At 41.6% G+C, this 142,054-nt stretch overlaps 11 protein-coding genes across 19 annotated transcripts in view; 6 read left to right on the top strand and 5 right to left on the bottom strand.

Moving 5' to 3' along the window:
• LOC103370600 (MOB kinase activator 2) overlaps positions 1-19,617 on the top strand; it is a 22,228-nt gene extending 2,611 nt beyond the window's left edge. The window contains exons 4-6 of one of the 2 annotated variants that reach the window (XR_520898.1): positions 1,438-1,562; positions 1,649-2,162; positions 19,607-19,617. Coding sequence is in view for 1 of the 2 variants with exons in the window: in XM_008299714.1 (XP_008297936.1) it covers positions 1,438-1,562; positions 1,649-1,887 (364 nt within the window). In the remaining variant the exon portion in view is untranslated. Of the gene's footprint in view, positions 1-1,437; positions 1,563-1,648; positions 2,437-19,606 lie in introns of those variants that run through there. The other variant, XM_008299714.1, reaches the window with a different exon arrangement.
• On the top strand, positions 9,464-16,323 carry adm2b (adrenomedullin 2b). Its single transcript, XM_008299715.1, has 2 exons — positions 9,464-9,620; positions 15,915-16,323. The coding sequence occupies exons 1-2, from the start codon at positions 9,520-9,522 to the stop codon at positions 16,321-16,323; spliced, it is 510 nt and encodes a 169-aa protein (XP_008297937.1). The 5' UTR covers positions 9,464-9,519.
• Positions 19,618-21,153: 1,536 nt separating the features above from the next.
• miox (myo-inositol oxygenase) lies at positions 21,154-25,664 on the top strand. The gene is made up of 10 exons (XM_008299712.1): positions 21,154-21,231; positions 21,321-21,401; positions 22,583-22,663; positions 23,231-23,393; positions 23,485-23,552; positions 23,853-23,962; positions 24,378-24,445; positions 24,554-24,603; positions 24,788-24,900; positions 24,975-25,664. The coding sequence occupies exons 1-10, from the start codon at positions 21,214-21,216 to the stop codon at positions 25,081-25,083; spliced, it is 861 nt and encodes a 286-aa protein (XP_008297934.1). The 5' UTR covers positions 21,154-21,213; the 3' UTR covers positions 25,084-25,664.
• On the bottom strand, positions 25,558-33,024 carry lmf2a (lipase maturation factor 2a). The gene is made up of 14 exons (XM_008299713.1): positions 32,872-33,024; positions 31,584-31,837; positions 31,476-31,504; positions 31,003-31,196; positions 30,378-30,556; positions 30,047-30,191; positions 29,587-29,715; positions 29,402-29,507; positions 29,214-29,310; positions 28,923-29,105; positions 28,618-28,786; positions 28,046-28,157; positions 26,669-26,777; positions 25,558-26,544 (listed from the first exon to the last, which is right to left on the bottom strand). The coding sequence occupies exons 1-14, from the start codon at positions 32,963-32,965 to the stop codon at positions 26,140-26,142; spliced, it is 2,205 nt and encodes a 734-aa protein (XP_008297935.1). The 5' UTR covers positions 32,966-33,024; the 3' UTR covers positions 25,558-26,139.
• Positions 33,025-34,288: 1,264 nt separating this feature from the next.
• c2cd5 (C2 calcium dependent domain containing 5) lies at positions 34,289-57,773 on the bottom strand. 8 transcript variants are annotated; one of them, XM_008299703.1, is made up of 29 exons: positions 57,439-57,773; positions 56,891-56,999; positions 56,659-56,745; positions 56,312-56,483; positions 56,125-56,220; positions 55,774-55,929; positions 55,435-55,672; positions 52,413-52,573; positions 50,377-50,465; positions 48,366-48,474; positions 44,675-44,789; positions 44,424-44,522; positions 44,185-44,296; positions 43,968-44,047; positions 43,088-43,274; positions 42,836-43,000; positions 41,130-41,174; positions 40,482-40,622; positions 40,336-40,399; positions 40,118-40,179; positions 39,916-40,014; positions 39,685-39,774; positions 39,504-39,582; positions 38,953-39,045; positions 38,443-38,475; positions 38,008-38,139; positions 36,585-36,778; positions 36,329-36,475; positions 34,289-36,193 (listed from the first exon to the last, which is right to left on the bottom strand). In XM_008299703.1, the coding sequence occupies exons 2-29, from the start codon at positions 56,978-56,980 to the stop codon at positions 36,068-36,070; spliced, it is 3,261 nt and encodes a 1,086-aa protein (XP_008297925.1). In that variant the 5' UTR covers positions 56,981-56,999; positions 57,439-57,773; the 3' UTR covers positions 34,289-36,067. The 8 variants fall into 8 exon arrangements, with proteins under 8 accessions (XP_008297925.1, XP_008297926.1, XP_008297927.1 ...); XM_008299704.1 differs by having other exon boundaries at positions 38,038-38,139; XM_008299705.1 differs by having other exon boundaries at positions 38,008-38,109.
• Positions 57,774-61,324: 3,551 nt separating this feature from the next.
• tnni1c (troponin I, skeletal, slow c) lies at positions 61,325-63,326 on the top strand. The gene is made up of 8 exons (XM_008299702.1): positions 61,325-61,350; positions 61,512-61,515; positions 61,628-61,660; positions 62,058-62,099; positions 62,198-62,329; positions 62,426-62,515; positions 62,610-62,795; positions 62,911-63,326. Exons 1-8 carry the CDS (start codon positions 61,343-61,345, stop codon positions 62,995-62,997), a joined length of 582 nt encoding a protein of 193 aa, XP_008297924.1. The 5' UTR covers positions 61,325-61,342; the 3' UTR covers positions 62,998-63,326.
• Positions 63,327-64,627: 1,301 nt separating this feature from the next.
• Positions 64,628-91,105, bottom strand: b4galnt3b (beta-1,4-N-acetyl-galactosaminyl transferase 3b). The gene is made up of 20 exons (XM_008299701.1): positions 90,905-91,105; positions 83,321-83,376; positions 83,135-83,218; positions 80,563-80,658; positions 78,946-79,036; positions 78,720-78,820; positions 78,565-78,632; positions 75,736-75,814; positions 75,541-75,607; positions 75,234-75,365; positions 74,999-75,108; positions 74,103-74,203; positions 73,798-73,865; positions 72,463-73,570; positions 71,606-71,862; positions 69,395-69,548; positions 69,223-69,295; positions 68,972-69,125; positions 67,549-67,675; positions 64,628-66,394 (listed from the first exon to the last, which is right to left on the bottom strand). Exons 1-20 carry the CDS (start codon positions 91,038-91,040, stop codon positions 66,283-66,285), a joined length of 3,174 nt encoding a protein of 1,057 aa, XP_008297923.1. The 5' UTR covers positions 91,041-91,105; the 3' UTR covers positions 64,628-66,282.
• Positions 91,106-94,353: 3,248 nt separating this feature from the next.
• fkbp4 (FKBP prolyl isomerase 4) lies at positions 94,354-100,436 on the bottom strand. Its single transcript, XM_008299700.1, has 11 exons — positions 99,991-100,436; positions 99,382-99,526; positions 99,151-99,293; positions 98,901-99,021; positions 97,696-97,852; positions 97,068-97,158; positions 96,865-96,948; positions 96,585-96,770; positions 96,301-96,444; positions 95,764-95,859; positions 94,354-95,645 (listed from the first exon to the last, which is right to left on the bottom strand). The coding sequence occupies exons 1-11, from the start codon at positions 100,087-100,089 to the stop codon at positions 95,544-95,546; spliced, it is 1,368 nt and encodes a 455-aa protein (XP_008297922.1). The 5' UTR covers positions 100,090-100,436; the 3' UTR covers positions 94,354-95,543.
• Positions 100,437-100,808: 372 nt separating this feature from the next.
• ddx11 (DEAD/H (Asp-Glu-Ala-Asp/His) box helicase 11) lies at positions 100,809-110,297 on the top strand. The gene is made up of 28 exons (XM_008299698.1): positions 100,809-100,850; positions 101,218-101,360; positions 101,460-101,675; positions 101,777-101,863; positions 101,985-102,121; positions 102,201-102,258; positions 102,369-102,476; positions 103,950-104,037; positions 104,160-104,362; positions 104,514-104,588; positions 104,916-104,993; positions 105,086-105,132; positions 105,533-105,612; positions 105,730-105,771; positions 105,854-105,921; positions 106,014-106,052; positions 106,164-106,302; positions 106,692-106,826; positions 106,910-107,022; positions 107,113-107,185; positions 108,038-108,141; positions 108,251-108,400; positions 108,553-108,621; positions 108,735-108,835; positions 108,913-108,997; positions 109,110-109,185; positions 109,293-109,447; positions 109,553-110,297. The coding sequence occupies exons 2-28, from the start codon at positions 101,232-101,234 to the stop codon at positions 109,583-109,585; spliced, it is 2,688 nt and encodes an 895-aa protein (XP_008297920.1). The 5' UTR covers positions 100,809-100,850; positions 101,218-101,231; the 3' UTR covers positions 109,586-110,297.
• wash1 (WAS protein family homolog 1) lies at positions 109,497-118,180 on the bottom strand. The gene is made up of 11 exons (XM_008299699.1): positions 118,060-118,180; positions 117,394-117,534; positions 115,718-115,829; positions 115,470-115,616; positions 113,076-113,212; positions 112,826-112,961; positions 112,540-112,735; positions 111,682-111,855; positions 111,356-111,514; positions 110,745-110,816; positions 109,497-110,660 (listed from the first exon to the last, which is right to left on the bottom strand). Exons 1-11 carry the CDS (start codon positions 118,065-118,067, stop codon positions 110,518-110,520), a joined length of 1,425 nt encoding a protein of 474 aa, XP_008297921.1. The 5' UTR covers positions 118,068-118,180; the 3' UTR covers positions 109,497-110,517.
• Positions 118,181-119,631: 1,451 nt separating this feature from the next.
• iqsec3b (IQ motif and Sec7 domain ArfGEF 3b) lies at positions 119,632-138,762 on the top strand (the record flags this gene model as incomplete). Its single annotated transcript, XM_008299721.1, has 7 exons — positions 119,632-120,155; positions 126,486-126,560; positions 131,485-131,602; positions 132,612-133,013; positions 134,151-134,863; positions 135,598-135,759; positions 138,640-138,762. Coding segments are annotated over exons 1-7 (2,117 nt in total), but the record flags the coding sequence as incomplete, so codon positions are not given.
• Positions 138,763-142,054: the final 3,292 nt, after the last annotated feature.

The raw sequence follows: 142,054 nt of genomic DNA, 5'->3' as shown, positions 1-142,054 counted from the left end.
ACTGTTTCATTTGGTCCATCCAGAGAGCAGGCAGTAAACAATATTTTAAAAATAGTACCAATGCAAACTATTGACAGAGTTGACCCATTGTTCTTGAATCCTCCACATGGCTGCACAAATACAATTCTGTTCACCTCCATCATTGTGCCTCAATATCTATTTTTTTCGTGGTAATAATTTCCATGCCTTCTTCAGTAATCATGCTGCAAAACAACTGGGATTGTAAACAGTGAAAAACAGTGACGCTGGAGGGAAAACTTCTGAATTCTTTCTAAATTATTTCTAGGTCTGACAACTGGTAAACAGAAGTAGATATTTGTTGTGTATCTCCTGTTCGAATGAAACTAACTAAACTTGAGTTATGATGGATATCGATGTTGTTTGACACACACACACACACACACACACACACACACACACACACACATACACACACAGATCTCACCCAGTCAAACCTCACAGTTATTAGCTTCAAAGGATAACTCCAGTTTATTCCAGCCTGGTGTATTTCCCTTTAATGTGCCTCTATGTGTCAATTTGCACTCTCTCTCTTCCTCTGTTGTGTAGATTCAGGGAACTGAGGAATCACCCAAAACAGCATGCAAACAGCTTCCTGCAGTGTTTCAAAAGTCGTGATGTTTACATGATTCATTTTACATTTCTATGAGTCAGACCTCAAGTGCACACAGGCGTCAGTCACCTGAATTGTTGCTACCTGCATTTGGGTCAACCCGCCTGCTGACCTAATCATACGGCTGATTTATCCGGCGCAGTGGTTTGTTTACACATGTGTGAGGCCGACCCTCTGGAAATGCAACAGCTTAATGTAACGGCAGCGAAACAATCGAAGTTATCCCTCGAGCAGGGCTGTCGGTTTCATCTCATGCATTTATCAGTAGATGTAGATGGATTCTAGTTGTCAGGTGTCCCAAGAGTGGTCGTAATTCCCTACAGGCGAGTCTTGGTTATGCCCTAGAGCAGTTATCTAACTAGCAAGAATGGGGAGAGAGTCATACGTGCAATTTTCAGTGATTACCAAGACATAAAAACTACATTTGTAGAATAACTGATCAAATCCAACAAAGACTTCCTCAAACTAAGGTTTAAAAAGCATTCTTCCCTTCTGGATAAACTTCTGCTGTGCAGTTTTGTTACACTTGAGTCAGTGCAACAACACGATTGGCTGAATGTTTTCCATTTTCACTGTTACAGAGCAGATGATTGGTGTTTTAGGGGGGCTGGTGGGGCATGTGTCATCCAACCATGATATTTGGTGTTCTTTCATAGATTTCTATCCAGGATTCTTTAAGTGGCGAGTCTCTTCCTTCTAACATATCTTAATATTTATCCTTTAAAAAACATCTAACGTAGATTGTGTTGTTTCCTCTATAAAGCTGAACATCCACCTTTATGCATCTTAATCATTTCTGTTGTCAGGGTTTATTTCTGGACTGACGACCACGGCAGGAAGCTGAAATGCTCTGCTCCGCTTTACTTTGACTACGCCATGTCATACATTCAGGAGCTACTGACTGATGAAGATGTGTTCCCCACTAAAGCAGGTAAAATGTATATCATACATGTTCCATTACTCAACATCACACTTTAGTTTCGTTTCAACGCTGTCATCTCCTCTCTCCTTCACTAGGTTCAGTATTTCCGAATGGCTTCGTCTTTCTGGTCCAGAAGGTGTTTTTGCTGCTGTTCAGGACTCTGGCTCACATCTATTGGTCTCACTACAGAGAGGCACTCGCTATGGGCCTGCACCCACACCTCAACACACTCTTCATACACCTCACGCTCTTCTGCCGGCAACATGCGCTGCTGGAGCCGGAGGACACTGAGCCACTGCAGGACCTCATCACAGCGCTGGGACAGCAAGGCTGAACCCAAGGCTGTACGTTGTTCTCAACACTCTCTTATTTATTTGTTGCAGCTGGTTTTCTGTGGCCGATCTGAGCCAAACTAAAACTTACTTTACAATATGAAGAAAAAAGGAAATCAGAGTATCTAGCCCCTTGCTGTATATAGCTGCTATCAGTTATTTGTGTGAACCTAATATTGCATGTTTTTTTTAACCTAACGGTGCATCGTTGATAAGGTCAAGATCTTCAAGGTCACTCATGTCTTCCTCACTGTAAGACGCTGTAATAAAAAACCTTGTTAACTTTTTGGGTTTTCTTTAAAAAAAAAAAAAAAAAAAAAAGTAGCCAAACAAACCCACTTGGTGCCATCATTGTATTTTGAACATTTGCAAAACCCCCTCAGTTGATGCAAATGCTGTATAATCTCATTTGTAAGGAAACGTTTCTCTGCACCTTCATGTCTGATTCTGTACTCTGTAGTAAACATTTGTGACATATTGACTGTCCGATGGATTTAAAAAGATGGATTTGCTTTTTCTAGAAACTATTAAATATCAAAAATTGAATTTGATCCTGCAGAGACTGCTGCTGTTGTTTCTCAGCACACCTCCAGGTTTTTGGCTTGACAGCAGCACCACCTGCTGCCAGAAGAGGAATCCAGCGTGCATCACATTTTTACCTGCACTGTCAATCTCCATCCATTATCTATACACCGCTTAATCCTCACTAGGGTCACGGGGGGCTGGAGTCTATCCCAGCTGACTCAGGGTGAAGGCAGGGGACACCCTGGACAGGTCACCAGTCTATCACAGGGCTACACTTAGAGACAGACAACCAAGCACACTCACATTCACACCTACGGACAATTTAGAATCACCAATTAACCTCAACATGTTTTTGGACTGTGTGGGAGGAAGCCGGAGAACCCGGAGAGAACCCACGCTGCACGGGGAGAACATGCAAACTCCACGCAGAAAGTTCCCAGGTGTCCTTACCGGGATGCGAACTGGCGACCTTCTTGCTGTGAGGCGATGGTGCTAACCACCGAGCAGCCCACTGTCACTCTCTTTATATGAAAATTACAGGACCACAGTGTGTATCAAAATGCTACAACCCTATTCAGTCTAGACATGAACACTCTTAAGGAAGGTAACTTTTCCATTTCAAAGTCAGTCTCTCCTCGTGGAGTCTTTATTTAAAAAAAAATAAATTCTGTCCTTTACATTATTCACCTGCTGGCTCATTAGCACTGTAATCTCTGCCTGGTTGTTAGAGAAATGAGAGAAAATACCTCTTTTCTGCCAGATCTGCAGGTTTTCTATTTTAGTAAATCTCACCTCATCAAAGTGTCCTTAAAGCAGACGGACTAAATCCCGTCAGGTCGCTCCGACCTCCCTCTGGATTGGTACAATTAATGAAAAAATCTCTGAAGAAAACAGACAGGCCTTTTTATATGACTTATGCTTTCCAAGGTTACCATTATCTCCAGTAAATGTCCATAAATTCACTTAAAAATCAAAGGGAGACACCAGGCCTCATCACTGCATAAGTCGCAGAAAAATTTCAAGTTTTCTTCACTGTCAAAGTAATCCAGCAAAAACTGTCTGTGCATCCATGAATAGAACACAAACAGGAACCTTTAACGTCTAATTTGATATACTTTTAATGATGTAATTTCCCAAAAATCCAAACTATAGGCTAAAAATAAAAGAAATGATATCACCACTAATGTAGTCAAGAGAAAATGACAGAATTCTATTTGGCTTCACAATAGACACTCCAGTCTTTGTGAATTTTACACAATGCTAATGAATGCATTTCCAAAGGAGGACATTCGAGAGCCGCTGTAATCTAATGTAATTGAGACGTAAATCAGGAGCTGCGCTGTTCCCAGAAGACATGTTTGTATTCCTCAGACAGCACCGCGGGCAATTTGACAAGAGATAAGTTGCTTTTGTCTGGATTTCTTGCTGTCACTCACAGAAACCAAAAATAATATCCAGGGGTGAAAGTAAACGGATACTCAGAGCATGATGTCATTCTCATTTGACTCTCTGTTTCACTGTCAGGGCAAAACGCAAAAACAGACAGGCATACAGTGAAAGTTAAACAGCCTTTGTCTGCACACAGGACAAGTCTGATCATCGAGCTTTTTCACATTTCAGCACTAACCTTGGTTCAAATAAACACTACACAGAGTGAAAAAGATGTCCCAGAGGAAAATTGTACTACACAAAGCTTTCTCTTTCACTTCAGCCTTACTTTAGATTTGATTTTGTCTGATATTCATCCATCCATTATCTATACACCGCTTAATCCTCACTAGAGTCACGGGGGGCTGGAGTCTATCCCAGCTGACTCAGGGTGAAGGCAGGGGACACCCTGGACAGGTCACCAGTCTATCACAGGGCTACACTTAGAGACAGACAACCAAGCACACTCACATTCACACCTACGGACAATTTAGAATCACCAATTAACCTCAACATGTTTTTGGACTTTGTGGGAGGAAGCCGGAGAACCCAGAGAGAACCCACGCTGCACGGGGGAACATGGAGACTCCAAGCAGAATGATCCTGGGTGTCCTCACTGGGATGCGAACCAGCGACCTTCTTGCTGCTAACCACCGAGCCACCTTGCAGCATGTTTTAAAAAATATGTTTCTCATATTTTTCTCCTATTCACTTTGAGAAACAGGTGAGACAGGAGACATACTGAAGACTTAAAGGAGAAACCTTCTTAACCTCGACTAATGGCTCTGTATTTTCTCATGTGAGCTACATGTCAGCTGTATGTGAGCTTTATGTGATTAGGAAGGTTGAGATTTTTCTCATTTCACTAAAATGTCCATAGAATACAACTTTATTATAATGAAGACGGAGCCAAAGACGTTAGATTAATCTTTAGCTTGGATTTTATATCAAAAACTAGCTTCCTTTTTTTTTTTCACCAAGGAAAAACTTGGTATCTGCTGGATTTTTTTCACTGCTAGATAACTGCAGTAATGTTTAGGCCATGTGATTAGTGTCTAAAATCCATATATGATTTGAGATTTGTCCCTGGGTGCCATTAGGTCTCATCACTGTCATATGTATTCTTGGATTTGATGGTCATCTCTTGTCTGACTGCCTGATTATTGTTTACGTGGCCATTTTAACGTCGCTAAACCTCTACTTGATGGTTTTTATGAGCCTTGTTTGAGGTTCGAGATATAATCTGAAATCTAAGTGCTCATTGACTGTCCCCAAAACTCTGAACTTTGGAAAAAGATATTTCTGTGTGTTGTGTCAAACTAAAAGGACAAAATCATTTATAAAGACTTCAGCTTCTAGCAAATTGAAATTAAATGGAAATTGTTATTGCATTGATCTTCTCCACTGGTGCCTCCTATATTTTTGACACTCATTCATATCAATGTGATTAGATTTTGTGTTGTCTATAACTATTTATTCTAATTATCGTTATAGTTGTTGACATGACATGATCAGATTTCTGTTTAAAAACGAGAATCTACTATAAGTAAGCGGATGCTTTTCTACAAATTAGAGCTTTTCAAACATAACACCACCATATGTGTTAGGATATGTGTTATAGTTTGACAGGACTTCACCTAAAACTGAGAATATATTTTAAAAAAAAAGGAAGGTAATGATGAAAGAATTGAGGACTGCGGTACTGTGTGGTCGTTTTTTCTTTCTCTGTGAGCATGTAGTCCCTTATTTCACCACACAGAGGCATCAAAGGCCATCACACTAATGGAAAGATGTTAGAAAAAAAAAACTGAAGTATGCTTTCATTAGAATTACAAGCACTGTACAATCTAAATGAGATAACAACAAAACATCAATGACGTTGTAGTATCTACAAGGGATGAACTTCAATGTAATAGGTTGGGAGAATAATTCAAAGTTGCATTAAGCAATCACATTTTGTTATGGTGATTGTAAATTGTCTGTAGGTGTGAATGTGAGTGTGCTTGGTTGTCTGTCTCTAAGTGTAGCCCTGTGATAGACTGGTGACCTGTCCAAGGTGTCCCCTGCCTTCACCCTAAGTCAGCTGGGATAGACTCTGGCCCCTCACAACCCTAGTGAGGATTAAACGGTGTATAGATAATGGATGGATGGATGGATGGATGGATGGATATTTTGTTGTTAACAAATTTGAAAAGATTTTAAGAAAATTTTAGGACTCAGTTTTTATTGTTTGTTTTCTATAAATCCCTGCATTTGCTTCATTATGATTCTATTGCTATCAAGAGTACAGACATGACTGATCCACTGAAAACAGAAAAAAATGTTTCATTGGCAGAAGATTCTCAATGTAGCTGCAGTTTCTGTGCAAATTATGTTCAAATGATGAATTAATAATCGATTTCATCAATGCACTCCATGAACAAATGTTCTGCTTTTAATACAGTCTCTTTTATGTGTAACACATCAGGACTCATCAGATTTAATATCACGTTTTGATCTTCACAAGCTGAGATTTTTCTTCATTAGCTTACAACAAGAGCTAAATCAGTACAAAACCATCCCTCAATGGAGAGAGAGACTCGGTCAAAGAGGCGCAACTATGCATTGAATGTGTGTTGGGTTGATTTGTTTCGTATCTTAAGATTATACTCACAGATCCTGAATGTGGCCAGACATCTGATTTCCTCTCTGATTTCAGCCCGAGGTGTCCAGCAGACACAAAGACTGAAATTGAAACTTTCCTATGGGAGCCAAAGCATCTTTCTTTGCCTGCCGAGGGATCAGAGGGAGGGAGGATAAGTCTGGATAGTGTGGACATGCACACACACACACACACAGAGGTTTGTTCTTCGGACAGATAGGAGATGTGTTAATGCACATGTTGGACTGAGTTGAGGCTCGCCGTGTTGGAAACTGAGCTTAGACGGTATTACTTCAAACTGCTGAGTCACAGACAAGTGCGCACACACACACACACACACACACACACACACACGGCACTTTAATTAAGGCCTGAAGCCACCTCCACATACAGAGCATTCTTTTAATCAGGTTCAGACTCTGAGCTTCTCATCTGTGTCCTGCAGCACAGCTAAGAAAAGAAAAATTGTTCTTTTACAAGGAAAGTGAGGAGAGCAGGATCACTGCAACCAGTGGGGGAGACTACCTCTCTGTGCCTTTTACTTTCTTTACTTCTTTGAACTTTTATTAATCAAGGAACAAACTGGCTGTCCTGCACTGTTACACAATTATATTAAACTGCCTGCACACACGCACACACACAATAAATCTTTCTCAAAAAGTGTGTCACGAGTTCCAGAGGTTGGGTTACAGCTTGGGTTTCTGACCTTTTCGTTTTGTGAAGAAAAATCAATTCACAACTCCCCATCTGGTATCTTTAAAGCGCAAAGATTTCAGGTAAATCTGGTTATTTATGGCCCTAAAGAGATATTTCATGAGACAAAATCAAAGACAACTCACTTAACTTGACCAGTTAACCTTGTCCCAGCTCTTCGGATAAATCCAGTAACTCCTTGCAGATCGGGAACACGCGGGTTACGGTTCAATGTCATCTCTTTAATCCACATCTAGAGAAACAGCAGCTGTACAGAAGGCAGACACACTGAGTCACCACATAAATGCAGAAACAACTGCTGTACTCGCACAAAAGATCTGCATGTGCCCAGCAGTCATCTATGGTTTTATTCTAGTTTTATTTTTGCTGTTTTTTTGCCATCGTTTTTATTGAGATTGAATCACGTTCAGTTGAGAAGGTAAATGTCAGTTTTTGCAGTTAACTTTATAAATGTCACAAGAACCAGAAATCCAGACTGACAAAGCTTTTATTGTACGCGCTGACAGATGAGAAATTAAAGGAAAAAGCTGAACCCGTTACCCCTTCAGTGAGGGGATCCGGTGGCTTCGTTGTGCTGTGGGAGGGCATTTTGCTGGCATGGTTTAGATCCAATCATCCCTTTAACGAAAAGGGTCACTGCGAATCAATACAAAGTAAATCTGCGTGATCCCCTTTGACCTGTGATGAAACATTTCTAGTCTGATGGGAGCGGCTTCACCCGCGATGACAATTACACAAATACTTGATGATACACCTTTGACGAATACCTCCGCCTATAGGGCACGAGAGGTCACTGGTGACTAAATGATGTGAATCATACGCTATGACTTCTGAAGTCAGTACTTCTCAACCCATTTGAACACCCACTGGAGATTTTTGCGTAACATGTTGGACAATGCTCTCCACCACCATCGTCATCAACATCTTTTGACAGATCCCTCCAGCAGACTATCAGAGACTTGGAGATGTCAAGAAGCACTGAGACACTTCCTTTTCCTCTAGTTTGCCATCTATCTGCCTGATAAATAATTTGATTTCTCCGTTGGGAACCAGAACTTCCATCTCTCATCAGTTTTACTGCGAGCTAATTATTTAGGGATAATGGTACCTGCCAGTTTGTGACCAGCGGTCCACACCTTAAGCTCTCACTAACAACTGCAAGCTTTTGTTTTAAACCTCTAGACCCAAATAGCACTACTGCTGTTCTTTTAATAGCTTTGTTAGTCGAGTCCAGCTGGATCTTTGTTTAGCAGCTTTTCAACAGCCAATATCCCGCATGCATGATGTCCTTTTGTCCAGCAGCAAACACAAGTCTGACTTCTCACGTGTCCATTTAAAAAAACATTAAACACAAAGTAGATGTGAAACGCCACAGGTGCATATAAATATATTTAGCCACTTTTTTCTTTCCAATTCCAGGTGCCTTTATACACACAAAACATACAAAAAGTAAACTATAATATGGTCTTTTTAAAATGTAAAGTATGTTATTGCGACTTATTTTGGTTGAAAGCCTGTAAATCAGTGGAATATTAATTCAGTTTTATATTTTGTAAAACAAATACTGTACGACTTACAGACATATACTGAGTTTTGTGTGAAAACCCCACGTCATCGCTTGTGTTTCGACATTAAAACATAAGCAGGTTGTGTTACTGTGAATAAAATATTCTCAGTGTATTGCAGAGGGTTTAACTGCTTTGATTCAGCAGCTCTTTTCTAAGTGGGTCAAGCTCACTCTGGCCGCCAATAAGTTCACCGTGTAAAAGGAAACTAAATCCAATAAGAAAATCCACAAGGACATCTATAAGGTCACCACCCCACTCACATGTTAAAACAAACAAACAAACAAACAAACAACATCCAATAAAGCAAATATGGAAAATGAACTTCCTCAACACTGCAGCTACTGAGGTTTAATTAGGTTGTGGTGTTCATTGGAGGCTGGAGTGGGACAGACAATAAGCCTTCCTCCTCCCTCCTCCTCCTCCTCCTCCTCCTCCAATCAGGCTTTATAAACGGCAGAGCTCCTGTTGCTCTCCAAGTGCGCCCCAATGAACTCCGGAGTTCTCTGGTCGGATAACAGCGAGCAGCTCAGTGAGCAGAAGATGCGGCAGAGATGATGCTGCTGAAGCCTCTCATCAGGACGGGACAGTCTACCTGTTAGATAGCACTTAGAAAGCCGCTATTTTGACTTTTTCTACGCAGCGGTTATTGCTTGTTTTTCTACTTTTATTTCTAAGATTTTAATACAGTATTGATATTTTTTTTTATTTTTTTTTTGACATCCGCCTCCTACCGGACAGTGCGCCTCCGCTACGCCGCCATGTGCGCCCTCATCCCGGCGTGGCTGTGCTTGCTGCTCGGCCTCCTGCCTCTGGAGGTCCAGTCCCGGGCTCTGGCTCTGCAGAGGACTCACAGACACAGGTACCACCGATTGCTGATGTTCTGCTACAAAAACTTTTGTCTTTTGCAAAGTGTTTAAATCAAGATTTTTGCTGCTGGGAAAATGTAAAAGGACAGAAAAATAAGATAGAGACTTTTAGTGGGTCTGTGTACCAACAGGGTGAGTTCCAGTGACTAAAATTAGGAAATAGCAGCAATAATAGAAAGAAATAACAAACTTAATCCCTCCTGTTGTGACACATTCATTGTCATACAACAGGTGGTGCTACATCTTTGAAATCCAAATCTTCTTCATTTCATTTTTGTACATAAAAGTAGGGATTATTGTTAAAAGCTTCATAATAATAACAAAGTTGAGTCCATTTTATTTATGTTGTCTAAATCTGAACTACATACCTACAAACGCTTCTTTAAAACCACACCGCATCCTATAACCTTTATCCATTTAAATATTAACATTTGGTTAATCAGCTGTTTAAAATAGTAGTTAATGCTAACAAACAATCTTGGTAATCAGTTAATCGCTTAAGTCCTTTATGAAGCAAGAGTGCACTGCAATTTTGGTTCTGCAATTGTTCATTTTTTCCTTCTTTTCTTTGAATGTAGGAACTTGATGTGGGCATTTTTCTCACATGTATAATCAATATTACCATCAGGACATAATAGTTTTATGTGTAATTATGACAGTGGTGAAGGGCAACAGTTGTTTGCCATTCATTAATGTGAGGGGGAAAAAAAAAAGGGTCCAGCAGCCGAATGAGGTAATTCCTCTTAGCAGCAGGAGGTGAGACAAAGGTGAGGGTGATTTAGTGGGATTTGGGACAAGGTGTGCATACCGAGGGGCCGCGCAGCAAACGGGCAGCCTGAATGAGGCAGACTACAATAACACACACTCACGCCACGGACAGCAGCTTGGAGGTCGTGATAATGTGCAACTCAGACCTGAGAACATCTTGTGATGGGAGGAGGCACAGCAGCACGCCGTTCAAAATAACCGTCACATGCAGACCCATGCATCACCACTTTATTTTCTACTAGTGTCGACAATGTAGTCACACAAAACTTGTTGCTCTGTGTTGTGTGTGTGAAAGAGAGAGAAAGGATCACTGAGTCTGAGTTACGTAAGAAGGATTTCTCTATAGTTCATAGTTTTTTTTTTTATAACGCTTTAATCCCATATTACTGTAAATACACTTATCCTATTGTTTAAGTGCTTAAAGGAACATGAGGTTAAGTGGGATATTAGTATAATAATAATCGTGGGAGACAAAGAAGAGCCTCTTTAGTGAACTGATGAAACCTTGGAACTCTCTGCATGTCTGCTATACAGAATTATTCATGTGATTTTTGCATTATATATGTCATATTATATAAATAAGAAAGGGTTTTAATAGGTTCAGTAGGTGTCGGGGAGGAAAAGAGCGAGCATCTCAGTGTGATTCAACACTGATGGATGTAACGCAATACTGCCACTGGCACTTCACAAAACACTTCTAAAGAATGAAAAGCTGGGAAAAAAAGAAAAATTAAGGATCCTGCTGGAAAATAGAAAAGATAGAAAGAGCAAGATGGGGAGAAAACTGGTAGTGGAACAGCGGGGTTCTGATCGGGACAAAAAGTTTTGTTTGCGCAAAGTAGTTTGGAGGAGTTACGACAGGATGGTGTGTGTGTGTGTGTGTATGTGTGTGTGTGGCTGTATGTGTGTTCAGTTTGACAACCTCATGCTGCGCTCTAACTTGGGAGGAATGCTGGAGAATCTCCTTCTGGTCTCAGACTCTCCACAGGTTCACATCCTCATCTGCACACACACACACAAGAAGTCGCAGTAGAAAACACAGACCACAACAGAGAACCTCTACTCATATATTCCCATCATGCAAAGTTTATTACAGTTATACATTTTAAGAACTATTTGCATGTTCTTTCCTGTGGCAGGTGTAAATAAATCTTATATGTTGCAACTCAGCTGCATAAAAACAGCTGGCTTCCTTGACTAGAGCAATGCATGCACGAGGATGCCATTGCTAGAGATGTTTCTGTTTAAGTTGTGGAAAACAGAAAAGGTAACTTGTGTATGAACAAAGTATCTAAAAAAACCTAATGATTCTGCGCTCCAGCAAGCATGCAGCAAGAAACAGACGTAAATAAGGCTAACTTGAAAGCTTATAACACTCTCAGAAGCTGATCATGCCTTGTCTGATCAGGTGTAAATGAGCCGGTTCCCATGCATCTACCACACCAGTCAAATTACAGAGATGTGACAAGGTCTGTGTCTTATACTAACTGTAAAATGAAGAAGAAAACAAGTGTATAAATACATTATCACCCCCACACAGTCAATCACCACGAATTCCACACTCCTGCGTCATCTGGCAGCACCACCAGGGCCCGAAGTCTCAGTTCAACACCACGAAATAAAAAGAGACATTTATTAAATTCGCCATACCATAGTGCATTTAACATGTTCTGCGCAGACAAATATACAGCACTAATCAAGCCACCACACATCCTTGCCCTGCGGTAAAATTCACACGCAGGAAGAAACAGAGCAGAACAAGAAAGATGTATTAAGCGGTGAACTGTCTTGTGATGTGTTGGGTCAGCGGGAGATTCTCACACAGATGCGTTTGATTATGTCAGAGAAACTCTTCAGGCTGAGGCAGAGAATATCATTTATCTCACTACAAAGTACGTTAAGTTGTTCTTCGGCAGCGCTCTTAAGTGTCCAGGTTTCGATTCCTCTTGGAATAAATCTTTAGTCATCGGGCGACTCCCTTTTCTGAAGACTGATACAATCACGCTGCTTTTGTTTAAGATGAAGAACAAACTTTAAAGCTGCTATAAGCCTGTTACCACGTAGAGTGATGAACTCATTGAGGCTTTCCAGCATCTTACAGGTTTTGGTTCTGTGTCACTTTACCGCCGCTGTACACTACCTGCCCTGCATTAGATGGCACACACAGTTGGAAACAAAGGTGGAAATTGTGGAGCATTTAGCAGCTAAAGAGATGTTTCTGTCAATAGTTAGTGGGAACTAAGGGAAAGAAGAGTGAGTGGATATATTAATATATTCATCACGGAACTAAAAACACAACTCCAAATGATCAGCAGTGTTTCCCTGTATGTGTTACATATACAAAAAAACTCTAGATCTCTATCCAGTATCAAATGTCAGAAATAATCTCCGTCCACACTAACCCGCCTGAAAACGTACAGTATATCACATGACCGTTCACGAAGCAGAAGGTTGGTTGCTCTGTTAGGAAAAACAGCAATGGTGTGAAGTTGGACCACAAGTTTCTTTGGTTGGACTGACAATGAGGTGGAAATGTCGCTGGCAGTCCAGGCTGACATCTTCTGGAAAAACAGTCACGTGACAGACGCGTGACAAACCAGAGAAGGACACGTGGTGGCTGATCAGACCTAAACAGGAAGCTAACATGGGTGTGTGGATCATCGTTTCCAAAAGTCTCTATTTCTGTCCATACAGACTAAAGTACATTCCTGAAGGTATCAAACTAAAAAGAGACCAACAGCATTCCCAAAAATCTTCACCTTAGGGGTCTTAAAACACCCGAGCAGTGTGGACACAAGACGGAAATTAGGCATCCTTAAGCAAAAATGCGTGAGTGTGGACGTAGCCTTGAAAGGAGAGAACATGTCATCGTTTTGTTTACAACTTGGTTAGACCAAGTGGACAAAAAAATCTAATAATGGAGCATCCATAAACTGTAGGTTAAGACATCGACCATCAGTCATGGTGTCACACATCTGGCTTTGCTGCAGCTCTTCCTTGTTCAATCACGATCGTATATGTTCCTTCAAAAAGTCAAAGCAGCACTATAAAGTTAATCCAAATGCAAGTCTGAATCTCATTTCAGCCTCCTTAGTTGCAACAGGGGGAAATATACGGTATATATTATTACACAGTTTTGCAGATGCATCCTTGGCACAGTCCTTCTCTTCAGCGCGTTAGTGAGTTAATACAGATGCAGCCTACCTGTCCTGGTTGTGTTCAGACACTGGCAAGCAGTTCAGTGGCCTACATTTCCTCTGACTTGGAGGCACCGTGGCGCCAAGTGCCTTTCCCTCCAGGGACAAATGTGTTTTAAACCTCACCACAGGTGGCCTTTTAGCCATGCATGTGTGTGAGTAAGTGTGTGCAAGTGTGTTTTTGAGTGTATGAGAGACTTTAGGCAGACACCTGTAGGTGAGGGCATTCACGTGTGGAGCATACACTGACTGAACTGTGCACTGTATGTGTGCAGGTTTTTCCATTGGTAAACATCGTTTGTTGCCTGGGCAGTCACATGCCACTTGCACGTGTGTGCCCACTAATGCTGCACCAAGCAACTTTATGCCAGTGTGTGTATATGTGTGTGTGTGTGTGTGTGGCTCATTCACCATCAATTAAAACCAATTCAAATCTCACAGGCTTAAAGTCACTGGTATAACACACAATGGTGGGTGAGTGAGTGAGTGAATGAATGAATGTGTTGGCAGTGAGAGCTCAAGGTGTCCGGCCAGAAGAGTGATCAGAATACCAGTCAGGATTAGTTACAGGATAAAGATCATATGGTAATTTGGCCCACTTTTCACACCAAACAAACAAACATTATCTTGCTTCTTCCATTGATCTCCCTTTATTCTTTGTTTCCTACCTTCTGAATAGGCAACAATTGTGAATAGTGAGGTGTGTGTGTACACATTTACACACACACACAGAAAGGGATTTCTTTTACTTTTTGCAAATATTGCACATCATCTGGTTGTCAAGGTTGCTGAAGGAGGCCTTTTTTCAGCTAAATGCTACAGTCAATAAGTAACTATCTAGGAGCAGAATTTGTGTTGACTGCAGCCTGTCTTATTGTAACACAGCTAACACAGGAATACAATTATTCATCATCATATCCCACTTTTAAGAGCTTTCACTGCTATATTCCAGTATACCGTGGTGTTTTCTTGTTAGATACAGTGTGCCCGCAGCTGTACTTTAAATTCCAGTCTTTTTTCAACCACTTGGTTACATCATCAGTGTAGAAGCTCACAAGTTAACTGATTACTGTGTTGCTGTTAATTTACTTACTGCTACGTTACATGATCCATACTAACCATTGCATAACTTCTGACCAGCTGTCTCTCGCAGCTGAACTCTTGAACGTCCGAGAGAATGTGTGCTTGAATAAAAAAATTAAATTAAAAATGGGTATTGTGATGAGAAAAAAAGTTGGCGAGACAGCAGGGAGGTGAGAAAGAAAGCACTTAGAACACACTCAGGAGGAGTGTTGGAGCCTCTTATCCACACTGTGCTCTGTACTCTGTCACTCTCTTGCCCTCTTCTTCTGTTTTTTTTTTTTTGCTGCTCTGTTGTAAGATTTACCAGCTCACACAGTGTTGTTATTAACTGGGAATATTATTTTTTAACCGTGTTGATGACGGCAGCATTAGCTGGTTCTCGCCTCAGTTGGTTTTAACGGCTTTGCTCCGGTTAGGTGCAGGAAGCAGAGCAACCTTTAGGGGTCACTAGTAGATATTTTTAGCTGTCAGTTTAAATGTTGTGCAGTTGGTTAGCACTGTTGTCTCGCAGCAAGAAGGTCGCCGGTTCGCGTCCCGGTGGGGGCACCGGGATCTTTCTGTGTGGAGTCTCCATGTTCTCCCCGTGCAGCGTGGGTTCTCTCCGGGTTCTCCGGCTTCCTCCCACACAGTCCAAAAACATGTTGAGGTTAATTGGTGATTCTAAATTGTCCGTAGGTGTGAATGTGAGTGTGCTTGGTTGTCTGTCTCTAAGTGTAGCCCTGTGATAGACTGGTGACCTGTCCAGGGTGCCTTCGCCCTAAGTCAGCTGGGATAGACTCCAGCCCCCCCACGACCCTCATGAAGATTAAGCGGTGTATAAATAATGGATGGATGGATGTTTAAATTTTCAGTTATTGACTAAGATGCATGTAAAAAACAACAACAACAAAAAACTTACCAGCAAGTATCAGCAAAGATGCTGCTGCTACATGACTTAGCTGCAAACAGACCACCTGCTCTACTCTCTGTCTTTTTTCCTCTATCCTTATTACTTTTTCTTTCAAGCTACTTCTTCATTTCTTGAAAAAAAAAAAGAAAAAAAGAGCGGACATTCCTGCGGTACAAGCCTGACTTCCTGTGAGGCGTTCATCTTGCTGTAGCGATCCAGTTTCCTGCAGAAACTCAAGCAGGCGACATGTGCATGACTGCGCAGCATCATATAGGGACCGACTGTGTGTGTTTGTGCTGCCCTGATTCAGCATTGTGTCTAAAAGTGTTCTCTCTTTCTCATTTTCCCAGGTTGAATTTACCCAGACCCTCTAAATACCCAAAGTCCTCCTACTCCGCCATCTTGCCTACCATGTCTGATCTCTCCGTTGCCGCGGACAACCAGATCACCCAGGAAGACAGGCATATCATGTGGAGGGCCCTGCTTCACAAAGAGCCCCCGCCAAAGCTGTCTGACCCTCTGCTTGACCGAAGCCAGAATGTGCTGCCGGAGGCGCCGGTCTGGCAGCGCGGGTCACGGGGTCGCCGCCATGCCAGCAACGGCGGCGGGAGGGGCCACGGCCACCTGATGAGGGTGGGGTGTGTCCTCGGCACCTGTCAGGTTCAGAACCTCAGCCACCGTCTCTACCAGCTGATCGGACAGAGCGGGAGGGAAGACTCGTCCCCCATTAACCCCCGCAGTCCTCACAGCTACGGCTGAGACCGCAGATCTAATCCAGCAGGACGCCCTTATCGACGACCGCAGGCGGATCACCCAGGTCCTCTACTGCACCAGTAACGCAGTTAGGGCCGAAAATAAGCCTCTGATGTCAGCTCTTACAAGAAAAATTATGGTTTATTACAGTTGGGGTGTTGTTTTTATAGTTTTGACTATAATTCTAATTGGTAATAACAACATGCTACTCAACAAGTAAATTGCTGAAATCAAGATAAAAGCCACAAGCTGTCAAATAATAAGATTTTAAACCACCAGGAGCCAAGCTGGGGGAAACAAGTAGCAACCTGCAAGACTGGGGTCACTTGACAGAAAACAGTAGGCGACTTTTTAGGCCATTATCAGTAATGCAGCGCAACAACTTTCCCCGGAAACATCTCACCACAACACAGGGCTGGTAAAAAACCTGTTGAGTTTCCTTGTTGACTCGCTTCTATGTAGTTTGGACAAAGCAGCACTTTATCACTGACTCTCAAGAAAAAACTAGCGATAAAGAGGAACTCTTATGATTACACTTTCCACAGAAGCAGTGTTGAGTAAACTGATGAGGAAATGTTTCTTAGATAAGCAGAGAGAGACGAGGACAAGGCGAAAGAAGGCGCTGCTGCATGATCGGATCAACAGCCAGACTCTGGAACAAACGATGGTGATCTTGTAACGCATGAACTATGGTTAACAAAGCTGTGCATCCCACCACCTCGCTGATATGTTTTGGTCAGAACTGTAGTTTGCTTCATGGAGCAGAGAGATACCTGTCCTGCTGACCAGCCCAACACGGAGCTACACAGAAGTCATCAGCTTAGTTAGTTTACCAGCAAAATCATGATTACTGTGAGATTAATATGAACATGTCCTTTGTAAGACAAATCCCAGGATGTTAAGATGGCTGTATCTTCTGATATTTATTTTAGAAAATTTAGAGATCTACGCGGCTTTTTGGTAAATGTATTTTGGTAAATGACAGATTTAAGCGGATGGTTAGTTATTACATGCGGACTCACTGGTGCGGTCCTTTAAGGAACAATTTTCATATTTAATAGATATTTTTGTCTTTGATTTAAATCATGAAGGAATTTTCCCTTTAAAATCTTTAACGTGTGGGTCTGTCACCCAGACTTAAAACAACACTGATGACTGACAGAACGTCCAGAGAAATACTCAAAGTGCTTTACAATGTTTCCCATTCACATTCATACAACAACGGCGACGAAGCTTTCATGGAAGGCGTTTCCCTGCCATCGGGAGCGACTTCCCGTTCGGCTGAACGGCAAACAAGATAACAGATTTCTACTGAAACTCATTTAGTACCAGACCAGATTTCAACTTCACACCTCTGCCAACTCTCTTGCATTGGCCAGAATATCTCTGGCTACCATAGAACACTTTCAGCCCAACCAGTTTACTTCTTTAATCACATATTATCCAGAGGTAAACATGCAAACACATTAGCTGGATAGTAACAGCCCAGCTAGCCTTGGCAAACACATGACCCCCGTTTTGCAGGCTGCATTGTTCCCTCGAGATTCTCAAGGCTAAATCAACTCATTATCACCAATATTCCAAGTGTGCTCAGATTTGGTTTTACTGCCAGCTAAAGATCTTGAGATAATCAGCCTAAACGTGGCCTGTTAGATCCTGTGACGTTGTGTTTGATCTCAACAATTGATGAGTACAGTGTTATTCTAACCTATACATACACTGTGAAAATAACGTGTATCCTTTCTGTATTCTATAACATCACTGCCTCTAGTTTTTACAGCAGTGTGGGCCACCATGTTACCGGTCATTACTGCCAGTTGACTGCAGAGAAACTAGAGTGTTGTGTGACTTGGCATTCATACAGCAGCAATCATTCAGCTACTATATTTGTGAATGAGGAACATTGTGAACCGGTGAAGCCTCTCAAACTGGCCTACCTGACTAATGTCTACTATCGTCATCAATGGTGATCCTGCTGATCTGAACTTACCTGAGCTCAGCGCTAATCCAGCCCCCGTCTCTCAAAAGCACATTCATGCCCTCTTGCAAACAAGGAGCTTTACTTCAGTGCGGACAGAAACCAAGAATAACATCCAATCAAACCCAATTAACCCTTCACCCAAAACCTCACGGAGCACACAATCAGCCAAAATAACCACTAACCCTAATCCATGATCTGTCTGCGCACTTCTTAGCCGATACTGTTGCGTGTCCCGGGTAAGAACAGTTACACAGCAGAGAGCTTTTTTTATGTGCACGCTGTACAATGCATCAATGTTGTATTTTTGCCACTGTCTTTTCTGTGAGCCTTAATTGGTTTAATCACTTGTACGGCCTTATAGTATTTTTGCCTTTCACGACTCGGCTTCACAGTACATGTCAAAAGTTTTATTTATAGGCTTATCTGTCAGTTCAGCATAACTCCAGGTTCAATAGTTCTCACAGGTCAGATGCTAATATAAATGCATGAAAGCACTTTATTGTTCTCTACCTTGAAGATGACTTGAATTTTCCAAATGTGTTATTTACCTTTAAATTAATTGAGTCGGTTCTGCTGTGAATGTCCCACTTTACTAAATCTTCACGTTAATGTCTGCGCCCCTTCAACGTACAAGTGTCCTTTTGTAAACTACCGTTGCTGTTTTCTTCTAATACTTTGGTTTTAAAGTAGCAGAATTGTGTAATAAAAACCTTTACAATTACTTAATCTGTCAGCAGCAGGCTGAGGTGCACGTTTGACCTTTGTTTGGGACTTTATTACTGGAAAATGGGTGTGACAGCATGTTATTAATAATTCTTATTAACTTGGGCTGCCACACACACACACACACACACATGTACACATGAGATTAAAGGATAAGCGAAGTGCACACCAACACCACAGAATTTGTCAAGTCACCACCACTCAGCTCATCATTACATTTTTTGTCTTCTGCTTTGTGACTGCAATGTTTAAAAGTTCAGTAGAGACGTAGGTAGTAAGTAGAACTAATTTTCCTTTTTTACAGCTTGGAGGCAAATAGTAAGAAATATTTTGACCTTGTAATGATCAGAGAATTCTGAGAGCTTGTGTCTTATTTTCTTTCATCTTTCACTTCCAACCATTCATACAAGATTTCCACCCAGAACTACCCACGCTGGGCCAATCAGAAAAGTTTTCCAAATAAGCTATGGGTTTCACTTTTGTACTTCAGCGCTACGTCACACGTTTTGTTGCCCTGATCGGTTGTTGTTCTGCCCAGTTGTGTTTCTTGTAAATCAAAACTGAACAGGGAGATTTGTCTGACAGGATAAACACTGAATAATGGATGGATAGTAAAGAAACTCAACATTTTCTCCACTGACAGATGTGCACTGAACCAAACAAAAAAATGTTACAGATGAAGGCCTGAATGAAATGATCAGAAACACACATTATCAGAGTCAGGTTGCAGACACCAAGATAACCCATCTTTTTATCTGCGGTCGGGGTCAAAATGCTAAATCCTACATTTCTATTTCATTTTCTAATGAAACCTTGAGTCCCTACCATGAAACAGAGTGACACTTCACACAGCTCCCTCTACAGCTAGAACTTTAGTCACATTTGTGCAGCCAAGATCTGCTGTAAAGTGTAAATACACTCAACTTTCACTTCAATGTTAGCAGAACTGGGGTGGTTTTTAAGGTGACCAACCAGATTTGAGAGTTGGACCAAGGCTCAACCACCCCCCAAACACACCCCTGCCCCAAACAAAAGTGAAACAAGTAGTGAGCCTGAGAGATTTTCAGACCAACTACCTGATGTATCTGACCTAAGTTGTGTCCTGCAGTCTTTAAAATAGCTCATGCTGCTATTTCTTATTTTTTTTATATTTTAATAATTTTTTTTTATATACATTATTAACAGGGACAGAAACCAAATGTCCGTCCCGTTCAAATATTTGTGAAGTTGTTTTGTACGTGTGTCCCTCGTCATTGACCTCTTTGAGTAGAGACAAGGGCTGCAAGCCAAAAGTTACATCCAAAGATCACATCACAGTATTATCTACTCAGCTCCATGGAAAAGCAGATAAATGTGAAGAATTTCTTCACATCCGTTCACGCAGTCAGTGCAAAGCGACTAAATAGACACATGGTGACCTGCTGGGACTGATGCCAATCAGGACGTCTGGTGGCCGGGAATCGACAACAAATTGTGAGACCTGGGTCATCGACGGAAACTTGTTTGAATATCTTTTGGTCAACTTCACCTCTGTTTCAACAAATAGTTTTCCTCCTAATCTGTGTGTGTGTGCGCACAGATTTGTACCAACTAACGCTGAGAACCAGGACTTCTGATACTGAGAAACACACAAGCCAGGGCTTGTATACATAATGGGTTGAATACGCGGAAATTATATACAAAAATGTACGTGCTCTTCATTTGTGCAGGTAGAACATAGGTCAGTACAGATCAGTGTAGAAGAGAAGCATGGATCAGCTACAGGTATAAATAATAGATCTACTCCACAGAATGTATTACACAAGCATTAAAAATAAACCTGTAAATGAGTGCAAATGTGTGTATTTTTTTTTTTAATAATCCTAAAAAATCAAACTATGGAAGAAAGAAGCACTGAGTCATTCTACATAAGTTAAAATCAGCAAACTGCTGATCACTAAAAAACACTTCCTGGGATGGACACACACTGTCACACACAAACACACGCACACACACAAGGTCAACGTTCAACACAGGGTCCCCCATTAGGTGAGGTTTGGTTAAACATTGGTGTGTGCTTGTTGAAGGCCTACACACACACAAGTCAAAAGCATTACAGCTTCAACCAGGGGGTTTATATACGGACAGGGAAGCAGGCAGTCAGCTGCAGAGGAGCAACACAACAGCTGCTACTACGACTTCACCTGTCAGCCATGAAGGTTGTCAACATTGTGAGTATCATTTCTAAATTTCTTTTAAAATCAGGATGCATGTTTGCAAAGCCTGAAAAATGTTTCCTGCACTGCTTTATCAAATGCAGGGTCCAGATCCGTCTCTAGCATATCGGCCAAATTTGGAGAAGAATGAAACCAAAGAGAAGGAAGACTACAGAAACTTTGAGGTAATTCAAAGCCTCCCTTTAACACTTATGTAATGCCAGCTGACTGATGTTATCTTTCCTTGGCATGGGGAACACCACATTTCAGTGCCATTCTTTAGGGACGACTTGTTTGAGTGGCTTTTTGCGGAAGGAACTGTGCTACTCTATCTTTCTTTTTAAAGGGGCTCCATTGGATTCACATTAGGTGACAAACTTGCCCAGGTCATTCTTCAGAAACTCTTGTTTGATTTAGGCGTTGTGGTTTCGATTGTTGTTATGCAAAAAAAATCTTCTTTTGCTAAGCCTCTGTAGACTGGGAGTCAACTTGTCAGCCAGTTGTTTTTGGTATACCCACAACTGTACATGTCATCTCGCCAGCACCTTTTTGTACTTATGCATCCTCATATCATCACACTTCTGCCGCCGCGCTTCACTCTCAGGATTATGCGTTCATTGTGTCGGCCAGGTTTACCCCAAACAGGCCGGGCCCTATCTAAGTCAAACAAATTTATCTTGATGTCATCGAGAATAGCTGCCGTGTGGCGTCTGATAAGTGGTGCTATGGCTCGTTCTGTACCTCCTGATCACTGCTGCAACTGTGTTTCCTCTGATTGTTGGTTGGTCACAGAGCTCTCTGTATACTTTTCTATATATGTGAAGTTTTTCAGCTCCTCTTTTCCAGGTGTAGCCATGATGCAGATATACATGGTCCATAGGTCCAAAACTGATTAAGTTCTGGTATTCATAGGTCATTTTATAACCATGTTCATACAATTCATAGGAAATAATGTATTTTCTAGTTTTGTTTTACTGATCACAAATTTCCAGGTGTAGTCACTTTTGTTGCATTGAATTTCCCCTTGGGTGTCTGTATGATCAATACAGTCTTTTTGAAGTGTTACTGAAAGATTCTACAATTTTGAAACATTTGTCATTTAAACTTCTGCTGTATACGATTTGAAGCCAGCAGTGTTCTGCATCAGTTCTCCTGATAAGGTCAAAACACACTTATAATAATCATACATCACTGTCTAAGCTGCAGTCAGTGTTGGCACTGAATGGGGGCTTCACCGCTCCTCTCCGGCCTGCCCTGCATGTCATGTTACTCTAATGTTGTGTCTTATTAAATTAGAAAAGATGTCACATGGTGATACTCCTGCTCTTTCATCAGCACTCCTGTGATTGTATTTTGTGCTTTCCAGACTGGAAGTCTATTCGACCGCGTCTTCAACACGTACAAACTGATGCACACCAACCAAACGCTGGAGTTTGTGAAGCAAAAGGTGAGCAGCAGGTGACAAATTCTGATCACAAATCTGTCAACAGGGACAAGATGCACACTGTTTTTTTGTCTCTTGCAAACCTGACTGACTGAGCAAACAAATGTTATCTAATCCTCCGAATTGAAAGCCAAAAGCAAAGAGCATAGACGTTCTGTCTGGACTCAACTTTGTTTAATTAACTGCATTTTTTCTTTCTCACAGAGGTTACCCTGGGACATTTTCTATTTCACATCTGTGACCTGAGGAAAACCTTGGCACCTCTTTGGCTCTTTTTAAGCCTTTTTAAGAGACCAAAGAGCGTCGTTAATATCTAAAGAGTAGATGCCCTTTTAGGAAAAAAAGCAACAGGAAGAATATTAGTGGTGACATAACACATACAGACAATAGGCCTCATTTAGGTGAACGTGGGTGATTTTAAAATTAACTAGAAACCTAACCCCTCTGTACCTGGAAATTGTGCTCAAGTAATTATTACTTCCGGTTTTTTAGGGGGTTTCAAGGTTTTCCGGTAAAACTTGAGATATAAAACCTCCCTAGTGATGCGGTGACTCTCGTACCTTTCTGCAGCACTCTGAATGGACCGGATGCAACCACACGAAGATGGGGATGATGGACGCCGTCATGTCTCTGGATCAGGTGGTGGATGAGTCTGATCCTGACGTGGACTTTCCCAACTCCTTCCACGCCTTCCAGACAGCTGAAGGCATCCGCCAGGCACACCCAGACAAAGGTGTCATACAGAGGGGGAGACAAAAAATGCATACAGGCTCTGTACAAGCACATACATGTATGTTTAGACTGATAAATATTTCCCTCTCCAGACTGGTTCCAGCTGGTGGGTCTCATTCATGACGTTGGGAAGATCATGGCTCTTTGGGATGAACCCCAGGTAAGAGAAAGGTTTACCACAAAGCTCTGGACAATCTCACAGAGGAATATGAGCTCAGTGTCCTGTCTGGATGTCCCACTTTTTCAGACTTGCTTTTCCTTAAACTGAGGTTTTTATCATGTCTTCTTTTTTACTTTGTTGGCTTCTGGTTACGCTCAATGCTATTTCTATGACCACTTTTTTTGTATGAGCCATGTTTATAATACAAGCCCTCATATTTTTCATTTCATGTACTATACACAGCAAGATATAATTAAATCATACAGCAGTCTCAGGCAACTATTCCTGTGTGTTCTGCAGTGGGCCGTAGTGGGCGACACTTTCCCCGTGGGCTGCAAATTTCAAAACTCCGTTGTCTTCAGAGAGAACAGCTTCCTGGACAACCCAGATGACAAAAATCCCAGTTACAAGTTGGTATTCTAATGCTAAAGTAATAAATCCTTTAATTTGTTGGTTACTCTTTAAATACACAACCCACTGCAATAAGCCTGCCAGTCGCTTCTGCGAGGGATCTACACAGAAATGTGTTTTGATTACCTCATTTTCATAAAAATGACAAATAAGAAAAAGCTGGACTTTAACATTTTATAGTTTTGCAGCATTGTTTTCCGCACTTGCTACAATGCAAATGTAAACAGGCATCTGAACTTCTTACCTTGTTGTAACATTTGGTTAAGTTCTTGATACCTGCAATCTATCATCAGTTTTCATTAATGGAACAAATACAATATTTTGTATTCACATATTCAATAACATTAAAGGTATCCTGTTGATTTTGACAACAGTGCACAGGGAGTTCATCTTGTGTATTTTTCTCGTTTCTAGCACTGAATACGGAATCTATGCACCAAACTGTGGCCTCGACAATGTCCTCATGTCCTGGGGCCACGATGGTAAGAGATGCCTTCATATTCAGTCACAGTCAAACCTCTGCTGCATTTTTAAAAAAATCTAAATGTCGACTGGCTTTGAAGTGTCTTTGTCTGTTACGCTGTTTTCAGAGTATCTCTATCAAGTTATGAAGTTCAACAAGTGCTCCATCCCAGAAGAGGCGAGTAAATAAGAATATTACAAGGCTGGTAAACGTATTTTGTGGCAGTTAGCTTCACCGTTGCCACACAAACAGAACTACAAGATGTCAATTCTACGCTCCTTATTGGTCATGAGCAGCAGAAAACCACCACAACAATTTTGCACAACGACATCATCATAAATTTAGTTTTCTGTCTCTTCAGGGGTTGTACATGATTCGCTTCCATTCCTTCTACCCCTGGCACTCCCATGGAGATTACTTGCACCTGTGCAACGACAAAGACCTGAAAATGATGCCCTGGGTCAACGAGTTTAAGTGAGTATCTTCCCCTCTCATACATGTTATCTTTTTTTTGTAGCTCTAATCTAAAAATTCAACTCTTTCTACAGCAAATTTGACCTGTACACAAAAACCACCGATCTGCCCGACGTCGACAAGCTGAAGCCGTACTACCAGTCTCTGATCGACAAGTACTGTCCTGGAGTGCTGCAGTGGTGAAACAAAGAAGTCGACGGCGACTCCGTGTTGACAGAAATCAGCCGACAAACAGCATGATTATAAATGTTGTGCTACACGAATGGCTTCATGTATTGCTTTAACGCAACACTTTAACTGAACATATATTATTTAGTACTCAGATCCTCGACTGAAGTAAAAGTCCTGCTTCCACATTATTCAAATACAAGCATTCAAAAACTTACTTGGATGAAAATTATCAGCGAAATGTACTGACGGTATCGAAAGTAATCATTCTGCAGAAAAATGTTTTACTGTTATTTATGATGTAAAGTAGAAAATTGCATTACTTAAAAATACAGCACTTAAGTAAATGTACTTAGTTACATTCCCCCACCACCACATATCCTTTAATATATCAAGTTTCAAGCTACCTAGAATATGGCGAACTGCAAATCTTATGTCTTTTTACAATTATGCTCACGTATTACTATTCATCGCATACAATAACACATGTACAAATGATTATTTTTATTTTATTGTATTTTGATGTTTAAAAATGTTTTAAAAGACCTGCAGTGTTCTGTGTGGTGTTTCATTTCTAATACTTAAAAAAAAAAAAAGACAAAAACAAAACACTCATTTGTGGAAAAAAGTAAAAGTGCTTGTTTGTTTTGGGTCTGAACATACAGCAAGAGGCAAGTAAACACACACACACAACATACAACATACAGCACAATCAGGAGACACAGTGTGGCACTTTAACATAAACACAGCACATTTACCCTGCTGATGGACACATCAGAGTTCAGCTTAGAGTTTAAATTCCATCTTCTGCTTCCAACAGACATGATTATTCTGACGGGATGTGAACCAACCAGGAAGGCTTTCATCATTATTAAAACTGCTCCAGAGTGATTAAGTGACATACAGGTGTGTACTTCATGGTGCAGGAAAGTGAAGGTGAAAGAATAAATGTGTTTTTTTTTCCCCATAAGTGGCAGATCCAGAAACACAAAACAACTTCTTTGGTCATTTTGGTGAGATTCTATAAAGGCAGGCGGTGATAGCAGACTGAGGGGATTACCTGCATCTTTTTCAAAACTTTTTCTTTTCAGGGGTATCCTCTTTTTCAATGCCATCTTCCTCCACATCCTCTTCGTCGTCACTGACAGCGTCCTTCTCCTCACTTTCTCCTTCCTCTACGTCGTCTTCACTGTTTGCTCCATCGTATTCCTCCTCCTCCTCTTGTTCATCTGACTTCTCGCAGTTGTCAGACACATTTTCTTTGTGATCGCTCACAGTAGCGTCAGCATCAGCACATGAGGTCCTTTCTGTGCCTTTGTTTCTGCTTCGCAATCCCTGGAGCAGACTGAAGGTGGCGCTGCAGGCGAGGAGGGTCCAGATTAGTGTGGGGGCAGGAACACCTCTGATCTGAGAGCGCATCCACCTCACCGCCTGGGCAACAGCGGTGTTGGACGGTCGCCGTGGGGGCGATTTGTCCTACAGATAAACAATTTAATATTAGTCACAAGTGGGTTAAATCAGAAAAGAGAACATTTGCTAACCCACATTTCTTCTTTACATGTCAATAAGATTTTACATGAAAACATTCAGACAGACTTACCTTGAGCCCATACTGGTTCAGCATGTTCTCCAGGAAAGTGTTGCCCAAGTGCACCACGGGATAGAATTCCTCATCGTAGACCCTCCTCCACCAGCGCTGTGGGTAAGACCTGCCAACAAAGACACAAACAGCAAATATCCTGTTCATACTGTGCACATGAGGATACTCAAAAACATATATAAGAATGAAATAAGTGCAACCAAGGCCCTGTTCACGCCTGGAATTAACATGCATCTTAGGTGATCCAATCACAAGTGGACAGCTCTGAGTATAACTGTGCATGAATCCCAACATGCACTGAGTACATGCTGAGACCCGCACCCATGTCAACCCCTCTAGATGCAAAAAGTGATGTTCCGCTGTGTCATACTACTGGCAAAAAACATTAAATACGCATTGTGTGTGAAATATTAAGGTGGTAGTGTCCAGTGTGCATCATACATGGGAACATGTTTTAAACCAAACCGCACCAGAGGAATATACATCAGAGGAAGAATCAGTCACAGATGACAATGTTTTCGCTTCTTAAATTAGATGTCTTAAAAATGTGGCAGGATCTGAAGTTATGCTTTTAAACTTCAAGCACAAAACAATCTGCCAACGGCTGTAGCTGATCACCTGAATAAACTTAAACCACACAAATGCTGAATTAAGTTTTTTGTACAATGTACATGATTTTTATGGATCTGTATGGAAGCACTTTAAATGGGAAAAATCCACATGAGAAGGAGCGCCTACCCAACTGACCTGAAGCCTGCTATCTGATAAAAGTATGAATGCAGCTGTTCATGCAAACAATGCACATGTTACTCTGCATGTAAAGCAGGGAAGCAAGGTCCAATCACAAGTGGCCTCTGGAGATGCAGTTAAAATAAGGTGTTCACATGGCCACAGTCAAATCCTGTGTGCTAAACACCGAACACAGATCATTTTTTTTGTATTTTGAAGCTGCATTGTTCACTTTTACATCTGTAAAGAATGAGGACTAACTGAGTGATTTGGTAAACACACATGTGGTTCACAAGAACAGGACCTGAGCTGCGACTGTCCCTCACACACGAGACAGTGTGGAAACCAACTTGGCCAATAATAAACAACATTGTTTTAAATAACAGGTTCCCTTTTATCAAATGCTCAATTCTACAAATGTTTGGCAAATGTAAATCATCAAACATTGGATATTGGTGGTTACTAACATTGCATAGTTTGTACGGAGAAAATTAAATGAAGTTAAAAATACCAGCATCCATGCCTAAATTCACTTATTTTAAGGGCTGAAGACAAATCTGAAATAAATAAAGCTCAAAACTGACAGTAATGTTTCACAAGGCAAGTGACAAAGGCAAGAATAATCAGGAGGAGAAAGTGAGCACTGACCCGTCAGCCTTTGGTTCAGTGAACCAGTATCTGTAGCGGTGAGCTCGGAGGTAGGCAGGAGGCTGATGGAGAAATGGATACTGCGATACATCCGTCTGGATCAGCTCAATCACTGCAGGGCACAAAGCAAACTTTAAATCCAAGCAGTGCCTTTCCAAGTGTAACTCAACACCGGATCATCTCAGGTAAAGAACTCTTTCTGCTCTCAGTAGATTAAAACTTTACAGTATCATGCATCTTTGATGGATTTCTTGACAATGCTCTTTTACAAAGTAAAAATATTACAGTTTCCTGTAAGCTTTTCTCCTTTGACAGTACAACGACCAAATTAGCACATGCAACACAAACAAAAGCCTATTTAAATGGTTCCTGATGGGGCAGGAGGCCAGATTCACTCTATCACAACTGGATCAGTCAAAAGTTGTTACAAGTAGAAAAAAGTACAGTTAGGCTTTCTCCTCCATCTGATTTAGAGCTGAAAGGCCCATTAGGTAGTTACATGAGAACATTGAAGCTGCAGATTGCAGCAATTGAAATGTTCTTTCTGCTCTAATTGTTCACGGGCTGCTCACCGTCTCCTTTGCCTTGCAGTAGTCTGTACATCAGGCTGGTGAACCACGGAGCCTGTGTATGAGGCCCGAGAGCAGCAAACCACATTTGCCAGTCCAGCCTGGGCTGATGGGGCGTCACCACAGGAGGAGAGGCGCTTAGGTTCCCTGGCTTATACATGAACTCAATCTCCTGGAAGAGAAAGAAAAGATACACATTGATATAAACAACTTACTGCAGTGCAAAGCAGTTAATTCTGAAATGTGCACAGTGTTATTGTGCAGTGACAGATTTTAGAAAGTAGGATAAATAACTGTTTATCCCTCACCGTCCAATCGATCCCGTCATGGCTTCCTTCAATGACAACCTCTGGCCGCCCACCAACCCCGGTCATCCTTCTGAACAAACCGTACGAGTTAGTCAGCTGGTAGCGATCCACTAAGTTGTACGCCTGACGCACTCCTGGCCACAGCCGGGCATTAGAGTCATACTCGATATAGGTGAATGGCACCTGAAAGAGAAGCAAAAACCCAGTTTGTAGAAATGTGTCAACTGCACAAAGGCACACTAGTTTCATGATAGTAAGTTCATTCAGTACTGTATTTCCAACATCACCCACCAGACTGACTGCAAACATTGACGCACTAGCAGCAGCAAACAGAGTCCACTGGACCGTACCCCAGAACCTCTTCAAGAATCCAGAGACACACGCACACCTACAAATACACTTCAGTTGTAAACTCATTCTTCTCAGGTAAGAAGTGCAACAAATCACATGAACAAGCTCACGTTTACATATATACACACCTGAACATGGATCTGACCATCTCCCAGGTGAGAGACAGGACACCGATCCAGACACTCGGGATAGTAACAGTCTTCAGAAACTCGTTGAACTGGTGGTAAGTGAATGCTGCAAAAACAAGAACATGAATAAAAATCCTGCAAAATGCAATTTATATACACACATGCAAGAACACAAGCAGACACACCTGTCCGGGAAGAGATGCCATTCTTAGCTGTATTCAGCTGCAGGTCGAAGAAGATGATTGTCCCAAAGATCACGAGAGCCCAGACTGTCAGCTCCAGCAGGTAACACAGCCACGACCACAGCTTGGAGTCTGAGCAGACCAGAGAGAGAGAAGAACTAAAGAACGCAGCTTTGCATGTGGTGTGCATCAGTAGACATGATTTTTTTCTTTTTTAATTATTACAAAATGTGATGTTGTAGGTGTCAGTGAGTGTTTAATATGGTGATGGAGCAGCACAGTAATGAGGTAGGCCATAATATGTTCTTCATGACAAATGAAGTACAGGAAACTATACCAGGGCTACAGCTGTATAAACGTGTGTGTATGGGGGGTTAGTACAAGATTTTAAGATCTGTAAAATGTAGGATAAATATCTCGATTTTTGATGTTGTAAGTGTACAAAGTATGAACTGTGTCATACCATTGTTCTCCTCATTGGTCTTATCTGCCTTGCGCAGCCAGAAATTTACATGCCGGTCGTCCAGAAGAGACAGACAGAGCGTCAATGTCAGCAGGTTGAAGAAGTTGTAGTTGCCAGACAAGATGATGAAAACTTGAAGCAGCACCTACTCAAAAGTAGGAAATCATTTCATTAGCGCAGCACTTTACATGCCAAAAAAAACACAATTACTTTTCACCTTTACACAGTTTCAGAGAGAAAAATTTAACGGTGCAGCTTCCCATAAAAGAAATAAGAATTTATTAAGAACGTAAGCAAATACGGGAAACAGTGAATTTGAATATTTACTCACCTGAAAGTAAAAAGCCCCAAGCCTCAGCCTTCGCAGAGGACTGAAGAAGAGAAAAGGGACAGCGATCTCTATCACAAATGTTCCCACCACACTCAGCTTCTGCCACCAGACTGGCAACTGGTGGGCAAACCAGGCCAGCGGTGTGGGGATGCACTGAGTCTCATAGTGATATGTCACAGCTGTTCAACACACAGTAAAGAAAAAACAGAAATGGAATCAGATGGTGGAAGATGTTTGAGGGACAGAAGGAAACAAACAGAACAGCTAACTGGCAAGTTAAAATTAGTAATCATAGAGGTCAATCAGTTATAGGATCTGATATTTAGCTTTATTGTAATTATTGCTCGTTTGAGTTCTTCAAACTCGTTCCCAATAAAATTAATTTAGTTAAAAATGTATCCTTTGGCTCTGCTGTAGCCGCCTACTTTGTGGTTTTGTTTGTACATCAGCCAACCCTTAATTAAAATGACGCAGGAGCAAAAGTCCTCCAGGATTTACTACACTAATTTACATGACTTTAAAACATACCTGAGACCCTTTAGCGTGTCTCCTTACAGTATAATCCTGAAGCATCATGATAGGATGAATAAGACATACTCTACTCCACACAGACACTCATACGTACCTGTGAGGCCCCACCATGTGGGACAACGTGATGTGAGTTTCACCACTCCAGAGGCAAACATCAGTCTGAAGAGCAGCCAACGAATCAGCCAGAAGGTCACACGATCGTGCTCTCTGACCCCTCGTGACCCCCTGATCAATGTCAGCGGAGCGACAAGGACACAGAGGAACCCCGTCTCTAGAAGCAAGTTGTCCCTGAGCAGTGTTTAGTAGAAAGTGCAACAGGTGAAGAGCGATGAGTAAGAGAGAAAACAGGAGACGGGAGAATCAGTCATTTGTTTAGCAGGTTATCTATAGTGTTGTTGCACAGCAGCAGAGACAAACATTACTATGATGATGCAAACAGTGGACTGAGGATGACATAAACCTCTCAGCAAACTGTCATCTTGAGTTCCTACAACCAGCTGTTGTTTGTAGAAGTAGTGTGTTAATGAAAGAATAATTTGTTGCGATCATAGCGTCCAAAACACTCACCACTGGAAGTAGAGGAAAACCTGCCCCACCTGTGACACAAAGATGTTTAGTGAGGATGAGCACGATAACTGGAAACACTGTGAGAGAGAAAAGCCATGATAAACTCACCTGGTACATGGAAATGTACAAGGCCCAGAGGATGAAAAACACCACGCTGTCTCGTAGAGCTTCCACCAGCGTGGCGGCGAGGCTCAGCGCGGCCCCGACGAGACACAGCAGCTCCATGGCGGTGTGGGTGTCCAGGCCGAGCTGAGGTCCCAGCCACAGAAGGGTGGGAGAGGACAGCAGCTGATCCAGCAGAGGCTTCCCGCTGTAACGCAGCTGCCGACGGGCGGGAAGCAGCCCCTCATTGCCATAGAGACCTGGACACAAACAATGTAATCTACTTAACGGATGAACACCATTCTTCCAAAAGGTGATTGATATTTTGATACACTGATGGTGAGCAGCTCATCCATCATCGTGTGGATCCTCTCATATAAAACATTTTGTTTTTGCTCATCAGGATTAATTCCTGCAGGGCCTCATTGAAAAGAAAAACACTGAACATACATTAGAAATGTGATATATTTCAACACTTGTAGTTGGTTGCAATGTAAGGGGACAGAAAAGTATGATTAAAAATTAAACGGTCTAGTGTCTGTATAAGAATTTTACTAAATATTTTCTAGAAATGTGGGTGTCAATTTCAAGATCTACTCATTCATTTTAATTTTGATCTTATTTTATAGGTGCAACATTTCATTATCAAGTGTGATATAACCTATAATCTCAGTATATTTGCCAGCATTACTTTTTACTTTTCAATTCTAGCCGTACTTATTCTAGCTCACTTATTGTATTTCAGTAATGTATTATCACTAAATCTTATTGCTTTCCTACTTTTAGGTACTGCATTTGTTTTGTTTGTTGTTTCTTTCTGAGCAATATCTGGTAGAAAAAAGTTCCTGCAATAATAATACAGTTTTATCTTATCCATTCAGTAGCAATTGTAGGTTGTAAACTTTCACTAATGTCATTTTGCCATGCCTTGAAATGAACTAAGAATGCACTGTGGAAAGCTATGCAGTATAAAACTTCCCACTGTGGCTAAATCCATTTCCTTCAACACATGGGCGACGTCTGCTGCACTTCAGCTGGGCTACACAAATAAATCACACCGTTAAAGCAGCGGGTTTGCTGTCCTGGCTAACACACGAACTTCTTAACAACAGGTTGGTTCTCCCTCAGCAGAGGCTAGCTCGTAAAGTTAGCTTTTCGTCCAGGAAGGAGCGGAAACTTCCAGGCGGTTCCTCACCACGTAGGACAGCGTGAAAAGCAGGAGGAAGGCAGGAGGGCAAGTTCCCTGCTAACAAGCTAACATGCAGCGCAGAGTGAAGGGAGCTAACAGTCTCACCTGGTATCTGCACGTAGAGGGACACGAAAGCGGCCAAATAAATGACCGCCATGCACCAGAGGAACATGCGACGAGGCAGGATGATTTCCCCCATCTTTGACTCGGGATGGACTTCCACCGCCGACTTGCCGCTGCCTGTTCCTGTAGGAGCGGGATTTAACGTAGCCGCGGGACACGTAGCGACGAGCCGTTGTTTATACGTTCACCCGGACGGCCGCAAGATGGCGCCCGAGCTCCTTTGACGATTATGTTGCGTTCAAGTTGCATCGGATAACAAAGGGTTCGCATGTTTTTCCGACCGATCACACGCAAGTCTGAACTAATATTTTACAGCAAAACCAAAACCTGTAATTTTATACACAGTGTCACACTGTATGGACATTTATTTCCCAATAGCATTTTTTTAAGGCAAGAAGGTGCAATTTACACGTTGTGTGAATGCATCATGACAAATAGTTTTACCAGCGTCAGTAAATTAATTTTTGAACAAAATAATAAACACTCGCAATGTCGTTTTGCTGAAAATGTGACTTTCTCACTGTTATAAAAAGCAATATCGATTGTTCACTACACTGTGATTAGCTGTGTACGTTATCTTTTTGCTTTACAAATTAAAAGAATACCAATTATGTTGATTAGTCGAGGGACAGAAAGTTACCACTTTTGATAAATGAATGACTCATTCGTAAAAACAAATAAATAAATAAATAAAATAAATAAATGCAAAATGTCCTGATTCCAGCCTCTCAAACAAAATGACTCTCTGCTTCTGTTGTCATTGTAAATTGATCATTTGCTTTTTTTTTTTGTTTTTGCCTGGTGGTAGAGGCAATTCAAAGGCATTGATTAAGAGATGGGGATGGATTTGCATTTCTTAATCATTACAAAAACCATCACTGACAGACTATCTTCGGTAGTTATTAAAGGGCCACTGCGGTCATGGATTAAAGCCTAAAAAAACTCATCTCAATACATCAAAATTACATATTTTTCATAATTTTTTTCATGAAAAATAATTCCGTCATGCCTTAAACTGGTTCAGATGCAACTCTGCACTGCTGCAATTCCCCACTTCCATCTACACAAACCTTTAAATCACCTCCTGCAGCTCAAGCACACCAGCTCACCAACTATTCTGCACTACACAATGACGGATTGTGATTGAGTAATTAAGCCATACAAGTTTAAATTGGAAACCAGTTCTGAAGACACAGTGACAAAAAGTCCCACCCTGCTAGTTGATGGGATAGGTTCCTTATATTTGATACATTATCAAAGCCCACATTTCTGTTTCTAAGGCCAGAGCGAGACTTTACTTTAATCACAGGGTAGCATCTAATATTTCCAGTCAGTGCTGTCTACAGTATTAAGAAAATAGGGTGTTTACAGATGTTATTAGGGATGACAAACAGATGGATCTCCGTATGACTCGAGTTTAATGTGCAAGACTTACCAGGCAAACATACAGATTCATGGCAATAAAAAGTAGGTCTGCATGCTGCTAGTCAAAAAGCCAAAGCATCCAAATATGTACATTCAAGTTTTAAACACAAATAGAGGAAACTGATCACAAACCGCTGATCACACAAACAGATTAGAGTACCACTAAATCTCTGACACAGTGACTCAAAACATCATGAATTCATTGCACAGGCGAAGTGAGCAGTAGGATTCATAAATTGTACGTTACAAAAATACTAAAAATCTGATTTTAGAGAACATTTACACAGTTTTAATTTCAGGTGGCACCGACACTAGAGGATGCTTTTTTTCCCCAGCACTGGACTTGAATGTCAGACGTGGACAGATCAGCAGCAAAAACTCTTTAACATGGACACGAATTCCAAAGCAACAGCAACGAAGCCTGATAAAGGTATGCAAAATTTGACACGGACGATGAACTCAGTCAAAAAGAAGTAGTGATCCTTGAGCTGCAAGTGAAGCAGACGCTGCTTTTATACGCACAGCTCAAGGTTTAATGAAGTCGAAATAATCTCAGTCTTTGCTATGAAATACTGCATCCCCAGTGCGATTTTAGACAACATATCGGTTCCATCTATATTAATTTGACATTATACCATCACCATTTGCCCACTCACTCCAGATTTTTAGATAAAAAGCATACCCTCTGTGCCACTTTATTTCACCATCTTATGATAAAGCAATAAAATCTATGACTTTTCATTTATAAAACAGTCATTGGAATAGAAGGTCATAGCTGTTCGAAAGAGAACATTCTCACGCTACAAAAATATGTGCATATTAGAGCTGTAATCTTGGCCAGTTGTTTATAGATTCATGTAACTTTAGGAAAAAAAAAACACTCGAATAATCTGTCAGAACGATATTTGACACTTGCTTAACAAGTTTGGGTCTTCTGTAGATAACTGTCTGTGAGCAATACTATGACAGTAATACGGACGATTATCCCTCAGCAAATTCAACATAAATCCAAATTAGACATAGAGGAAAAAAAAAAAAGAAACTAGGACACTAATTAAATATCTGATAATTATATATATATAGAAAAAAGGATCACGAATTTGCTTGGACTGTTTGGAACCTAGCTTCAAAATTTGATTGAAATCTGACTTTTCTACGTTGGGTAAGAGCACCAGCCTTTTGAATTTGACATACTCGTCTTGGCTAAAACAGAATCTGGCCACTCATTTCTGAACTGATGAGCCAATAATCTGCAAGAATTTGATGGCATTGAAATCACTCAATCGTAAACAAGCATGTCCCTTTTAACATGGCCATTCGATAATATCTGTGGTTTGTGGACGGACGAATTAGTCATAGCTGCCTCAAGGGTCAATTGTGCCCACACACAAAGAGATGGCAAATATACTGGAACTATGGACGGCTGTAATACAGAGGAAAAGCTAGATGCAGATGGGTCCTTTGGCTGAAATACTCTTAAATTACCTCATTCACAAAGAGCCACATGAGCATCTCATGCACAACTGCTCTCTTTAAACATAGAAAAACATAAAGAGAAACCTCCTGCACACCTATATGAATACAGATTGCATGTTTTTGAGTGCATGAGTAATTGTTCTTTATTACCTGTGTCCAAACCTTGGGATCTTTTATAGAGTTTTAAGGCAAAATTAACATCTTTCAGATTTGGACGGCTAGACTCAGAGAGTGTGTCCACTCAAGACTGCAGACAGAATCAGTGTGTGTTTCACTGTCATGTCGCCCCATCGGTTCCGCTACTACAGGTCTGTCCGATGTTTGTCATCGAAGCTGTGGTCTCCTGGTCAGTTTCTCGGACGCAGATAACTGCATCACCGCTCACATTAATGAGACACTGAGCCTAGAGCGGGAACAAATGCACAAGATTAAACCACAGGGACACTAGTAGCCGTCAGGGCTGAAAATCTAAAAAGTACTTAACTGCACTTTTATGTATGAATGCCTGTGAGTAAATAACATGCATGTGTGTAAGTACCTGGTTCTTGTTAGGATTTTCCATTAACACACACTCTTTCATGCTGTAGGACACTACTGCATTGCCACCCAGGGCTGCTACATGGGCTCGAACCATCGCAAACACCTCCGCTATGAATGAATGGAGGAAGCCACTAACACCGCCTTCCTGCAGAGGAAAAACACACGTTCTGTGTAATGAGGTATGTCTACACCATGGACAGCATGTTCCTGGGGCCATAACACAAAACAGCCGTCTGTACTCATGTTGCTCGTACCTCTCGTAAAGATGTTGTCTCTCTGATAAAGAACATGTTGATGATCCCAAGGTATTTAATGATGCGTATCCCAGGGAGGAAGGAGAGCGGCGTCATCTTCACCACGGTTACTGAACTGCCCCCGAACGATCGACTGGAGCGCAGCGAGCGGGAACGTCCTTCGGGCAGCGGACTGCAGCGCTCCAAAGACGAGACTGCAGGTTCAGAGAGAGCAGGTAGAAGTGCAAGAGGGAGACATGAAAAGAAAACAAGAGAGGGGAGGGGGGGAAAAGACAAAAAAAAAAGGGAATGGAGATACCAGAAAACACTCAAAATGTTGGAAAAATGAAAAACAGATATGAACTTTGAAGCAGTGAGCAATGTCAATGTGGAATGTCCATGCAAAAAATGCAACCCTGTTAGCGCTTCCGCAGCAGGAACGATGTAGGTGAACTTAAGTGTGCATAAGTCAGTTGTCTGTGTGTGTGTTAGATATATGTGTGAGCCGACATGCAAGTTTTGTGTACTTGTGGCGCCAAGACAATCACTTAGAAAGCGTGCACTGCCATGCATTTCATGCAGTTGAGGCAAACAGACAGATACACAATGTCTGCAGACAGACAGACAGACCTGGGCACAGCTGTTTACAAGTGTGAATACAGTATTTACAGTGAAGTACATGAGAGAATATTCCTATTTGTTGGCATTTGTGAGAGAGGCTTGAGACATGGAGACGGACAGAGACAGCTATGAGCTGAGCTGGGCACATGTACACAAGCCAGAGTGTGAAAGATGCTTTTATTGTCTTGCTGCTAATTTACCTGATGTGGCTTACATCCATCAAACCAGGAACCTTCAGAGCCACACATTACTCTTACTGTGCACAGGACTGAAAATCATACTAGCTCTTGCAGAAAAAGCATCGCCCCCAGCCCCACCATGATTGTTAGCCCATGGTGTTCAAAAACAAGTCAGACATGGAATGTTTTAGCATTCACACAGTATACCCTCAAATCATGTCATGTTTTCTCAGCTTAAGTTGATGAAGGGAACTGGATTTGTTAATGCAAATGCAGAATGAAATGAAAGGAATTCTTCCAGTAGTTGTCATCGAGCTGCTGCAATCCATTCAGATTTACAAGTGCCTGGAGAAAAAAATGCTGTTCACTGAATGCAAAAAAAAAAAAAAAAACACAACCTAACTTCCTTCTCATTTGTAATCATGGTTACTGCTGCTACAGGCATTTTAAAGCCAAGCTGTTGATTGTGGATCCCTCTGAGGGGCGGGGCCTCAACTTTCACACTCCAGCTAAAAAAAATAAAAGCCAGTGCTTGATTTACAATGCTCCGCCCCCCAGCGGCATGCATGGAGGGGTGTGTGCATGTATGTGAGCATGTGTGATTGCTTTGTGAGACCGTGTTCTGTATTTGTGGGTATGATCACCAGAGTGTGCTAGAGACTGTGTCCTCCTACTTGTCTTAACTGATCCTCGTCTTATGGTGTGAGCTTTCAGCCTAAGCAGCTCTAGCCAGGTGCTGCATCTGTCTGCAAAGGAACCGTAATCAACGGAGGCAGCTGGAGAGAACACACACACGCAGACAGACACACGCACACACACACAGCCCACACCCGAAACATACACAAACGCAACGACAACAACAACAACAAGAAAAGAAAAAAAAAACAAAAAAAAACAAGACAACAGAAAAACGAAACGAAAAGAAGAACAGAAAAGAACAAAACTGGATGAGGTTTGGGAGCGGTGCAGGATAACTCTGTCCGAGACAAAAGGATGAGAAGTCAAAACAGGGTAGTGTAGTAGTTTTGGTAGCAAGGAGGTGGGGCAAGGGGGAGATAGTGGACAAGAAGGGGGCTTACCTCTGGATGAGACGTTGGTACTCTCTGGCACACCTGTCATACACACACAAACATCATAGTCTACCTTTGCACTTGGCAGAGAGCGAGGAGGCATCAATCCCTTGCTCTTGCCACCCAGCAAGTGTTACTTAGCTGTAACCATCATCTCAAATCTAACTGTTCCGCACATCAACATCCTCCAGCTACGCTCTGTTCTTACTAGCTGTTACTGTGTTCACCTACTGTGAGTGGAAGATAACCCACACTGCTTCACGAGCACGACGTCTGATCTAGACAACATCACACCGTCATCTAAGTTCACGGCAAAACAAAACACGCTGCCCTAGGACACATCACTGTTTATTTACCTGGCAAATGAACCATAACCAGTTGATTTTGGCAGAGCTTTGCAACTGGGGTCAATAAAGACACTGTACCTGAGGTGTTAGTGGAGGAGATGGGCAATGCCTGTTAGTGAAGCAGGGCAGAGGAGGTGGTCAGGGAGCAATTGCAAAAATGGTTAAAGAATACCTGAGATTTTGGAGGACGGCTGAGTGTTGGCAGATGACGTGTCTGCACACAACTCCAGCGGAAACTGCAGCTGCTCTTCAGTCTCACTGGAACCTGAAAGCACAATCACGCACAATCATTCACTTCCTGCTGGGTCCGGTTTCAATAAAAACATCATTCAGGAGAAGATGTTTCTTAAATTTCTTACTCCTCAAACAAAATCTTTTTTAAATGTCTCTGAGGGGCAAGAAGCAGCTCAACTCAGAGAGACAGCTTAAAAATTGTCCCAAGATACAATCAATAAACTTTCTGTTTTAGTTTCAAGCTATGGCACAAACACAAGTATTTCTATTGTACGTGTAAAAATCTTTCTTTAAAAATGTTTTAATGCTGGACTAATGACTACAACATATTAAACTGGGTGCTTCCCTTCAACTAAGCGGTGATTCAGAAACTAAGCTAAGCTAAGATAAACTGCATGCACTCACATTAAAGATATTTTGAACTTTGGGGGGAGTAGAAACATTTTACATTTGACTAATTAAAAACACAAATCTTTGAACCAGACAAACCTTTGGTGATGGGCTTGTCTGCTGGCTTCTCCTGAGTCTGGTCCTTGTCAAACGTCATGGCAACCGCTGTCACTGTGACCTGGATGGGAGGCACAGAGACAAACACATATAAGAAAAACCTACATTCTTCAAATACGCTGAAGATGTTCAGGCAAATTAGAAATGGCCTGAAACGTCTCACCTGTATGAGTTCTTCCTCTGGCACTGCGACAGTGAAGTTGAGATGACAAAGACAGCAGGGGATCATGGAGCGCAACTTGAAGTAAAAACTCTGAAACAGACGTGATGATATGTAGATTTGTAAGACTTTACTCAGAACACAAGCGCAAATATCATTACAAACAGAGTAGCAGTTTGCCCGCTGCAATGGATGAGCATGGCACTACTAACAGACCAAAAACAGACTTCTTACCTTTAGCAGATTCTCACATAGATCAGTGAAGATCTTGTTTAAGCCTTGGTTAGTGAGATTGGCATTGCTCAATCTAAAGACCCTCACTGATGTAAACATCTGTAAGAGAGAGAAAAAGAATGACACTGCATAAACTAACAAAAGTGCTTTATTTCCTATACGATTTATACTAAACCACAGCTTTAGTTATGTGCAGTCGCACCTGTATTCCTGAAGTCCAGTTATAAATCCCAGGCATAATTTCAGTGTTGCAGCTGTAGAACCCTAAAGGCACAAAAGTGGAAATAGAAGCAGGAATGATGAGGCAGAGAAACAGTAACATTTGTTAGTGCTTTGACTTTTGCAGGAGATAACTGACTAATCATGTGCAGTGTGTAAAGACGTATTGTAACTGCTGTAGGGTCAGTGTGAAGCACATACCTGTGGGAGGATGTGCATCAGTGAGGAGGGAGTGGATGTCCTCTACAGCATCAGTATCATCAATCTACAGAAGAGAGAACAAACAGTTACTTTTCTCTATATAAATAATTGCATTAAATAGTTTATTAACATATACAGAAACACACCTCCAGGACGAATGCATCCTTTTTGCCATGGGACAGATCCAGTTCTGACAGTTCGTCAGAGCTTTCTGAGTGCGAGCGAAAAAGTCTGGATCGTTGCCTTGGCTCGGGGATCGGAGAACCCACCCCTTCCTCTGTGAGCTCCTGCAAACAAAAAGACAAAACATCTGAGCAGATGGGATGTTGAGGGGAGACCACCTCAGCAGCCCAACATCTGCACCTCACATCTGTCGTGACTGTAAATCTAGTAGAACTGCTATGTTAGTAACACTCCACATGCTCACATTTGCCCAGTCAGCTTTATTGATACACAAACACACATGGCTGGGGTTAATTTATGAATCAAGAAAAACAAGGAGTGGCTGAAACACACACACACACACACACGCACCATAAAAATAAACAGGTGAGAGTGTGATTTTGCCAGACAGATGGCCATCATACAAATTCAATAAAACGAACACAATGAGTCTACAGTGAGTTCCCTCGAGGTAACACTGGTGTGGGTTACACATTGTCCTGCTCCCAGAAGTCCCCAGTTAAGAGCTGTTACACAGTCACAGTAAAAGTGGTGTAGTATTACGATTAATAGAGTGAAAGGTTTGTCATGCTTTGCTGTGTCTCACAGCTAAAAGTTGACATGCTCAGTACCATGTTTATGCCGCAGAACACCTCAGGGTCCAGGGCAAATAATTTCTTTAATGATCAAAGAGAGACAAGAGGGGTAAGTTTATCATGATTCACAAAGAACAGACTATACAGTCCAGAGCACAAGTATTGGGACAGTTACACATTTTCTGATCTTCAGATTCTGTACTTCAGCACAAGGAACCTGAAATATAATCATGAATAATGCTTTGAAGTTCCACGTCTCAGGCTAAATTTGAAAAGATTTACATAAATATAAACTGTGTGGGAGATACAGTGCCTTTTTAACAACGTTTCTGAAGTTTGGAGCGTTCAAAAGCAACTGGACAGACATGCACTAAATCATCATATATAATATTATGTGAAAACCCCTTCATGACTGAAGCCTTCGACTCACATTACATCACCACCAGATGATTAGTATCTTCCCTGGTGATGTTTCACTACAGCCACCTTTAGCTCTACCTTGTTGTGGGATCTCTCACTTTAATCTGGTCTTCAGCAGGTTGAATGCAGGTCAATCTGATTGACATCAGGTGACTGTCAGTTAATCCTCTCCACCCTGAAAGACCCTTTGCATGTGTTGACCATATGTTTGGGATCATTGTCTGTATGAATGATTAGATGCCAATCAGTTTTGGTGTATTTGATGGTAGCAGACGCAGATTGTTCCTGTATACCTCTGCTTTTAAACCAATGCTGTCAACTAGTAGCCATATTTAACCTTGCTATAATAAAGCATTGCAGTGTTTTATAGATGTAGTGGTAGGCTTTGGATCATAAGCTGTTCCTTTTTTCTTCACATCTTTGGTTGGCTTTTGTTTCATCGGTCAATATAACTTACTGGTTTTGTATGTTTTTATGAACTGCAACCGGGCTACTCTGTTCCTGTGGTGAACCTATTGTCTTCTTCACCTGCATAATCACCTCTTGACTCCTCTGAACTATGACAGGCACCTAAGAAACCTTTAGTAGCCACGTATTTAAGTGCTTTTAAACTCTTGGTAAACTTACTGAAATTTAGCCTGAGACTTGGTCCTTTAATGTTGCATCCAACATACAGAGCCTGAGGAACAAAATATCTGTACCTGCCCAGATACTGTCCAAAAACTGGTCTGGACAGTATATTATGAATGATTACATGATTGTAACACTGGAAAATAATGCCAAAATAATGGAATACACTTCGGCATCAGTTTTATCTGTCTGTAAATAAGCATCACTGTACTTAAAAATAAATTAAAACCAAATTATAAAAAGGTGTCACACTGATTAAAACACAGAGGCACGAATCTTTGCTATTTATGGCCATAAACTGCTTTGTCAAAATAGCTTCCTCTTGTTGTTCTGTTTGTTATGAAGATGACAGAAGCTGCAGATAAACGAATGACGTAACAAATTTATCAGGGTATGGCTAAGTTTCCAACAAATCCAAACAACATAATTAAACCTTTTGGTTAAAACAGATTCCCAAAGGCCTTTATTGACAGTATTTGTTTTTGTGTTGAAGAGTCAGCTATGTCATGGGGTGCTGGCTAACAGGAGTCACAATTTCCCGAGTGACACCTTGGCTACTGCAGTGTTGAAACAATGTAGAAACCCATTTTGCACTTAAATTCTTCCATAATTGTAGAGACTTTGTAGACTTCATTACAAAGCTCACCCTCCATAGAATCATATACTGTATGATGAAGTGTTGTGTATCTCACCGGAGGGTTTATTTGATAGAGCTCTTTGTTCTTGGCAATGGCGTCATTGATCCTTTTCTGTATGGTCAAGATATGGTGCTCATTGCTCAGATCACCGGGAGTCTTGCCCGCAATCTGGATACCTCCTGGTGCAGGCAGGGCTGTCAGGTACACTCCTGTAGCAGACTGAACACAAGCACAAATTCAAATGGCTGAGTTGCACCACATAAATATTAGGCTTATTAAGCTCTTAGCTAAAAAATGTTAACCTACAGCTAGACCAAGGAGCATGTTCTCGCCAACGCTGATCTGTATGTGCAGACCAAACAGGGCATTCATGTTCCGCAGCTTCAGCTTATTCATCAGCTGAGTGTGCAGCTCATATTCCATGAAAGGCAGCAGGTTGGAGATGGCCGTTGCATTCACTTCTCCCTGGGCTTTCTTCTTTAGGCGACACAGTCTAGAGAAGACAAAAGGCATCTGCATTAAAAGAAGCCCTGAGGGATTCACAGGAATTAAATACATTCAGTGTCACAAACCAAAATGCAGTGTGTATATTCCTGATCTTCAACAGACATGTTTAATGTATTTCCCTATTTATTAAACACTTGCATTTGTTTTGTGCATTTTCTGTAATATTTTCAATGCAGCATTATTTAATTAATGTTTGCATTGGCATAATACCGCCACCTGTAGGTCAGTGTTAGGACTGTGCAGTGCATCGCTGGCATGGCTGCATGCAAAAGATAAACAAAACCGGGACCCGCCCATAAAAACACAGGTCCACAGGGCCTCTAGAGGTCAAAACCTCCAGAAGGAAACTAACTAATTTTGATCTTTGATGTAAGGGTACATAGCTTACCCTCAAGGAGATGCGTTATTCAGCCTACATGTTTGCTCTAGTGAACATTATTAGATAACATCTGTGCAAAAACCAAGTGATTTAACTTAGCAGTCCACACATGTTTAGATCTTTTCTTTACTTCACTGCACTAAATGTTGCTCGTATAATAATACCTTATAAATCTTGCTAGTGCTACCTGGCATATCCTTAGTTAAATCAGTGTTTTTAACATTTTAAAAGGGATGGGAGCCTTTCAAAATGATGATTGTTAACTCTGAGAAGTCATTGTGTCCTTGCGAGGGGCTTTACCTGGCCTGGATGAGGCAGCCCTTCCCTGTGACAGCTGCTTCTGGTGGCAAGTCAATTGTTGTGAATAGCACATCAGGAACCTTGAAAAAGCAAAGTTAATTCTTACTTTTCTTTCACCGAGCTACATTTATACACTGGAAAACCAGATATGTCTACAGCTTGAAAAACATTTTGATTTTGGTAAAAAGAAAAAAAAGAAATGTGCTGTCTTGGGTACCTTTTGCCTTCTGCAGTGGTAACAGTAGGTGAGCTGGGCAGGAAATGGCATGTTGAGCTCATCATACGGGATGTGACAGAAGCCACAGCTTGGTGGAGATGGCTCCTCAAATCTGGCCAACAACACAAACCACATGGCATCAGCATCCATAACCCAGTCCGAAGTGTATTATTATGAACTGTATATGCACAAGAATGTACATTAAGTCTTTGAATCAAACTGATACACATGAACACAACCTGTGGTCGGTGCTCCCGATGTCTAGGCAGCCTTCACGCATGTACCGTGGATTCAGGATGGCTGCTGTGCCTGATGCCGACAAAATACACACCTCTTCACTGTGTTGAGGAGAAATCAAAGAAGAAACCAAAGGATGGGGATGAGTACAGGACATGAAGCTTAGTGTGTTTAAGACAAATTAACAGTTTTATACCAAACACAGACAGAACAAAAGGGCAGTATTTCGCCCACGTAGTTATGTATTACATACCAGATGCTTGTGCTCTCACTGTACCCTATAACAGCATGGCAACCAAGCGCTTTGGCATGAGATTTGATCTCCTGGCGAATCTCCTCCCACCAGGCATCACGAGTTTCTGGCTCATCTGCAAAACACAAAACTCTGAATCAAACAGCTTTCACAAAATATTTCCAAATTGGCTGCATTATCTATCAAAACCTCGCTGAATACTGACATCTATGTATGAATAAACTAACACTAAACACAGTTAGAATTTACAAAATGAGTGCCCTCACAGGTTCAAAGACACAAACAGGAAACTAATCTGGAATCTAAACTGACTGCTTTGACTTACCAGAAAATAAACAGTCAACAGCACAGTTTGTATTTTCTGATGACTTATGGGTTAAATGGCGTATCAAAGCAAGCCAAAATCAATTATCATTTTGTAAAACAAAGTGACACTGAGAATGGTGTATTTGAGGATGATGATGAAGGCAACTTCAATGGTTAGATTAGTTATGTGTGTTCTTGGTGGCATTCCTTCAGTGCACATAATCTAAAACCTTTTTGTCTCTCTCTTCTCTTTGTCTCCTTTTGGTCAGCTGCACTAACAGAAAGGCAACAGGAAAGAAACACAGCCACCAGCATTAAATAAGTTTTGGCTGTGGTGGTACAAAAAGAACAATCTTGCTCGCCGGTTAAAGAGAAGACACTGTGCCTGGGTTGTAAATAAGTGTTTCCTATCCTGGTGGCAAAGGTATTAAATTCAAAAGGATCGAGCCTTCATCATACTTCGGCTAAACCATGGGTGTGTTTCAATAGTCTGATGAGGCTTTGCTCCAAACACCTCTGTGATATTGGCATTGTTCAGAACAGCCCAATCATTGCAAGCTGAGAGTTCAATCTCACTCATATGGTAGTTGTAGGTCCCTGAACAAAGAGGACATGAAGGAAGCTACATTAGAGTATTGAGCTGCACCCCATGACTCCCTGGGAGGGCTACATGCTGACGGAGCCCCAGAAAGAGAGAGAAATTCAACTGCTAGGTGAGACAGGGGAGAGGAATGAATGAGGGGAGAAGAGTGGGTGACCAAACTGAAGAGATGAAGAATAATGACTGATGGTCAGGCATCAGGCCCACGAGGTGGGTTCCTTTAAACCAGAAGCAGCATGTCATACAGGCACAGGCTCACCAACGTGCACGCTCATGACCATGTGCGCGCTCATGGGCAGAGAAGGGCCATATTCATTCACCAGAGTCCATCAAATCTAGTCTAGTTTTTAGGTCAGGGAATTGTGAGGATTATCATACTTCCTCCATTCCCCAAGCTCGCTGCTTTCCCTCCATCCCCATCACACATCCCAGATCCAGTTTTAATTTTCCTCAACTGTCACCCACCCAATCAGTCTGCCTTCCATTCATCCATCCATCCAGTCATCCATCCATCCATCACGCCTTCTCTCTCTCGCTCTCTCTCTCAGTATGAATACGGCCCAGTGAGTTAGGGATGCACATGCCCGGTCAGTGGCTCTTTGACACAGAGTAAACCTCCTAAACCTCCTCTGGTCTAGACAGGTTTGACCACAAAGCCGAGTCAGGAAGCGTTAGAAACAGCGCTGGGACAACGTTAGGGAAGAGCTGCAGCTCTTCTGTGCAGCAGGATGAGCTGGGTGGGGGGTAGCCAGGCCAGGCTGGATGGGGTGGGGTGGGGACACAGGGCATGCTCAACTCAGCTCAGCACACACTCACACAGATTAAAGAGAGGAGGATGGCAGCTCACTGAATCGGTTTTTAGCGATACACTGTTAGGCTATGTGGAATTCATTGGTGGATATTTAAAGTAGCTGCTCTGTGTTGGTTGAATTTCTGTGTCGGGTGAAGGCTAAGAGGGGCATTTAGCTTCACTGAGCTGCCATCACTCCTGTGGGTGAGAGCAGTAAAAGGGGGGAAATACCTGCAGTGACACTATTCCAGTCTAGCAGTTTGTATGAGCGCGTGTTACCCAAGGCTGGGCCAGAACACACCGTTAGTACAGAAAAGAGAGAGAAAAAGAAAAGAAGAGACAGTCTAACAAACAAGCACAGCACAACAGCAGCACTCCACAGTCACTATGCAAAGACAGACAGCACTTCACAGTCACTATGCAAAGATAAACTAAATTCAGGCCTACTAAAAGAATCTCAAAGAAGAAGAAGACTGATGAGGAAAAGAGGAGAACAGAGATGAGTAAAAGCTTCAGGCCTAGCTAAAATTTTGAAAAGATTTGAGGAGAAGAGAAGCTATACAATACAAAAAGGAGCATGCAGTAGCAGTCTAGCTCGAGTATACTCACTATACTTTAGGTGCCCTGTGGAGTTTTCTTGCAAACATGTTTACACTGAGAGTGTCTCCCCAAAATGCAACATGTATCCTCAAAAGTCTATCAAACTTTCCTCAAAAAACATTTGTGTAGCTGATGTTTAAACATTTCAAATCACTGCTTGTTACTGTTGGTCAACTGAATAGCATCAAATAATCTGCAGAGTATGAATTGCATTAACTGAAATGACAACCGAAACAGAAACATATTCGTAAAAGCACTGCTTCCTGGTGCTACTTGCGGTCAAAAACTCCACAGGGTACCTTTGATGTTGCTCTGTAGTTGAAAGGCATAGCAGTAGTGAACAGGGCTCTTTTCAGATCGGTTACTAGGTTAAACCTGAAGTTTGGATCAGGGAAAACTATGTAATTTACCTTTGTTTAGACAACAATACTGCGGGTTTAATCATTACATGTCTACAAGTGAAATCCTTCTGCGTAGTTTGTTTTGGTTCCCTTGTCCACTTCTGAAAAGAGCCCTATTTATCCTAACCCACCCACATTTATCAGCACTCATCTTTCCCTAAATTCTCAGACATCCTTGATTCAGTTGTCAAAGAAAATTAAACCAAGCAACTGGCAAAATTTCTGAGGCTACAGTGTGGACTCATCTAATCCAACACGGTGAACAGGAAGAGCTGACATAAAGCGCAAATGTCTGTCATTAAAATTAGAGGGTATATATAACAGAAGAACACAATGAGTTCAACACTCGAAACTCAAGGCAGCATAAGACACCACAGAACCTCACCATAATGCCACCTGCAGCCAGGCAACACCACACAACAGAAGTAGCAGGCAACAGACTAGAGCCATGCACCACTATTGCACCTCACCCCGAGGGGGCAGCACCACAGCACACGACAACACAGCGACCAGAGCGCACACACACACACACACACGCACGCACACACAAAGCCATCACATGACCAACACAGCCTACTAATTACACAAAGCCAGTCAGTCAAACCACGAGGTGAAAGTTGCCCCTATCCATAAAACTGTTTGACACAGGTGATGATAGCCTATCCTCGAGTTTATTTCCATCAAACTGCTGCATACATGGCTGCAGCCTCTCAGTGAGACCAGGAACAGCTTTCACCTGCTTTAGGACTCGTACATAACTGAGGTCTTTTATTTTATTTTTCTAAACAATCAAACAGATTGGGACTAGGACCATACACAGGAAAACTGTGCAACACAAGAGGATCATGGGTAGCGTTGACTAACAGCCAGGTGCAACAAGACCACACACTCTCGTGACACAGTAGGTCAATGGAAGAGCTCATTAATAGAAACTTCACAGGACAATGAACGAGCTACATTAGAACCGTGTGTGTTTGCGTGCGCTGAACTCACCGGGGTTGTGAATACGGTCCAGTAATTTAACAGAGCGAGCGCTGACCACTCCTCCGACATGAACCAGAAAACCAGGTGGGAAAGATGTCAGAGTGAAGAAGGGGAACTCCTGCAGATAGAAAACAGTCAAGTCACTTACAGAAAGGGAAAACACACTCTAGTGTATTCCAGTAAATCATATTTAGTATCAGCACCATGATTTTTAAGTTGTAATAGGTATACAATTAAATTTTTAATATATATATTTCTCAAGATTTAAAGTCTACAATATTAGAGTTTTGTTGATTATTTAAAATCTTCCGATGGTGTATAACACATACAAATATGATTTTCAGATATTTTCAAAAACACCTACATACAGTGTAAGAATTTCAATAGGCAACCTACAAAACCTGTCACATGTAAAAACTGAAAAATCTAATCTTTTAACAGTAGCGGAAGGCACAGCAACAAAAAAATCGTTAAAATAAAAAGTCAGAATCTAACAATAAACTTTAGATTTAGTTGTCTCCCTAGGAATATTGCAAAAGTTCACTGATTGAACAAATCTGTTATCTTTTTTTTAAAGTCCCAAACACTACGTACTAACCATTGTGTGCAGACTTAAATGACAGCACTGTTACAATTAGTGGAAACATGCAGCAAGGATTGAGTGTGATGAAGTCATGCAATTTGTACCCCAAGGGATTCCCCAATTGCTCCATTCCAACCTACATTCATAGACACAAAACTCAAAAGCATTTCAAATGGATCTGGAAGTGACTCGGAAAATCTATTCTACATAAGTCCTAGATATATTTTTTTTAAATTTACTGATCCATTCAATCCTTTCAAATCTATATACATGCATTCATTAGATTTGGTGCTGAAAGTGAAGGACACACACACAGACAAAGTAGTTTGTGGCTGAGGATCAGTAGTCTAGTTTACATGCTGGTCTCTGTCCACAGGACAGCTGGTCCTCTGCCTCCAGTCAAATCATGTGATGCAAATCCATGCATTCACTCACGAGAGGAGCAGGAAATACTTGGACTGCCTGTTGGCATCTTGGTATTCATTCTAGGTTGAAGTGATGACCACCTTTACAGGAAAACTGAGGGACGTTGTGATTTCCAACCATGCAGGACCGGTATGTGATGAATGGCTTTAGTGGGCAGAAATCAGGCAGGGCTACCACTAATTTCTTTTTTTGTCCAGAGCTCCAAAAAAGGAAGATAGCTACTAATTTGTCTGATAGCTCCTCCCACTCGGAGCCAGGAGGCAAGAATGAGGTGATGAGGTGAGTGTGCTCATTCCTGTTGTTGACACAGGAAACCAAAATCAGACTCAGGAAAAGAAGTCAGAACGGAGGAAGGTGTTCAACACGAGTATCTTGAGGACACACACACACAGTCACACACACCCCTTCAGAGTCGAAGGGAGCACAACTCCTAGCCTCCAGTCCTCTACCTAGCATATCTGTGAATCTTTTAGGGTGCAGTGGGTGCCAAGCAAACGTACGTACATGGTCACCCAAGGACCCACTGCCATTTTGCTCAACACAACACTACACCTTCAAGATCTACAAACAGCAGAGGAGGGTCGGATTAGGAGTTGACTCAGACTGGGTGGTGGCCATCAGCTTGTTCGGGGTGTTAGGGGAAAGGTGGAGAGTGAGAAAGTGTCACACTGATGGGACATACCCTGGCGTTTAACAATAACCCAGAGGAAGACGCTCCCTGAGTAGCACAAGTGGTCAAGAGGACAGAGAAAGTGGACATTACTTGGTCTTAAACAGACCCATCCCCATTAAACACCTGGCCAGTGTAAATGAGAAATCTTTCACAAAGATGCAGCTGTGTGAAAAGTATTGTACGACCCCACGGGCAGACATCTGAGGCACAAACTGTACGTCAAAGCCTCTACAGTCATGCTTAGATCACTGCGATTTATAGCAGAGTTTCGGCTCAAATGTCTGCAAGTGGGGTGAGTCTCTAAATAAAAGTGTGAGCAAGTGTGAGCGTCACCGTACCCTCTGCTCGAGAGCCGTCTGCGTCTGTTGTCTGAGCAGGGTCTTCAGCGGCCCTGCCTCCTTCCCAGCGCTGCCCCCACTGCCCATTCCTGATCACAGAGGAGAGCCCGGCTTCAGTTTTGTCACTTTCAACACATAGCACAATGGACTAGAAAGTCAATCAAAACGTCACGTTGATTAGAACATTGCAGTATTAACCTTATTTATGACCAATAAAGTAAAAAACCAACCTGCACACAACACGTGAGATTAAGAACAGTAGAGAAACCTGCTCTAGCCTTATCCTTATACTAGCTTAAGCTGACCATTTTTCTAAGTGCACTGAGAAACACATCAAACCACATGCTGCGGTCGAAGAATCCAGAGTAGGACTTTATCAGTACCACAGTGGGCTCTGTGCAGTTACACCACACATGCTGAGTTAAAGTTAACACCGGTCAAGACGATCTTGGTGTCGACAGTTCTGCTGCTGACCCAATACACAAGAGAGACGCCAACACTTTGCTGTTATGTGATTCTGTTACTTGGTGACACACTGCAGTCCTACTATACCGGAGGCTGCCAGCAGCAGGTCCTCAGTGAAGGACACGCTCTTTCTCAGCAAGGCACAGTCTGAGTGGATGGAGGAGGGAGGGGGCGGGGTTGTCGCTCTGGGGGCAGAGCCATGACCACAGCCCACTGAGCCAGAACCAGGAAGGGACAGAGTGTCTGTGGAGAGGGTGGGGGAGCTGGGGCAGAGGAAGATCCCAGGCCTGCGTCTCACTGACTTGGGCCCCTCTATCCAGCAGAGACACAGATGGAGGGTGCACAGAGAAAAACAGATATATTGAGAATGGACAGGCAGAGAAGCAGTGAGGATGGTGGGCAGAAGCACAGCAACTGAGGAGGGAGAGAAAAGCGTGATGAGGAAAAAAGCGAACACAAGCATAGAGAAATTAAGTTTGCAAAATAGGGATAACCTGTCGCCAGATTGGGGAATTCGACTGGAATCACTCATACTGACCTTACGGAGTACATCAGACATCAATCATGACAACACTAATCCACATGAGTTAGCAAAATTTAGTAAATTACATTAATTTACCAATTGCAGATTGACAGTTTTTTGTTTCATAGAATGCATGACCTCTAGTTAACATAGATAAGAGTGATTCCAATAAGCTACTTCCAATATATATTTTAATTTTGGGGAAAAAGAAACCACTGTCACTCGATATCATCTGGTGAGCTAAGTTAACTGTAATGAGGAAAAAATTGTGATTCAGTGCATGCCTAATGGAAAAGGATCCGAAAAGGTGCAGGAAGGCAAGTTAACCCAAATGAAACTGTGAGTTAGATCTGGAAGTCAAATGAGTAAAAAGGCAAAGAATAACAAAAAGGCTAAGAGAAATAGAAGATGACAGAGAAGAGGAAACATGGAAAAAAGGAAGGAATTGGTAAGCAAGGAGGAGGGATTTGGGTTCAGGGGGGACTGAATCCTAAACAGCTGGGGGGAGCAGCTGTGGTGAGAAGGTTCTTCAGGCTATAAGGCAATCATTGCTGGGCCGTGCTAGAATGTGCTCAGGTTGTCTCTGGGGCAGACCAAACTTACCGTTTCCTCAATGATTAACCATAATGGCTGCTAATGAAGAAGTGGCCTTAGAACAACAACAGCCCTCATGAGACACAGTGCTTCTACGACTACAACATCAGGGAGACAGGACTAATGCAGGGATCTGGTGCGTCTTCACACTATAAAGCACATGATTTATACAAATTATGTTTTGTTTTTTGTCAATGGTGTAAAGCAAGAAGACACACCAGGCCACTGAGGACAGGTAGGGGGACAGGGCACAGCTAAATAAAGATTAACGATACAATTTACAATAAAAACAATGTCAAACTCAATCGTGAAAAAAATGTGAAATAAACAAATGAATAAAGAAAGATTAAAAGAAAATAAAAATAAAAAACTACCACCATAGTAGCACCACAATGAGGTGTAGGAGTAGGGAGGGATGAGAACGGGAAAGGGGGACGGGGCCAAGTATTCTTACCCGTCTTGGGCGTCAAACTGAGGTCTGTGTCTGATGATGAGGACTGGCGGCTGCATGGCTTGGAGGGAGAGAAAGGGGGAGGAGAGGAGGAGGAGGTGGGGAGGGCTCTGAAAGGGGTAGGCGGGCCGGAGGACGAGGGCAGATCCTCACCAAAAACCGGCCTGCCAGGAGAACATGACACACACACATGTCAGTCACCACCTCAGCCTCTGACTGTCTGTATGTGTGTGTGTGTGTGTGTGTGTGTGTGTGGGCGTATATGTGGGTGTGGGTCAATGCTGGCGTCGAGTGGAGAGGTGGCTTTCTTTTTTTTTTAATGTGTGATTTTGTTTGCTTTGGGCGAGGTGTGTTTGAGGTGCTACAGATGGCTGGAGAAAGAAAAAGCAAGCGTTGAAAGCAAAAAATAAATAAAAAATTAAAACACAAAGAAAAAGCTCACACACACATACAAATTAAACTAAAGAAAGCAACATGGCAAAACACAAAAAAGGTCAGAATCAACAGAGGATGACAAGCTGAAGCATGTGTCCCAGTAGAGTGAAGCAAAGGTCAGGTGACTGTAGAGAGATCACAGGCCCTTCGTCCGAAAATGATCCAACTGGGAACCTGACTGCCCGCCCCGTGATACTTGGAAAAAAAGACAAGTGGAGGGAATAGTGGCTAGTATCAACATCTAATCTTCTCTCTGACTAAGGGACTCAAGCTCTGCCTTCCTTTTTTCTCATCCCTGATACCTGTCCTCACTGCAGCTTTACTTCCTTACTATCAAAGAATCCACACTTCAGATATTAACTTTTCTACCTTCCATAAAAACATCAACCATCGCTGCTTTTCCATTTAAAATTTCCTGTCTTTTTTTTTTTTTTCCCTGCACCTATTTCCTTCCCTGCCTCTGCGTACCAGTGAAGATGAGTGTGGGAACAGAGACAGAGAAGTTCTGGGACAGTCTCTGGGTGCTGCAGACCGAATGCACTGGACTGTTGTGGGTGGAGCGGCATCCGTGGGCAAGGGGAGACCTGGGCCGATCAGCACACAGAGAAAGAGAAAGAGAAAGAGGAAGACGCAGGGCCGATTTGGACACAAGCAGTGAGAAACGTCCCGGTCCGAATGTAGGCAGAGAGAAATAAAGAGACGCACACAAGAACCAACACAACACAACATTGCAGTAGAGTGAAAAAGGAGACAAAAAGGAAAAGAACAGCAAAAAGAGGGCTTATTTTTTTTCCTCCTGCTTTTTGCCCTGTTATTCCATTTAAAAAGTCATGTGGAAGCAACGGGAAACTCATGCGTAGCTCTCAGCTTAACATTCTCAGTCGCACTCAAACATACGGACCAGGGATGCAAACAGAAAACAGATGACAAAGGCCCAAACAGGCTTATAAATAAGCATTCACTGGGGGGAAAAAATTAAAAATACATCCGTCTGCCAAGCCCTTATTACGACCAAAAGCGACAGAAAATCAAACATCAATGACTTTGATAGTAGATTAATTGTTTCTAATAATAACAAAGCAAAAATGCTCACCAAATGCCTTCTGTTTTGTATTGCTGTAAAATGTCTGACTGGTAATCAAACAATACAAGTCACCTGAGGACCTTGTTTTTGGCTCTGAGAGTGTGTGATGGATGTGTGTTGCTATTCTTCTAACTATGATTCAGCCCTTATTTTTTTCTTTTTCTATTTTTAAATGCATCTTTCCGTTTTGTTGAGCCAATAAAGTCCTTCTGCGATCAGAAAATGTTTTTTTAAAAAAGAAGACCTGACTACATCTGCAGCATAAACTGTGGCAGACAAAATAGCTGACAGCAGATAATACTAAAGTATCATCCAACAGAAAAAATATATATATATATGTGATTTAAATAATCCCAAAAAGGTAAATAACCAACCGTATGTAACCAATATGGTTATTCACTTTGTGTAAGGAATGAGATTGTCAAAAATAATAATACAAAACTGCATGATGAAACTGTATTATTGTAGTGAAATGATTCTTTATACTTATTAGTGCTGAATGTTTAGCATGAGCTATTACAAAAGTGACCTTTTTATTTCAGCTTAAATTACCTGAGCAGCAAAAACAGATTTACTAACGCAGGATTATGTTGTAAAATCCCTAATCATGATACATTTAGTTTATTAAATAAACAGTTAAAAAGAAAATTGGGTTGGAAATATATATATTAATAATATAGTATGTAAAATGGTAAAATGCAGCCATGTTCACATGTGGAAAAGGAGAAAGAGAGCGATAAGCTGACTCTTGATCTTTCCTCTCATCACATAGTTCCATAATTTAGTACATAATCAGTACACTTCCTGACTCTGCGCCTCACCAAAAATAGTTGTCTCATTCAACTTCCCATATTTCAGCCGTTACAAAATCTAAGTCATCACCAAAAGGTGTTTACATCCCTGATACACACAATCTCACCCACACACACACACATACAGACACACTATATAAATGCAAAAAAGAGGCACACATGCACTCAACTGTAGTTATGCTTACAGTAGCTGATAAAAATCACAAACCAACCACTCAGGGTGGGGACAGCAGAACAAACTGAGGGGAACACACTGTTAGAGGATGAGCAGAACACATGTGTGCTAGATACTCACTACAAGACGCAGCACTAGAACATGCAGAGGCAGAGCAGAAAGCCATGCAAGAGCGGTCTAAAAGAGCAGACAAGGGAGGAGGGGGGTTGAGGATGGCTGTGTGTGTACTGTACATGTGTGTGTCTCAGGTTATGTTGTGTGCTGTTAGTTTCATGATGCAATACAGGTGACACAACAGACACACAAACTACAAAGGGAAATCATAGATACTGAGACACACACAGGGCTAACTGCTAGTATGTACACAAAGTCAGATACAGTACATTTCATCCACACGCTCTCCCTCTCTCATGCACACACATCGATCATCTTTGGCCGTTCTCACAAACTACGTTTGCAGTGAAACTTGCACATAAAACAGAGGTAGTGTCCATGCTTGTGCTGTTGGTTCATACTCACTCCTTTCCGTCTTTAGAAGGGGAATTGCAGGCATTGGAAGCAGGGGCTGTGTTAGGGTGCACGTGTGTGTTGGTGTTGGGAGCGCTTCCAGAGCTGAGTTTGTCCAGCGTGCAGGCGGTACCTATGGCCCGGACCACCAGGCCCGACTCTCCCTCCAGGTCGAAACACTGCAAGTAGCCCACCACTGCATTCCCACCCATCTCCAGTACCTTAAGCCCTATTTTCCTCTGCAGTTCACCTGAATAGGGAAGTAACACACATCCAGGTTAACACTAGGGGAAGAATGAGAAATTCCCCTTTGTCTGATAAAAAAAAGTGGATTAGAGGAAGTTCTCTTACCAGACATGAGAGAGATGAGCCTCTGACGAGCCTCATTGGAGGCCCGGGGAGTTCTAATACGGTCAATCCACTGGTACTCTGGGTCTTCATTCACCACAAGTTCCTCCACAAACCCATGCACCATCGCTGCCCGGTAGCACCGTGGAATGGATGTGGCTGATGTTCAAAATGAAAAACCACCACAGAGAGAGAAAGAAGTTTAGATTTAATGACTAAAGTTTCTTCTAAACTTTTCTCCCATTTCATTTTGAGCACAATTGTTAAGCAGCCAATCGTTGTTTGCTGATACACTAAATTCACTGACACAGTTTGTAATTTTGTTCATCTTGAGATGAGTGAAATAAGACATACTGCAGAAAAACTTGACCCCACACGATGACTGTCTGAAGCGGTTCAAATCGTTGAAGAGCTCCACTTTGACGAGGACATTGATCTCCCCTCGGATACCTAGTGACAAATGGCAGAGAGAAAGACAATGCAATAAGAAACATAAACATAAAGATGTTATCATTGTGATCCCATTAGAGGATTCCTCTACCGTGGATGGTATCATAGATGGGAAACCAGCCAGAGATGACAGAAGCAGCCTCAGTGCACAGAAGCGGGTCGATGTCAATGTAAACTTTCCCTATGGCATCGTTAGCACTGTATGTATCGTGATCCAATACTGTGATCTGCAATGGCTCATCCTGCAAGTCCTCATCATCAACCTAGACAGCAAGAGGAGACAAAGAACAAACGACAAAAGGGAGCAGAGATAAGACACTCTCTTATTAGGAGATGTTAGAAATACTGAAGCTTGATACAATCTATCTATGCTGTGTAATGCAATAACTAGTACCACGACTGCTTAGCATGTTTATGAGATGCTGCGATGTCTTTTACCTCAAATTTGAACCATTCTGAGTTCCACTGAGGGTTTAGAGATTTGGGACAGACATCCGTTTTGAAGGTTGTGTTTCCAAACTTGACCTGGGGAAATAAAAGGCACAAGGTACAACTGCTTTACTATTTACAATATACAATGTTTATATGCCACAATGTCATTATATGTAAGTAAAAAAGTGAATGATTTCAAGTTTTAAAAAAGCACATTAGCTTAAGCATCTTCACTTACCTCTACAAAAGCATCAGTCAGGTCACTGGCTCTGTCCATCACAGGCAAGTGGCGCCCTGCCACAATTTTGGCCTTTAGTTTTCCAGGCATGATTCAATTTAAAGTTGATCTGCGAACAAATATGAATAAAACAATGGCTGTGTGTGCTGTAATCAACGCTGCAGTCACCATCAAAAGTGCAGACTGAGGAGCGGGCATATGTTGTTGACAGCATGAAGAGCCCCTTCCTCTATTTACAAGCTCACTAGCAAACATGCTAAGTTCCTTTAGCTAAACTAGAATTTCTATTTAACTTTAAATAGCTTATCGACTCGGAGGTATCTATTTTACCGCCGTTTAGAAACACGGCAGCAACTATGAGTTAGCTAGATTATGTTAGCAAAGCCAGGCTAGCACGAAAAGCCACTTAGGTTAACTGCATTGCAGTCAGAATCTCTTTAGCTCTAGTTACCTGATCGGCCATGTTTTTACAATCACTCGGCAAAGCCAACACCTATTAAACAACAACATATGCTTGCAGCTCTCAGTGCAAACAGTATCATCCTTACCGAGTGCTACAACATGAAGAGACAGCTGTCAAAGCGGCCGCGGGCTCGTTTTACTCGGACATTACCGTTGACAGCCCACCGTTCGTCTGACCTCCGTGTCTCTCCCATAACACGACACGTTAGTTCCCAGTGCACCAAGCAGGAAAGTGTCGTTTAAGTTGGAAATATTCACCGGCTGACACCACTCCCATAAAGATACTGGTGCAGGTTTTAGAGCGTCGTTAGGATACGCTCGTTAGTTATTCCACATGCCCCTGTTTAGCGCGTAAAGACAACAGCTAGCTTGGTGAGCACAGACCCATGATGAATGAGTGCTCAGGCGTTAGCGTGTGCTGCCTTCAAGTACACCTCGTAAAGATGTAATTTACCAAATAAACGTTACAGTGATGTTGCTCAGGTTAGGGAAAAAAGAAAGCAAATTAAAAAAAAACTAAAACTACTACTCCCAATGGAAATATCAAATATATTTGTACGTACACCCAAACTACAGAGAGTAGATTTTTATCAATTTCGCTGCATTTTAAGTATCTACGTAGCCGTAACAAGTTAAAACCGAATTCTTCAAAAGCAGCGTTAAAATGTGTTTTGGGCATGCGCAACCTGGTTCATTTGAGGAAGCGAATAATCCGTGTTAGAAATAAAGCCAGGCCCCATTGTGAATTACTCATGCTCTGATGATGTTCATGGGCAATGCAGTTTAATTGCAGCTGATGTCACATAAAATAACCTGATGTAAATACGCAGTTGTGCACCAAATATGTGGCTGGAATTTTCTCTTGACTCACGTTTTAGAAATGTTTGCTATAAATCTATAGTGCCCAGTTTTACAAATGTTCATAAAATGTAAAGTGCAAAATAGGAGGTATAGAAAACATGCAGTATGCAAAATTGTAGAAAATGTAATCAAATATCTAAAATCTTAATATAACATTAAATAGAAGAATGTCTATGTAAACACATGGACCAGTCTCAGATTATATGCAGTATATAAATAAACATTTGTGCCTGTACGTTACACAAGTGGCTGTGTGAAATTTCTCATGACTGACTACAGTTTTATGAGCATCTCTACCTCTGTCAATTTCTGAATAGTGTCCATTTCAGTCCAGACGACAGCCTTCATGATCACTGTATCAATGCTGCTCTTGTCTGTCGTGCAAGCACCTTCTCCCCAGCACACCACACCAAAGAACATGGCACTGTCCACTACAGTCTGACAGAGGGTGCATACAAGAGGCCTGCAGGTGTTAAAGGACTTCAGCCTGCTTAAAAAACAAAGACCACTTAGTCCCTACTTATATAGTGCCAGTATGTGGTCAATATTTTCAAAGAACCTGCGGCTGAGAGCCTTTTTTTGTGTATGAGTGAAAATATGTGTTTGCCTTTCAACTATTCCTCAACACAAAAACGGAAACCAATTCATTTCTTTGATTTATAGTCATTCTACGTCACAGCTGATGTGCTATTTCAGTACTTTTCTAGCAGGTGCTGGCTGAGGCCTATTTTCTATGACAGTGCTGACTCTTGTGCCAAGTGTGTTTGTCTGAATTAAATCACAGAACTCACAGCTTGTCATCTCGGTGAAATACTCTGGTATTTTTGGTCTGTATGTCTCTATGAACTCAGTGGTACTGTGAAGACAGATTAGGTTACACATGTATGTCCATCGACATGTGTTTATATGCTTGCCTCTTTTTAGCCAAACCCATTTTTAAGTTTGCTTTTTTCTTTAGACAGCTGAAATCTTCTCAACATAACCAGCACCTTGTTCATTACAATATATGACGGCATTACAAAAGGATAGCGAGCCAACAAGGCAGGAGTTGATCCTAAAATAGATGCCATGCTTAAGCTGTCTTACATCTTGTGCAGTCAGGAACAAAACTGAACCCGACTCTATATTAAACACAATGTGCTGTGTTCACATATGCCCACAAAACATATCGTCACTCTCACAAAAATGATATACGTCAGAAGTAGTTGACACCAACAAGGTCAGCAGTTTCCGACCTCTAACAGATGCTCGCAGCTGTGTGGCACGAAGAAAAAACAACAAAGACGAATAACAGATGAAACAATTGGATAAATATTCACCCTCTGCACCTTACTCGTTGCCTTTAACCAAGTCACATGTAGACATACTATAGTATAACCTGCATGTGATTTAGTCCCACAGGAATGCACAAGAGACATAAACACAGTATATTCTTGTCTGTCTGAAAGAGTAAACAACCACAACATGCTTTCATGGTAATCGCACATAAATTTGTGAATATTCTGTTAGAAATGTGGGAAATTTTTGTCATTGTTTTCTGGGTTAACACTGCCACCTTTCATTACAGAGAAGTCTTTGATTTCAGTCTCAGCTGTCTCAGTGTTTGTGTGCGCTGCAGTCTAACATCATCACAAGTCATCTGAACTGGAGCATTGCTTACCGCAATGCATGCTGGTACTCCAACCTGTCTGTGACCCTGAAAAACAAAATGCAGGTATAAAGAATAGATGAATGTTGGGGGCTGACAAAGACAACTGAGGCAGTCATGCAAGAGCCGTTACAATCACATGCTGTCTCTTGCTGGCTTAAATTTCACATTTAATGCATAACTTTACTTTCTTGCGTGTTTAATTTATGGGTGATTCAAATGGTAATGCATGAGAACAATGCATTTTATATTAACATGCATCAGTAAGGATGGCATCTTTTCCAAAAACATATTTTTAATATCTACAAAGTTCTTATATACGAGTTCTTTTTGTAGTTTTGTTCAAGATATTCAGCAGATGGGACACTGATATACTGAAAAAACACATCAGTTCAACAAATGCTTAAATTCCAATCTGGCAAACTGGAAACAGCAGCAGGCAGGAGCTTCAGACACTCATGGCTCTGATCCTACTGACTTAGACAGACAACTAGATTTCTCTGCTGGCACCACCATAAAGTGGACATTTGTGTTTTTTGCTAAATGTATACCCGGCTTGTAGAGAAGCTTAATACCATGATGCATGCATATTCCTAATAAAAATATGCTTTCTAACCAAGTGGCACACACAAAAAATCATAAATGTCCAATTTTGGAACAAGAGTACTGAATGCTCTGTCCTGTACTGGGAATTGTTATTTTTTTGCACCCTTGGCCTCCAACAGGTTAATCCAACCACGTGCTCAATAATGGCTGAGTGGGTGCACCACATTGTGTGGATGTCAGACATAGCACTAGGAAGGTTATTGAGTATGGCAACGTGACATCTGTTGTCCAGCAGCACAAACGGAAAGAGCAACCATGTTTGTGGTTTTTGTCGGACACACAGCGTGCACAAAAATGCACTTATTTTAGTTGCAGACTGGGATAATTTTGGTTTGCTGGTGAAACATTATCCCTTCCAGTTGAGGTGACAATAATAAAAGACACTGAGGAGTATTTGAGGTAACAAGTCTTTCTGGTAATCCTGGTGACAGATCAATAATTTCTGACTGGGAGGCGGTGTCACGAGGACAGGTGTTAGAGTAGCTGGGAAAAAAAGAAGACCTCTCACTATGTCCTTATTTCAAGGTACCACAAAAAGTATGATCAAAGTACAGTGTTACATTCACTATTTTGAAATGGGTGGTAAGGAAATAGGTAATCAGAAAATGACTATCAATCTAATCTCCCAGAGGTCATCTATCACTTTTGTTAAAACCAGAAGATTTTGTGAGGTGATACATCTTCTTAATAGAGGATCTTTGGTCTACAAGGCTGGCATATAAAAGCCAGCTGCAGTTAAAGCCACTCTGATGTCTCACTTTTGCAAAGTAATTCGTTTTTAATTCCGGAGGTTTAATTTTCTGTTAATCACAGTTTTTTGTTCATTTGTTTATATTTTTTTATTCTTAAACAGTTTCTTTCTCTGAGGTGCAACTATGTCTGAGTAAGTTCAGTTCTCATGAAATAGAAAAGATGATTTTTCTAGCCTGTTTACTTGCCTGTGGAGTATTTAATCTCAGAATGTTAATGCCGTCTCTTATTTATTTGTGCATCTCTGATTTCTCTGATTTCTCTGTTCCAACAAATCTCACATGGACACCACAGTGATGTGAGTTACTGCCCGCATGTCCTGTGATGCTTTCTGCCCTAAAAAGCTTGGTTAAATTAAGAGAGTGTTTATTGTAGTTTAATTTCCTTGTTGTATTCATTTCTCTTTTCAGTACAAACCAGTGCCCGCCAAGACAGAAGCAAAGGTAATGATATTTTAAGTGTTTTCCTATCTGTATGGTTGTGTCTTTTTACTTCACTGAGAGACAGAGAACCAATATTTGCTTATATGTCTGTTTGGAATAAATCAAGGTTTGCTAGGTTTTGTGGCAAACAAGATTTAATATTTGCATGATGCTGTTTGATTCAGGCTCGTAAGGTGTTCAGAAATTTCTGGCATTTCAGGTTCATGGGGCATTTTTTCATGTTTCATGGAGACGGCATTTATTTAAATTAGGAAAAAAAATGACATATGTTCATTTAAATACTGGACTTTGTAAGCTGTGTCTGTCTTTTTACAGGTAGATGCCAATTTTCACACTAAGACTTACGAATATGGTTTTTAAATTCAGGTGTAATGTGTCACATTTGTATTATTTCCAGCCCAAATGCAAGATTTCAGCCTCGCGCAAGCTGTCGCTGAAGGTAAAACTTTGCATATTATCTCATGAACAAAACATAAAACTGTCAACACGGGAGAAGAAATTAGATGCTTCTTAACGTGTCACCTTTGACCTGTCCAGATCCTTCTGCTGGCTCGTGCAACAGAAGAGCTGGAGGCAGAGAAGGCTGCAATCGAGGACGACAAGGTCCGCTACCTGGGAGAGAAGCTTCCACCGCTGCAGTTAGGTGGTTTAAACATCGATGACCTGCAGGTGAGAGACAGCCATCATACAGAACTAATGACTGATCATGTATTTAAACACAGCATTGATATTTCTGTGGATGTTTAATTTTGATTTTTTTTGTAGGCACTCTGCAAAGAGATGCATGACAAGATTAATTCGGTGGATGAGGAGCGGTATGACTGTGAGCACAAAGTCTTCAAGAACTACAGAGACGTACGATCCAACAAATTTGACTGAAACACATTAAAAAGTTGTGGGTTTTTTTGCTATACAAAAAGTCACCAGTAAAACCTTTCGCTGTCTCTAGATCAATGAGCTGAAGCTAAAGGTGCAGGACCTTGGCGGGAAGTTTAAGAAACCAGCGCTGAGGAAGGTGAGAGTTTCAGCAGATGAGATGATGGAAGCTTTGTTTGGATCCAAAAGTAAGGCTTCCTCCATGGATCTGAGGGCCAATCTCAAGTCTGTAAAGAAGGAGGACATCAAACAAGAGAAGGTATGCTGTTGTACCCACACAAATAAAAGGTATCCAGTCATTCAAGGATTAAAAAAACAACATTTAATGAAACAGCAAAACCCTAATCATCTTGATGTGGGATTTGATACTTTAGGAGCTGAACATGGAGGTGGGTGACTGGCGTAAGAACGTGGAGGCCATGTCTGGTATGGAGGGCAGGAAGAAGATGTTTGACGCGTGATGTTACAGAGTAAGAGGAAACTGAAGAATTAAACTGAAACTAAGGAAATCTTAAAATAATAATGATAATAATAGAGTATAATAATTATGTATTAAATACAATTCATTTGAATAAAGTTAAAAGTAACTAAAGAGAAGATCAAATACATCAAAACATGAGAACTCCCTGGGAGGTTAACCTTTACCATAGGCAGTTATATGAATTGGTATTGGCTGTGTTAAAGTGTAAAAATGTATGTCTTTGCAGTTTTTTCGTTCCCGCCATGTAATTATTTTTAAAATAGCCATGTGAATAAACAGTATACTACTGCCTGATAATGTTATGTATAAAAAACACAATAAATTTGTAAATATCACCTCACCTTTTGTGTTACTTATACATGCTGACAATCGATCTGAAGCAAATATATAACATAGATAAATAAATATAACCTCTCCTCTAATACTGATGCACAGAACACTTCTATGTCCAGTTGTTTTGAGCAGTTTGATTGGTTATCTGTATATTAAATGTAGTTTTTTAAGTGCAACAGACTTGACATTGTCCTTTTACACAACAAAGGTGTCATAGCTGTTTTTCGTGCCACCCTTAAGCTATGCCATTGACTTATAGCGCCACCAGAGATATTTTCTGTCAGAGCCAGGATATACTTAGCCTTCCCTCTTGACTGGAATGAATTCCTCTCCAGTAATAAAGGGTAAACATCAACACACATTAGTAGCTGTCCTTGGACAGAGTGTCGGTAAGATGTAGGTTGAAAGGCGGCGGTTGAGGGGATGGAATCGACAACCTTCAAGGAATTTAGGGCTGCTGGAAAGCATCTGTGTCTATACAGTGCACACCTGTCTGAATGCCGGTGTACAGTCAGATTTCAATTCTTACTGTGCAGAGTACTTTCATCAACATTGCAAAAGATCAGATCAGTTCTACAGCAACGTTTCTCTGTATGAGTTTGGAAAACATCCCCTTGGAGGAGCCACAGCGTTCAGTTTCAGGACTATGCAAACCACAGGAATAACTGGCAGAAACTAGTCGGTATTTATTTTTATTGCAGCAATTAGAAAAGATTTAGTAGCGCACTGTTTTCAATTTCATTTAAGGCAGATCGAAAATCTGTCAGAAATCTTCGTTTCAGGAGGACAAATGTCAGTGTTAGGGATTCCTCGGACTGACAGTGCCTCCCTCATGCTAAATTACAGTCCCACACCTTTTTCCCAACACTGTTAAAGGACAACATCTGCAGAGACTTGATCTCAGTTGTTTTGCTTAAGTTTGCAGTCAGGTGAAAAACCCACACCTTAAAATGACAACTCTCAACGGTGACACAGTTTGTCTTTGAGCTTTTCCGAATATCCTTCATCTAAGCTAGATCAAAGTTATTAATCGCCTCAAGACATAACATGAAATTTACCAAAATGTAGGTCTAAATCCAACGAGGGCAGTATGCAAATATGTGCAAAGACAAGAGCAAACGTGGCACAATTCGTTTGAAGCCTGCAGCCATAATGGACCGATAGAGCTGGTTTCAGTATGTAAATGATTCAATTCGGAGTGAGGATGCTTCAGTTTGTTTTATTCTACTATTGGCGTTACATATGACAGCTATTAAAAAATAAACCGCAAGACAAACTTTTTTTTGGAGAAGTTTATTGCTCAGCTTTGCCAAGGCAGTGTAACATGGAAAAACCTGTCCCTGAGAGAAGAAACTCCACAACCGTACAGTAAGGCAAAAACTAATTCCCAGCATAAAGGGAGGCATGAGGTATATCTAAAAAATAAAGTCGATTTTTAAAAAGTAAGCCACGAAAGTGCAGCAAAGGAGGAAAGGGAACAACATACATCATACCATATTCAGGTAAAATCAAAACCTAATTGTAAAAGATTGAATGCTCTGGAAAAAGAAATAGTATATAAAAACATCACATCACGTTTAGCAGTGTTACAAAACCAGCACAAAAATCCGGCTTCAGACCAGAACTGAACGGAAACAGCTCAACATGAATGAGTTTGAAACGACTAATCTAAGAAAGGCACGACGTTAAAGTGGAATGTGAACAATCACAAATGCTGCTTAGTTTTAAATAACAAAATAACAACATGATTAAAACACAAGATCATTTTTTCAATCACTACATCATATGTGTAATTATTGTGTTGACAGCAAAACAAAAACAACAAAACAAGCTTTCTTCCTTTCAATTAAGAACAAATAAGAACAGCAGCTTTAGCTTTAAAATTATTTGCTGAACATATTGGATCCCCGATATTATATTTCAACAGACTCGTCCGTCATATTGAAAAAGTAATGCTGCTTTTCTATACAGGAAGAAAGTAGAGGTCCCTCCACCTACCCAAGTTTTACCTGTTTTCTTTGGTGACTGGCTGTGTAGGGAGGGTTAGGCAGAGATGGACAACAAAATCTCACAACAATGGATCAGTTTAGATCTAGCATATGATTACTCTTTTTGTGCTTGAGGCAGAACACAACAGGTTACAAATCTGAATCAACGTCATTTTTGATATATGATTAAAAATGATTTTCTGACTTGTCTGTAAAAACAACCCTCGGTACCTAAACAACAGTTACAGAGAAGAATACGCATTTAAAGTAGATGGGAGGGGCACTCTAAAGGGTAAACTGAGGTACACATCTGTTTCAAAAAAATAAAATTAAACGCAAATGAAAAAAAAACGAAACAACAAACTACATTTATTTAATAAATAGAAAATGTTCTATAATTTAAAACACGATGAGATAAGGCTGTGTTTACCATATACACAATCTAAAGTCAAATATTTCCATTTTGTCACAAAGAAAAAAAGACATTGATTTCCCCAGTTAAGACTCATGTGCAAGGCTTGTGATCTTAATAGGACACTTGTGTGCATACGTCCAGGAGTGCGGATTGTCATTTAGGAGTCCAGTTCTGTCTTTGGATCAGGTCATTTAATTGCAGCCTTTAGTGCAGGTCATAGTCTCAGTGAGCAACATTGTGCACAGCAGTATCTTCATATATAGAGCCAGTGGTGCTCATTAGCCAGTACCCTCTTAGTAGTCAACAGTACGTCCAGTAAAATTAACTCTGACCTTATCAGTAGTATCCCCTTAGCAATGACCTTCACAAAGCCTGAGCGAACGAAGACAGCGTCCAATCCCATGTCACCCTCTCTGACGGTCAGCAGGTATTACCATTACATAGCAGGCATCAAGCTCCGGCCTTAAAGTGCTCTGGTTGCCATGGTTGTAACCGTGGCGATGTCACGATGCACCCGCAGGTGTCAAGGTCACCTGTGCCCTGTTGACATCCGCCGATTCCACATGCCACGTTTGGAGTGATAGTTGTGGGAAAAGTTCCTCAAGTAGATCCTGTCTACCTCCAGTCCTGCCTGGAGGATCCTGGAGCAGAGAACAGAGCGTTTACTTAACTCAGTCCCCAAACTACTTTTTAAGCCACTATGTAATAAACACATGAAATAATAAAAGGCCAGTTCTCAGTCAAAACAGCTAAAAGTTGTTTTGTGTTTCTGCCTTTTACGTTTCGATTCATACAAATTAAGGAGATCAGCATTAAAATCAGCTTCAACTGACATCAACAGATTTGTTTGGCCACTTGGGAGCAGCAGAAACATTTGTTTACTGGTGATGTAACTCAACATCTCCTGAGGAAAATGTTGGTCTCTTTACGGTGTAAAATGCTTCATTATGTTCACCGGCTAGTTATGAAGCTCAGTGAAGCCGACAGGAGCTCCAGATTCAGGTGATAATTCTGTGAAACTACTTTATTTGTGGTGATTTTAGTATTTGTGGCTTTTTTTTTTTTCAGTCTCGATGATTTTGAAAAGGTAAGAAGTAAAGTAAAAGTGCTGGTTAAATGTCCCCTTGTTTTTTGTGCAGCGCCTCCTAAACACACAGTGCAAGGAAAAGTAAATCACGAGGCACCATTTATCTGTCTTTTAGGCACGTGCTGCTTTAGGGAAATAACAAAACATTGCAGTTTTGACAGTTTCTGTGTATCATCAGTCTGTCATGTTCTGTGCCTGGCAGCAGTTATTTTATGTCTTTCCTTCATCTCCATTTGCAACAACTCGTGATTACACAGTAGAATTACTTTTGTCTTTATAGGAAACATGCACGAGCTCGTTATGTGCAAGCAGAGGGACCATCAGTCCTGTCAGCTACGTAGTTTTCCCTCATATATCATGTACTTCTAAGTAAAAGTGAGTCATACCTCTCATTCCAAATGTATGTAACACTGTAGGTGCAGAAATGTGTAACATCCTCTTTTATGACTGTTTTGATTTCTGCTGAACTCATTGACTCACAGTGTAAACTGAAAAAAACCAAACTGTTGTCTGATGTTTTCCAGTTGTTGTGTTGAGTGAAAAGGAAAAACACTACAAACAACAGCAGGGATCAGAAATGAATGAAGCACTTTTACCAGCACAGTTGAACAGCTTTAAAAGTTCAATTGAAAACATAACATCTCAACAGAGAAATGGCCTTTAAAACATCATCTACTGGGAGGGGACATTAGGAAGTGAGGGACACACCTGTCGAGGAGCTCCCAGTCCTCTCCTCCCCAGCGGTCTTTGAACTCCTTGGTGTTCATTCCTCCCACTGTGACCAGATCTGACTTGTAGATCCCAAGCAAGCCAAAGCCATTGACCTCCCAGTAGCCTGGAATTCATACAAAACAGTCACATATTACTTCATTTTTTATATTTACCAGGGCCACTATTTTTGTGTATCACAGTGAACAAAACATTCTCTATATTAACACTTTTCATGTGTTTCAGCCTGGAAATAAATGATACCATAATTCACTGGAGAAAAAAAACAAAAAAACACCAGTAGAGATGATGTGTCTGAGTGCGTGTCGCTGCAGGCAATGAGCTGTGAATCCAACATGTTGACGCAGGACCAGCAGGAAAACACTTCATTTTAGGCCATATATATATATATACATATATACTGTATACAGTAAATGTGTCATAGTCATCCCTGCAGCCATACACGTACTCAGACTGAATCTCTAAATAGACAAAGAAGCTCTGGGAAGAAGCAGTCTTTCTAAACAAAATCAGTAGCAACACGGAGGTAAAAGGAGAGTCTTGGTGCAGAAACGTGGGAAAATATACATTGATCCGCTCAAATGCAGGCACACATTGGCAGACAAGACAGAAAAGACTTGAAATGGCAATTAATCTAGTTTCTAGTTGGACTTGGCAGAATGGAGTACAGCCAAATCAGTCACATTGTGGTGCAGATCTGGTCTGGGTTGTCAGACCAGATCATGTAAGGCGTATCACAGAGGAGTAGACTGTTGCTTTTCAAGAGCCCTTCTACTTACTGTCGGCTTTGTTAAGCAGGAATCCTATACTTAGCAGAACAACAAATTCAACAATTTCTCTCTTCTAACAGGTAACATTAAAGAACTTTTTCAGTTTTCAAGTGACACATCATGAATTGCTTATGGTCTCCTCTTCCTTCCCCTCTGTGGAGCAGTTTTTTCTCTGCTCTGCTGTGCTCACACACATACATACATGTACATGCAGGCATGCATGCAGCAGACACGCTACACATTCCTGCCATTGGTTTCACACTGCTTCCCCGATCAACAGGTGGCGATAAAACACCAAGATAGGCAGCAATAGACAACAAATGTTGGAATATTTGAGACTGCAAGATAGTCTTGAACATGAATTTGGGCAATGCTACTTTAAAAAAAAAAGTTTTGCAAATATTCTATGAGGAAGTGTAACAGTCAGCACAGAAGTGACTGTAATACTGAATATACACTTAACTTGTTTGCAAAAAAAAATACGCAGGGCAACTTCAGTAGGAAAAGATTTGACAATATGACAAAATTAAGTGGTCCTCTGGCATCATCTACTGATTTTGATGTTCACACAATTCACACATTTATTAGTCATGTAAAACTATACATAAATAAATGGATGTATGTCTTCCTACCTTTGGCCTCCAATGGCGTTGTACCGCAGTCTAGTCTCTGGACAATAGGAGCAAAGGCCATGTATCCCTCCACACAGTGCTTCCTGATGGTATCAACGATCGAGGGAGGGAAGTGGATGTGGAGGTCACAGAGAAACACAATGCTGTGGTCATCCTGGTGGTGGAGAAGAAGGAGGGAAAAAGTGAAATACATAACATTGAGTATTACAATTAAAGCATGCTTTGTTGCTGAGTCATATTGCGGTACTCACATTTATCAGGTCGATACCGGCTTGTAGGCCAGCGGAGCGCTCAAAGTTCCCACCTAGCTTCACATACTGGTACCTGATAAGGGGGATAAATATAATTACAGCACCTTCATATTACATATACTTCAACGCGGGTTATTTTTGGTGCAAAAGTGAAGCAAACACAAATGCAAACCTGGGGAGTGAGGATTTCTGTAGCGCCTTCCTCACGTCCATGTCAGTGCTGTTGTAGTCGGTAATGATGAGGTTGAAGTTGACGTCGCCGGTTTCCCTGAAGATTCTCTCCATCTCAGAAATCAGGTACTGCACCCACCGAGCCTGGTTCTTCACTGAGGAAGACGCGCAGACAAATTATAGTGTGTAGAAATAAAATAAATGACATTTTTTTGCCTTTATTATTTCTAGTAGAGCAGTGGAGAGAGAGGGGAAAGGGGTGAGAGGAATGGGGTGAGACCTGCAGCAAAGGGCCGTGAGCGGGATTCAAACTCACGACCGCTGTGTCAGGGACTATAGCCCCTGTTCATGTAACATCGTCTTATCTGGTTGAGCTACCAGGGTGGCCCACAATCACCTTTTTTTTTTATTGGTGATTGCATGTTTTGACCTTTGTACAGCTATCCACTCTCAAGCTGCACACAGAAATGTACACGGTAATACAACAGTAGCAGTATTTCTGTCAGGATCCCTGCTTTGACCCATGCCTGGCTCCCTCTCTCTCCTGTCACTTGGGTCCTGAGTGCCTGATCACAGGTACAGCTGTGGCAATCAGCTCACCTGTCTACAACCACCTTCAGCTCCTCCAAAAGACTCAGCTCATTCCTCCACACACTGCCAGACCATAAACTCTGAAACCCTGTTTTCCTGCTGGTCCCCAAGTTGCCTCCTGGCTACCTTTCCTGAGCTACCGCCACCTGAAACCCCCCTCAAGCTTTGACACACTCGCTGCCCCAGTTCTACCAACCAGCCTGGACCTGCCACCAGCCCTGCTCCAGCCTTTCACCACATCCTGGATTCCCTGAGCCTGGCAGTTTTGTCCTCTGTCTCCTGCCACAAACAGTCTGTACCTTCCACCAGCCCCACTCCAGCTTTTCCCCATCCCCTCGCCAGACCACGGATTCCCCGAGCCTGACCCTCCCCCCCCTTCAGTTTAGCCTATTTTGTGAGTATAAGCTCAGTTATTATTTAGTTTAGTTATTTCTTCTTTGAATTTCTTAGGTTTTCCCTCAGTTCATAGTTTTCTCCAGTTTTTGTTGCTTCGTTCTCTTTTTGAATTCAGTCTGGTTTACCCCATTCTGTTTTGTTTCCCCCCTTCAGTTTAGTTTCTGCACTTCAGTTTGGGTTCAGTGTAATTCCTTGTTTAATAAAATCCTTTTGAACCCTTAACCAGTCTGTCAGCTTGATCTGTCCACACCTGGATTCCCTAACCCATCGTGACAAAGTTATGTAAATAACAAACACCTTGACATGGTGAGTGACATAATTTTAACCGCAGAGAAAAACACACGCACTGTAAATCAAGTTAATTAGAAAACTGTTTACTTCCTCGACTCTTAAAAAGGTGTGGAAATTAACAGGCTCGCCATGCCAACATGGTTCACTTTGTGTGCCAGTATTTATGCATGACTGAAAAAAAAAATTATATGATGTTAGACTGAAGCTAACACCATCTCCAGTCTGCCAACCAGTAGGCCTGCCTTTTAAACATTTTACTATTAAGAACTCAGAGAAATTCACCTTGTTTCTGTGCATTCAGAGACTGGCTGCCATGGTTCACTCGCACAAAGTGTGTTTAAAGAGTTAAATCTGTGTCTATGAATCTGATACAGTCATTAAACAATAGTACACAAAGCGCACAACAAAAGCCATTTTATCCTTGAGTAATAAAATATTGACAACATTTTTTTTTTCTACAGAAGGCCAAGAGGTTATCATTTTTTCAAAATTTTAAAATGTTTCCCATGTACTGTCTTCAGTAATGGTGAAATGTGCCCGAACACCTGAGTGACTTGACGCTAAATGTTTTGTAGGTGGAGAACAAAGTTGTCACATTTGACAGATATACACCTGTTCTTTGTGTTCGTTTGTAATTGTTACTTTAGGAGAGATTTGTGTTGAGGGTGTGGCACTTGGACACTGATGATGGCAACTCCTTTCCTTTATTTCATGACAATCTATCACTATTGAATGAACCATCCAAAAACAATTGTACAACTGGTTTCAGCTGAACATATTTGCCTCTCGTCTTGGTTCACTTTGGCTGGAGGACTATAGTGCAGCATTGTGTTGGCAAGTTAAAGCAGCAAAACCTGATTCAGCTGCAAGATATGCAGAGAGCCCTGTTTTTCCTCGCTGAATACTAAATTTGAATCTTGGATTTAGACGCTACCTGGCACTATGAAGTGGACGGTGGCAACAGGATTCCACTGGAAGCCCACCGGGTTGCACAGCACCAGCTGAGGTTTCGGCTGTTGGAAACTGAAGTCCTTGCTGCGCCTGCTTCGGCGAATCAGAGCGTAGATGTAGTGTGACAGACGCCGCAACCGGCCACCCGCATCTTTCAGCTCCAGCTCCAGAAGATAGCGGCTGCCCTGGATCCCGTCCGCACGCTTCACCACATTAACCACTCGCACCAACGTAAACTGCCTGCAAGGTCAAGTTGAGATATGGCTGTAAATATGGAAATTTCCACATTATTTTAACAGTGATTTAATTAAATAAGAAGTGTGTTTAGTTAGAGATGCAACACACTCGAAAAACAATAAAGAGAACATGACCAAATTGAGTACCCCTTCGGAATATCACTAAAATCTTACCGTTTTTTTTAAGTTGAAGTGTAGGGTATTTGATTATGTGTAATTAAATACAGTACAGTAACATAATATTCAAGTAAAGTTATGTAAGCATTACTCATTTATGTGTGCTAATTATGCACCAATTCTGTCTGTGTAATATTGTATCTGATAATACTAATTACAAATGCATTGCTGTGAAAGCAGCACTTTAATGCTGTTATATGTTATGCTGTATATACATACAGCCGAGTAGTTAGTTCATGAAAATGCATTCATAATTTACAAACTGATCACATGTTTTGGTGTGAAAGGCTAAATCTGAAAACGTGTTAATTATTATAGCAGAGGGAAAAGTATGAACGGTACTTCAGTGTCACAAATTAAATCACACAAGTCCAGTGAGACTAATACTTGCTATAAAGGCCTGTCTGAGTGATGTATCCACACTTACCCGTGGTGCTTTTCATTCAGATGCTCCATGAAAGTCTTGACAATGGGCAAAGCATCACTGGAGTGGAGCAGCAGGTTTCCGGAGATGTTGCATTGCAGATCGATCCCATCGGAACGCTGTGCATGCAGATCCATGTGGTTGACCTTGAAGGTTTGGTTCCAGTTGACCTGAGTGTCAAACACTGGTGCAGGGGTACTGTCCTCATCATCAGCAACGTCAAACTCCTCTCCTGGTCCCCACAGATTGACTCCTTCACTCTGCCTGGTGGATCTCTGGCTCTCAACCCTGTTGTGAACCTCGTCCTCCTCCCCCACTCGGCCCCCTTCTCCTTCCACGTCCGGCAACTTTTTACCCATCTTCCCTCTCGCACCCCATTCAGCTCCTGGGATGCTGTTTTCCAAATCTTGCTGCAGAGGCATATTCATCTCTATCTCTTTATCCCTGAGGCTTTTTCTGGCATCTGCGTCATTTTGATTTGACACTGCTAAAGGCCGTTTGATGTCTCTCTTCCAAGTAACAAAATGCCTGGAGATGGCTGCCTCTTTCTCTTTCTCTCTGGTTACAAACTTCCGCTGCTCAGCCACTGTGGGCTTTTCAGGCAGAGAAGCATCCTGCTCTTGGTTTAGATGCTGCGAGTCTTTGAGTGTCTCCAATGGGGCAACTGGCCGTTGCTTTGCTTTAAGCTGCTTGTTTTTAACTGTCGTCTGTGGCTTTTTCTGTTTTGGTCTCAAAGCTGATTTTTTCTTTTGTTTTAACCGCATCAAGTTTTGTTGCCGCGGATGTTTTGAAGCTTGCGATGGCACTGGCTGCGGAGGCACAGTTGTTTTTTCTGCCTCCGGCTGTGAAACATTGTCTTGCGTTTGCCTCTTCTGCATCTTCTCTGTCTGCAGTCTTGTAACAGAAGAGTTCTCCAGTGTGTCGTTCGTTTCTTGGCTGGCCAAGGAGAATAGTTTGCGCCTGCGTTTCAGAGCATAATCATCGTAATCATCTCCATTGTCTGAAAAAAGAGCATTGCTTATCTCGTCCAGCTTGAACTCCTTCTCTTGTTCATAGGGCTCATTGTCATACTCCTCCTCTAGGACGGATTTCCTTCCCTGGTTCCCAAAATCTAACAATAATTAGACACAAAAGAAGAATCAAAAGAAATGGTAATACAAGGATATCACTTTTCAGAATCAGAATCTGTTTTATTGTCATTATAAAATGTGGAATGAAACTGCATATGACTTTGCTCCTTATGTACAAATAACAGTAATATGTACACAGAGTGATATGTACAGAAAAAATAATATGTTTTGTTTGTAAAGCATAAAGTGTATATAGAGTATAACATACCTCTGCCTGTGGCTCCACCTTCCTGCACATCTGGACGGTCTAGTCTCATGTATGCAGAGAAACCGAACCTGGGGACAAAAGGTCAAAACACAAAATTATGCAAATATTTAGAGAATTTGATTTGCCTGGAAACATTAAGGTCCCAAATACATACGTTTAGATGCAACTCTAAAAAATAAAAAATGTAAAACAGATTCTCAATAGGTTGAATAGAATAGCACTCTATTGGTGGTACGAGTTCAACTTTGTCGACAGTGTATCCATTTTCATATAGTACACAATATTACAGTGAGTTTGTCTCTCACATCTTCATGTAATAAGGGTTCTCAGGGTAGAAGCAGCTCTTCTCTGTCTCCATGTGCGTGAGTCGTGTGTAGTCATTTGGGTAGATGTAGGACATGTGGACCTGGGAAGATGACATAAGATAACATGCCAAGTAAATAATAGCTTGTTTTTTTTTTGGAATCATGATATCGTCTATAAGGTTAACCAGCCTTGCCAAACAGCTCAGACCAGACAAAGGGTACAAATATGTTATATCTAGTTGGTTTAAGCTGTTCAAAACTCAAAAAGGAAAAAAAAAAAAAACATCTCTAAACTCTAAAATTAGAGCCCCTGCAGTTTTCCGAGGAATACGGACTATTTTTCAGCCTTTTAGTGACATCTTGGAGCCTTGTTGTCACCATTAGGTTGCTAGGCAACCAGAACACACTTCAGGAAACGACTGCCAATGAGTCCTTGGTGACAGTTTTGGAAAATCAATGTCATAAAAATCTGAAGATGTGCTATTTTTCTAATAGGTGCAGTATATGTTAATTTCCTTTAGATCCCTCAAATAGACAAAATATATAAAAGCATTGTATGACATACAGATCCAACAAACCTTGTACCTTACAGTGTAACCCACTTTCTTTTTTTTATTCCTATTTTACACAATGTCAATTTCCTTTTTCATTTTAACTATGATGACCTCTGCTCTCCCTTGGTCTGTTTGTTTAAAAATCATTAAAGGAATACTGATTTAAGAAGTACAAGATAACAACAATAAAATATACATAATAAAAATGCTCCTCAGTGCTTTGTCTTTATCATGTGCAAAATGCTTCTCTAGTTCCAACCCTGTATTTGAGACCTATTTGTGTGAATAATAATGTGCTCAAGCACCAGCACAGAAGTAAAAATGATAAGTATATATACATACAAAATGCAGTCCTTGATAACGAAGCAGAGGGTAGTCTTTGATTGTGTAGCTGGGATTGTACGAGCAGTCAGGCAGAACACCTTGCAGGAACTTACTGTTTATAAAAGGCACTGCAAAGCAAACACAATACCCAGATTTGAGATGAGATTAGTTTGTGCGTTAAGAAAGAGGAAATCACTTGCACATTACTTGCATCCGGGATGATCAAAAAAAGAAACCGAGAGACAACTCTCACCCTGGTAGAATGTGTCTCGCGGATCTTCATTTAGAATGTCGGCTGCAGCGCTGTTTATTGTGGGTGTGCGTTCGTGGCTTGCAGCCGTCTGTGGTATGTGGCCGACATCACCCATTAAAAAAGCAGACTCATCTGTGGGATGAAGTCACGTAGCGTTAGAGTAAGAGAAGTACTTTCAGATTATTGTAAAACAAAACCAGTGAGTTTCAGTTTTGAGTACCCTTGCAGAGTAACAGTCCTTGATTATGATGGAGATTTAACTGCGATCGATTTCTTTTCAGGCACCAGGAATAATGTGTTTACTTACCAACATAGAGGGAGATGTGCTGGGATTCAATAACCATAAACCTGGAGTCTTGGTCCAGGAGTTGCCACTGTGTGAAGACAAAGAACACCACTACTCACATGGAACATAAAAACAACATGACATGAGAGTTGGAACTGATGAAATAAGAGGAGAAAACAGACATTTTCTGTGACTCTGATGAATCTAACAACTTACTGCCACTTCCACATGGTCAGCCCCTCTGTCGTTTTGTTTGTGGATAACTTCAAAGAAGTACCTCCTCTGAGCAGACAGCCTGAAGACAGTAAAAGGTTCATATTCAGTACTACGGTACAGTCGTGTCAAACTCAACGTGGACTGTTCAGCTAAAAAAATGTTCTCTCAAAGCTTTAAGTGAAGGATCAGTGTAGGTCATGATTCACCACTGAGGCCACAGAAGCTCCTAGGATGAGATAAAAATCTGTGTAACTGTCCATTTCCTCTACATTTTCATAGTTAGGCTGATCAAGCAGATACTATATGTCTGTTCTCAGGAAAGTAGATGATCTTTAACATTTAACATTTCCGATGGCACATTTTAAACAGCATGTGACTTGACGAAGCTTCTGTACAGTCCTGGACATGGACAAAACCAAGCAACATGGATGAAATAATAATAAAACAAATAATAAAACATGGTATTTATAACAGAAAAACAGTTCATAAAGAATATAGATTTTTTTTCTTGGTTCTAACTCTACATTTAAAAACATCTGACTTCAAAGAGGCGACCTTGGCATAGTGTTGGGAAACCTTTACATTTCAGTCGAGCTCTTAAAGCAGTGACTGTGAGGGTGTGATAAGACCCTAGAAACGGGGTGTGTATGAATCATATCAGAAATATGAGATAGCAGCCAGGTCAAGCACTGAAATCCTAATCGTAAAAACCACAAGAAGTAGCATACTGGTAACAAACCAATCTAACACCTAACCTAGTTGCCTTAATTAAACACTCCTGGCATGTTTTTTATTTACTTTTGTTGTACATTTGTACTGTTCTTGTTGATACATCATCTGTGTGCAAATGTGTCCCAAAAATAAACTGTAACTGCCAGATATACAGTTGAAACCAGAAGTTTACATGAATAAAAAGACACATAGCCTTTTTTTTTTCTCACTCTCTGACGTTAAATGTGAATAAACGTTTCCTGTTTTAGGTCAGTTAGGATTACCAAAATTACTTCTATTTGCTAAACGCCAGAATAATGTGAGAGAGAATTTTTTAGAGAATCTTTTGTTACTTTCTTCAAAGGGCAGCTGTGGCTCCGGTGGGAGAGCGGTTGTCCTCTGATTATGAGGCTGGCAGTTCGATTCCCCTCCACAGTCGATGTGTCCAAGACACTGAACCCCAAGTTGCTCCTAATGGAAGGCTAGCGCCTTGCATGGCAGCTCTGTCGCCATTGGTGTATGAATGAGAAAACAAGCGCTTTGAGTGCCGCGAAGGTAGAAGAGCGCATTTACCATTAACCATTCAAAGTTAAAAGTTTGCATGTATTTGCTTAGTGTTTGGTAGCATTGCTTGTAAACTGTATGACTTTGTCAAATGTTCTGTTCCATTCCTCCTGACAGAACAGGTGTAACGGAGTCGCCTTGCTCGCACACGCCTCTTGAGATCACGGCTTTGTGGTGGCCACTCCAAAACATTGACTTTGCTGTCCTGAAGCCACTTTGTAACTGATTTGGCGGCATGCTTAGTGTCATTGTCCATTTGGAAGACCCATTTGTTCCCAAGCTTTACCTTTCTGGCTAATGTTTGAACCAGACTTGTGGAGGTCTACAATTCTCTTCCTGATATCTTGGCTGATTTCTTTAGATTTTTCCATGTTGTCACACACGGAAGCAGAGTGTTTGAAGTGTGCCTTAAAATAAAACCACAGGTATGCCTCCAATTAACTCAAATGTTATCAGTTAACCTATCAAAAGCTTCCAAAGCCATTAAATCATCATCTGGGCTTTTCAAAACAGTTTGAAGGCATCGTGACCTTAGTGAATGTAAACTTCTGACTTTGAAGAAAGTAGTACCAAATTTAAAAAAAAAATAAATAAAAAAAATCTCTCTCATTATTCTGGCATTTAGCAAATAGAAATAATTTTGATAATTCTAACTGACCTACAACGGGAAACATTTAGTCTGAGTTAATGTCAGACAGTGAGAAAATAAAGGTTATGTCTTTTTTTAATCATTGTATGTAAAGTTCTGGTTTCACTATAAATAACTCTCTCTGATAGGTTTGTTCTCTGTAAGTCTTAAAACAAATACTTGGAATAAACATGTATGTTCTTGTGGTTTTAGCGCAAGAGGTGCTGGAAACTCGCAGCGTTGATCATACGTGCTGATATCGTCGTTTTGTGCTATAGATGTCAAGTCACCAAATGTGCTCAGAGAGGGAAGACCACAACATTTCCTGTCCCATTGCAGTAAACCCCACCCACACTGTGTGACAAAGCTTTCCAGCATGCCAGCCATCATGCTATGTCATAGATGGAAACAGAAGTCTTATTTTTTCCAGTGAAATGGTTGGCATACCTAAACCAGCGCATACATTTTTGCAAAGGCCTCTAAGATGTGCTTGCATTTACGCACTTGTTTGATGTGTAGCCCTGCAATTAGCGTTACTGTGTGTTGTTTCACATGTGCTCTTCTCACTGATATAAAGTGGAAGCTTGTTAGCTGGGGAAAAAAAGTGCTATCGAGTTTCAACATATTTAAATGAGTATCTCATGACAGTTATAGGGTTGGTTGTTGTTATGGTGCCTGAAGGTGACATAAATTTGATCAAACCACACTCACACTCAGTCCTGATAAAGCACATTAGCTGAGATATGAGCGAGTCTGGTGAGTGTATGAGATTGTACTGAGTCATATGCTTCCTGATAAAGAGAAAAACACAAGATAACAAAGACTTAAACCGCGGATTTTTGCAGTCAACGCTCAGTTCAGTATGTTAATTTTTCACGCATCGCTGATTACAGCTGTTGGTCTAATCTAATGTCGATTCAACTCACCTAACTGGTCTGGAGGTCTGACTGGCATATTTCTCAAACTCGCCCGGCGCTGTCCACTCTGTGCCAGTCTAGAAATTAAAATCCCAGCAGATATTACAGAGACAAATGTGTGGAAATAACACTCTGATACTTGAGGAGATGACTAGTGTGCATACCTTTCCAACCCATGACAGCAACTGCAGGTTGAGGGGAGAGTCATCTGTGCTTAGCCATAAGTCAGAGTTATCGTCAGAGCTCAAAGCAAACACAAACTCTCCTGAGACGGGGAGGAAAAAAAGAACACAAAGGAAAAAGAGACTAAGCGACAAAGAGATAAAGGGAGGATAGTATGACATGCTGTGTCCTAACAGGTGGTGCCAAGTGAAAAAGCACATAATGTACCATCAGTATATGGATGGAGGTAACCAAATATCCTTAGTCCATAGTTGGTCCACAGAGGAGAGACGGCCAGCTTCTGTACTGTCGTCCTGGACTGAAAGAGCAACGAAAGGGAAACAGAGAATCAGCCGCAATGTTGACTCAAAGTGAGACTACATCTTGAGTCCCAGGACGTAAGGATCTTGCATGTGGATGTAGAATGCACCTCTGAGTGAACACAAATGTGTATGTGTGAGTGTATTTGCCTGCGCCTGTGTTAGAGTATGTACAGGAATCTCTTCTTTGCCACATGAAACATCCAGTTGCGGTTCAGTCAGCTGAACGACTGAACCATTCTTTGAGGGGTTGATTTTGTCACAGTATGATCTCGGGGAAGTTGTGGACTGGTATAAAACTAAATCAAGGATTTCTGTGCAAAATCAGACACTTATCATTTATATCAAAAAATAAAAATACATCTTTATTCAAACATCACTGGTTTCTGCAAAGAATTTGAGCACTTTCCTATACTTCTAAATAATAACTCGGGAATTATATTTTTTGCAACAAGACGTTGTACACTTTTCTGTTAAATAGAAAGGGAAATTAATAAATAGATTGTTAGTGATTCTGAATAGGCTATTCGCTGTGATCTGATGAATGTGGTTTCAACCCTCTTAAATCCAAAATGTTCTAAAGGTTTTGAAATCATGCGATCTTGTTTTAGGCTATTTTTTAGAGAATCATCAGATAATTAACTAACAGAAATTTAAGCTTAAAATATTGAGATTTAAAAAAAACCCTAATGATTAGCACATTGCAGATTCTGTGGAAAAACAAAAATTTGCTGTGCTCCTCAGCATGACTGAGAAGAAGTAGTGACTCAGCATTGACCAACAGCCATGCAACAAAAAGTCAGGGACTTTTCAGCTGACCTAAGATGAACAGCAGGCAGTGTTGACACAGAACAGATAGGAGACAAGGATGGAAGCAAATTAAAACTGTAAATAGTAAAACATCTATAGTATGTAGAGTTCCTTTTCCACCCCTAGTATTAGTAACACCTGTAGGCACTTGGAAAAATGTTGTACATGTTAAATCCAGGTGTTTTCAGTTTTGTAAAAGAAATAATGACATAAATGTAACTTTCTTTTTTAAGATTTATGGCATTATAACTATTACACTTTACAACAGAAGCTGTTGGCTCTCTCTACTTCTCATAGATGTGGAGGACTTTATATTACTGTGAAAAATCAGTCCACAGCAAAAATAAATTGTGACAGGAGAGTAAAAAAAAAAACAAAAAAATCCTGTCTTTAATGTTCTATATTTGAATGTATGTTGTTTAGTTATGAAGGAGTTTTTTAAAAAGCAGTTTTGTTATCACACCTCTGAGTGGGAATAAAATTAGGTGCAGTTTTGGGAGTACTATACATGAAAATGTCTGGGTTAAGGATTAAGCATGCTATCATTTGCTGATCTGCACAAAACACAAAGTAGAGTTGATGAGAAAGTGATTTTTTTTGCAGTTTGGTCACGAACCAGTGACTTGATTTGATAACATAACTGAAAATGTAAATCATCTATTAAACACAATTAATGAATCACCAAGTAAAGTGAGAAGATAAAAGTTGGACTCACATGAGGATACAGCGGGTAGTGCAGGTTCTTGCGGAGGTCAGCAGTAGAACTGCCGCACCAGTCCTCAAAGACATGCAGATTGGCCCGTCCCTTATACTGCAGGAAGAGAGACGAGAGCAGGGACAATGTTGGGAACACAGCAGTGTTTGTGCTGCAGTCATTCAGCAGCGGGACAATTAGCCATCTGGCCGCAGTACTTAGCAAACGAGAACCAACAAATACACACTTCCTTGGATACCATTTGACAATGCAGTGACAGAACTGCTGCTTTCAACTGCCACCTGATTCCTATAATCCACACCTCTTCCTGGATGTAAACATGTCGTATTTAAAGAGGCGGTTCAGCCAAACTACAAGCAAATTTTTCATCTATGTTAAGCTGTATGGAGCCGTTCACAGTTGTGATTTTATTTGCTCTGGTTTAAGGAGCTGTTGAAATAGCGGTCTGAAAATAATAATAAAACCAAAGCTATCGTAAGGCACAGACACCACTGGAGCTTAGTGAGCAAATATGAGAAGCTGACCCTTTAAGTAAAATATGTTTACTGTATACACAGGTAGAAGAATGGATCACAGGAAGCGCGTGACAATGGAAGTCAAATTTCTCTTCCGCACTCCATGAAAATCAGTAGGAAACGCTGGAACACACACTGGACACGTAGATGATGAAGCAGTCGGGTTTCAGCAGGAGCCTCTGTGGCATCTGCCAAAGAGGCCATGTTATCTGATCAGTGAATGTGTGTGTTGACTGCAGCACAGTGACAGAATAAAGCAGGTTGGAGCCAAAACCAGTCCAGTAGTTCATCGGATTTCATTAGCGGTCCGTCTAAGCACTCTGCTGTCATCAGCACGGTTAGTTAAATGTTAGCGTGACCCGAGCGCTGAGGTTCAGACTGCATCTGTGGTGCTTGTAATCATTTAACAAGGCTCTTTGCTTCCATTTTCCATGTCCAAGATGAAAGGCCACTTTACAGAGAGTCCGAGAAGACAATTTGCTGTGAACCTCAAACCGATTTTATTTTAGTTCGGGTTTTGCTGCACTTCTAAAGAAAACTTTCAATCAGCAGCATGCTAAATCTGTTGTGACATTTATGGAGTTATAGCTATAGTCTAAACACAATGTGAGTCCTCAGCTGAACCTGCACTTTAAACCTTTGCTTTTGATGGAGGATTGGCTGTTAAGAGTTGTGACATATAAGACTGACTAACTAGAACTTACTGCAGTATTTACAATATTTACTCATGTAGTTTTTACCACATTTACATGTTTGGTTAAAGGAGTGGGAAATATAAATAAAATACGAAATATTTTATAATATAACTTTGCCAACAATTAGAGTCGCAACAAGATTCTGAAAAATGTCCTGTTAAAACTATTTTTTCGAGCAAAACTGTCATAGATCCACTTGTTGGGAAATTTGGCTTGTCTCTGATTTGTGTGACAGTTTTTTGGACTGTGGGTCGAACAAACTGAAATTTCAGTTTCTCACATAGTTAAACTTCAGCAAATGTTTAAATGATCCAATGTCTCACCACAAATAATCTGACGACGGTGTTCCTGTACATAAAGTGATTTTAATCAGCTACAACATGCTGCGCACTAACTGATGCTTCAATATTCATAATCTAATGATGTAATATGCAATAATTTATTAGTTAATGGGACCAAACTACTGCTTTTACTTCAATACTTACGACATTTTGCTGCTAATAATTAAGTACTTTTACTTAGGTAGGGTTTGTCTTTATTTTTACATCCCAGTATTGGTACTTTTGCTTAAGTAAAGGATCGGAATACTTTGTTTTCCACCACCGCTGTTCTTGAGCCTACCATAAATTATTAAAACAGGCTGCTGCTACTCTCCAAAACAGCGTCAGTGCAAATTTGCCAAAAAGAGCACCCTGACACCCCACAGGCTGAATTGCTTGGAAAGAATATGCAGCTTTACGCATGATGTGAAACTTAATATGAAAATTACCCAAAATATTTCAGCAAATCTACCACAGAATGACTTCAAACTAAAAAAAATCCACATTTTGGAGTGGCCCAATTAGAGGTCAGACGTTAACCAAACTAAAATGCTGTGGAATGACCTAAAGAGAGCCGCTCACATGAGACATCCTAAAAATGTGGCTGAACTGAAGCAGTTCTATCAAGAGGAACCGTCCAGAAATCCCCCTGACTGGATTATTATTGATGCTGGTAGGTGGGAAATTTACATTCAAAAAACACCTAGTTGCCACCCACGCAAACACGATCACTGGGACTATTAATACTAATAAAAAGCTTGGTTACACTGGCCTGCAAAGCCAGACACGGCAAAAGCTTCCCCCTGACATGAAACCTGAGGTGCAAGCAACTGGCCAAAGCACAGTCCTGCTTAATATAGTGGAAATATGACTCTAACGCAAGGCAATGGAAGCTACAGAAGCAGGAAAGACACTGTAAACACAGGCAAGTTCACTGATGTGGGAGGGAACTGGGCAGGCCCAGGCAGGTTATTCAGAGTTCAAAGGAGGTGAGATGGAATATTTAGGTATGTGGGCACTGCACATATATAAACACACACACCTCTGGTTTCCAGGTCTGCGGAGTGTAGCTAGAGATCCAAGCAGCTGAATCCTCCACAGCACCTGGCCGATGGTCCTGTCTCACCTAGAAAACACATAAATCTTGGTCACCCCCACCTCTTTCTGCACACAGCATCGCATCACCATATTTTCTATTACCACTTCTTTTTCCATGCGCCACCCTTACCCTTTCGTCCAACACGGATCTCCTCCAGCTGCTGCCGGCAGCGTCAGGACCCATACCTGAGGGAATGGATAAAAGCAGTCAGAGCCGAGCGGGGCAGACGGGTAAATACGCAGCAACCGTGGACAAAAAGGCGACACTCTCTACTAATTTAGAAGACGTTTATAATTTTCCCACAAGATGAAACAGGTTGTTCTTGTTCTTGTAACGGTCAATCCAGACCTAATATTAAAATTAAAATTGACTTTCATGCCAAACCTCAGTCTCCACCTCGAATACTAAAGCTGAGTTTCAAACACGCCTGACACAACCACTGAAAGACAACCTTTCCTGCAAGCAGGCCACCATCACACCCAGCGTCATTAATCAAACTTGCCATATGGTTCATCGTAGGTCACATACTGGAAGTGAGCAGCACATTTTCAGGCTTTCTTATACAAGATGCTTTTTCATCCATTTCTTGCAGGCTTATGTTGCACGAACAATGAAGCCCAGTGTCCAGCGGAGTCTCACCCACTTTCCTGTTCCAATTCACTGCTGATGACTGCTGAATGTAACTCATCTCAGTCACAGGCTTCAATGAGCTGCCATGGCACGGCACTCCTTTGCTGGCAAAAAAAAAAAAAACACAACTCTCCAGCGCTCAGCCGGAGCAGATGCCGTAATATTACTCCTTCTAACCTCTTCCGTCATCAAATTATAGGCTGGTGCGTATTTTAAAACCGGACCTCAGTGTTTGTGTTCTTTATGGGCTTGTGGTGGCAGTGAGTGAACTGGGGTTACTGCGCTTGTGAAGGTCTGTCATTATCACCAGGGTGGAGATCTCCGAGCACACACCCCTGAGACACGGGGGCCAATTTTGGCAACAGTAATTCTAGAGTGGTGGTTGAGAGACGCTAGTAAGAAGTATTTTTATCTCCATCTGCACTCATCTAGCCTTCCTACTTACCCTTTTCTCTTGCCTTTTCTTCACAGTATTCACCACAAGACACAATAATGCATTTGTTTGCTTTTTGTATTCACTCAGTCATCAATTCAAATGACAAAAAATGTCATTCAGGGCTTTGTTTGGTGAGTAATATTAGAGTGGATAAAAAAGAAGCACACTAGCTTTTATAAAGGGAGCAAAAATATATCTAATAAACGAAGAGACTGGAGGCTTTGAATGTGGCTGTTTGACTATTTGGTCTATTGTGCTTAGCTCCAGGTTCTAGGAAAAGTACAAAAAAATGTAGTTTTAAAAGGGGATCAGAGACAGTGAAATCTGGAGTTTATGTAACCAAACAGATAATCTCCGTGTATTTGCAGAGAACACGTATTTTGTTCTTCAGGACATTCAGTTTGAAGTAAAATTATGGAAACTACATTAAAATGTCTTTAGTTTGTGTAGTTTACATCAATATATGTGTGAAATGTATCTCTTTTAACAAAATCAAATCATTTGAATGTTGGAGAAAAACTCCTTTTTGGGTCAAGAAAGTTCTCCAGGATGTAGATGTACATGCCTCCTCCTGGTAAATGATTAGGACAAGACTTCACGACCAGATAATTAACCAGTGAAGTTGTGGAACTGACAAAACAACTGTCTTTGCACTGTTTTTTCAATTTGCACATTTTGTACAGTTGTTTTATTTATTTTATTTTATTCACTTATTTTTATTTTTTATTTTTTAAATAGTATTTAACTCTCTCTAGCTCTTTTTCTGTTGTGATTGGTGTTTTTCTCTTGCTGCTGTACCAGAGTAATTTCCCAGACTGGGACAAATAAAGTATTTTTCTCTTCTTTTCTATTCTAAACACAGAACCCCAATCAAAGTTATGGAGAGAGGAAAGCATGGAGAAAAACCGGCTTGGGTATGATATCAGTGGAACCAGCACACTGGCATTTGTTGTTGATTCCACTGCTGACAAGAGCAACTGGGTATTATGTGTGCACAGAATCAGCTAAATAAATCATTTATCAGGACAATCATCTGAAACGTGCTACCACAGAACTCCTCATGATGACACGATGAAATACTCTTATCTATCGGCTGACTTCGATGTGACTCGGTATGAAGCTCACTTGCTGAGGACAAGACTAAAGGCAGAGAGGTCCAAAACAAGCACGACATGCAGTAAAGGGAGAGTGTCACCAACTGAAAGATTTTCTCAACAATAACAAATATAAGGATTTAGTCTGACTTAATGTGTCTCTGTCCACCTTTGTTTGAACCTTTACACTATTACGCGTTACAGGGCCACATCTGCCCTGCACAGTTCCTTCTATATTGACATACACCTAATTAAAAAAGCCGGGACTCGGCACTTAGACACTGTTTCCACTGTTTAATTTCAAATTTAATGTGCTCGGGCACACAAAGAACAAAGGCATAATATAACTGTTCAAATACTGACATTGTGGACTTTAGTAACCAGCTATGAGGAAGTAACATATTGCAGAACGCAACATGTCAAAATGTTTACCTGAGTCACACAAAATACCAAAAAGGTAAATAGCATTTGGTACAGACTGGTGAAATGATTTGATCATAATCTCAACTGTAACTTTTTTTTATTCCCTCTACCAAAAGATCATTTAAAAATGTAGACGTGCCCAGAATCAGCGCATAAAAGTCCCCCACCCTCCCACACGCTGACCGTCATTTCTCCATTTGGACATTTATTAACTGCTGCACTTTATATGTTATCTGTGTTGTGAAGTGCCTCTGTGACCTACATGTGGGAAAAACAAGCCATCCCTTAAAGACCGACAGCTCAAGCCTTGAGCCTTTGAGTGCTCAAGGCTGAGGTGGTGAGCACATTACAAGAAGAATCTCTAAAGGAGCCTTCCGTAGAGTTTCATGACTACTATTTCCTTTAATTCTCCTTGACGCTCCCTTTTTTCCCGGTTGTGAAATATCGGTATATGAGGCCTGTGTTTCGTAAGTGAGAAGTAAAATCAGCATTGTGCATGATACGATGATGCACTTGTGAACAGTAAAGTGGGCTTGTGTGTCACCAGCCATAACAGCTGTAATGGTTTCGATTCGAGCAATAAACTCAGACCTTACGAACCTTCACCGGATGTCATGGAAGGAGGAACCTTGCGTGCAGGTGTGACCAAGTTACTTAAGCCGAACATGCACACATGAAGGGCCACAGGAGAGCAACAGAAAGCACAACAGCCATGCATCGAGTTGTGCCGCTTTGAGTCACACATTCCCTGTCTCTTGGCTTTAAAAACTCTTAAAAATGACAGCTTTTTTCGATCTTAATTTTATCCTTTGATTATAATTTAATGAGACAAATAATTGCTAATTAAATATCAGAATCTGAATTAGCTTTATTGGCCATATACAGTTGAAACCAGAAGTTTACATACACTATAAAAAGACAAATAACCTTTTTTTCCCCTCAGTATCTGACTTTAAATCAGATTAAACTTTTCCTGTTTTAGGCCAGTTAGGATTACCAAAATTATTTCTATTTGCTAAACACCAGAATAATGAGAGAGAGATTTGTTTTTTCATTACTTTCTTCAAAGTCGGAAGTTTACATACATGTCCTTTGTATTTGGTAGCATTGCCTTTAAACTGGGTTTCCTTCCATAAGCTTCTCACAATAGTTTACTGGAATTCTGGCCCATTCCTCCTGACAGAACTGGTGTAATTGAATCAGGTTTGTTGGCCGCCTTGCTCCACACGCCTTTTCAGCTCTGCCTACAAGTTTTCAACGGGATTGAGATCAGGGCTTTTAGATGGCCACTCCAAAACACAGACTTTGTTGTCCTGAAGCCACTTCGTAACTAATGGGTCTTCCATGTCCATTTGGAAGACCCATTTGCGCCCAAGCTTCAACTTCCTGGATGATGTCTTGAGATGTTGCTTCACTATTTCCACATAATGTTCTTTCCTCATGATGTCATCTATTTTTGAAGTTCACCAGTCCCTCCTGCAGCAAAACACCCCCACAACATGATGCTGCCACCCCCGTGCTTCACGGTTGGGATGGTGTTCTCAGGCTTGCAAGCTTTCTCCTTTTTCCTCTAAATATAACGATGGTCACTATGGCCAAACGGTTCCATTTTAGTTTCATCAGACCACAGGACATGTCTCCACAAATTAAGGTCTTTGTCCATGTGTGCATTTCCAAACTGTAATTGACTTTTTCATGTTGCTTTTGGAGTAATGTCTCTAAGTAGCCTTTCAGCCCATGTGGGTACAGGACTCGTTTCACTGTGGATAATGACTCTCTCTGACCAGCTTTAGCCAACATCTTTTGCTTTTGCTCTGGGTTGATATGCACATTTCGCACCAAAACACTTCATCTCTGGGACACAGAACCCGTCTCCTTCATGAGCGGTATGATGGCTGGACATTCCCATGGTGTTTATACTCGCATATAATTGTTTGAACACATGAACCTGTAACCTTCACGCATCTGGAAATTGTACCCCAGGATGAACCAGACTTGTGGAGGTCCATAACTCTCTTCTTGATATCTTGGCTGATTTCTTTAGATTTTCCCACGTTGTCACAAAAAGAAGCAGAGTGTTTGAGGTGTGCCCCAAAATACATCTGCAGGTGTGCCTAGAAATGACTCAGACTTTAATTTCAAATTTCAATAGGTTAATTGACAAAATTTTAATAATTAAAAGCCTCAATGACACTGGCTTTCCCCAATAGTTTGAAGGCATAGTAATCTTAGTGTATATAAACTTCTGACTGTGAAGAAAGTAGTAAAAAAATTCTCTCTCACATTATTCTGGCGTTTAGCAAATAGAAATAATTTTGGTAATCCTAACTGACCTAAAACAGGAAAAGTTCAGTCTGATTTAATGTCAGACAGTGAGAAAAAAAACAGGTTATATGTCTTTTTATACACTGTATGTAAACTTCTGGTTTCAACTTTATGTGAACATATACAGTGAATTTGACTTTTTTTTTTTCTTTGCTCTCAAAGCACAAATGATATAAATTATACAAAGGAAATGTTTTTTTTTGTTTGTTTGTTTTTTTAATAAGAAAAAAAAAGAAAATTGGTGTTTAACTCCTATGTAGAACACATTTAGTCTAAACTGTGTAGATTCTGATGACAGGAATTATAACAGTTATTAATAACAAATACAGGAATATTGACCCTTTATATACATGTGGTAGGTGGATGAAAACGCACTTTAATTTCAATCAGGGCAGTTTAAAAGCGATGCAATAAGACTGCATGTTACAAATATCAAGTTATCACGCTTCAAAAACACCTGTGTCCACTTATTGACTGAGCATAATTGACCAAGATACCTTTCGTGCCTAATGGGTGGGCTGGCTGTGCTCAATCTACAAGTAAGTGAATGTGATTTGTTTAGTTTCACTGTAATATTATTGGATAGTGTGGTAGTTGACTCTTGGTTTATTAACTATTCCACCAAGGAATGAGTCGCTGCCCAGTAGGCTGCTACCCTCCCAGTATCATGAGACAGCACATCGTGGCCCTAAGCCCACTATCCCTGCATTTACCAAAGGGGACCCAAGAGAATCTGCGAGGCTTAAGGTTGCTTTGTAGAACCTGCTGCCTGAGGACGCGACAGAGCACTTCAAGTACCACATCTTGGTGGATCATCTGAAATACGAGGAAGCATTGCTCACAGTGAGCTCCTATACTAACTCACTGCAGCCCTACACAGACACAATGACCAGTCTAACTGAACACTATGGTCAGCCTCACCAGCTTGCTCTTAGAATTTGGGGGGCTGCTGTGACGAAGGACGACAGGACCAGGCAGGTTTAATAGACAATTAAACAGTTAGCCAGTCAGAGGCCACTATGCTCTCCTGCTCTGCAGAGCAGCACTCACTCTCAGTTCAGACAAGTTTCAGAGGAGAGTACTGGTGAAGACTGTTGGTGTGACACGTAGTTTTTGTGGGTTGGCTGTGTTCCTTTTTTCTTCAGTGTGCGTACACTGTACAGGTAAGTGAATGTTGTATGTTTAGTTTCACTGTTGGATAGTGTGCTGGTTGACTCTTGGTTTATTAACATCTACGGATTTCAATTTATTTTGTTTCAGAACCACACAAATATCTTCGTTTCTGAATAAAAGAGCAAACGGTAGGCCTTGTACTGTACTGCATTCTAACCGATGCCCCTGGTGGCCTAGACTTTCTTACCGGAGAAGAAAAGTATGTTTCTATTCTCGACAACACCTAATAAACGGCCTAAATGGAAATAGATGCTTTTTGTCACCACACCAACACCTGTAACACAGCTGACAACCTAACTGTCGTGCTGCACCTGTCATTACTCTATTACATATCTGAATCTCATTGCTGCTCTTTCAGCTCCGCTTGAAGAGGACGTGGAGTCCAGCCCAGGAATGTGCGTACATACAGACGAGCCCTGTGATATAGGTCTCAGGCATGCATTTACACGCTAAAGCTTTCTTCAAAGTGTGTGTACGTGTGATGAGTTGCTATTCCTCTCTTGTGGGCACGACACAACAAGGTGACTATTCTCACGGTTTTCATCTGCGCTCATCGTGCTGAGGTGACATCCTTATGTTGAATGTGAGAGCAACAAATGGTAAGCTAAAGCGAGAACAAGGTAAAGGGCAGGAAGTTTGGTTACCCAGTGTGAGACGGGACTTCCCTGTGAGCATAAACCTGCCATCTGACCTTCTGACCTCCCCATCCCCCTCCTCTTACTGTCTTACTTGCTTTAACACACACACACAACCACACACAACCACACACACACAGAACTCCATCTCTTGAAATGAACCTGTTGCTTCACTCGCTGCTTCCTCTACAAACGTCTACAACATCATTCATGGAAAATAAAAGAGGACGTAAGTGGATGCATTCCTGTTAAACCTCACTAATGGAGACTTGAATGAATTTAGATTCATCTAAACAGAAATCACATGGGATTTTTAGAAAATACTGGATGATCAGGAAAACAGAAAACCTTTGCAAACTCTAAAGCAATCACGTTAAATATTCCTGCAATAGATGACACTTCTATAGTACTTATTATTGCTTCTCTATTGTTTAATTTTAAACACTTATTTGAGTTACTGAGGTACAGTTTCATCTGCTTTACACGATGGAAAACCGTCTTTGACTTCAGCAAATGACTTGAACGATTGCTGAAACTCGAGGTTGTGAAACAACTCTGTGGTCATTTGTGACTGCAGTTGACTGAAACATGTGTTTGTGTTCCTCTGTAGGTTGTTTGCAAAGGAGGTAGACAACATATTAGGGGCTTTAAAATAATGCAGTGCAGTTTAACACTATTTTAAGAACCCAGCTTTAAAGATACAACACGAGAAAACACCAAAAAAAAAAAAAAAAGTAAAGGAAAAGACACAGTAACAGGTAAACTTTTTATCTAGGGAAGCAAGTGTGATTTTTGGTGATGTTGCATCTTTTTTTAAAAAAAGTTTTACAGCAGCCCAATCTTCATCCAAGTTTGTTTCTTACTTCGAAACAATCTCATTTTGCGAGTTATTCAAAAGATCGAGGCTCAGTGCAATTGGTGCATCAGTGACCACAAAAAGTGTGAGCGACAAGCACTTGTTGAGCAACAGTGAGCGCACTGGCAGCCGCAGACTTACCCATGTCACTGCTCCACGCTTTGGCTGCAACCATCTCATGGTACACGGCCACAGCTCCGACCAGCAGAATCGCCCCAAGCAGAACATATCTGCCATTTCGCCTCAGTTTCTTTACGGGGAAAAACGTCAAGATCATCTTGTCTCCCGGGGGAAACTTGCTCCCGAGTTACTCATCGGTCGGATCTGTCGCTTTGTCATCGGGAGGAGGACCGAGCCCAACACGCCCGTCCGTTCGTCCGCCCGCCCGCCTCTGCTGCTGCTGCTGCTGCTGCTCCCCCGTTGGGTGCGCACTACCGGCACCCTGGATGTCCCCAGTGCGCGGGTCCCCCGATGGCTCTCATCCTGCGAAAAATCCCACCAGGAATCTGCGCCGCCCAGTGAGCAACACTGCGCGCCGTGGGTCATGTAAAACTCTCAGTGGGTTTCCTGTTGCTCCTTATCTCGGAGTGCGCACCGCGGCCGTGCCGATCTCTGCTCCGCACTGCTCGCATTAAAGCGCACACGGAGCTGCACAAAGAACAGAGTGAAATCTCACACCAGCTTCAGCCTCCTATCCGCGCAACTTCAATGAAGAATACGCTGAAGATGGCAAGCCGGAACAGGGACATATCCACCTTCAAAGTTAAAGCACAAGGTTGTCACAGTGGCCACAAATAAATCCAAGAACTTGATAGAAATGAATTCTTTGGATTTGTTGAGTTTCTCTGTACTTTATAACTGTATAAGATATTCTTCTTCTTAGTATGTAAAGTGCCCTGAGATTACTTTTATCGTGAACTGGTAATATATCAAATTGAATATGTGTAAAACAATATTTAATCTCAAAGGAAATTCTTGTGCCAGATATTGCTCATAAAAAATGACATAACATGCAGTGCCGAAAAAGTAAAAAACAATCAATAAGATAAAAATACTAAAGTAAAAGTCAAATTTGCCCTGCGATGGACTGGCGACCTGTCCAGGGTGTCCCCTGCCTTCGCCCTAAGTCAGCTGGGATAGGCTCCAGCCCCCCCGCGACCCTAATGAGGAATAAGCGGTGTATAGAAAATGGATGGATAAAAGTCAAATTTATCTATAAAGCCCATTGAAAAACAATAATGGTGCGACCAAAATGTGGTACAATTCAAACATCAAACCATAAAAAAACACAAGACAAAAAGACAAATGCAAATATCAGACCTTAAAGAAATATATATAGTATTTTTGCAGCTGCTGCCTTTAAAGGACCACCTCCGTCCACTGCTGACCCAGACACCCAGGACCTCGTTATACATGAAAGCTATTCTTTTCTCGTGACATGGCCAAGGCTGTAAACATACCAAGATGTCACTGACCTCAGATGATCTCTGTGCCTTCTTTGTAAAACTGGCAGCTCTGGTTAATCCAGCTGATTGGCACATTTCCTAACTTTGGATAGCTGCATATTCAACCTATTCACAACCTCAACAATGCCAGTCTTGAAGTTCATCATCATGTCTTGGCATAGGTCCTTGAATCTTTCAACAAACAAAAGCAACTCAAATCATTCCTGCCCCATCCAGCTGTAAGAGGAATGCGGTGCTGCCACTGCTCAGGATGGAAAGAAACAAACATTTGAAACAGTCAGTCGTGCCTTTGCAGTATTGGTTTTAATAAAGATGCTTGTTGCCTCCTGGACAGACAGCAGCCTGACTATCAGAGATGTTCCATCAGAATTTGTAAAACGTGCATTTATTGTGAAATCTAACGGCAGACACACAGTTTTGTTTGTGTCTAACTTGACAGCACTCTCTGAGATTAGAGGGAGGCGTAAACATGGGCAGCAGCCCTCACCCTTTACCTTGGGATTTACCTGCATCAGGTATGTGTTACAAATGCGTCCTTTAGTGCTTCTCCCTCCTTCTGACTCACAGCACCTGCACTTTAACCTGCTTCACATTACATCAATCAGTTTCCCTTGAAGAACCTTTTTTCTGGTACTTCATGAAGTGGGCAACTGCCTACAAGTTATTTTTTTTATTTAAGAGTCATGAAAAACTAGGTTCTCACTTCACTGCATTTCTAATAAAACATCCACATGAGCAAAAAGGGTTCTGGGGTCACGTGTTTCTTTTTTTAAACATCAAACCTGTCAAAGAAAAATGTAGCCCCGTCTTTGACAAGTGAGAATGTTCTAAAGTTTCTAATCATTCTAACCTTTAACCAACATTTTATCAGACAGGGTTATTCAGGAGTAATGGTTCAAGGAATATATTAATCATTAATAAAAACTGCAATTAATAATGCTCTGTACAATGCTGATTTGTTAGAAGCTGAATTCAGCATTTATGTATATCCTTTATGTTGGTCCACAATGATGAGCAAATTGCTTCTCATGAGTCCACTCCCATTGGTTCTTTTCATCTATAGTCAAACCAGCAAATGAATCACAAAGAGAACATGGTGGTGCTGCTCAGGAAACAAAAAACGAAAGAAACCAGACTCTCCCAGGAGTGTGCTGTTCCTACACCTGTCTGCTTTAACATAACTGAGTTATCTCAACGCAGCACAACGTGGAGCCGCCAAGAAATGCTCCCAACAATAGAATAAAATGGGTCGATCACCGCAACCAAATAACGAACAGTTTCTCCACCTTGTTTTATCATTAACCTGCTGTGGGGAACAAGTGGCACTGAACCATAACCACTCAGGAGAGAGAGCAGATCTGTAAGCTGACACCGGTGTTCCTGTGAGAGAGCTGGAAGATCAGATCAGATCCTGCTCATCCTCCAGTAAACAAGACTCTGACCTACAGAGTACAAGAGGTACAACCTTACATAAAGCACCTATTTAGATAGATGGATAGTTTAGTCACCCCCTTGGGGATGTGCAATCATTACTCAATCAGTTTAGTCATTTTAGTTGTACTATTCCTCCTGTAAAGATGGAAAGTAAACCTAATGCCTTTTATTCAAATGAAAAGCTGCTCTGGACAGCGCCATGTCATGCAAGCCAATGTCCTGCAATTGCTTATTTTGCCTGACCAGAAGTGCAAAATAGTACAAAACACAAAGAATTCTCAGCAAAGATTCACCTTACCACCGTATCAGCCTTGTTGCTTGTGGGTTTAATATTAATTAACCAAGTGTTCGACTAATTAGTTTAGCTTAAAACCTTTCCAAAAGACTACAACCACCCATGTAAATGTCCCTATTTGTAATGAAATAACAATGTACACATGATGGATCCAGTTGACTTAATCCATCCGATGACACGCTGCCAGCCTCATACTGACTTTGCACTCTTTGGTGTCAGTCTGTATTCACGGGTTCTCATTGTTCATCATATCGGTGAGCGAACATTTTTATCATCACCACACTTTGTTCACGAGGCTGGCAGCCAGACTAGACAGAAGAGGGGAAAAAAAGTGTTACATTGCAACTGGAAACTGTGAGGAACAGATACACAATTCAAAAAATATCACACCCAACAACGTTGTAGCTACTGTTTATTATATCCTTCTGTCAGGACAGACCAAGCAGTGACTTTTCCCAACAAAAGACAAACGCAGCCCTGTTTTAAATTGAGCCTGTAGTCGAGTGTCTGCCCCTCTCTGCAGGCACTGCTGACTAAAACCAACGGGGCTCACATCTTCCTCATGGTGTACAGTCTCAACAACCTGAATTCGACGAGCTGTATCTGAACACGTTCATACATGTACTTTTTTTTTTTTTTTTTACAGTAAATTAAGACTTAACTGTTTACTATTTGAGTGTGTCCAGGAGAAGCTAACTCATGTCTTTTCTACTGTAGCTGCTTTAAAATGCACATATTCCAGTTAAGTAATCAGACGTATTCATCATTTTGAGAACAATACAGAAATCACAACCACAACACTAGGAAAAAAAAAAAAAGTAGTCAATATTTAAAAAAAAAAAAAAAGAAGAAGAAGAAGAAGAAAAAAAAGGTCAATATTTCCAAAGCAAAAGTGAACAGTCCTGTACCCTACGGGGTTGTAAGGGAGCTCCGTCTTTAGACTGAGAGAGAAGCTCAAAAAAGTTCAACAGCTATTCCAGACTAACGTTGCATTACTCCACCTATCCACAGTGCTGCTACATACATACTTTGGGATACAGGCACTAACATTCAAAACACATCAGATCTATGCACACAGCCATCACAACTCCAGGAATTGATCAGTAGGCCCATGAAAGGAGGCTTGGATGGATAGCAAAAACATGAGGAGGGTCAGAAGGTAGTGCAAGGTGAATGGTCTAGCCCTTGACGGGTGAGGGGTTTTGAAATTCTGCACTTAAACACTTGGGATGCACTTTTTTTTTTTTTCCTACCCAAATTGCTGTGAAAACACATGCACAGTTCAAAGCTGTGGGTTGAAAGGGTTCAGGGGGGGGAAAGGAGGCAGGGTTGCGGCGCGCTATTCTTTTATTAATTCCACGTCCCACCGTGCCACCAGCTGGGGAAGCCTCGCCCACTCAGCTAGCTGCCACAGCAAAAAGCCTGGACACAAGGAAAGCCAGCGAAGACGTGCCCAAGGTCAGTGCTCTCGATGACACGCTCACTCACACACATTTCGTATACACACAATCACACCTTAAACACAAATGGCCAAAGTTACAAAAGTCAGAAGTACAGATGAGCTGTATTCCAGTCGCATCTTCATCTACGCTTTTGCTTCACTGGAAACTTCCTTCTCTCCGTTCTCAATCTCCATCTCGTCGTCGCCGTTCTCCTTGCTGTCGCTCTTCCCCTTCTCGGCTTCTTTCTGTTCGGGAGGAAAGACAAACAATCCAAATCAGCACCTTTTCACTCAGACTCAAAAAGACAAAAAAACAAGCACATCCCACCCCCTTGTGGCTGTTGTAGAAAAGACAATCCTTCACCTTTGAATCCCTCTCTGCAAATTTCTGGAACATGTTAGCATAGATGCGTTTATCCTTCTCGTGTTGCTCCTTAAGACGTTTCTGACAAAGGACCACCTGGAAAGTTGTAATGAAGGAGATGTCAGCGTGCTACATTTTCAGATATGACACAAGCACAGCAGCATCCAAAAGAAACTTTGTACAAAGAACATCTTCTATTTCTAGTTTGTAGCACTTTGACCAGATATACTTTTCATTATTACATTATTCACTCAAGTATAATTAGAAATGTGTTCAACGTAGGCTTTCACAGAAAAACATTAAAACATTTTCCATGAATTTTACTTGAACATTAATTAGATGCAGTAAACACTGTCCTAATGAAAGAGCCCATACCAAATATAGTAATACATCACTTAGTGAAATATTGGCCCGTTTTGTGTTGGATCAATATTATAAGCCACATCTGATGATCAGATTGTCATGATGGAAAAACCAAGGAAAAGGTAATCCAGGTTGAAAGTTGCTGTAGTTATCCTTTAACTTCAAGCACTATACCTGGCTCTTTGCCGCCTTGTTGGCAGGATACAGGTGAAGAACTCGCTGGAAATCATCTCTTGCTTTGTCAAACTCCTTCATACCAAATAGCGCCTCTCCCCTTCGGAATATAGCCTTCTCATTGGATCCATCTATTTCCAGGGCCTGAAATGATGAAAGGACTACAATTAGGTGTTTTCACACCTACACAATCTCACATCTCAAATCTGCTGAACATTAAATGCATCATTGACTAATTCTTGTAAATGTGTCTAACTGAGAGGTAAACAAAAGATATTAGGTACCTTGTCACAGTTTTCCAGGGCTTGGTTTGGCTCCTGTAGTTTGAGGAAGCACATGGCCAAGTTCAGATGTGCAGCCAGCTGCAATGCTTTTGCTTTCTGTTCATCCTCTGGCGACAAACCAGACTCATGTTCCAGCCATGAGACAATCCTTCTGTACTGCACAGATGCCTGCTTGTATTTTCCCTCCTGATGTATAGAAAGTCACTTTATTACAAAACATGACAAAGCGTCAATCTGTCACAAAATTAAGACATAGGTACATGCTTCTTAAAAAACATACCTTAAAGTACTGCGTTCCTTTATCTTTAACAATGGCACTTTGCTCCAGTTTTTCTACTGTGTTCATTTCCCAGGATTCTTTAGCCTAAAAAGAGAAGGGGAAAAAAAAAGGCATAAATCACTTATTTGAGGGAAAAACATTGACATGTAATTGGACTATTAAGATGAAGTTGTGTTTGTCACACAGTGCCATGACATGCTTACCTTCTCAAAAGCTGTCAGCTTGATCTTGTACTGCACTGTTGCTCCGTCGGGAATGTTATACTTTTCCTTTCCTGCATTACCAAAGCCGTACCTATAAATCAAATACGCATATCATTAAGGCTAATTCATGCTTTCTGCGTCTACATGTAGCAAGGGTCCTTGTGATACAGATTGAGCCATCTGCTGAAATCCATGGATGTCTGGGTGGACTCCTGGAAGACTACATGCAGCCCAAATTTTGTGACTGAACCAACAGTTGCAGTGTAACTTAAAACCCTGCTGTAGTGTGGTGTCTTGCATACTAGAGCAGAACAAACAATTCTATATTCATGTCAGTGTTTAGTCATGTCACAACTTTGAACTCTTGTTGTCGACTGTGATGGCAAAATTTAATTCTTTCTGTTGTTTAGCCCTAACAACAGGACTGTTTCATTACCTTGTCAAATTCAATAAAGGCCTACGAGGGGATTATTGCCTAGTCAAATATACCAGTACAGCTTCATTAAATGGTGGAAATAATCTGTAAAGAGTTCCATGAGATGTTGAAAAACATTCACGACTCTTCTAGGACTCCACCACTGCTAAGACATAGTAAGCAGGTAAGTTGCTTTAGTGTATGTGATCATACTTAGGCTTAATAATAAAGAGCGCCTCTTCTCCCTGCTCCATAGCCGTGAGCGCCTTCTCCACTCCAGGTGGCAAGCCAAGACTCTCTCCATCTCCAACTTCAAACTTCAGTTCTCTCTCGTCAAATACACGCCCATCACAGGTACCCTCCAAAGTTACTGAAAGGGGTGGGAAAATGTTGCGGTTAGTTCATGCCTCAAGTCAGACTCTTGATTATAAGCACAGATCTGGTGATGTACACTTCAGTGACAGCTGTTGGATAGTCGCAGCCGAAGACAAGAAACGGTAAACTAGTGGTGGAATTATTTATCATTTTAAGGGCGCAGCAGAAGTTAATCTACAATGGTGCATGCGCTGAAGAGAAATTACAGTAATCGCAGGACCTGATATCAGCATTGTAGATAAAAAAAACAAAACAAAACATACTAGTCCATTAGAAACTGCTAGTCAATTTAGGTAACACTAGTTGTATGAATTGGAGTTTTGTATACGTATACAAGAATCCCTTTTCCCATCTGTAGGCTGGAATCCACCATTTGTTTTCAACTTCAGAAGATTTTAAAAAGGGAGCCAAGTGTTGAAGTCAATTAAACGCAGCCTGGAATTAAAAAACAAACAAACAATTGAAATTACTCTACAGCTGCCATTTGAGTGTTTGACAGTCCATTGACAGACTGTGGGTGTCTCCGTTTAGTATCAAATATCAGCAAATGTTTAAAATATGCATTTGCAAATTTGCACACATTTCTATATCAATTCATCAACTGCTCAGGCCCAGCACATCACCTTAATCTCAAATCAAATAAAAAATTTTTTTAAAAGTTCACTCTTTGCGTATTTACATGGATCAAAAATCCAGTTAATTATGTAAAACAACAAAAACCTCTGTGCAATTACACCCTCAAATATTTAACAGTTGTCATCTGATGTCGGTTGAAACGTAATGAGGAACGTAGACAACTATTGTTAAAGCGATGTCACTCATAATTTATTTTGTAAATAATTACACAGGGACTCTGTTAAGTGCCTTTTCCTGGCAAGCACGGACGATTAAAATTGCTCTTACCTCAAAACATAATGACAACACCTACACGCCTTTCCAATCATGACAACAAACAAAAGCTTAATAACAAAGGTACTAATCGCTATTATTTTTGTATTTAATATGAATGGTTTCTGGCAATTGTGATCTTGTGGTATTTTTACCTTCAACAGAAGCTCCTTCATTAGGCTTCGAATAGCCCTGCCCTTTGGTGATAATGCGTCGAATGATTCCTCCATCCTCGTCCTCGGTCAGGTCCTCGCCTCGAAATTCAAAGAGTTCCACCTATAGGTGTGCAGACATCTTAATAGCTTTACACACCAATAAAGGATAAACATATACTGCACTTTAACCACAAGCCCAGGAATACAGTTGAAAGTGTGAAATGGACAACCAAAATAAACTGACACTTACCTCAAAAATAAGAGTGGCATTGGGGGGTATCTTAGGCGGGCTGCCTGCAGATCCATAGGAGTACTCCGGCTTACAGATGAGCTGGCACAACTCCCCCACTTTCATTGTGGCCACACCGATGTCCCACGCCTTTATTACTTGCCCTAAAAACAAAGAGAACTGATGAAATCACACTGGCTGTGCACGAATGGCAGGTGAATGTTCATGTGTATGTTTTGATATGAGACAAACCTTTGCCCAACTCAAAGGAAAACTTCTCTCCTCTGTCTCTGCTGGAGTCAAAGTGAGTCCCATCCAGAAGTGTGCCCACATAATGCACAAACACTTTGTCACCAGTCATAGGCAGCTCAGTGCCTGTGCCCTCCCTTTTGACGAGCTGGAAAACAGACAACAGATTGAATCGACAATCAGCATGGGACAGACAGAAACACAGCCTGCAGTGTAGTACTTTGCATCATCGGAGGAAGAGCTGCCGAATTATTCATCGTGAATGAACGTGAGCTGAAACGTCTCATTCAAAGCCCTTATGTGTGTTTCTATCCGCGCTACTTCCCACATTAGCATTGACAGTTGTTTCTCCAGGGCTCCTGATCTTTCTAGAAATGTAGACGGATAAATAGAAAATTAACCATATTGTAGACACTCTGTGTTAATCATGAAACCACTTGCATAAAATTAGAAAAAAGGCGTTGTGGTGTTGTCAGTACTGTAGTTAGCTTGCCTTAGCTGTTTTTATTGACAGCACACGCTATAGCTTAGCTACCGTTAGCCTAGCGTAAACAAGCAGTCAGCTAACCCCTCAGCTAGCTGGATTTAGAGTACCACAACACTACTATTTACCTTTAAAACACCCCCGTCTTTCTTTGGTGTGATGTCTTCCCCCTCCATTTGGATGGTGTGTTGTCCTTCACTTGTCTGTTCCTCTGCAGTCATCGTCATGAAGCAGATTGCCCCCTCCTACTCTGACCTGCACCACAATCCAAAGTAACACTGGCTAATAGTGCTGACGGCTAACACTAGCTACTTCTCAAACCCCGTCAAGTGCTGCAAGCAACAATCCGACTAACGTCAACACTGGCTAGCTAGCAGACGTTAAGTTATGGCTCTCCGCTAGCCTAACTTTCCCGTGAATGCTACTGCAAACAAAATACAGCTTCCAGCTAGCTGCACTAAACCTCTGCTGCCGTTGTGCAGCAGTCACACGTTTATGAAAGAAGAAGGTGCAGTTTCAGTGAAGCTGCGTCCAGTCCACGTTGTCTTGCAGTGTGGCATCTGACAAGCGCTTAAAGAAGGGCAGAGAACTTTCCAGACAGTCTAGGAGGAACCAGTGGGACGAGCCCGCGTTCGGGGCGTTACATACACTGTATAAGCATGTACCGGTAAGGCGGTGCGCACACAAGAGAACAGAGCAAATACATTAAAAAAAAAGACTGTAAGCCAGTACATGAACACACAAGACTATACTTAGCTTCGACATTCTTTTATAACAAATAATGTGGCAACAAATGGAAAAATGCGGCATTTGAGTACATAGCACCGTCCACACAAGTGTTACTGTATACAAAACATGCGCTCCTCGTTGAGTCTTGCTCCTTATTGGTTAGACTCTGTGGCCACTTCTGTGTGTTGGCGCGGTTGTTGAATAGCCGGGAATTGGAAATAATAACACCGAATAAAAGTCTCTTCGTAAGATATATGCGGTAAGTATATAGCAACGATATGTGTGACGATTTTCCTGACAGGAGGTAAAAGGCTTCAGATGATACGTGAACTTGAAGTGGTTATAAATGAGCTAGCTAGCTAGCTGTGGCTTTTACTGTCAAGACAGCTAAACAGTTCGCTGATCAAATGTTAGCTGCCTGACACAAAATGAACGGATGAAAATGGACAGATTTTTTTTTAGCTAAATGACGATTTAGTTGTTGTATTGAATAGATACAACTGAACCGTGTTGTAGGAATTGTTGCCTCACGGGGTGCTTCAGTGTTAGACATAACATAATTATCAGGAGCCAGTCTAAACACACTGAGCTGAAACGTCTCATCTAACCTTTATGTTATCTTCCAGGAAGTTTCACAAGAATGGAAAATGGCAGGACTCAGTTTCCATTTCCCTACCAACCCTATAACATCCAGGAGCAATTTATGCAAGCCCTGTACAGTGCACTTGACCAAGGCAAAGTTGGCATCTTTGAAAGTCCTACTGGCACGGTGTGTATGTGAACCAATGTATGAGAGAGAGATCACTGCAGACGTTGTCAGACTTCATCCGTAACTTTGTCGTTGATATACATGTGTATGTTAATCCAGGGGAAATCACTGAGTCTGATATGTGGCGCGCTCAGCTGGCTCACAGATTACAATGAGAAGAAGAGGCAGGAGGCTGCTGCTCTGCTGCAGGAAGGAGAAGCAGCTCTTTCCACTTCTGCTGCTCAGTCCTCCACCACCAGCTCATCAGCAGAACCGGACTGGATCACCGACTTTGTTCAAAAAAAGGCTGAGCGGGATTTGCTGTCAAAGTTGAAGGTGAGCGAGTGAATTTCAAATCAAACCCTGGCTTGGATTTCTTGAACTTTTTGGTTTTCACTGGCTTAGCTTTTGATTTTTATTGAATGTTTTTGTGTCAGGAGGATGAATTGAAAAGAAAGAAGAGGGAAGAACGGCTAGAAATGATCAGAAACAATGTTCAACTGAAGTATGCACTTAAAAGAAAGGTAAGCCATCTTGTACAGTAGCGTATTACAGAACTTAGGCCTCAGGATTCACAAAAAAATCCAATTATGGTAAGTCGCTGAACACAGCTGATTGTAATAATACATATATGTGTGTCTGAAGAGCTGTGAAGAGGATGAGGCATTCAAATTGCTTCAGCTCAGTAAAGAGGAAAAGGCTGAGGCACCAGGAGATCAAGAAGATGAAGAGCTTATCATTGCAGAATATGAGAGTGATGATGAGACAAAGAGCAAAAGCAGGTGAGGACAGTCGTGATTGTATAAAATGAGATTATCAGAGTAAGCATCTGAAATGTAATGTCTTTGCTCACATGCCCAGATTCCTTGGAGCTGAGGATGATGAAGACGATGAACTTGTTGAAGAGCATGTTACGAAGGTGTGTGTGTGACACAGAAGTTTTACATCGTAGCTGTAACAGTTCACGTCTCACTGATTTAAAGCTCGATCCTTCAGAGTGTCACACATTAACCTGATGCCTGGTTTTAGATTTACTACTGCAGTCGCACTCACTCCCAGCTGGCCCAGTTTGTACATGAGGTTCAAAAGAGCCCCTTCAGTAAGGACATCAGTCTGGTCACACTGGGCTCACGGCAGGTACGTGCACACACACACACACACACACACACACACATTCACATGCATATCCCCACAAGGATAACTGGTAAAAGGGATTGGGATATATTTGATTAAATCCATGGTAAATATTTACAAAAGAATTTTATGTAAAATACAAGCAATACATGTAAATGAGCTGATTGTCTTCATCCTGTTTACGTAGCTGTTCAGGACGTGTGTCATGTGTGTCTGTGTGTTTCTAAAAGAGGATCTACACTCTATGGTCTCTTCCTGGTGCCTCTAACTTTGTGCTATGTAAGACAGAATACTTGAGAACTTTCTGGCAAGTTCCTTTCAAGACTGTCTTTCATTTCTCAGAGTATTTAATTGCTTGACTTTTCTCCTTAATGAACTGACATTTAAAATTCCTTTGGCATTGATTAAACCACTAAAAACGCATATTGGATCATCATATTTACATAATTGGATTTTTTTCCCCCGTTCATATAATCCCATCATGCCGTAAAATGGCTTAGATGTAACTCTACACCTTTCCTTCCCTTTTCTGTCTGTAAATCTTTGAATATGCAAATTGTTCCCCGCCTCTATCTCCACCCACATCTCTGCTGCTACCCTGCAGCCTGACCATACTGTGAAACCACTCTGAGCTATATGGAATAATTCAGCCACACATGTTTAAGCTGGAATTCTGGAGTAAAGAAAATGACACAGGAAGCAGAAAGTCTGAGCTGACAGGATTGGTTCCTTATGTTCCGTATGTTATGTATGAAACCTTGATTATGTGATTCTGTATTTATAGATAGTCATTGATACACTGCAGTGCCACGGGGGAAATGCCCTGCCATGGTGCTGACTGCTATTTTTGATCATGTGTCCTCTAGTATATAAAAAAAAGCATTATACAAACAAAACTTTAGCAGAGAAAACTTTGGATTAGGCGTGTCACCAAAAAACTTTGAGTGAATATTAATCATCAGACGTTAATGTAGTGAAAGTCGGGTGCAATAACAACATATTCATTTTCATAGAAGTGCTTCTAGATTTGAACAGGACAGACTCTCAAGAAGCACTTAACTGATGTCAAGAAATCAACCAAATCTTGTATATGATAGAAAACTGAAAATAGTGCTACGAGTAGCTGCATGATTAATTTGTTATATGTGCTTTGCCACAGGCATCTCGAGTGGTCCAGAGCAATTTAGCCATGTAGAAATATTTCTGTTAAACCAAACTGTAATTTTCTCAAGGTATGTTTTTTTTTTTTTTAAATAACAAAAATGCAATTCTGTGGCTTTAGATTTCAATTAAAATGATGAAATACAGGGTGTCACAGACAGTATATTAAATCTAAATTTCTACACTTCCCACACACAGACACATACTTGGCATTGCAAAAGGAACTAGTGCTTGTATCCAATCAGGAAAACATAATTGCTAATCATGCACTCTGACACTGTTTGTCCTGTTTTCATAAAATTTTGCACTTGGCAGAATCTGTGCATCAACGAAGAGGTGCGACGCCTTGGCAGCATCCAGCGCATTAATGACCGCTGCATGGAAATGCAAAAAAACAAGCACGGTGAGAGCTACAGAGCCACAGAAGCACTGATCAAACTGAAGTACATTTTAATGTCAGGCTTTGAAAGTGATAGCAACTGTTGTTTTGCGCTGACAGCTTCTATCTGTTCTTCTGTTCTGTAGAAAAGCAGCACCATGATGAGGGCGTAAAGCGCAAAAGAGGCCCAGCAAAGAGTGTGTGTCCTTATTATAAAGCGTCAGCAATGCATCAGATGAGGGATGAAGTTCTGGGGGCTGTCCATGACATAGAGCAGCTGCTGAAGCTGGGCAAGGAAACACATTCATGCCCTTATTACACCTCACGCCTCGCTGTTCCCCCTGCACAGGTAACCCAGCCCTGTGTCATTACTATAATCTGTTGCTCTCATCTCTGTTGAAAAGAAGTCTCTTGCTTTTAGTAAGTTTTAATTTCCTTCTTTCTTTCAGTGGATTTAAAATTCATTGTCATCTGAATGATCGTTGTGTTTTATGTTGCAGTTGGTGGTGTTGCCCTATCAGATGGTGCTTCATGAAGCTACAAGAAGGGCAGCAGGGGTCCAGCTGAAGGGACAGGTACAATTACACGCTATGGTTCATCATTTTTTAGAGCTAAAGTGGATTTCTCCGCTCAGAAACACAACTGTGCCAGAAGGTAGAGTTTGAAATAAGCCAGTGTTAGAAAAAAATCCCAACATTTTTCAGAAGTTGGGTAACCTCTGGTGCACAGAATCACACAGCAACAATATTTCTGAACAAAAATGTGAACACGTGACAGGATGATTGAGGGGTACTTGGGGCTGTTGGGGTGCCTGATTATTCTGTTGCTCCTTAGTTTTAATAGTTTAAAGGGGTATTGATTTGGCAGATGACTAACATCTGAAACGTTTTATTTCTGTACAGGTCGTGATTATAGACGAAGCTCACAATCTCAGTGACACTCTCTCCTGTATACACAGTGCAGAGCTCACTGGAGCACAGGTAACCAGTTTCTTGCACAATAAGTACAAATTCTAGGTTATTTGGAATTCTGCTTGTTCCTTGTTTTATTCTAAAATGTGGATTTTCTGCAGCTGTGCCGTGCCCAGTCCCAGCTCACCCAGTATGCTGACCGCTACAAGTAAGTCTTACACAGGGCACTTATTCAACTTATCCACATGCTAAATATTATTTAACTTTCCTTGCAAGGGGGTCGACGGATGTGTTTTTGTAATGGATGATGCTGTGATCGATTTATTAGGAAACACATGACCAATAATTTCTATTTGTAACCAGTTTATATTTACAGTAATAAAAATGAAAATACAGGTGTCAGACTTTAGAATTACACAAACTCCAACATAAAATGTGATTGAAATGCTTTTGTTTATTTAGTTTTAAATTATGCTTAATTCAACAAGACTTTTCAACATTTATCTCCAGTATACAAAGCCAAAGTAGTGCATTTTTTAAAGAATGTGATATATGGAAACTCAGTCTCTTCTTCTCTCGGCTTGATGTAACTGTGTCGTCCACATCAGGAGCAGACTGAAGGCAAAAAACCTGATGTACATCAAACAAATTCTGTTTGTGATTGAGGGACTTGTTCGGGCCCTGGGAGGTGGGTGTCTGCAATCAGTTTTTGAATTGGTTATTGCCAATCTGCAACACGGTTTGCAAGGTAAAGTGCTGTTATAACATCACTGCTCTTTGTGTTGTTCCCCGTTTATCCCTGCAGGTAAAGTGGGGCAGAATCCACAGAGCCAGACGACACAAGCAGGTCAGTCAACGACGAACACACCAACACGGACTAATGCACATTAAAGCAGAAACTGCTAACTTGTCTGTTTGTTTTCTTTTAGGAACAGAGATGCTTACCATTAACAACTTCCTCTTCAAGGCTCAGATTGACAACATCAATTTGTTTAAGGTAATCTGTGTTTTAGTGCTTCTAAGATCCCATGACAACTGCACACCGTATCCAGACCACAGACTCTTATGTTTCTGTCACTCTCACTTTAGTTACAACGATACTTTGAGAAGAGCATGATCAGCAGAAAGGTAAGTATTACATCTGAATGTATGATTTATGCTACACATATAGAAACTGTGTATTTCTGAACGACTGTTAAAGTAAACCTACGGTATACCACCTATGTCTCCTCTCTGCAGCTGGGTGGCTTTGTAGAGAAGTACGCAGGCTCAGGTGTGATTCTGCACACCCAGAGCAGCTCCAACAAGGAGAACCGACGCACAGAAGGCTTAAATCGCTACCTTCAGAACCTACAGAGCAACCAGAGCTCTGCACCAGGTATATTATATTCAGTAACAGCTCAACATATTTAGAAGCAGAGTTACAAAAACATAGCCACAAAAGTACACGATAAGATAAACCCCATAGAAATGCTTTTAATAAAATGATCAGAACCCTTGCATGTTGTTATAAAGCAGGAAAGCTCGCAGGCTGCTAAAAGAAAATCATGAAGTAGGGCCTCAATGTCTAGCTGCAAGAATGATCTTTTTAAAGTTGTACTTGACTTGTATGTGCAGACATTATTTTTTTATTTACAATCATATTTTTAATTCCATCCAGCCATGTTCCACACTATAGCATCACGCAAGTCTTTTACATTTGTGGTTGTAGTGTTTTTTTTTATTTCATCTATAATTTATGTGTCGTTCCTCCCCTGCTTCGTGCAGTTCCTTCAGCAGACCAGCAGGGGTCTGTAGAGTCAGAGAAAGTGCTGTCTGCATCTCCCATGATGCAGGTGGAGGGTTTCTTCATGGCCCTCACTAACAGTAACACCGATGGCAGAGTGGTGGTGCACAGACAAGGTACCATTTACAACAAAAAAGCACAAATAAAGGACAAGAACAAAGTGTCACAGCGTAAAATGCTTCTTTTGTTTCTTGTCCAGGCACTTTGTCCGAAAGCAGCGTCAAGTTCCTTCTGTTGAATCCAGCAGTCCACTTTGCTCAGGTGTTGAAGGAGTGCAGAGCCGTCATCATTGCAGGAGGAACCATGCAGCCCGTGAGTTAATCTGAAGCCACCAAAAATACACCGAGCTGCTGCTGTGTACGATTTTTTTGTTTTTTTTACTCTAAAGGATGTTATATGTAGGTTTCAGACTTCAAACAAGAGCTACTCTTTTCTGCCGGAGTGGGAGAGGAGCGCATCACTGAGTTTTCCTGTGGTGAGTGGCCCATTTTATAACACTACAGTACTTTGTGGAGTTTCTCCTTTTGTGTTTTTATAATGCACTCTGTCTTATTGATGTATTTATCAATATTTCTGTTTGGGGGAACATTTGATAAATACAGAATTCTTGACTTGAGTGATAACAGCTTTTTTTTTTTTTTAGCGTGAGTTCTCATTTTCCACTGGGTTATACAGATTGATTTGGTGTGTCCTGAGCTCGCACCTGGTTCAAGTGCAGAAGAGATGGTTAAAAACGTATTTGTCCATCTGATGTATGGACACATTAACTATGCATAAAATGTGTACTATTAATATTCTCAGAGACTCACACAATTTGTGACATTTGTACAATAAATAGATTTTTTTCCCCCTCTTTTTAAAAATTTTGTCTAATCTTTTTTGTTTGAAATAAATATTTCATTCATTCATTCATTCATTCATTCATTCAAATAATAATGTAGAGTCTCAACCTTCATATTTAAGCATAACCATTTAAATTGACCATATAAATATATGAAATAAACAATACTGTTTGGTCCAAAACTTTTTAAGCTTTGCAATGTTAATCTTGTTTCTCGATTGGAAAGCACTTTAGCTCAATTTTGTTTTTAATGTACGTAAATAGCAGCAACTAGACTTGACATTTGAGTATAACTCAAATATTCTTCATTTAACGTTTACAGACAAGAACGTCTTCGTCCTCCATACTGCATGTAGGTTATGAACTGAAAGAAGAATCCTGTATATGAAATATTGTTTGGCCTTAAAAAACTTATTTAATCGTATGACATTATGTTGTATTTAAGGTAATACTTTAACTATCATTTTTCCTGCTAACCATCTACAGGCCATGTGATTCCTCCCGAGAACATTCTTCCCCTCGTCTTGTGCAGTGGACCATCTGGTCAGGAGCTGGATTTTACTTTCCAAAACAGAGACTCTCCTCGCATGGTAACAGACATTGTCACTTGAGGAAGTTCTTGCTGCAGTTTCATTGACTCTTGCTGTCCTTGTTGTTGGCAGAAGCATTGATGCAAATTTCTATCTGTTTTGTCCACAGATGGACGAGACTGGGCGCATTCTCTCCAACATTTGTAACGTGGTCCCCGGTGGAGTTGTGTGTTTCTTCCCCTCCTATGAATACTCCAGACGGATTATTTCTCACTGGGAGGCCAGCGGTGCGCTTGCACGATTGGCTAATAAGAAGAAGGTACGTTAACTATGTGTTTTCCTAAACAAGCCAAGAAAATGCAAAATCACTTTTCTTTCTTAAGTCCAGCATGACGGCATAGTATTGGAGGAAATCCAAAAGAAAAGAAACGTTTCCCTACAGCCTCTAAACGATCACAAACCCCTCCTCAGATCTTCCAGGAGCCAAAGAAGGCCAACCAGGTGGAGCAGGTGCTGAGCGAGTTTACCCGATGTATCCAGGTAAAACCAACACTGCAGACACAGCTGACCTCAGAAGTAAATATTTCTAATGTGGTCATTGAGATTGTCTTTCATTACTGACAGACGCTGGTTGTCTCTTTTTTTTATTTCAGAGGTGTGCTCAGGATGGTGGTGGACTCACTGGAGCGTTACTGTTTTCTGTAGTTGGGGGAAAGATGAGTGAAGGAATCAATTTTTCCGATGACCTCGGCAGGTTTGTGTGATTCAAAGAGCACATGGGTAGCTGTAAACCAATTTTATGTGCTAACTTTTCTGTGCGTGTGATGCTAGGTGTGTGGTGATGGTGGGAATGCCATATCCTAACATCAAATCCCCAGAACTGCAGGAAAAGATGTCCTATCTGGACAAACACCTGGTAGGTCTCTTTCCTAAAAGACTTTACTGTGATTTCCCAACATGAAAAGACTATAAATGTAAGCTCAGGTGAAAAGATGAGATGTGGCTCATTGGTAAATCTCGCCTTTCAGCCTCACAGTCAAGGGAGGAACCCTGGACAAGCTCTCATAGAAAACCTCTGCATGAAAGCGGTCAATCAGTCAATAGGTAATGACAAGAGATGCAAGAAAAAAATCATTAGCAATAATTATTCTGAAGCTGTAAGATAATACAGTCATCTTTAATAATATTCTTTTGATTTTCTCTGCTCACAGGAAGAGCTATCCGTCATCGTGGGGACTATTCCTCAATCGTGTTATGCGACAGACGTTACTCTCGGCCCGCTACGCTCTCTAAACTCCCCACATGGATCAAAGATCGCACCGGCACACACAAGACGTTTGGCCCTGCTTTTGCTGCCTTGCGGAAGGTGAGAAACAAGCGCTACTATGTACAATAAACACACTTGAAACACTGCATCATGACAAACACTTGAAATTTATTCAGATTTCGTCTGTAAATTATTCTTTCCTAGTTCTTCGTGGAAAAGAAGCAGAAGCAACTGTAGTTTCTCTCCCAAAGGGCTCGACTGACATCTCCCAAGTGCTCAACATTAAACTTTAACGCCCCAAGAGACCCAGGTCGGGAAGAATTTGGGGGAAAATTGAAGTGCAACAGCAGAGGAATTGAATGTGCTCTCATAAAAATACTGTCAGAAATGTAAAAAGTTCACAATCACAGCCTTTTCATAGTTGCATTATATTTACATTCTGAAACATTTTGCACCCTTGTGAGTGCTGCTGGTTCAACCATCAACCAGGACGGCAGTTTTTCCACGCTTCATTTCACATTCCACCTTTTTAGATGCTCCCTGCATCTTGTTCTGTTTTGGCCTGGTAACATATCTGATGAGTGTCTGATAGCACACTGCAAAGACTGAAGAGGCATTGTTTTCAGTCTGGATGACGGAAAAAGAAAATAGCTTCTCATCTATTTTTAAACGCAGTATGTTGAAATGCATTACCGAAAGAGCTACTACACAAGATATCAGGCACAGCACTGGTGTAGGCATACATGTGACCGATTTACTCTCGGAGTTTTGAATATTTAAAGAATTTCACTGGCAAGTCTCATGTGATGCAAAAGCTCACTTGTTCATCAGTTCCATCATCTCAATGAGTGTTCTAATGATCCGTTGTATCTAATGATAAGCTTGCTTAATGTTATAAAAACAGTTTTAACAATGGATGAATGTCATCATCAATAAATGGTTTTATTATTTCAGTGTCAGTGATGCATTGTTTAGCTGTCTAGACAAACTACTGCACTTGTTTTTAGTGGCGTTATGAGGCCATCTATTGCCCATTTTACACTGACAAATTTAATTTGTCAAACACTTTTTCTAGTATTTTTAAGTGATAGGAGGAAAATCTTTTCTACACAAAATTATCAAAAGCTATCAAAAGCCTTCAGTATCCCAACTGTACACTGTCCATGATGTTACGCTTCCCAGTCGTCATCGTCTGCTGTTGGCTGTGGGGCGGGAAGTGGAGGGATGACATCTGACATCCTGGCAAATGCACCACCAGTGCCAGAGGGAGCGTCACCCGACTCCCCACCTGCGGGGCCCTTACCAGATATGCCTGCACAGAGAGCAGAGGATATCATGGAAATGCAGTCACGAATACTAAGACTCAATCTCATTTGTCATAACAGGGATTTCTCACCTTTTCTTCGCATGGCAAGTTTATTGAAGAGATCAGACATGAAGTCTCCACCACTGGATGCCACTCCGACTGCTGCGAAACAAAGACAAGTACTTACTAAATCATGAAATCTTTTTTTTTTTTTTTAAATTTGTAATTGGAACAGTGAACTGTTTCAGTCATCCCCCAGCACGGCACTTCAAAGTGGAGCGCATATTACAACAAGACTTTTTTTTTTCATCTAGTTATTCGTTCAAAGCAGCTCTCCTCAAAAAGGAAATGTTAGGTCATGACCGGGCCAGCCGACCAGAAATGAAGGAAAAGATATGCTGTCTAATATTAGGTCAGACGAATTAAAATACAAATGCAACCAAGTCAACCTTTTAATGGGGTCGGCATAAAACTAAGGTCACAAAGCCGTGGACTGTGATGATAAGTGTGCGAGATGAACACAAACCCTTTCATCCTAACATGCAGTGTGACACATTGCATAAACTCACGGTGGAATGCTAACTAGGCGCTGGTCACGCTCTGCTTTGATTGCACGACTCTCTCATCATTGTTAAAGCTGCATCGTGTAGCTGTTAATAAAACATGGGCGGAACCGCAACCCCGCTTCAACAATCTGACACCTTGCTCTTGCTCCTTTTGCTTCTTCTTCTCCATCTTTCGCTCTTTCACGTTGCGTAACTTGGCTTTGCCGATGCCGCCGGCGTTGCGGATGGACTCCAGCAGACTGGCGCGGCCGTCTGATGGCTGGACCACCTCGCTGGGAGCTCCGGACACGGGGCCTGCAGTCGGAGGAGATGAGTCAGTGTCAATTAGGTCAGTCTAATTTAAGTGAGAAAATTGGGTTTTGTGTGTGTGCAGAAATACAAGTGGGGGAACAGATTTTCACCACTTTTACCACACTGTCAACTTCACTCATATTCCTCATAAGTCAGCGGATGTGACAAACCTGAACTTTGCTCTCGTGGGGCGTCTGTGGTGGTTTCTGCTAGAGGAGGGGGTGGAGGTGGAGGTGGTGGAGGGGGAGCTCCTGCAGGAGTAGGAGGAGGGAGGGCAGGCTCGGGGGGAGGAGGGGGAGGGGGAGGCGGAGGAGGTGGTGGAGCAGTAGGCTGGAGCTCAGTTCCTGAAATGAAGACATCAAAAGTGGAAAGTAAGTGTGTGAAATGTATTTATATGGGATTTTTCTGAATCACTAAGAGGCACAACATACAGTCGTCCTCAAATATATTCACACCCTTCCATTAAAGAAAAGGCAAAATTCACAACAGTCACTCAAATAACTAGAAACTGAAAAAAGCAATAATAAATAAAAATTTGGTAAATTATAATTTAGTGAAATAAGACATTGCTTTTGAATTGTGGTTGAAAAGAATATTTTTAAAAAAACAAACAAAACTGTCAAATTAGAGCACCTTGCTGATGAGCAGTGGGCCAAAATCAGAATACCTGTCAACAGGTGCAGAAGTCTGACTGAGAGTTACAGAAAACACCTGATTACAGTGATTGGCTCAAAGGGTTGTTCAACAAAATATTAGTTTACAGGTCCCATCATGCTTGTTTGCTTGTTTTTTTTTCAATATATATATATATATACACACATTTCTGTTGAACCACAATTCAAAAGCAATGTCATGATTTTCATTATTTAAAAAAAAAAATTATTATTACTTATGTCAATTTCAGTAACAGCTGTTTTTTATCTTCTTCAATGGGAGGGTATGAATACATTTGAAGACGTCTGTATAAAGAGGCACAGTAATAAATAAAACAAAGAATCTGAACGTGTGTCCACAGTGTAGATGTGTACCTGATGTGTTGCTCTCCTCAGTGAAGGAAGGCAATTCAGGGATGTTGTGTGTGGGTCCCGACGGGGCAAATCCAGGCCCGAGGTCCGCACTGTAGGACAGATCGTCTGCGATACCCGGCAGGTCAGGCAGGTAGGACGGCACATCTATCTCAGGCACCTGACCCAGATCTGGCACATAGAAATAACTCTCTGCTGTCTGTTAGGAAGAAAAGATTATTGAGATTAACCATTCAGTGTCTGACAAAAAAAAAAAAAAAAGTCACGTTAACACCAAGCTGAAAGGTACCTGTCTCTCCAGTTGCTCTCTCTTTGTTATAGACAAGGGAGCATCAAATGGTTTCTCTTCTTTTTCCGTCTCGAGTGTTGTATGCGTTTTTGTCACTGCTCCCGCCAGAGGATCAAGGAACACATACTTCTTATATCTTTAAAAAAAAAAAAAAAAAAACCCACACAAATTAAAAGATATGCAGAAAGATTTAAATCTAATCAGTGCTTACACTGGGCATCTGTATCTGTTTGCGTGTGTGTGCACTCACAGATTCTCGGTGGTATTAAAGAGCAACAGAGAGCTGACAGATGAGATGTTACGTGGCAGACTGCCCAATCCCTCTTCTGTCTCATCCTCAGACTTCTTCTTATTGCTCACACACACTGGGAAATACATTAACTTCTCCTGAAAGGAAGAAACCCAGACACTGAGTGAGAGGGAGATCGGTAAAACGTCAACTAAATCTTGAATAACGCAAATCACAAATGCCACCAAAGTGCTCCTGCGCACAGATGCATACGCGCACTGCAATACTGCAATAATAATATATGGTCGGGGACATTGCTTCTGGGGGGGATATTGAATAATGCATTTCTGCACCAGAGAAAATTGCCAGTAGTGTTTCATTTTTCTTCCAGTTTCACAAATACACACAGACGCACGTACACAAACAACGCACTCGCAAGACCAAGCGCACGCAGCAGAAAATACTAGTTTCCCTAAAGTTTCCTAAGATAGTGAAGGAAAAACTGTGGGTTTGCTATAAATAATGCAGGAGCTTGTGCTGAGCCGGGCACAACAAAACCACTTGGGGGGGAAAAAAAAAGAAAAGTATCACACATTTCCATTTATGTCTATTTTCACTGTCCAGTGACATAAATACACACAGCTTCTGATATCCTCTATACCGCCTGAATAGCATGTGAAAAATTCAGCTGTGATTTTGACTGGTGTGGAGTCTGCAGCATCTATGGACATGACTGAAAAGACAGGTCTGTTCAGGCTTTGAGTACAGGTTAGAAACCCTGCAGTATGTTTCTATGTTGTCTCCACCTTCTTTTTTCAGGAAACATCAAAGTTAAAACGAAATATGACAGGCATATATACAATTAGACTGTTGTACTCTTCTTTGCAATATCTTCAAACCAGCAAAATAGCCTGCCCTGGCCTGAAAAAAGTTCACTTAGTAAAGTAGAAATATGGCAGCACTAAGGAGATAATAACAAACATATATGTAAAACAGTAATGTTAATTGATGTAAGGGGTATACAGTGTCCAGATCACCTCAAAATGATCTTAAATAGTTCTCAAAGTTTTAAATTAGTCAACTAAGGTTTCAACTGGCTACTTTGACAGTTTGACAAATAATCTACTATTTGGATTATGAATTGCTCGTGTTTAAATTAAGCTTTTATTCGGTGTGCCAACAAACAATATAGTGACTTTATAGTACTTTTGTAATACTCATATATGTGTATATATGCAAATTGCTGCTACAATAGTGCAGTTTAAGATGCCTAGTTGTATTATATTAAGTAGAAAATTTGTGAACCCGGCTGCTGGGCCCGCAACAGCTTGCTCTCATGTGCATCCTGAGTGACAGGCCTGAACACAGGCTGGTGAAGAGACAGAGTTGGTAAAATCTTTATGGACTTTTTTTGTGGACCCCCCAAAGCGACAGCCAGACAGCCAAAGGGGGCAGGAACATTTTGGCAGTAGCTTGTTATCTCCCTAATATTCTTCCCTGCCCAGTCACTGAACTTTTTGTAAATAGTCCTCAGGTCATTTCAGGTCAGACGGGACATATAATTCATCCACAGTGAGGCATCCTGGAGATATCAGATGCCCCCATTACCTCAACTGGCTCTTTTCCAGTGTGAGGGAGGAGCATTTCCAGCTCCTTCTGGATATCTGAGCTTCTCACCCGGTCCCTAAAGGCAAACCTTGACAACTTGTGAAGAAAGCTAATATACTGCAGGCTTCTTGTACCAGCAGTTCCAATCTTCCGGTCATTACTCAGAGCTCCGGGTCAGAGTTTGGACATAGATGGAGTGCTTTATCTTTAGGCTCAGCTAATACCCATGGACGCCACAGTGACAGTTGACGTTGGAAACTGTGAATATGGTCTGGCTGGCATAAAAGAGGTGATGGTTCCCATTAATACAGATGGAGATTATGGAATAAATTATCGAGGTATCACATTGCTCATCCTCCCCAGGAAATCATATACCAGAGTGCTGGAAAGTAGTAGATTGTGGAGCAGCTCTTAAGTGTATAAATATTGATGGGGTCATGGGAGTTTGCCCAAACAGTCAGCATAAATATAAGTCGTCGAGACTTCAGGCTCAAGCCCTCCGCTCCTCAGAGGCTCAGGAGCTGTAAGAAAACTCCCAGCCTTCAGGATATAAGTCATGCAAAATATATTAATTGCGTCTACATTTATCCTGGTTGTGTACCCGCAAGTTTAGCAGAGTGAGCTGTACGAAGAGACACACGCTGTTCGAGTTTGTGCTACCTCTTAAAATATAGCAAGACATCAGCTGTAGAACACATTGTGAGACAATGCCTTCCAACAATTTACATTTTTTAGCGTTGCATAAATGGAGAAAGTCCACGTTAAAAATCTAACTCCTTTTTTCTACATTGTTATGTTTTATCTCACCTGGAAGGCCTTCTCATCAAAAGGTCGAATTTTATTCTGTATCCTGTGTCGCGGGCGGGTTTGTGAAGACGGGTCTGTAGCCCCGGTAAAGATAGAAGAGTAGTCCTGAAGTCGATCAGGGGCTGGGTACTTGGCACTGGAGAAAACCTATACACACAAAAAAACACCCACAAAATGTTCCACTTATTTTGTCCATTTTGAGACTTAAAATATGTAAAGCCTCTCCCAAAGTGAAGGTGTTGTGTTACCTTGGTGGCCTTCTTACTGCCTTTAATCTTGTCAACACGAGCCTGAGCGAGTCTGATGCGGTCAGTGACGCTCTGCAACTGGTGGCGGTTCTTCTCTACGCTCTCAGACACTCTGGAAGCAGCACCAACATGAATATGAGCACATGGACACCCACTCACAGAGAAGAATATGTTTGGGATAGGGCTGCACGGTATTGTAAAAAACTGACATTGTAATACTTTGTTTATCTGTGAAAAAAAACTGCGCAAATTTTTGCTTGATGACTGCAATACTTTGATATGATGGAATGATTGCGGTGAATTTGCACAGGGAGTGCATCTGTACTGAAAAAAAAAAATTTTTTTGCTTGGGATGGCAGTCAGATCTGGCTTTGTACAGAGTTTTGTGGTGCTGATTTAAATGGTCAAACACATTAGTTGTGGTGCCTGTGTTTAGTCAATGTCATCCTTTCGGTAGCGGAAGTTTTTCCACACAGCTGACGCTGCATTTCTATTTGCAACTAAATCTTCCTTTTCAATGTTTCTCTCCTGCTCCTCGCTTATTTTCTGTGCACATGTGAAGCCTGCATGTCAACAAACTGTCTTGTGAATACATAAAACAAGACTTAAACAAGAGTAAACTATGTTTCATCACGTCTCTTGCTTATTAGTCATAAAAATTAGAACAGCAAAACTTAATTTTTGCATTAAGCAGCAAAAAACTGTTATAAAATGATGTGTTTGAGTTAATTTACCTTATTTCCCATCACATGTCTGGCAATGTCACGATTACTAAGAAGTGCATCACAAAAATTATTCTGAAACAATATATTGCACAGTCCTAGTCCTAGATCCTGCACAATCCAATATAGAGGAATATTGGAACACTATTCCACTTTCGCTTCTTTATATACATAAACTGTGCAGGGTGCTTGATCCCAAGAATGAATTGATATAGTAATTCGAGACTCTTGCTTTTAATAAAGATGATGTACTACACAGCTGTTCTGGCTGTTGCATTCCATTGATCATATATCATCAATCACATAATTACAAACAGATCATGTTTATTGCCAAGACAAATCTGTCATATTTGTCACTGTAGCTACAGGATATACTTCTCCCACGGTCAGGGTGCCAGACAGGACCATCTGTCCAAACACAGGTGCTGTTTGTTAACTGGGCAATCCATTAAATATGACAAAGATTTTTTGGGTCCAGCACAGCATACTTGCAACAGATGGTGTGATACCAGATACCAATCCATTTGGTGGATGATTAAAACCTTTTTAATTGCTGCTTTGTGGTTAAAAAGCTTTTGCTAACTGGCCTTATTGAGACTATTCTGTGCTGCAGAATGGTCTGCCTGTGTAAAACTATATTTAACTAGGCTAACGCGAACATTACAAGTGAACCCTTCACTATGTTAGATCAAAAAAACTTTTTGGGCCATTTGATAATCTGAAAACTTATGAACAGAAAAAAAGCTTTGCTCCAGATGTGATCACTGCTTCTCACTCGTTCAAACTGGTAACATAAAGACACGATGCATATATTGGAAGTTATCAGAGTTCTAAGAGATGTATTTTGATCTAAAGCCAAACAGAAAAAGAAAAGCACTAACACTCTATGCATAGGTGCTATAGGAGCTGCAGTTGTCTCTGAAACTTCTGTGAATGTGTGCGTGTTGAAGGTACCTTCTGAAAATGTCTGTAGATATGGTCTCCAAGTACAGCAATGCATCTGCTATCTGTTGAACAGCCTCCTCTCTCCTTAGGTCTGGCTGGATGAGAGGCACTGAGTACACCTGGCCCTCCAGGCAGTGCTTCTCTGCCATCCTGCAAAACAGCAGCATAGCAAAGTTGAATCAAAGCTGAACATATTCTCTGACCCTGATCTTTGCAGTTGATCTGGTCTTCAGTATGGATAAGTCTGCACGAAAATATAATGCCAATCTAGACATCACACTCTGGTCGGTTTGCTATAGGGAAACATGATAAACTGTAACATTTTAATGTTCCTCTGATTTCAGTCGACATATTGACGTTTGACCACTGCAGAGACGTTATTGAAATCGCACACGCCACTCTTCTCATCTGACTCTCACATGACGGTGCTGGGACATTGAATTACTGTGATGCTATGTGTATTTTTTTCTTCTGTTTCACTTTGTAAACAGGCTAAAATTGAAAGCTTGCAGTTAATACACTTGAACTGAGGCTGTGTCCTAGCTAATATATCCCAAATTTATCCAATGCAATGGTATAAATTGACGTTCAAACGAAAGCCTGTCAGTGCTACAGAACTAATATCCGTAAGTATAGCTGTTTAATGACATATTGTACATGAAATATCGGTCTTACCTGACCATGAGTGTTGTTTACTTGTTACCGGTCACAAAAAACGATATTAGCAGCAGAAGCTCAGCTGAATGTAGTCGCTTGTTTAGCAAAACAACGATTCCGCACTTCCGCATCCGCGTGGCACGTGACCGCAACGATATTACAGTGTTGCGTTCGCGTTATCTCGGAAATGTCGCTTTCGCTCTGGACGCGCCTTTAACTCGCTCGACTTTGACAAACTGAAGTATTTGTAGACATAACAAAGACACAAATATCCTTAATCTTGATTGAAATGAAAAAACGAAAACGTCAAAACAGTACACCAAAAAATACAACAGTTCTAACTTAATTTGACTTCTTTGCGACGTTGAATGCAACTTCACTGAGTGAAGTTCAAGAAAAGGTTACGGGAAACTTAAGAGTTCTGAGCAATTCGATTCTCATATTTTTCTAAATTTAAAATTGTGCTGGACAGTAAAGGTATATCCTTAATGCTATCAGAATCCCACTTTCACTTTTGGAATAGCTTAAAAAAAACGAGATTTTATAGACCACATTAGACATAGCCCAGATATGAAACCACTACACACTGAGTGGTCAAATCTGGACTACATTGTGCAAAAGAGGCTAAAGAGTCTTTAAAATATAGTATCCCATTCATGAAACATTTATTCTATTTGTGAAAATGCAAGACAGTGAGATTTCACTGCTTTTTTGCATGTAGAGTCCATTGGAGCAGGTCAAGATCTAAAACTACAAAACATAATCTACCTTTTTTTTTTCCACAAATAGAATATAGGTTTAACATATCATAAACTGTGTTTTAAAGTAATTTCAACCTCTATGGAATAACCTAGTCTGGATTTGGCCAGTCTATAAACATTGGTTTTGCAGTCTAACGTGGTCAGCATCCGAATGAGAAGAGATGCCCAGTTGTCACTGACTGTAGATTTCATTATTCAGTTGTCCCTGATAACATATTAAACATACCTGATTCATGCAGCCTATCGTTACTATTATTAATAATGTTATTATTATAGGGGCCTGCCGATTATTGTAGCACAAAAATAGATTTTCAATCATTTTTTTTCCAATTAACTTTTCAAATTGTATTTTTACATTCTGTGTTGTAAACAAGTCTCATAAAACCTTCAGATGCTGTTGACCAACAAGCCACAACAACTCAGCAGCGACTCATTGTACCTGTAGGGTGCGTGCTTGCTCTGGACTTTTCTCGTGTCTGTGCGTAATGACGCATCCGGCCTCCAGCGCCTCCCCTCCCCTCCTCCCTCCTGTCACATCTGGATCTGGCTCCTCTCATCAGCACCACTCAGCGCAGTGGCAGAGAGAGAGAGAGAGAGAGAGAGAGAGAGAGAGAGAGAGAGAGAGCGGGAGGGAAACGACCGGAGAAGTGAGACCAGCTCGGTCGGCGCAGCCTCATCCACAACCGAGCAGAATCAAGGAGAGGAGAGTGGAAGGACATCCCACCTTCTCATCCGCACTCACGGATATTTTGCGCCTCCTCCGTCCTCCATCCCTCTGTCCAGCTTCTTTTTTTCCCCTCTCTCTCTCTTCCCTCCTCTTGCCTTGGGTATGATGAGCTCGAGCCTTCTTGAAAACCCGGTGCAGGCGATTCTGTACCTGCGGGAGCTCACCACCATCGTCCAGAACCAGCAGAGTCTCATCCAGACTCAGCGCGCACGGATAGAGGAGCTGGACCGGCGGGTGGACGAGCTCATCGGCGAGAACAGGCACCTGCGGGACGTCAGGGTACAACAACAGCATCCCTACCATCACCACCACCACCATCATCACCCCGACCCCAGCTGCCTTCATCACCACCACCACCCTCAGGACCCTCAGTTCAAGACCAGTGGAGGGTCTCTGCCAGAACATGCAGTTGCACCAGCACAGGTCGAGGCAGCTCCGGCTGTCCAGCCCTCGCCTCCCCAACCTATGGACCCAGGGGACATGCAGCTGGTCCCGGCGGACCCGTCCACTATTTCCCCGGTTGAAAGTGAGTCAGAAAACGGTGGAAGTTGCGCCAGCTGCCGCTCTTTGGTTCCGATGACCCCGACAACCCTCTGTCGGTCCCTGGCCCTGGCTAGGAAATCCGAGTGAGTAGAGAATACAGCCTATCCTGCTGGTTTTCATGTGTGTGTCTGTCCTAAAATAGTCCACTGGGGGAATACTTCATATTTAGAAGTAACCTCTTGTGGCCCCGAATTTATTTTTATTTCATTTTACAGCACCTCCAACCAAAATAAAATTCCTACCTTGGATAGTGGCGTCTTTTAAATCCTTCAAATAGTATTTGTGCAGATCCGTCTTAAACTGTGTAATTAGGCGCGTGCACGCGTGCGTGCGTGTGTCCTGCAGATTGAGAGGCGTTTAATTAATGAAGAAGGCGCTTGCAAATTCCCAATTTTCAGCTGTGTGTGTCGGCTGAGGACTGTGCCAGAAGAGGAAGAGGTGGATTATTTAAATGAGAAACTGGATCACGATCACTGGATCATTACATAACAAACAGCTGTGGGCCTCTACGTGTGTGTGTGTGTGTGTGTGTGTGTGTGTGTGTGTCAGCACAGCGGTCAGTGACAGTCTGAGACAGGAGAAAGTCTCACGTGTGATGATGAGACACCTCGAGTCGCTGTCCGCGGTGCTGCTGCTTTCTCTATTAATTACTGCACGGGATCTGGGAACTCTCACGGGATCTCTAGGCCTCTGATGTTCCCGTGTTAGATGAGACACACGTGCGATACTCTCACACACACACACACACACACACACACACACACACACACACACACACACATTCACACACATTGGCGCACACCACCCCCCTCCTGCTTGGTACCAGATCTTCATAGTACATCAGCGCAGCACCTAATGAGAGAAAACCCATGTTTCTCTCTTTCCCTGTGTGTGTGTGTGTGTGTGTGTGTGCGTGTGTGTGTGTGCGTGTGTGTGTGTGTTCATAAGTTGTAGGCTATCCCAGCAGGAGCTCTGATTGGTCTCTCTGGGACTCCACCTCCAATGAAGGCAGCAACACTGAATAAGGAGGAGTTGAGAGGAGCAGCAAAGGGTATAAGAAGGATACATATATATTAAAAAAAGGTGCTGTTGACATTAATCTATGGCAAATGTCACACCTTTGATTTCCAGCTCTGCCTTACAGTGCCTGTTGCGCCCCTCTACAGCCCTGCCTGGACCCTGAATCGTGCCCCGTAAAGAGCTTACCCGGCCTGCTGCGACTCTGATAGAAATCAGTGTTACCACCACTGATTCTTAATTTTAATTAGTTTCACTGGCGAGGGAGAAATTACAATAAATGAGTCGTTATTCTAAAAACTAGGGGGGTGAAATTAGCAGAGGCATCCACCAGTTGATCAGGAAGCAGAGTGGCTTGTCCTGATGTCTGTTCCTAACTGTAGCCCCACACGCTCACCTGCTCAATAATTTTCAGTCTTTCTGGATAAGACAAGTCGTTTAACGCCTAATGTCTGCTTTTGCTTCTGGCAGGCCGAGCAGGTGACGGGCAGGTGAGGTTTTCACCTCCCTGTCATTGCCTGCTGCATCCTGTCTGCAGCTGACTAGAGATCAGATCTGCCCTCTGCTATTTCCGTTGTCAGTTTGCCTCAGCATGTTTCTCTTACACCTTGTATACGTGTGTGCTTTTGCGCATATGTCAGCGTCGGTGCAGGTGTCGTGTGCGCTTTTTATTCACACATCTCACTGTACCCATTTATTTAAACCTTGTTTTAACTCTCTGTAGGCCTCAGATTTATTTTTTTTGTCCTACAGATAGATGACATGTGCACCAGTGTGCAGCTCAGGGTTTGCTGCTGTGAGTGCGCCTGTGTGCTTTGCATTGTTGTTAGTGTTGCCAGTGCACATGGATATGTCTATTGGGGGGGGAGAGACAGGATTCTCTCCTCCACTCATTCTCTGCCTCTCTCTCCAGCTGAGCTTTCTATCTGCCCCACTTAGCCCATGGAGCGAACAGTAATCAGCCATTCTCAGGAGAGAGAAAGGCAGAGCGATAGAAAGAGAAAGAGTGCACGCTCAGTCGTTGTCTTTGATGGAGCCCTCAGAGGTGTCTAGAGGAAGGAGCTCGGGGCTGACGTCGGAGTGGACCGGTGAAAGAGAGGGGAGATGGGGGTGGAAAAAAAAAAGAGAATAAAAGAGGAGGCGGGGGGGATGTTCAGTATACAGAGAGTAAGACAGGTACCAGGAAAGAGCACAACACAGAGATGAGAGATGAAAACAGGGTGCATTTGAGGTAGCTGTCTCCTCAGCCTATGCATCTTGCTGGTAAACGGATATGGACAGCAGAGACTGTGGCATCCTGTGGCACAGTGAAAGGTGCATGCGATGTAATGGTAATGTTTCTGAGACCAAATGGAACTGATGTCTTTTGCATGCCAACCGTCCCCCTTCTCCCTGTTTCCCTTACACTTTCTGCTGCATATGGGCTGATGAAAAGCATTGCTTTTAAAGTACTCGTACAAAACAGGAAAGAGGAGAGGGATGGAGTAGGAACAACGGGACACTGAGAGAGAGAGAGAGACAGAGAGAGAGAGAGCGAGAGAGAGAGAGAGAGAGGGAGAGAGAGAGAGAGAGAGAGGGAGGGAGAGAGAGAGCGAACTCGGGCCAACAGCAGGAGACATGTACTGTTAAAATATTCACCTGTTCTCTTTGTAAGTGTTGTTGGAGGCGAATGGCCGATATGTGTGTGCCTTGTAGACAGATGGACCCGCTGAGTGTGTGTGTGTTTGCGTATGAGTGTGTGTGCTCAGCTTGGCCTCTTCTTCACTGTATGACCAAACAAAGCTGAGCAGGGCTGAGCTGTTTTGTGTTTGCCTGACAAAATAACCCAGCTCTCATGCTGACGGTGAGCAGTGCTGGTAGTTGAGTGCTTTTTTACATTTTGACCTTAAGTTTATTGTGTTATCAGTCAGCCCTAACTTCTATTCAAACCTGTAAACACCATTTGGGTTTTTGTATCGTCCAGTATGCCTGTTTGCTTTCTTGCTGGGTTAGATGATATTATTCTTGTGTCTGTCTGCAAGATATAAAGCTGCAGTAAACAGCCAGTTAGTTTAGACTCGAGTAAGAGTCGGAAAAGTGAAAAACAGCTCGCCCGACTCTGTCTAGAGGTGATATATTCACCTACCAGCACTTTATACAGCTAAAAAAAATGAAAACATTATATCACTTTGTTTAATCTCTGCAAAAACTTGAGTGTAAAAATTAAAGTTCTGATTTCTGGATGATGTAGTGCTGTAGTACTTCTTGGCCAGGTTCATTAATTTACGGGAGTCTCCACTGGTTGCCTAGCAACTGGTCTGGGACAAGAAATACTCTTGACAGGTTCCCCCCGCCCCCCCTCCACCACACACTCCCCGTACTAACTTGTGCTTTCTGCACTTTGTTCCAGTCTTTATTGCCAAACTAAGCTAACTGGCTGCTGGCTGTACTTCATATACTGTGCAGACACAAAGCTTCTCTCCCGGCTCTCAAGAAGGAGAATGAGTTTATTTTCCAAAACATCACACTATTCATTTAAAGATGCCTTTCCCTCAGTTACTGATAAAGTATCTGATGGAAAGTAATTGTAAAAAAATGCTCTCATGCACTGAATTCCTGACAAATGTCCAACTGCAACGTATTTCTAATAAAGTAAAGAGCTGACCTTGAACAATCTTTGACATCCTTTTATTTACCTGCACATATGTCAAGCAGATGTGCCTGAGACAAAATCCAGTTTGGCCTTTTGACCCCACCAAACTTCTAACACGTTAAAGGTGAACACCACAGCACATTTGTTCTGTACCCCTTCATGGATTTGTAAATAATTTGTAACTTGAAAATTCCACCCAGCAGAAGAGACGAGATTCAAGAGATGCATCACCTTTGAAATGGGCTTTCAATAATGAATAGACTTTTAAAAAAAAAGACAAATAATGTCAGGGCCTGTCCCAGCTGTCATGCAGCACCAGTCTATCACAGTCAACCCTGCACACGCTGACAGCCAAATTAGAATAATCAGTTAACTTACCATGCATGTCTTTGGACTGTGAAAACATCAGGAGTAAACTTACAAACTGCACAGAATGGCCCCAGCTGATCATCAGCTTTGAAGCCAGAACCCTATAGCTGTGACACAGCAGTTCTAACCGCTGCACCGTGGTGCCACCCCCGTCTCATACATAAGAAAGATTCATGTACGGCTATAGATCAAGGTATTATCAAAGTATTATGTGTAGATTTGCATCAATCTTCAGGTAATCAGGAGGGGAAAACCTGCAATTCAAGGTTGCCTCGTTGTTCCCTGTCATCTATCGGTGCATTCTGCAAATGTGATATATTTTGGCAAGCACGCTTAAAAGGAATTTGTTTTGGATGTATGCCAAATGTCTAACTAATGTTATTAGTTTGACTGATTGCAGTAGTGACCTTGATTTCGTTTTAACCTGCTTCTCTTGATGTTTGTGGGCTGTTTGAGAACAGCACAGTAAACCGCTGTGCTGAAAAGTGAAAAACTGACACATAACAGAACTGTTTTGGAGATTTCTCAAGGAATAATCTGTTAAATGTTCAGTGTGTAAAGCTTAGAGGGATCTATTGGCAGAAATACATTGCTGTTGTATTCATGTTCACGTCAACATAAGAATTTTGTGTTTTTCGTTACCTTAGAATGAGCCGCTGCCATGTTCATACAGTACCAAAGAACCAGACTGTACATAAGAAATATAGAATAGCTACTGGCACATCACCCATTACTTGTCAACTGCAGTTTGAAGCTTCAACTTTAGAATTTGGCTCTCTTGGTCTTTTGAAACTGGACATGATGAAAGAAGGGTGAATCTGACCAAGAAGTTGAGGGCACTGTGCACGCCTACACAGTAGAAACTGTCAATCACAAGGTAGCCCTGCCTTAAAAAAAAAAAAAAAAAAAGCTACCCTGCTTTATGGTCTGTTAAAGAAGACTTGAAACTAGGGAATGAAACCATAAACTCAGTCGGAAGATGTTTACTGAGGTAACAAATTGAGTGAAATATACAGCCATTTTCTCTGCTATATTTCTTTACAATCAGACGCTTCATGAAACTCGAGGAGTCGCCCCTTGTCATTTTGCCATCGGCTTCACTTTCTACATCCGGAGGCTACATTCATCTTTTTAACATTGTCTTTGCCCGGAATGGACAAACTAAACACTGGCTCTAGACAACTAGTGTTCAGATTTGGCCACCATATCTCTCCTACACACTTGGAAGTGGACGGTGAGCTGATTTCTCAAAGGAAAGCGTCCAGATTTGTCGACGCGTCGGATCCGTAAAGGCAGCACTACGCAGTTCAGCGTGTTTTTCTGTGTTATGAATGTCACTGGCAGAGTAGGTGTTACAACAGATGAAGGAGTATTATTCATAGACACTGAGTGTGAAGAATGTTGACCTGAGATATTTAAAAGAAAACAATGTCCCTTTAAGTCTGTGGAAGTTGCTGTGAAAAGATAGCTTTTTATAGCTCGGACTGTCATTCCTAGTATTGCACTGACTCTGAATGCCTGTCACTGCAGGTCAGTGTCACGAGCAATATGCTGTGCCCAGGTCAGAAGACTCGCTGTAGCGTAGCCAAGAAATTCACTGTCAACTGAATGTTTTCAGCTCAACGCGGAAGAACCCGACCTATGCTCACACGACACCTCACGATAATTTAGCTCCGGGCGGCATCTATGGCTGTGAGACATGAACGCTTATGCTAATTTTTTACGTCTCTTGCATGAAGGGCGTCCGGCATCCCAGAAGGTGAAAGGGTCGAGCTATAACGCAGCTTCCACGTGATGTGTCTTGGCAAATTATTATTATTATTTTGTTCTCTTCGCTCAAATTGCTCCAGATAAGAGCACCAGCAAAATGTCTAAAATATGAATGTAAATGTAAAATGTATGAGAGAGAGAAATGAGAGGGGCAAACTTCAGAAGAGAAAGCAGGAAGCAGAGCTGGAATTACCATCTGTCCAGATTGGGTTTGGGGAATTCTGCTAAATCACCACTGATCTGATGAATTGGAGGGATGTGGGGGTGGGTTGGGGAGGTGGTGGTGGTGGGGGGACCCATAAGCAAGCACATCCGGATGCACAAACATATAAATACTCATGCTCGTTCCAAGTTTTCACAGCCTTGAATTGACCTACATAGGGTATTTACTCCGGGATCAGTGCCAAATTGTATATTATAATAGACAATAATCCAGAGTCTAAGAAGAGCCTCTTCAGGGATCTTTTGGGATGTTGGGAAGCAACATAAGGAGGAACATGGAAACAAGGCAAACAGCTAGCCACAGCCAATTATAACTGAACGATGCGTTGCCCTTTTCTGATCTGTCCGCCACACCACTGTACCTTTTGGCTTACCTTTCCTGTTCTCATGTGTCCTTTTGCAGGAGTGAGACTGTGCTGCATCAGTTTTGCTGCCCCGCCCCTGAACATCCAGAAACTGACACCACAGGCTCATCGGGGTAAGAACAAATTCCATGTTTTGTTTTTTTAATTTCCACAATTCAATATGCTCTTCTAAAAACATGTCTCCATATGCACCTTCTGTGTATTTGTGTCATCCAACTGAGTCACGTCAACACCCGGGCTTTTAATAGTACTTGACAGTGTGTGCACAGTGCTGTACTGTATGTGAGTGTGAATGGGTGTATTTCTTGGTCTGCGGAGCCCCGGAGTTACAACTACACAGCTAAATGTTTTGTAGCAAACCTATAGCTTGAATGGCCTCAAGGGTAACTCACACAAAGACAGACAAAGCCCATGGCAACCCTGATGCAGTGACGCAATCATTACAACTGCCATAGTAACTGGAGAACTGAGCCACTTTTATGTATACTTACGGACATACCGTATATGCTTTATTGATATATATATACACAACTCACACAACAAGTAAGAAAAGTGGCTGTATGTGGGGGTGGGAGGGTGAACACATGACATTTCCCTTGGATGTTTGAACAGGCATTGCTCTTGAACTTAGAAAAGCTGATTTTGTCATGTTTCCCAATGATTACCCTCCATCCCTCCCTCCTCCAGAATTTCTCCGATCTTTTAATCCTCTGTACTCTGTTTCTAAATCCAGTTTTCCCCAGTCTTGTCTGTTTTTTCCTGTCTCTGATTCTGCTGCAATGTCTTTCCCCTCGCGTTGTTTATTTCTTCTCATTATTTATCTGTCTGTCGGAAGGCCACGTCTTTTCTAATCATCCAACCGCAATTATTTTCTATCTCATCCCTCCCTATCAAGTGTCTCTCCCCCCATTCTGCTTTTATTAATATCACCATCTGTCTGTCTGGAATCCCTCTCCTTCTCTCTGATCTGATGACTTAACTCCTACACCCACATAGTCCTGATTAGATGGGCTAATGGCACAGCGGCATCGGACAGCCAGCTGAGATGATGAGCTGCAGCGGGGATGTGTAGCACCGTACCTCATTATTATCATCATCACATGAAGTTGTGCTCTCCTGGTGGCTGCGAACCTGCGCCGTGTCATCCGCCGCGCACTGTCATCAGCTGAATCCACCAGAGCACACAACACTCCCAAGAGATGCCATGAGATCTGCCTCTAGCCTAACCTGCCGTGCCTTTGCTCTGCAGCCTTTGTGTGTGTGTGCGCGTGTGTGTGTGTGTTCTCCCCTGGGTGTACAATACTGTAGGTCTCTATGGGACTTGAGCAGTCCGATTGGACAGATGTTCGTTTGTCTTCCACGCTGACGTCACTCGCGTAGGAAAGGCAGGAGCATGTGCTCGGTGTGTTTGTTGCCACTCCATATGTGAGCATGTATGAGAAAGAGCGAGTGGGAGAGAGCATGAGAGAGAGAGAGCGCGTATAATGCCCATATCATTATGGAGGCTTTTGCTGTCCAGATGCATTAATAGCTCAACTCTTGCTTTTAAATCCTCTAATGTATTCTAATGTACTCTAATGTATTCTGATGCAGCGCTGGGGCATGGCAGTGTTTTAATAGAGTTTTTGATAGAGACAGCCTCCAGCATGCACACATCAACACACTCTTTCTATCTTCCTGTTTCCCCCCTCGCCGTTTCTATCTCACTCTTTCCTCCGGTTCCTCTCTCTTCGCTTTTCTGTCCATTTTTTTCCCCCCCTCCTAGCTTTATCTCATTTAAAGATATGACCAAGCTTCTCTGGCCCTATCTCTGACTTTTAGCTAGGGACGCAGAATAGTTGCTTTCACAGCAATCAAAGAAAACAAAGAGGAACTTTAGTGATGCGCTCATTATTTAACCATGAGCAGGCTTTTTATTCTCCCCAGTCCTATTTAGCACTGGTCCCCCTTCGTGTAAAAATTATTAGAGTAAGCATTATCTGGTTGGAAGAAAGATTGCACTAGCACACACCGTTATGCACACACACACTTTAAATTGTGCAGCATTATAAAGACTCTTAGGGTGCCATCATACCTCTATGCTTACATCAGTCCAGTTTGACCATATAAAAGGTGCTGAGTGTCCGTGTTTTCTCTCTTTTAGTGAGATGTCAGAGAAGTTGACAATGGCGACGAAAGCTTAAACTGTAATAACGTTTTGGCTTAGTGGAAAACTTGGATATTAAAAGGACATCTTCTGCTGTGTCATGGGAGTAATTTACTTTGATAAGCTTTACAAGGCTTTCACTGAATTTTAATAATGCTGCCATGTAAAAGAACGCTGTTCCATCTGTGGACAGGATCTGGGATTATTAGAGGAGGATGGGACACGCTACCAGTGGCAGTGAGCACTGGGAGACAGCCTCCACACTTGATGTTGTCAAGCCAAATTCAAGCTGGATTTAATTTTGTTCTTGCTCCCAGCTTCTGCTGAATTAAAAAAAAAAAAAAAAAAAGATTGTTTCTTTACTAGCTGTGGAGTCTGATTGGGTATTTCCCAAACTTTTTCTGCAAGTCATGTTTGACTTTGAAGATAATGACAGCCTTGTATTTCTTCCAATGTATTTTAATGCAAAATCCCAGCAGCAGGAGACTGTCTAATAATCTTTTTTATTTTCTGTGCAGCAGACTCAGAATGTTGTATGTTTTTTTAATATTTTATTTTTTTTTATCATAATAGCCACTGAAGTGTTCATCTAAATGAAGTCATTGCTATGGAAACACACTGGCTTTCATAGTCTCATATACAGAATCGGCACTGATTAGCAAAACATCTTGTGGAACATTGTTGGCACACCAACAAGATTAGAAGCCCTACTGTGAATGCTCATTCTTTCAACTCCAAGGCTGTGTCTAAAATAACTCTCTGTTTGCTACCAAGTGCACTTTGCTTTCCACCAGTTAATGGCTTGTCCAAAGTCTGAAGGATAAGACAGTTGGTTCAGTCTGGGAGCAGACTGACTCTTAATTATGCAGATCACAACCCTCCACACGATGAGTGTATATATATTGCTTGTTTTGCTCTTGTGGTGTGAAGTTGACGGTGCCTAAAATAGATCTCTTTGGCATCAAAATACTGAGCGAAAAAAAACACTTATTGCAGCAATATGCATTTCAGTTTGGTGGAGTGGCTCTGCTCATGTGACACTCTGGAACTAATCTGAGCAAACTTGACACTTACTGTCCCTGAGCCCTCCAACTCCCCTGGTAGAGCCCAAAATACACAACATTTAATGATCAGCAACACATTAAAAGAAATGTTCAAACTTGTCGCACAGCTAAATACGAGAGGAGTCACGAGACGTGGAGGGAATAAAAATCTGTGAGCGGGCAGATGATTAGTAGTGAGTATGCAAAGCTTAGCGTTGTTTAATGCAGACTAGATTTGATCAAATGATTAACTGGATCGCCTGTTAGCGGACAAACATTCCTGGAGGCTGCATGGAACATGTCACTATAAAATGACTATCGTGCCTGTCTGAAATACCGCAAAGCTCCATTTACATGGCATTACATTTGGCAGTGAAGCATAAAACTGTGCATAGTTGATTTTAAGTGTCTTCATTTTACTGCCAGAAGGTTGAAACAATTTGGTAATAAACAGTCTTGTTCAGCGGTTGCCAAATATGTCAAATATGTCACGAAATCAGTCTCGTAAGCTCATCATCCATACAAGAAAAAACTCAATTCTAATGCTAATTATCTTTACCTCTTCAGGTCTAATTCAAATGAGACAATATGAGAAGCAAGGATCAGTGACTGAACTGCACATTTACAATTCAGAGATATGCAACCTGTGATGAGGGATTGCAATGAGATATTTATTCATCTTAAGCAACCACAATGAAATAAACAAAAGGTTGGGAACTGCAGTTGATTAAACCTCTAAACACTAAGCAGTTTCAGGGCCTTTTTTTTTGCTCCCACTTTTTTTTTTATTTTTACATACATTATATTCTTCATTTTGTTTACATGCTTGTCTCCTATCTGCCTTATGTAAACACAGCCTGCAGTTAGCTGAGTTCAGCCAAAAATGTAATAAATGTCTGGCACGTGACTGTTGGTTGCAGCTGAGTCACTCATAGCTCCTTGGTTGCACTGAGGATGCAGAATTTTGCAAATTCTGGTGAGAGCAGATTCTTATTTTTGGGGGGAATTTTTGAATAGAACATGTAGAATAAAGTGCCTTTGATTAAGTATATCTCCATTTTATGCTTAGATTTGACCAGTTTTCCCGATGGATCGGTACTTCACTGATGAGTAGCTTGAAGGTTGAAAATTTTAAAATTCTTTATGTTTCTAGAGTTTCTGGCTCTGATAAATCGTATCTTTTTGGAGATGTTTTTAAAAAACATAAAAAACCATGCTTTTCAAATCCATTACATTTTGAGGTTCAGCTCAAAAATATATCAAACAACTACTGATGACTGATGAACTCATTATTCAAAAAAATAAAATGCTAAAGATCTACTGTTTCCTGCTTCTTAAAATGTGAGGATTTGCAGATTTTCTCTTTTTAATATAATTGTGATGATATTAAATATCTTGCAATTGTTCTTCAAAACAAGCTCTTTGATTTGTTGTTTTTGTTCTTAAAATGATTATTTTTGGACTGTTTTTTTCAGCTGACCAACAAACAATGGGAATGTTGTTGCTTGAGGCCCTACTATAAATTATTGAGAGCATATAGGAAATAAGGGAAGGAAGAAAGGATTTTGGACACAGTGTGTCAGTTTTTTAGTATTCATCCTGGTCACATATCCAGCGTTTCACCCCTGCAACTTGCAGTGAAGCCACAAATTTGACTAAATACGACTGGACAGATAAAGTCAGTCATCCTCACCCCGGGCCACTACAGCCACACATCACTCTGCACGCTGCTTCCCTTGTGAACCTCTTCTTCACACTCTGCATAGCTGATGACAAGCTAAAGCAAAACCAGCAGAGTCTTGGTCAGTGGGGAGGACTGATACCTTTCTGCTCTTATTTCTGCTGCAGTGGACAGATGCTGAGTCTGGAGGATGGAACTTCTTCTGGTGGCGGACAAGAAGCAGAGGGGACCAAGAGAGAGGGACCCAGCGAGTACGAGATCTCCCTGGAGAATAAAAACAAACAGGTATGTCTTTTCTCAAGCGTACGTGAGGCCTTGTGCACATGGTAGGAATGCGATGAACGCAGGCTGCGCTACCTGGTTTACGTGTGAGGAGGTGTGTGAAGGATGATCATTTGACATTGCGTCTTGCGTGACAAAAAAGATTCCCATTCAGATCTATTTCTGTCTCTGTTGACATGAAAAAGAACACCCAGGATACCACTGCCACAGCGAAAGGAACACGAAAGATGCTAGGTTGTCATGGTAACAGCTAATAACTGCTTCTGGCGGCTGGAGATGTCTTTATTCCTCATAGCAAACTGCTGAAGGGTCTGCTGTTGCTACTGCTATTGCTGCTGCAGTGAGAGTGTGTGCATTACGAGTGTGTGTGTGTGTGTGTGTGTGTGTGTACGTGCACTTTTTGTGTGTGCAGATACACACCCAGGCACATGTGTGGCTGTCCTCCTTTCCCTCCCTTTCTGTCTCTTCTTCCCCTGCCTCCCACTCCTCCTCCTCCTCCGATTCCCTCTTGCAGAAAATATAAGAGGGCAAAAATTCTGGAGGATGGTGAGATTTTGGGCTGAGCTCCTCCGCCAACAAACGGACCAGAAATAGGCTTGTGCGGGTGTTTACTTTTCAATTCATTTTCTAAACAGCACCTTTGTCACAGCCCATCCATCCTCTCTCTCATGGCCCTTCAGCCAGTATTAGTAGTTCAATGATGATAGATGATGTTTACTTTGGGTCTAATACCATAAACCCCTTTAAAAGAGCAGACAGATAAGTAAGAAGGATACTTCTAAGAAGTGTGTGAGTGTGAATTTCATGACTCAGGGAATGCTCAAACACTTTTGATCTTTTGCAGACATGGGCACAAACCGGAAACATGCTTGCTTGCGGATGGATGAATAACTATCTTTGCGTGGATGATGTGTGCTTTGCAATATTGCTGTTGCAGTGTCTTCAGTGTGTCTCAGAGTCTTGTAAACATGTCTGATACACCCACTCCCGCTCACCCTCTTTCTGTTCCCAGATAGAAGACTTGGAGCAGAAGTATGGAGGCCATCTCATAGCGAGACGGGCCGCCCGCCGCATCCAGACAGCCTTCCGTCAGTACCAGCTCAGCAAAAACTTTCAGAAGATCCGCAACTCGCTGTCGGAGAGCAAGCTGCCTCGTCGGATCTCTCTGCGCCAACCCAGCCCTTCAGGCCGAAATCGGAATGCAGCCCAGAGACACAGTTACAGTCTGCATCCGGGAGGAGGACAAATACCCTTACGTTCTAAAACTCCTCCTCCACCTCCATGTCGCTCCACCTCTCTACCCCCGTCTCCTGCCTCGGCTCCAGCAGCCGCCCCTTCTCCTGCGCCAGGCCCGGCCCCACCTCAAACCCCTGGACCCACACTGACACAGCTGGAGGACTGCTTCTCCGAACAAGTGAGTTTTTTGTCTCTCATGTTATGTAAATGCAAAAAGGTATAGAGAAATGCGGTTTCATTAAAGGGAACTGCAGTGGTTCTAGACTGAAATATCTCAGCAGCTGATTTTTACAGATGTTTATGGTTCCCTGACAATGAATCCCAAAGATTTAAATGATCTGCTGACCATTCCTTTAGCACCTCTGGTCAAATGTTGTGACAGCGACTGAATGGATTGCCGTGGGATTAGGAACATAAATCCACTGTGCGGAGGATGCATTTGGAGATTCCCTTGACCCTTTTAATGTACTAAAAAATATTGGCATACATTTTGTCCCAGGCTTTTAGATTCTCCTCAGGATGAATCATACCTTTGGACACCCTCTGACTTTCAATAGTGCCACTTTTCAGGCCAAGACTCGAATTTGTCCAATAATTTAGTTTATGACCACATATCTGCAAAGCTAATCAACTAATTCCATTAGCATCTGATGTACACTATTTTGGGTTTCAAATTTGCAAATGTTTTCCTGCTACCATAATTTTATACCATAAATATTACACCTGCATAAGACCAGGGGCATGTTGGTGGTACGTAGAACTTCACAGCCTCACACAGGCACTAGAACACCTGCAGGCACTTTGTCTTCTTCATTTATCCTTTCAACTGATGAAATGTGCCAGAAGGTGAATAAGCATTCATATGGAAACCCATCACTATTGTTAAAAAGCTATTTTGACCTTTTAGTTGCTGCATAGTCGGTATCAGACTGTGCCATCTTAGATCTGCTAAACTTCTGACATTTGACACTCTTCTCTAACCCTGACTTAACATACCTTTAACCTGTCTTTGAATCTCACCCTGACCCAAGAAAAGAGCTGACCCTCAGTGGTTTTTATCGACACTTTATGTTCTGAAGCTGAACTACGCTGACCGGCCCCAGTGGCTTGACAGACAGCTTCATCTGAATGCCATGTCCCGCTTGGTAGTCTAGCAGCTGTCACTATGAATCATTTTTCTCTTCTTTTACAAATACCCACTAATTAGCAGCCCAGCCACTATCATAAAGTTTTCCACACATGAATCATGTCCCTTGACCTGATTAAATCACTGGTTTTGATGTGTAATTTTTTAAATATATATATATATTTGCAGCTTCACTCCTTGGCACAGTCGATTGACGACGCCCTTCGTGGTTGGAGCTTGTCCGAGAGCGCAGAGGGGAAGGGGCTATTGATGGACCCCGGGGCCCTTCGCGCAGCTGCAGAGAGCGCCTGTCTGCCCCGCAGTGCCAGCTCGCTGCTCATGGCCTTCAGGGATGTTACTGTTCACATCGACAGCAATAGCTCCTACACCATCTCCTCTGCCACCACGACAACCACCACCTCTCTGGGCAATGCAGGCGGAGGAGATGCAGGCAGCAGGAAGACCTCGGTGAGCGGGATGGCTGGGGGAGGCGAGTCAATGGAGGAGCCGGAGTTTCCTGCACCTCCGCCCAGTGAAGAGCTGGAAATGGTTGACCCAGGATCCAGGAGGGGTTCGGCGGTGCCGGGTGCAGGAGGAATGGAGGGGGAGAGCAGCTCAGACAGACTGGGGTCCACCTCTACTTCTACCTCTACCTCCACCTCAATCTCCACCTCGGCCCAGTCTAATCAGCAGCCCGCGCAGATTTACACCCAGTACCAGCAGTACCACTACACTCATCCTCAGCAGATCCCCGGGGGTCCGAGCCCCGAGGCCCTGCAGGCCCTGGTTGTCTCTCTGCCCAGGGATCGCTGCCAGGATCCGGTCTCTTGCCGCTCGCCAACCCTGTCCACTGACACACACCGCAAACGCCTCTACCGCATAGGACTCAACCTCTTCAATGTGTGAGTGTGGCGGCAACACACACTCGGCACTGTCACAGAAAACATATTAAATATTTCTGCACCCTCTGGCTCAGGGTTCAGAGAGTACACTTATTACTGTTTGTGTCTAACAAATCTCCAACAGCCCTGCAAAACTGCTCTAAGCAGCTGCTCATTAGTGTTTGTGATTGTTGGGAGGAGCTGCCTGTTCAGTGCCATCTTGGTGTGGTGTCCATGGAAAAAAAAAAAAAAAAAAAGCTATCAAGGGGGTGGGCAGGGATGTAGTGAGGAACAGAAAGAGAGAGAGGAAAAATGCAGTGGAGTTGGAGAGGCAGTCAAGAAGGTCATGAACAATGTGAGAGCCACTCAGCTCCTATAAATAGAGTCCACGGTTGGCCTGCACTTATTATAAGTTAATACAAATTAAAGTAAATTAACTCATATGCATCAGCGACAGTGGGTCTGATCCTGAAGTCCAGAGCTAACAGCTTTTGCGCATGAATGCACTTTTCTTTTTCCTCTTCCTTTTTGTGTGTTTTTTTTTCTCTCTCACACACACACACACTCTCTGGCACACACACTCGTAGAGACGCACACGTTAAGCAGCATTTTTCTTACATACAGCGTAGCACATTTTATTTCTCACTCAGGCCCAAACACCTTCCTGCTTGAATGCACAAAAACATCACACACGTACACACGCAGCGTTAACTCTAACAGTATTTGCTTTTCCGCCGTTTGTCATCTGCGGGCAGGAATCCAGAGCGAGGCATCCACTTCTTGATCACGCGTGGTTTCGTCCCGGACACGGCCATCGGAGTGGCTCACTTCTTGCTGCAGAGGAAGGGCCTGAGCCGACAGATGATCGGAGAGTTCTTGGGGAACAGCAAGCTGCAGTTCAACAGAGATGTTCTCGAGTGAGTTCCTGTTATTAAAATGTGGAGACATCTTTGCATCACGCAGAAATACACATGTATGGGTTTGGGGTTTGATAGAGTTTTTTAATGTATAGTCCAAATACAAATGTTCTTAATTAATGTAAATCCTGTGTTTGCAGCCCTCAGTGTGCTCAGTTATCATAGAGGAGGCCTTAGGTTTGCCTTTTTAACAAAGAATCTAAAAGATTTAGGTGCAACTTTGTAATCAGGCACCTTTTTTATTAAGGTTTTATAAGTTATGAGTATTGGGTTTATTCATGTTCATAAAATACTGACTAATGTTTACTGGAATAATTTATTTTTAACCCTCTGAGCCTCAAATTCCACTGGTGTGTTTGAAAGGCATGTTGACTTGAAAAAAAAAAAATCACCAAAATTACACCGTTTATCAGAACCAGACACTGTGAAAACACAATCATCAGATTTTGACCTTTCCACAGTCCTTCAGCTACTCATCTGTGATGTGTAGTTCCGTCGGAAACCCAATCTAGGCCTAAAAATGATAATATTTAATCAGAATCACTTTGGCTCTGCATGGCTCAAACAAGAACATTATGCTCTTCTTGATACAACCGAGAGGATATGAGTGATTCAGCTGCTAGCAACAGTCATGTGGCAAAAATTCAGGCACCCTCAGCTGAATTAGGCTGAACTGCTGTCTGTGTTTACACTCACAAATCACAATCACCCAAATTACACCAATTTTACAAAGCCAGAGATTCTGCAAACAGAAAGAACTGTCAGATTTTCAACTTTCTGACAGACCTTAAACTACTTATCTGTGATTAGCTGTTCCATTGGGGGGGGGGAACTAATTTATGTGCAAAGATGAGATATTTCCTTATGATCACTGTATTCGAAATGTCTTGATTAAAAAGTCACTAAAAGTAAAGAATCTGCTTTCATCAGAATTTACAAAGAAAAAAAAATGCACTCATTGATGCAACGGAGAGGCTACAACTGATACAGTTCACACCAGTGTCATGCAACAAAAATAGTATTGATACTTGATCACTTCAAAGGAATTTAACTGCCTTTTAAAAAAAAAACCCAAAACATTCATTATAACTTTGTCATGATGTGCAACATATATTTTGAAGTACTTCTAGCTGTGGTTGTGCTGTTTCCATAGAGGTGCAGGACTTCATATTGCAGTGGAAAATGAGCCCACAATGAGTAAAAAAAATGTGACAGGAGCAGTAAACACCCAGATAGTGCTTGGGGTTCAGAGGGTTAAAGAAATGGTAAATAGTTAAATATTCACATCCTCAAATTTTCTTTCAAATGCTACACTTTAGTTAGAAATGCTATCAATTTTGTTATAAATTTATAGTCTTGAAGCACAAGCTTAGATGCCCCTGACTGCATTATATGGGTTATTTTCTCACATTTGACAAAGCTCCTCTTGACATGCAAACCGACTCATAACACTGGAAAAGTGGTCCTCACTCTTCATATCACATTTCCAGATTATGAAAAAATTCTCCTGTGTGCTATTACACTTGCTTCGCCATGAGCGAGCCCTTTAGTTCGTCACGAGACCCCTCTAATGGCCCATTTGACCACTTACCCTGTGGAAAAGGGCTGCAGAGCATCTGAACCAAAATCAATTTATGTACATCTTATTGACATTTTTAACTGCAGACTGTTTTTCACTAGTTGTAAAGTGAGAAACTTTATTTGCCACTTAGCTAAATGGCTGCCTGTATTTGATGTACAAATCTCACCTTAAGGTCAACTGGAGCTTTAAACCACCTGCAAGTTTGGATTGCCTACTTGCCACAAAACCGTATGTTTTAACTTTAAGCTCTTGTTATTCATGCTGACTTAAAATTGATTACTTACAATTACTCCATGTACTTGAAAATAACAATTGAAAAAAATTCACTTACCTTTAGTTCCCCTTAGTAGTCGCTCTGTAGCTTCACAAAAAGTACTATGAACCTCAACTTCCTGGAATTTTTGTCGGTAGCTCTTTGCTACTAAACAAGAGAGAAGAGTCAATAAAAGATTTATTAGTCTCACTAAATTTTTATGAATTCAGGTACTTTAAAATATCTCAGGTAGAACTGGCTATTGAAACTCATGCCACTTGTAAACGTGATAACACACGTACACTCGCTCACTTGACACGGAGCACTTGCATGCATAAATGCGACATATCCACGAAAACACGCCTTCGCCTAATGCTTTCACGCTCACGCCTTTTACATCCAACCAGTGTAGACTATAGACGGAGATCGAGTATAGCGAGGCTTTTTGCTGAGGTTGTTGTAGAGACTGTAGAAATAGGTCACTGCACTGAACGTACACGTAAGCACACACCCTCAGTTTCTTTCACTGAGACACATAGACACACTTGCTTGGACACAAATAAGTGCATGCACATACATGCATATGCACAATCTTGTGTCTCTTACTTCTTTTATTGCCACAGCCTGTCCTCAGCCTTTCATGTACCTCTCTCTTGCCCCCTCACTCTTTGCATTTCATTATTTTGCCCTCTTCATCCCACTTTTTCCTTCCCTCTTATCTCCAACTGTCGCCAGACCTTTTCTTCCCCACTGATGCTTGCTCAGTGTGTGTGTGTGTGTGCGCACGCATGTGTAAACATGTTGTCTCTATGTGCATCTTCCAGGTCAGTAGCTCGGTAATAGAAGTATGACTGTAAGAGAGGGATTTGCCATCAGCACTTGGGTACACATAGTGTGTTGCACATTCACAGGCGTACACGTTTCCACACACTCACTCACTGACTTACCTTCTCATTATAGTGACAGACTACAACTAAACCCAGTCTCACCCCCCCTTTCTCCCTGGCTTTCTTTTCTTCCTCCCTCCCTGTCTTTCTCTTTATAGCTGTGTCGTGGATGAGATGGATTTCTCTGGCATGGAGCTTGACGAAGCCCTGAGAAAGTTTCAGGCTCATGTCCGTGTTCAGGGAGAAGCACAGAAAGTGGAGAGACTCATCGAAGCCTTTAGGTGAGACTGTCAGCTCGCTCGCCACCCGGGCCTCTCCGACAAACAGGCTCTGGCTTTGCTTTTTAATACGATTCAACACAATAACATCCCATCACTGAGCAGGGCTGATAAGGGCACTCTGAACTTTTTAGAAATGAAAAGACCTTTTGCCTATGGCCACCTATGCAAAACAGAAAAACAATGGCACGTAACCAAGCTCTCATATTTTGCAATAAAACGGAAGCAAAAAAAAGTCTATTCTGATCTCGTAGCCTAGGGGTAGCAGACGTATCAGGAATGGCATACTAATCGGCCAACTGTATAGACATGCAAGTGTTTTAACTGGTGCTGCTAGCTCACTGTGGCAGGCTGTGATGACACCGAAGCCCTGTATCATTAGCAAATTACACTGATTGCCTGTAACCTTTGACTAAACTCAGCAGCGTTTGATTGTCATCCAATCACAACAGAGATCTGAGCTGCAGGAAATCAGTGTGCGTTCCATCAGGGCAAAAATAGATTCTCTATTTCCTGGATGACAGTTTTTGGCGAACTCTTCTTCTTTTTAAAAGTATTTGTATGTGGTGGATAACTGTATGTCCATTTCCATCCAAAGCCACGCATGAATATTCATAAGTTCATGTTTGGTACTCACTAGGATTTAGCCTGAGTTGGTTTTCTGCTCATTTCATCAGTGCTGACTCCAGCCCTGCAGTTACTAAAATGTATGAGCATATCTGCTTAAGAAGGCTCATTTAAATACCAAGAGTACCTTGAGAGACCTCCTGTGGTTTGCACATTCAGTTTACACCTTTTTGCGAACTGTCTAGTTTTGCCTGCAACAAACTCATGGATGGAAACAAGGTTCTTATGATGCTGTTACCCTTTGAAAATTCTTTGAGATGAAAACAGACAGACGCAACCAGAAAAACAGCATCTGCAACTGCTGCTTCATCCCCTTGCTTGCACTGTCCTTGAAATGTCCTGGTAATAGCCAAAGATTGCCCTCAGGACTAAAAAGGCAATAAAGATGCCCATCACTGTTTTCTATTTCAGAGTAATCGGTAGCATTGCTTTGTAAATTTAATGTCTCACCGTGGATGTGCTGCTTGTTCCCTCAGGGATACCAACAATGTCGCCAGCTTGACATGACTTGAGTCACTGCCCCTTTGAACTCATTAACCAAGATGTCCTTTTCCACTACAGGGATGTGTGATCACCATAATAAATGTGGTGCCTGTTAGTTAACTGCCACCGCATTTCTGCATACTCATTATGCTGTCCTTGTTTGTCTGATTAATTGACATTGTTGTTGTTTTTTTGTGGTCTTCAAAAAGACAAAATCACAAGGCGTTGGTCCGTCTTTCAGAACCTTCCAACGTTGCTCCTCTTTCTGTGACACTCAGGCTTAAGCCCGGTCGTTCCTTCTGAAGAAACTAAACCTTTGAGCGAAATGCTGTCGTCTGAATGCAAACATGTCCACAATGACGATGCTAACCTGATGTTTAGCAAGTAGTGTTTTCCATCTTGGTTTGCATTGCTAATTAGTACATTAGGCAAACAACAGATGGAAGGACAGATGGTGGCAATGTCATTAGTTTTGTAGGTATTTGAACATAAACCAAAATATTGGACATAATGTAGTTTTTGCTGATGGAAGAAATGTGAAGGTATTTAATGCTAAGGTTAAACTATATATGTATTTTAATATTATTAATTAATTAATTAATTTGTCCAGCTCAAACATAAACATTGCAATCTGATGCATCCTACCAGATTGTAGCTTCAAGATCATTTGCATCTGTAGTCCCCTGGCAGATGTGCGCATCAGTTTTATGGAAATCCCCCAAAAGTTGTTGAGATATGGTCCAAGCTGCTACAGTAGCACAGATAATAAAAACAGATGAGAAATACAGTAACAAAACTGTATTTCAGTGTAACTTACTGTGAGTGCATCCTTCATTAGTGAGAAACCATTTTTCTATTTTTGTCTATTTTGTATGTTGGCCTTTATTTGTAATGGCAGATTTGATGATGTCGGGGATGGCTACAGGTGATTTTGCTGTTCTACCTTTCACTTTAAAATACTCCAAAAGTGTTCTGTTGGATTCAAGTGAGGGAATGTATATACAGTCACCTTTTCTCCCTTTAAAAACTCTGTTGTCATGTTGCAGTGTGTTCAGGATCATTGTCATGGTGGAACATTTCTCTCCTGCGTAGCTTCTAGAGTCTGGAAGTCATCTTTTCAGTCAGTATTTTGGTATAAAAGGATGCATTCATAGAGCCATCTATAAATGTCATCTCCCCTACAAGCTTGTGCACTCATGCAGTGCCGTATCAGCACACGCCCACCTCCTTATTTCACCGTCGGCACAGTGCAGTCACTGTGGTAGTTGTTGGACCCCGTCTGATCCAAACAACTTTGTTTATTCATTTTGGTTTAATTTAGCCAAAGAATGTGCTGCCACTATTCATCAGGATTATTTTCATTTGTTTTTGGCAAAGGCTGTTGTTGCAGTTTTGTGCCATTTCATAAGCAATAGTTTTGTTCTTGGATGCAATCTGTAGAGGTTGACTTGATGCGCTGTCCTTTGCTCTGTCTCACTAAAACACTAATCACCACACGTGATCCACAGATGAACACTTATTCTTTTTCAAACATCTGTTTTCCAGCGCAAAGCTTTGTAAATAGGGATTTAATCACGGTGTAATTTTTGAAAGATGGCCTATGAACCATCTGTTATCGGTAGTATGGTTCTTCCTCCTAACCATTGCTGCAACTGTGTTCTGGTTGTAGGCTCAGTAGTCCACAGATGTCATTTTTAGTCATTCCTCACCATTAGAAGCTGTGTTGTATTTGTTCATCACACAGCTGTAGTCATCACTGGCTCTTTCATAACCTCGTTCATTCTGCCAGCTTATATGTGGAAACTACGTACGAGCATATTGTTCCCTCCTGGAAACCAATGGGTTGCTCTCATAGGTTTGGGGTTGAATTGCTGCCCCTAATGAAGGAGTTTAAATATCTCAGGATTTTGTTCACAAGTGTTGGGAAAACGTAACATGAGATGGACAGACAGATTAGTGCAGCGTCAGCAGTAATGCCGGTGTTTGCTAGTCGTGGTGGAAAGGGAGCTGAGCCGGGAGGAAAAGCTTTCAATTTACCAGTCTGTCTATGTTCCAACCCTCACCTATGATCATGAGCTCTGGGTAGTAACTGAAAGAATGAGGTCGCAGATACAAGCAGATGAAAGGGGTTTTCTCCATAGGGTGGCTGGACTCAACCTTAGAGACCGGGTGCCTGGACATCCAG

Source organism: Stegastes partitus, unplaced genomic scaffold, assembly GCF_000690725.1.
Source record: "Stegastes partitus isolate 25-593 unplaced genomic scaffold, Stegastes_partitus-1.0.2 Scaffold1451, whole genome shotgun sequence".
Classification (NCBI taxonomy): domain Eukaryota; kingdom Metazoa; phylum Chordata; class Actinopteri; family Pomacentridae; genus Stegastes; species Stegastes partitus.
The sequence above is the reverse complement of the archived record's forward strand: the minus strand, read 5'-3'. Positions and strand labels throughout refer to the sequence as shown.

Coding starts and splice junctions, on each gene's coding strand:
- tnni1c (XM_008299702.1), top strand. Junction 61,661..62,057: donor CCGCCAAGACAGAAGCAAAG/GTAATGATATTT, acceptor TATTATTTCCAG/CCCAAATGCAAGATTTCAGC. Junction 62,330..62,425: donor TAAACATCGATGACCTGCAG/GTGAGAGACAGC, acceptor TTTTTTTTGTAG/GCACTCTGCAAAGAGATGCA.
- lmf2a (XM_008299713.1), bottom strand. CDS start 32,965: ATGGGGGAAATCATCCTGCCTCGTCGCATGTTCCTCTGGTGCATGGCG. Junction 29,106..29,213: donor CAATGTTTGCAGTCAGTCTG/GTGGGTGATGTT, acceptor CTTCTCTTTCAG/GTGCCATTCACCTATATCGA. Junction 28,158..28,617: donor ACTGCAAGGCAAAGGAGACG/GTGAGCAGCCCG, acceptor TGTGCCCTGCAG/TGATTGAGCTGATCCAGACG.
- ddx11 (XM_008299698.1), top strand. CDS start 101,232: ATGGAAAATGGCAGGACTCAGTTTCCATTTCCCTACCAACCCTATAAC. Junction 102,477..103,949: donor TCACACTGGGCTCACGGCAG/GTACGTGCACAC, acceptor TGCACTTGGCAG/AATCTGTGCATCAACGAAGA. Junction 105,613..105,729: donor ACTTGTTCGGGCCCTGGGAG/GTGGGTGTCTGC, acceptor TTATCCCTGCAG/GTAAAGTGGGGCAGAATCCA.
- miox (XM_008299712.1), top strand. Junction 22,664..23,230: donor TGGAGTTTGTGAAGCAAAAG/GTGAGCAGCAGG, acceptor ACCTTTCTGCAG/CACTCTGAATGGACCGGATG. Junction 23,963..24,377: donor GACAAAAATCCCAGTTACAA/GTTGGTATTCTA, acceptor TCTCGTTTCTAG/CACTGAATACGGAATCTATG.
- b4galnt3b (XM_008299701.1), bottom strand. CDS start 91,040: ATGATCTTGACGTTTTTCCCCGTAAAGAAACTGAGGCGAAATGGCAGA. Junction 69,549..71,605: donor CGTCCACTTCATAGTGCCAG/GTAGCGTCTAAA, acceptor CGTCTTCCTCAG/TGAAGAACCAGGCTCGGTGG. Junction 67,676..68,971: donor AACGCCATTGGAGGCCAAAG/GTAGGAAGACAT, acceptor TATGAATTCCAG/GCTACTGGGAGGTCAATGGC.
- adm2b (XM_008299715.1), top strand. CDS start 9,520: ATGTGCGCCCTCATCCCGGCGTGGCTGTGCTTGCTGCTCGGCCTCCTG. Junction 9,621..15,914: donor CAGAGGACTCACAGACACAG/GTACCACCGATT, acceptor TCATTTTCCCAG/GTTGAATTTACCCAGACCCT.
- wash1 (XM_008299699.1), bottom strand. Junction 115,617..115,717: donor GCAGTAAGAAGGCCACCAAG/GTAACACAACAC, acceptor TTGTGTGTATAG/GTTTTCTCCAGTGCCAAGTA. Junction 113,213..115,469: donor TTGATGAGAAGGCCTTCCAG/GTGAGATAAAAC, acceptor TCTTCCTTTCAG/GAGAAGTTAATGTATTTCCC.
- fkbp4 (XM_008299700.1), bottom strand. CDS start 100,089: ATGACGATGACTGCAGAGGAACAGACAAGTGAAGGACAACACACCATC. Junction 96,949..97,067: donor AGCTGACAGCTTTTGAGAAG/GTAAGCATGTCA, acceptor TTCTCTTTTTAG/GCTAAAGAATCCTGGGAAAT. Junction 95,860..96,300: donor ACAAGGCGGCAAAGAGCCAG/GTATAGTGCTTG, acceptor ACAACTTTCCAG/GTGGTCCTTTGTCAGAAACG.
- c2cd5 (XM_008299703.1), bottom strand. CDS start 56,980: ATGCCTGGAAAACTAAAGGCCAAAATTGTGGCAGGGCGCCACTTGCCT. Junction 40,400..40,481: donor AGGATGCATTCGTCCTGGAG/GTGTGTTTCTGT, acceptor TCTCTTCTGTAG/ATTGATGATACTGATGCTGT. Junction 36,779..38,007: donor ACAGTCTCTAGCACACTCTG/GTGATCATACCC, acceptor CTGAACCTGCAG/TCTCGTCTTTGGAGCGCTGC.